A 144,179-nucleotide genomic window follows, 5' to 3' on the forward strand; every position below is an offset into this window, starting at 1 on the left:
CATTTTCGGGCTGGTTCTTTCCAGAAACACCCCACGTGAAAGATGTATTGAAATCACAAGACTCCCATCTTGACCGGGTGTGAGTTATAGACACCTGGAAACGCCTTTAAAGGTGTTTCATTTTTTACAGCGTACCCAAGATTTGCATGCCTGTCACAAGAGACCGAACTAATCAGCCCCACAGATTTTGGGAACAGCTGGTAGACTGGCCGTCTGACCGCGCAGGGCGTTGCTGAAGTATGTGTATTCCAGGAATACGTCTTTCTTGTTTTTACTGTTTGCTTTTTTTATGCATTTACTTCTGTAGAAAAATGCAAACGAAGTTTTGAGCTTTTATTCCTGTGTGCAATTTTGCGCCTTTCGTGTTTTCTTGCCGTAATGATGATGCGTAACCTAAGTGTTGTCCATTGCAGTGTGGTGGAAACAATCACTGTAGCAACTATCAGTTTCCTTGGAAATGTGGTCTCCCCCGCGCGTATACAATGTTTGGTTCTTCTCTCACGGCATCGCACATGTTTGAGGTTTTGTTATGTATAGTATAGGATTTGAGATTATGATGCTTATATTACTTAAATTGTACTATCCTCGCAACCCATCTACCAACTGTCTGTCTGTGGATTACAATGGCAGCTGTACTTTCTTCGAACCTGATTCAAACTTGAAAGATGCGGTGCCATTGAATCGCTCGCATAGGTCACGTCCGCAGCTCACCCTACCAGGCCGCCTGAGGGGGGGAGCCAAAAAGGGGAAATATTCTAGCAGTACAGCTTAAAGCCTTGTTCTTTATTTGCCTGACACGACTCGGGAGTGGGCAGTGCTCTTGCCTTGCCGAGGAGGGGGCATTGTGCAGATCTGATCACTAATGCTCTGCCGCCGCAGTGGCTCAGTGGTTATGGTGCTTGTCTGCTGACCCAAAAGACAGTTTCGATCCCGGCCGCGGCGGCAAAATTTCCAGGAGAAATTCTAGAGGCCCATGTACTGTGCGATGTAAGTGCACGTTAAAGAACCCCAGGTGGTCGAAATTTCCGGAGCCCTTTACTACAGTGTCTCTCATAGCCTGAGTCGCTTTGGGATGTTAAACCCCTTAAACCAAACCAAACTATAGCTCTACTTGAGATCCTTGGCCTGCAGACATCGGCCCATGGATCACCCAGGAAACGGCCCCTGTCCAGCTGATGCGGCTTCATCAGATGACAGCGAGGAGCTGTAAACCCTTTCAAGACCTCTACCTGGCGGCGGACGAGCTGTTATGATTTTCTGCTTCTGGTTCTGGCCACGTGGACTGGAGCAAGCAACAACCGAGAACTGTCAACAAAGCCGACAACTTTGCTATGGCTGTAGACTGGATGCCCTTGGCCTCGGCAAAAAAAGGGTTTCCTCTATCACACCTGCTGGCCACTTCGATGAGGCGCTGGAAGACTGAGCCCCGTGCGACTTAAGTGGTATTTCCCATGGGCTACCAAGGAGCACCGGGAAGCGCTGCAGGGTCCAGTCATCATGTTTTGAGGTCGGCATTCATCTCCAAAGGAGAAGCTGACTTCGTGCACCCTTCCATGTAGCCTTGCCCATTCATTGATGAGAAAGACGTGCGACCAGCTACGTGCTGTGGGAACGTCACTCGCAGAGATTCCTGTGTGTGTGTGACGTAGATGGCACCCTCCTCGCAAGCTCAAGACGTGATGGGGGCATGTTCCATGGGCAGAGAGTGCGTGATGATCTGCCAGTGAACTTGGACACACCTTCCTCGGCAAACACAGCCTCCATCTAGAACTTTTGGTGCTATAAAACTCGGCGCAGATGATGGTCAAGGGGTCCTTCACCTCAAGTAGCTTCCTTTCACCGAGACACTTCGGCTGAGAAGCACTCTCAGTTGCTGTACGTATACATAATGTAAATAGTTGTATAAAGTTTTCCTTGCCTTCCTCATAATCCGGTCTTCGATCATTCTCGTCTCATCACCTGTCCGGCCATGCTACCCGAGTCGCAACAGTGCCTTGATGTCCGCGCACCTCCTGGCCGTCGAAGCACCCTAGCGCCTGCAGTGTCCCCCTGCGAGGCTGCGGTCCCCCATTGAGTTTTTAAAAGTTCTTCTGAACCATGTCGCAGTCAGGCAACACTGGCTTGCTTGCAATCACTAGCATCACTAAAGACATAAGCTGACGGTCACGTACTTGTTCACGACTGAACTGCACACTGCGCATAGTGAGGCTAAGGCAGTGGGTGGTTCCTTGTTCAGGTTAGGGGTGCGGAGGGGTGATGGGGGAAGTTACGACAGGGAGACACAGGCAACAAAAGCCGGTGCCCTTTCATTTTCTGTCTAGCTGCTGACCAGTCTTCGCAACTTCACATTGTGCCATGGCAGGTGTCACAAAATTCAGCGCATTTTTGGAAAAAAGAAACAAAAACAGCGCCGTGCGGAGAGCTCTCGCCGCCGCGCGTCGTAAAACGGCAGAAGGAAACCCCAGAGAGCGACTAGCTTTGTGTGTGTGGCTGCCCCCTCCACCACCTCTCGCCGACGCAGTGCGCCGAGGGATTCCGTCAGCCATGACGTCGATTGTTCTAGAATGCATCCCGAGACGTTTCTACTCTAAATCGACGGAGAGGGCGTAGCCTTGAGTGTGCTAAAATAGGCCCTCCCCCTCTTCACTGGCGCGTCAGCGGCGGCGCCGCACCGAAACGTTCTCGGTGCTCCTCGAAGCCAAACCCGGCGTTTTGACCTATGGGGACGCGCGTCCGGCGTGAGAAGGAGACTGCACGGCCAATACTGTGTGTGTGTGCGCGCCTGACTTGGCGCGAAGAACAGACAGACGTGGAACAAGCCTATATAAGAAGGGCGGTAACCGCTGTCGACTAGCTCGAGCCGCCGTTTAAGCCTACTCCCACGTGTTTGGGAAAGTGCGCGAAGTGGTGACAGCAGGACACACGTGGGCACGCGCGATGCTCCGCACCGACGCTACAGCGGACGCCGCCGCTGTTGGGTCAAGACGTCACTCAGGCTGGTTCAGTATATGGCTGTCGCTGCCAGGGGGAGGAGCTTAAAGTCGACAACTTCTAATTGCAATTTACAGCTCAAATGCGCGCGTAGAACATGACTTCTTTCTTAAGCACGCAGAATAACATCGTGGCTATAGTCGCATACAAGTCAAGAACTAAGCCGCCTCAATGTAGGCCCTCCAGCCAATGTCGTCGACCGATTTTCATGACAGCATGGTTAATCCGATTAGCCCCGGCGATTGCGATTTCACGCTGGCCGCCCCGAGCAGATCGGTAAAGGGGGAACATGCGTTATGGGGGAGAGAGTGCTGCTTTTTCCCTGTGCTATTTTGTAGCTGTGCTGCTTTTTACCTGTGCTGTTTTGTTGCGTGCTGTTTTTTCCTTGTGCTGTTTTGTCGCTGTGCTGTATTTTGTGCACTGTTTTGACGCATGCTGCTTTATTATGTGCTGTTCTCTCGTGTCCCCCTCTAAGGGTGTCTGGGAACACACGCTAAAGCGCCTGAAGTGGGGACAGTGGTCGCGGTAAGGCCAACTGGCACGCAAACCTGGAAACTGATCGGAAGGTGATCGATCACTGGAGGCACAGTCAGCTGACGTCCAAGAGGAACTGTTACTCCAGGGAAGGAAAATGTCAGGTCTAACGCTGAGCGAGACTGTACTCAGTCCTCTTTCTCTTTATGCCACGTGTGATGTCAGCGCGGCAGTTTTGAATGTTCATAAACCATATACGCCACGTGGGGGCAGCCGATTGAACTAGAAGCGATATGCCAGATTCTAGGGCACAGAAGTCAAAGCTGAAAGGCGGAACTGAAGCCCGTTACGGGACATAGGGACACGTGTTCCTCAAGCCAGTTTTTCTCCAACTAAACAACTATACGGGTTGACGCAATCATTGTTTCTGATTTTTCGGTAATTATACACGGCCTAACGAACGTAGTTCTGTGGCTGATTGGCATGCAAGAAATAAGAGAAATTCCACTTATTGCGTCGGGCGAAAACCGTTGCGCTCCGGCTGCAAAAGCGCCTGGTATGGCGGGGCGTCGGTGCAATTTGTGCCTACCAATTAATGTTCCATATAAGTGTGTCTGTGTGCCTAAGAGTACCGGACGTGCAAGCTATACGCTTCTGCCCGACATACTTCTTTTGTTACACCAGTTTAAGGGGCTGTGAGACACCGAGCACATTTACTCGCTCACATTGAATTGTGTTGTCATGAACACCTGAGCCAAACATTGCACTTCTACACGCAGCATAGAGCCCACAATTACGCGCGAAAATTTGCGAGCACTTTCTGGCGACATTCTCATGGTTGCACCCTCCTCTATCGCTCGCACATGAGAACATAAGTGCAGAGGTGGCTATACAGGTTAGATCATTTCAGGCGTCGGGCAGCTACCATCGCCGCGGTCAGTAAGGCGTGTCGCTCCAGTGGGTCAGGAAGCTCCGCCTCCGGCGGTGGGGGAGGAGGGCCGCATGAGCGTCCGGAAGGGGGGCAAGGGGGGCGGCCGCCCCCCCCCCCCTGGAATTACGGATATTATTTATGCACTAGTTCCTTTTTGGTGCTAACCTACCGCCGCCCCCATCCCCGGACATCGGGTGCCCCCTCCCCCCTGGAAAAAGTTCTGCGGAAGCACTTGGAGGGCCAGCTATGAGACCATGCAGTGACTCCAGGGCCGTCCTTCCAGCGTGCTGTACGTGACAAGAGGAGAGGGAAAGGAGCGAAGACGTTGACCTTCAAATTTTGTCTGTTGATACACAGCTTCTACAAAGCGCATAAAAAAATCCTTGTTGGAGAATATTCGTGCAGCAGCGTCCTTTACCGTCCCAAGCATACCGCGACTTTGTTAAAGTCCATTTCAGGCCCCTTTAAAATTGGAGTCGTCTGTGCTGTAAAGGGTACCTGCCCAGGGTCCGGACATTTTTGAAAAACAAGCCCACTGCATAGATGAGGCATCGAAGATAACCTCTGCAAAATAATAGAGCCATGCGCGCCCCGGAAAGCTGGAAATATTCAATTCAAAGCCCGCTCGTTCTTTCCTTCCACAAAAATGTCCCCGCACACTACTCTGAACCCGTTTGACGTCATGCGGGTTACTTTCGCCATCTTTCGCTAAAGGCATTCCATTAGTGCATCGTTGGTTGGGCGTAGCCTTGGCGTCGCGTCGTCTGCGAAACGCTTTCCGCAGCGCCTTTCATTTTGGCACATGCTATATATATACAAACTCGCATGAAGGAAAAAAAAAAAACTGCGGAGGGAGCGTACGGCGACAGCCTTGAACCCTAGTCATAAAAAGTAAAAAATAGTAAAACTGAGTGAGTCGGTCCGCCTCCCGCCGTGATCACGTCACGAGATAGCCCTCTGCGTGCTCGCTCCCTTCTGTTTTTTTTCTTCCATGCAAGCCCCCCAATACGAGGTTTTAGTTACTTGCGCAGTAGAGCCTTTCCCTCGATCGCTCGCCCACTTGATCACCGCTCCGCACACATACCGCTTATCCTTCGTTCATCTTGCCTACGCCTTGACTCCAAAGAACGACATGAGCTTAGGAATGGAGAAAAGACACAGACACACTGAACACAAACACATATGGAGAAAAGCAAACGGGCGGACCGGGTCTGCGCGTCGCCGCGTGTTTCGAACAGAACCGGCTTCCGCCCCTCCGGTCGTGAAACGATGGGGAGGCCTAAAAAAATGCAAAGGTGGCTCGCTAACTGCGGTCGACAAACACATGTATGAAAGGATGCGCTCGCTAAGAAGGTTAGGTGGACGAGCCGATCGCGCCTCTCGATCGCTCAGTGTGCGGAGAAAATGCAACGACGCTGTTTCGTCGTTGGATGCGCACGCAGCGACTGGCGAACCACGATCCGGCACACATTTCCAGGAGATTATGAGTTGAGTCGAGTCTGGCGCCAACGCATCGGCCTTGATACAACGGTAAAGAATGTGGTGGTTTGCGGAAGACACTTCGCTCCGGACGACTATATCCACGACCCAAGCAATTGGGGAGGGGAAGGACAGAGAAAAAAAAACGCGACGAAACACCGCGAGGAGACCCAAAGAGCAAAATAGAGGGGGCTTTGGGAGACCCGCTGCTCCCCCCCCCCCCCTCACCGCAACTAGAGGAGGAAGGGTGATTTTGCCTTGCGGAGCCTACTCGATCGACGAGGCGCAAGAGAGAAAAATCTCGAGGAGGAAACGGAAGGAGAGGGGGCTCACTCCAAGAGAGGTAGAGAGTATTTTGTACCAGAGGGTAGTCCGGGCCCTCTTATCCCAAGCGCGGCGCAACAACGGTGTCCTCGAACCCGTCCGCGGCAGCCGCGCTACGATGAAGGCGAAACGCAAAAGGCGACCGTGTGCTGTGTGACGTCGGTGCACGCTAAATCCCCAGGTGGCCTTAATTACTCAGCAGCCCTCAACTACAGCAGCTCTTTCTCTTTTTCACTCGCACCTCCGTCCCTTTCCACGGCGCTGTTCAGTTGTCCGTCGAGACAGGTACTGAGTATTTCACTTTTTCGAAACCAGTTTTTTTTTCGCTTGTTTGAATAGACCGCGTCTTTATCTTGCATTCAGCGCCACTACCCGGAATACACTCTGCTAGAGATACCATACTAGCAGAATGTATGGGCAAAAACAAACAGCGATCGCAGCGCCGCTGCCTTTGAAAAGCTTTGCTTCAAACACTAACCTTTTAGCATTGCTATTGTAGCTTTGCGTCATTTTCTCCAATAAAGGGACGAAGGCCCATGCAAGCGCCATTATTGCTGTTCTTGTGGTGTTTGGCGTTGCAGCTCGCTTCGGCCGTCCCTAGTATTGGCCTACCACAATGTAAGCGTCTGCAAAAGCAGTTTTGGTACTTCTTTCTTGGGGAACTGAATGTCTCGAAGCGCATTTTGGCTTAATTTTGCGTGCGAGATCGAGCGTCATGCGCTGCGCACAAACCGCTGCCTGTTATGCGCTCCTCGGCTTTTTTCTTTTTAGGCTTATCGAACTGGTCCTTGGATAGAGCCCGCTAACACTCCGCGGCATTTTTCTTTTCAGGCTCATCATACGCAAGCCGCTTCTGCCTGGGTTTGAGTCGGCGAGCGCTCCATAGCATTTTCTTTTCAGGCTAATGGAACGAAACCCGCTGGTTTGCCCTACTCGCTGTCTGCGAAAATCGTAAGTACGTTTTCTAGGCCTAACATGTGGCCATGGTTGAGGGCTGCGGAGTGATTTCGTCTACGTGGGGTTCTTTTCCTGGTGCTTATACGTATTGTGCGTTTTTATTGTAAATACTTTCAAAAATTTTCCCGCCTCAACCGCTCGATCGTTTGCGGTGAAACTGCGCACATAGCTTGCACAATATGGTAACTTTCGTATCGTAGCAAGTTTTACAACGGTACTTACTTAGTTGAGCCGTGCATGATGCGAAATCGTAGTTGTCTGCGTAGAGATCGTCGAACCAAAACCCGCAGACGCCGTTTTTTCGCTGAAGGGCGGCAGTGGTGCCATCTGTTTTCAGCAGTGAAAAGCGTCACGACAAGGCGCCGAGGTAGCCGAGGTGAGCGTTGCATGAAGCGCGTGCCTACACTGTACGCGTGCCCTTTGAATATGCCGTTTTTTCGGCCAACTGAGCGAAAAAAGATATCAGAACAACTGATTTAACGAGGCTTTACCTTTCAGGTGATGTTATTTGCAAAATCGCCGCGGCACTTTGTCGTGACGCTTTTCACTGCTGAAAACAGATGGCGCCACTGCCGCCTTTCAGCAAAAAAACGGCGTCTGCGAGTTTTGTTTCGACTATCTCTACGCAGACAACTACGATTTCGCATCATGCAGGGCTCAAATAAGTAAGTACCGTTGTAAAACTTGCTACGATACAAAAGTTACTGTATTGCGCAAACTCTGTGTGCAGTTTCACCGCAAACGATCGAGCGGTTGAGGCGGGAAAATTTTTGAAAGTCTCTACGATAAAAACGCACAATACGGTATTTCGCTGCATTTGGGCATTTCTAAATTTCGCCTCTATCGAAATGTGGCTTTCACGGTCGCGATCCGCTACATTGCCCTCTCATCTGCAACGTGGCGTCTGACATGCGACGAGGTCGAAAAGGCACGTGGGGACGCAGTTATAATTAATAAATAATGGTGGTTATTGCCGCAAGGGTATCGAGGCAAAATAGCGCCAGGGACATTGGGTGATCTCAGGATGAGAGATTTACAGCAAGTGATGAATAGAGTGAAGACTGGTGTAAAATTGCGTGCAATAATTGAACAACTTCAAAATTGTGCGCTGTTTATTTAGATAGCTCAAAATTCCGGGATCATAACTGTTCACTGTAAAGAGGCCAATAGTGGAACATCAATTTTCTTTAAAAAGTTAAGCGTTCTTGACAGCGGGATTACTGAATCCGGTGAAACGAAGAGCTTAGGGTGAAGTTGGGTGCACTAGTGTACATCTGGAATTTGTGCTCTCCGGTCGTTCTTGCATCGATTACACTCAATGGCTGTGCTCACATTTATCACATACAGGGCAGTGGTTTACATGAATAGATATGAGTGCGTCCAATGCTAATGGCCTGTCCTCAGTATTGTCCAAAGCCACTGAACAAAGCGTTTTTTAAGCTGTTCCTTCCAGTCACCTGCATAAGGCTTGATAATTGAGCACATGGGTTGTATGTTTCTTCATCCCTTGCACTTTGCCACATTTCAGTTATTTTGTGTTTAATGTGGCATCTGTTGTGAAGGTTAGGAGTGCGGGCAATATCCACAGGTCCCATATTTTGGACACAGATGTTGCCACCTTGTCAGCTTCATTTCTATTTTCTCGGGACCCAACAAAATGTTACTTGCAGGCCTTATTCAACGACTCCGCACTGTGTTGAAAGTGGCATGCATATTTTTCCCTGCACCCCAAAGGGCTGGAACAGCACTATGCAAGTCTGTGTGTATGACAGGTTTTGTTATTTTGTTTTCTGGAATCTTGTAATACAGCCATGAGGATTGCGAATGTTTCATCAATGAATCTGCTTTTGGATCCGTCGGTGTAAAACTCTTAACAATTGTGTTTTTCTTGAAAGGGCAGAAATTTCTGTTGAATAGCTTGCAGTGGGCTATTCCTCTGAGGAACAGTCAGCAACGATTTATCGCATTCAGTAAGCTGAAGAGACCATGGAACTGGTGCAATATTCATGCATTTAGTGGGGCAGCCATCAAGGGGCACATAAATTTGATTAGCTAGAGTTCTCACATATGTTAAGGCTGCTGGTAAGTTGGTTTTTCTCGCATACACCCTGAACAGGTGATCCCTGAGCAATTTGACCTTGAGGGTGTTCATCATTGATAGATATGTTTGCTGTTTCTATAGACTCCATGCATTAGTAACAATGTATAAGCTCTGAACTGGACTGGTTCTGAAGGCAAATGCACATTGATGAGCTTGATTGAGGAGTCATAAGGCGGATTCTCTTGTGGACTGGTACACTATGAATGCTTAGTCTCTATTCTTGAAAGAACCAGACTGCGGTACAGTCCAAGCAGGCGTTTTGTATCGGTAGCCCAGGATGAGCATGACAGTGTTTTTAAAATAGTCATTGTTTTTATGTCTTTCATGCATTTGCCGCAATCTGTTTGTGTCTTGCACTCTTCAAGATAACATCTCTCATGATGCCACGTCAAGTTGTGTCATGTACTTTTCAAGATAAAAAAGAGGCAGAACCACTTCTATTAAATGCATACTAGTAATGGCTTCTGGTCAAGACTACTGGTCTATAATTTGTAACAGCTGAGGATCTTTTTCTTGTTTTAGAATGTCACCACTGTCTTCTTAATAGCTTTTCTTTTTCTGGTTCTTTTATTTCGTCATTTCTCTGTCGGACTGTATGGATTTTTGTTGATGCACCTCTTTCAATGATTTTGTTGGCAGATGTGTGTTTACTGATAGTTTCGAAGTTTGCAACTTGAATGCAGTTTGCATTATTCACCGCGAGCGGTGCTGCAGTTTGTATACACCTGAACTTTGGCCCCAAGAAACTGTCATTTTTTGATGGATCCTATGGGAAGTTATGCAACTGCTAATATCGAAGAGCTCTGGCTATGATAAGTGAGTCAACAGTGCCGTGCGAGTTCTAGCGCATTGCATAATGTGCACGAAGCCCACAACAGAGGTCCTGAGCCACCAGTCCATGAGCATGGCCGATAACCAGCTCCAATTTTTTGTTCTTCAAAGTGGTGGTCAATAGAAGCGGTTACGAAGGCATCCGGCCGTGGCGAATGTGCCAGCATTTTGTGTGCCACATGGTAGCACCACCATCCCCTCTCCAGCACGTTGGGAGCTCTGGTAGCTTAATTGAAGAGCCGCCATGGAAAGCCAGGGGCACTCTTGTTAGTCAAGGAGTAAAGAAAGGAAAGGAATGTGGCTGATGAGGGACGCTCCTCAGGACTCGTGTGTGCCTGTCAGCATCAGCCATCTTAGAATGTGGTACACTTTTCTTACAATGCGTTTCTTGCTTACATCGACTCTTTATGATGAGATAATCTGTTAATTCTTTTTTTTTTACTAATACCATCTTTTTTTAAGCACCACATGGTTTTAATGCATGTGTCCTTTATGTCTTTCTATGCGGCTCCTCGAAGTTGCCGGTATTCTGTTGCTCCAAAATGTAAGCATTGGCGTCATGTTAACGACATGTGCTCTAGGTGTGTATAAGCTGCTAGTGAGGCTATATTCGTGCAGTAAGCTTTGGATCAACCTGCTTTGCAGGTTTGTACAAAATGGGCTCTACCTTGTGGGTTTCTGCAGAATTCATCGGTCAGGACCTTGCCCACCGGTGCTAAGACATGACTGCTAGTTTTATGCAAGAAATTTTAAAAAAATTTTGACTTCCTTAGTTTTATAGTTTGTAGCTTTGTAACATAGCTGGTGTTAATTCTAAATAACTGCTATAAATATTCACTTCTTTCACTTTTTGTTCCAAAAGTAAGTTTTCTTCACCGTTGAACTGCTCCAAAACATTTTCCTGCCCCAAAATTGCTTCAAATGCTACTTTGGCTGTTGAACCCCTGATACTGTAATGAGCTCCTGTTTTCCCAAGATTGTCTGCTCAATAGCCTAACTGGTTTGCTTTCTTTTTCTAGCTGTTCTCATTTTATTCTGGCAGAGTCATTAGACTCGAATGGACTTTTATTCCCCACTACAGCCCACCAGAGTGTAGGGAGAGTACGCAGGAGCCTATACAGTGCACCCTCACGCTTGTCTCAACCACTCGGGTGGAATGCTACGTTGCATATGTTGGTGCCATGTGCTTCAAGCTGCTGGTTTCAGAGCATCCAGCCTCTGGGTGCAGGAGGAGTATATTGACTTCGTGGCTTGATAGCCAATATTGTCATTTGTTGAGTGTTCCGTTTGCTGACACAGGCAGTATTTCTAACAAGCAAAAGAAACGTTAACTTTGTGCTGTGTTACAATGGACACTGCGTATGCTGCATTGTTGCTTCTGGGGTCAGTGAATAGTAGTTCTGGCTAGAAATGCAGTGCTGAGAAGGTGGCAGTTACCATAATTAGGCTGAATAGGTTCATGGATGTTTAACGTTCCAAAGCGACTCAGGTAATAAGAGGCTTAATGAGCACTTGCGGGCCAATAGGAAGTGGCAGGGAACAGAAAGATTGCACAACAAAGGCAGTGCACATAAAATATCGTCAGAGGCAACTTGAAATATAAGTAAGGCAGATGGACTGGGCCAAGTGAACAGTGACGGTGCACTTTCGTCGCTTTCAGCCAGGGCTGTTTTGTGTTGTGAGCCCCTCTTGGTAAGCCATTGGAGGGCATGGCTGGAGCAGGTGGGGATTTTGACCTCAATTAGTGCAAATACCAGGAAGAAGGAGAAGATGAAGGCAAATATGCATGCCCATGTTCGTCTTCGTCTTTTCCTTCGTCCTGTTTGCACTAAGCAGCATGAATGCTGTGTCAAAACATGAACCAGCTCAAAAGATGACAACTCTTTTAAATGCGAATATTTTTTTGCAGTAGTGTGAAGAATGTTGAGAGTTTTCGATTGTTTTTTAAGGCAGTTTTATGATCATAAGTGCTGCTTTTCGCTCTTGAACAAAAAGTCTGCACAATAAAGGCAGCCCACGTAGAGACGGGTGGATTTTACTTAGTATGTGTTGGTTAGGATATGTGTTTGTCTGCAGCAGTCTTCAGGCCATCAACTGCTGCCTGTTTAAGCTTTTGTGTCGAGGAGGCTAGCATCTTCTTGCTTGTGATCTCGTATTGTCCGGATGGCAGCCACTTCGGCATCCAGGGAACCAGCCGGCTGGCCCACTACTATCTCGTGTGCGACGACTCCAACTTCAGTGCGGATGATCTTCAGAAGCTGAGCTTCTACCTCTGCCACACGAGTCATCCAGTGGCAGTGTGGACGCGGTGACTACCAGCCACTACGTGGAGGCCATCAAGGTGTTTGAGCCGCTGCAGACGTCCATGTACTTCGTTGAGGGAGGGGCTTTTCCGTCGTGCCTGCATTGTTCCGGTGAGTCTGGTGGCGTACCACTGACGCCAAACTCAACAATTCTGGACATAAGCATTTTTGAACGGGAAAGAGCTTATGAGCGAAATTTTACGCAATCTCTCGTCGGCAGGCTTGCATCCTAAGCAGCACACATGATCAACCCAATATTGGAAATGTATTGGAATGTATATTGGAAAACTGCCATTCATGATCTGAGAGAACCTGCCATGTGCGCCCCGCCCTATTCATATTCTTCTGGTTATTTCCCTCTCATGATCCAGATCAGCGGCCACTACCTGCCCTAAGTAGACATATTCTCTTACTACGTCCAATACCTCGCTACCAACTGCGAACTGCTGTTCCCTTGCTAGGCGGTTGAACATTACTTTGGTTAATTTCTAGCCCCACCGTTCTGCTCTGCCTAACTCATTGATCACGCTTTACAGTTCATGTCCTAAGTCGCTTAGCAAGGCAATGTCATCAGCGAATCACAAATTACTTTAGGTATTCTCCAGTAACTCTTATCCCCAACTCTTCCCATTTCAGGCCCCGGAATACCTCCTGTAAGCAGGCGGTGAATAGCATTGGCGAGATTGTGTCTCCCTGCCTGACACGTTTGCATATTGGAATTTTATTGCTGATTTTATGGAGGACTATAGTAGCTGTTCAGTTATAAATATCTTCCAATATTTTCACATGACACTCTTCCACACCCTCATTCTGCAATGCCTGCAGACAGCTGAGGTTTCGACTGAGTCAAATGCTCTTTCGTAATCAATGAAGGCTATATATAGGGGTTGGTTATATTCTGTACATTTCTCTATCACCTGATTGAAACTGTGTGCATATGGTATATTGCCAAGTATCCTTTACGAAAGCCTGCCTGATCATTCGGTTGAATAAAGTCTAAGGTTGTCCTGACTCTATTAGTGATTACCGTAGTAAATACCTTGTAGGCAATGGACAGGTATATCATTATATCGAGGTTTGGCTGTAGTGGAAGCTTTGTGAAGGAGCTAGTTATTGATGAAAAATGTGTTCTTCTACACCACTGAACTAAGTATTCACGATGTTCATTAGTGAACATGGACATATGATTGGTGAGAAGGTGTGGTGGTGAGTTTATTTACAAAAAGTGTTGTGCTGGCTCATATGTAAGGAGGACTTGAGGCTTGGTCGTCTTCTTTTGGGAGCCTGTCGATTGGTTGATGACCGATTACAGGCCAGAGCAACAGCGGATTTCATCTTGATCAGCTGCACAAAGAACAAATATGCGTTTATCACCTTTAGTAAATATTTCATTTTACTAACAGCTTTTTTACATAGTATGCAATTGTAGAAAAGAAAGTTGATTTCAATAAATGTGCTGATTTTTGCTTGCTGGCTTGTTACAAATTGTGCCAAGCTTTAAGAAATGACAGGACACTCTTCTGAGATATGGCTAGTTCAGCACTTGTGTGGACAGTGAGAGGAAATTTTTTAATTATGGCTGATTTTCTGATTGAAAAGGTAAAATGGCCATTTATCATTTACTTGAGCATATAAAATTTCACTGTAAAAATTGTAAAGCATGTTGAGAAATGTTCATCTAAGCTTTTTTCACACTAACCTTAGCAGGGCTGGTTTATTTAGCTTTGCCGTGGTGCAGTGCTTGCAGTTTTTTCATTTCTAGAAGCATTACAGTCTTGATGACAGGGCCACAGCTGATGTTAATTTCGGCTGTTGTACAAATTCATAATACCTTGGCCACACTGCATCGTGTACAATGTGGAGAATTCCCAAATTGCAGACATTTCATGTACCTATGCCTGAAACGCTGTTTCATGATCACGAAATGACAATCCTTGTATGTGGAGCATGTGAAAGAAGGCTTGGAGTAGGCTACTTTTGTTCGAATGAACAAATATTGGAAAAAAAAAAGAAACTACGAAAAAATTCTCCTGTTTTGTATCTTACACCTTTGTGACAGTGCTTTGTAGATCCTTCGAATTTAGAAGTGAGTACTAATGTGGTATTCTACTTCGGCTTTAAACTGAATAGCAATACTTGAAAACCTCCAGTAGCTCTGAAAGCTTCGGAAGAGGTTTTGCTGAGGGTGAATGTTTAATTCAGGTTTTACTGTAGAATATAATGGATTCCCCTAAAGCGCGACGACAAGGCGTCGAGGCATTGTGGTGAGCGTTTTGACATTGCGTTTCTTTCTTGCTTCTCAAGCTGGCACTGCCCACAGTGCCTACGAATATTTGCTGTGTTAAGCTAGTGCTAAACGCTAGCGATGTTCTTGTTCCACCCTGTAGTACTTGGCGTGGCGAATTCACCGACAGCGGCAGTGTTTGCCATTAGGTTTGCGTCACAAACTTTGTCGCCCGCTGACCGATATTTGCTTGTATTGTTAATGCCTCAAAGAAAGATATTTTCTTTAAGAGCCATAGCTGAAGCGGATGCAGACGCTGGATGCGCCAAAGACTGAACACAGGCTTTAAACTTGAAAGTTAGCTATCAGTATGTTATGAAATGAAAACCAGCTTGCACATCTTGTCACCCTTACTGCAAAGGTGTTCATGGCCATTGAAACACCTGTAAAGGATATATGCCGTGTAGCGTAAGCGGTGCTTTTTGCTCTGTGCCTGGTTAGTAGTCTGGCTGGCTGCCGTGACTCATTTTTATTCGCGGAATTACTCAAAGTCAATGTTAATCTGTCAAAAAATTTGTGAAGCCGCTGACTGCAATTTGCTGGCAGCCCTGTTGTGCAAGTCAGTATTTTTCATATTTTGATCTAGTGACTAAGATCAAATTCGCACGCAATAGGGCATTCAGAAATGCCCGCTCAAGTAGTTCGCTGAAAGTTGGCTCAGGGCAGCAACTGAAGGCCTGGATTTAGAAGTGAATAATGTGGTATTCGAGTTCGGCTTTAAAGTGAATAGCAAAACATTAAAACCGCTAATAGGTCTTAAAGCTACGGTCGAGGCTTTGCTGAGGGCAAATGTTTATTTCAGGTTTGGCTGTAGCTTGAACTAAGCACTGAATTTTGCAGTGCGGTGACGGGTAGAATCTGCAATTCATAAAATATTGGCTTTGACTGGGTTTTAAAGTGCATTTTTAATGATACGTATTGCTTTTTTCTGTAACCTAAAAAGAATGTTAACATTAGTTTGTGTGGTAGTGCCCCAGATCAGAAAACAGTAGCTCAGCATGAAAAAAAAAACAATGAATGTTGCGAGGAGGGAATAATATGGCTTTTGTCTTGGAGGTATTAAAAAGTCAGTGAATTTTAATGCTGCAGTTGTTTAACAAATTGAGTACCTTATTAGCTTTGGCTTGCAGTTCGGGTAAAGATGGGCTGGAAAAAAGTAAGGTAGTGTCATCGGCTTAAATTATGAAGTGGCTATTTGAGTCGATCTTAACTATGTCATTAATGTAGATGTTCAAAAATAGGAAACATGGAATACTGCCCTGCGGGATACCGCAACGGACCGTTCTCAGTTCAGACTTAAAATCACTAATCTGTACCTGTTGCTGGCGATTCCACAAGTAGCTCTTCAGAAGGATTAAAAAGGTACCGCGAAATCCGTAATATTCTAGTTTTTCAGTAAGAGTTTTTTGGGTAATTCAGTTGAATGCCTTCGAAAAGTCAATAAATTACGCAAGCATGTACTCTTTACGCTTAAAGCCTTCCAAAATTAATTCTTTCTGGAAGAGCAGTGCACTTTCTGTAGACCGTTTTTTTGTGAATCCGAACTGATAGTGTGTAATGACATTATGTTTGTTTAGAAAGCTGCCTATTCTCTCAGAAATAATTTTTCGATGCCCTTAGAAAAAACTGGAAGAATTAATATTGGCCTGTAGTTAAACATGCAGCCTGTATTGCCCCCTTTGAAAATAACGGAAACTTTATCAACCTTTAGTCTATCAGAGAAAATGCCTGTTAAAAATATTAAATTAATTAAATGCGTTCTAATAGGGCTTATTACGAGAAGCAGATGCTTTATCGGAGCTATCTAGAATCCGTCACCATTGCAGCTTCTGCTGTTCCCAAGGAACAAAAATGTAGAAATATAGTTTGAACTTTCGCCGTGGTTTCTGGTGACAAGAAAGCACTGTCGCATAAGCTGCATTTCATTAAGTCCATTGAATGCGTGTCATGTGCAGTGCTTGAGATGGAGACGAAATACTCGTAGAAGGTGGTGGCTAACTCGTCACCCGTGACAGATTTTTTATCGATAGTCATTGTGGAGAGAAGGGTGTCTTTGGTTCAGCTAGGATTTATCAAGGAATTCGCTTCCAAGGGACATGTATCTGTTTTACAGCGTTGGCCGTTAGATTTTCAAAATAAGATGCCCTCCTTTTGCGGAGTAGTGGATTTGTTTTATTTCTGCGCCGCTTAACAGCTTTAAGGTCATCAGAGCTTTTTGTTTTTATGTAGGGTTCATACATGTGATTTTTGTCACTGACGGCTTTTATACACTCTACATTAACCTATGGCTTTCGGGCGTTCCGAGGCAGGAGATTTTCTACGAAGGGAAAGCAGCGGAAATGAATACTTTTAAACTTTTCATTGAAGGCTATATATATGCTATGTCGGCAATGCCGCTGAGCAATACATTTTCCCACTCTGTTTTAGATATTTCAGTACTAAACTGCTGCAGAGTACGATCATTTATGTTTCGACACCTAATGGAAACCTAATTGGCACGCAAGGTGCCCAGCCCCACGGCTGCTCATTCTTGCTCCCCACGCAGAAATACGCGAGGAGGTTTCCTGCAAAACCACATTGGTTGGTTGGTTTATGGGGTTTAACGTCCCAAAGCGACTGAGGCTATGAGAGACGCCGTAGTGGAGGGCTCCGGAAATTTCGACCACCTGGGGTTCTTTAACGTGCACTGACATCGCACAGTACACGGGCCTCGAATTTCTCCTCCAAAGAAATTCAACCGCCGCGGCCGGGATCGAACCCGCGTCTTTCGGGCCAGCAGCCGAGCACCATAGCCACTGAGCCACCGCGACGGCCTGCAAAACCACATTCAGTCTTGTATATTTCACGAAAAGATAAATCATAAGCCATTCAAACATATTGCTCCGAGCCAGCACATTTGAAGAGGTGATCATAAATACGGCCCTAAAAGGGACCGATGAAGAAACAATGCGGGCACGACCGCTTTCGTACTCTGTTAGACTCCATACAGCAGCATTCCGCCGGCAGCTCGATGAGGGCTAGCTCAGGCTTTTTTTTTCTTAAATCCCGCGTTTTTGTTCTATCTTACCACGAATACCCCAGAAGAAACCGATGTCGGTAGCGTGCTGTCGCTCCTGCTTTCCATTCCTGCCACGGTCAAGTGGGACATACAGCGGTAGTCTGCGGGCAGGTATTGCCCGGCGTACACCTGCATAAAGCTCACATATCACTGCATCAGCACTCGCGTCGGCCCACGTGGTACCTCCAATGGTTTTATGTAGAGAGCCCCATTCGGGATAGCCCAGATTTTCTTGCATGCGGCCACAGTTGTGTTACATCCACCTTCTAGTAGCCAAGAATGGCCGTTCTTTTACGTGAAAGCGAAACAGGTATTTTGTATTGGGGACAAGCGTGCTGGTGCTCCCAGAAACTGCAGGAAAAAAATCAGTCACACACGCGTGTTGGTGATTTGGAGCAGATGCATTCGGGACAATTTTTTGGCAATAGGAGACCGGAAAAATTAATAAAATGCTTTTCACAATACTGAGTCAAGCAGGTACTAAAGAAGTGCATGGAAATAAAAACGTGGCATGCAGCGGTAGCCCGTTCATGGCAGCGGCTGGAACAGACGGCCCCGGTCTTTCTGCCAAATGATGCCCTGAGAGTTAACCAGTTATACCAGCTAAAAATTGCCACATGTATTAGAAGTGAAATAACGAGATTTATGTAGGCTTTCCGACTGCCACTTGCCCAGCATTACATGGCAAACATGAGACAAGCTTCTTGAAGCTGTCGGCCAGAAGATCGAGTGATGGTACGCTCACACTGATTGGTTTCTTCGCTGGCTTTCTAAAGACCCGCCCCATCTTTCCTTGATATCTTGCAGCAGTGTAGATCTCTTGGCAGCTTTAAATTGGCCTTCAAAACTTACATGCTATCTTAATCACCGTCATAAGTATTTTCTTTGCCTTTCGTCATGCCAAAAAAATTACATGTTTGAAAACGTGAAAAAATATGTTGATGTTTTTATTAACGTTTATGCTTGTTACCACTTATAATGTGCTCATCACATGTACTTGCTGACCAGTCTATGGGCGACAGGGCTCTCTTTAGGCAGAGAGCGTCCCCTTTTTGTCCTCTTATACAAGACCGAATTGTATTTCAAGCAATGTTCTAAATAGATGCATACAAAAATATTCAACTGTTGATTGCTACTAATATGCCTAGACGGTATGAAAGGAGACACGACTTTAGCAATTTATGAAAGCAGCAACAAAAGATTGATGACTGATTATGCGCCAATTTATATACTACCCGTCTTTTCAAAACAACTTGAAAATCTCATTGCTTTGTGCCAAATCAAGTGTATAGATTACAAATTACATCTTTAGCAACAAAGACTTTATATTAGTAAAGCCTCATCTGTATAATCAGTGTATTATTGATGCTAAAAGCAGAAATAGTTGAAAAAAATTGGCAGCGCTTTATTTAGGCTAGGCGCATTCTTTGAGTTAGTCGAGTCTTCCATTGCGTAGAACCATAAAATTTTTTGACAAGTTATGATCCTATGGCATTCGTGCATAACTTTTTAGTGCACTTTGAATCACATCTATTTAAGACACGAAAGTGCTTATAACTACTCAACGAACAAGCTACTTGTTGCCAGTTTGCCATGTGCCACAGCAAACTATATTAGAACCCGTCCTTTTAACGGTATATGTGAAAGTAAGGTAGAATTTGATCACACATTTACATTTTTCCTTTAGCTGATGACAGTATCATCTTTTTTGCCGGTGGTAATGCAAAAGGCTCAAATTCTAAAATGGAACGGAATACTTGCTGAACTCTCAGGTTCGTCGCAATATCTTAAAATCAATATCAACGAAGCCAAAGTAATATTTCAAGCCAGAAATACACGATTAAGATAATCCGCATTATAAATTTCTGTGGCAAAACTTTGGACTCTCCGAAGAAATGCAAATTCTGGCTGTACATATTTGCAGTGATTAGACCTAAAACACTTACGTTATTCCCATTTCTAAAAAGCTGGCACTGTATTTGGCTGTCGAATGCTCCTGCCTAAAAAAATTCTCCTAATATATTATGACCTTGTTTTCTCACAGATAAATTATTGCAACCCACCAGTCTGGGCTAATGTATGCAGTGTGTGCAGTACAGTACCCTGTGCCCATAGAAAACAAAGAAGTGGCGCAAGCTGTAAGGATTGAGCTGCTAGCCGACATAAAGGTAAAACAGCAAAATATGTCTTAATCACCCCACTGAAAAACTTGTATGCGATGAAACTGTATTTCACAGCAGCAAGCGGATATCACAGTGGTCTGGTTCATCGAAAACTGGCCGATACTGGTCCGACACCAGTTTTACCGGCTCCCGTTTACAGCTCATACCTGAGAGGCCAGTTTAATTCGGTGCTTAAACAAGTTGGTCATCGTCATTTCTATTCCTTTAATTTCACCTGAATAGTGCATGTCGAGCTAGATGGTTTTTCATCACGCAGGAAAACAGTGCAAACTTCAGAACGACAGCGAAAGGGAAAATAAGCGCCAGTATCTCGTCTTCTCTTTCCGTGTCGTTATCAAGTCTGCGCTGTTTTCCTTTGCACTGGCACTTGTAGGAAGATTCGATAGGAGGGAGTGAGCGGGGCTGCAAAGCACTCATACGGAGAAGGGAAACAATAACCATCATCATCACTTTCAACCTAAGTACGTCCACTGCTGGGCACAAGCTTCTCCCATGACTCTCCAGTTAACCCTGTCCTTCGTCAGTAGCAGCCACTCTATCCCTGCAATCTTCTTAGTCTCCTCTGCCCATCTAACTTTCTGCCGCCCTCTGTTACGCTTGCCTTTTCTTTGAATCCATTCCATTACCCTTAAGGACCAGTGGTTATCTTGGTTTTGCATTACATGTCGTGCCCAAGCTAATTTTTTCCTCTTGATTACGACTAGGATGTGATTAGTCCGTGTTTTTTCCCTCATCCACTGTTCCCCCTTCTGGTCTCTTAACGTTACTTATCATTTATCTTTCAATATCTCGCTGCAGCCGCAACAGGAAAGCAGGATCTGCTGTCAGCGCAAGCTTCTGCAGCTGCGACCGCCCACCAGGTACTCCAACCATCAGTCCGAACACTAAGCAAAGATGGTTTCCGAGTTTCCGGAAGCAGTTTCATGGACAGAAGCTTGCAATCACTTTCTGCACAGTGTCTGTATATAACGCTGCTAAAGTGCACAGTTCGTTAAGCACAAAAAAACTAATACTTTATTTTGCTTTGTCAGCAAATACAGCGACGAGGTGGAACCAGCGATTTTGGAAGTTATGCTCTACCTGGCGATACCCAGAGGTGTCGCACCTCAGCCAGTACCTAGGAAGTAGAACGCCACTATTCCAGGATATTTATGAACAGCGCCTTCAAAATTTTGAATGATAATAGTTAGGTTATTGAAACAGGTGTAGGGGCGAACTTATGAAGTCTAGGGAGTCGAGAGTAGGAAGAGCGCAGCAGCTGGCAGGGCAGGGTTGATAAGAGGCAAGCGCTCGTGCAGTCTTCTTGGTTTCGTTTTCTTCTTATTCGAGCTGTTTTTCCAATACATGACAGAAACCAACTCTCTCAGATTTCCCTACTGTTAAGTTATAGGTGAGTTGTAGCGGTTGTCTTGCAGTGGACGCATTTGGGCATGTTATGATGGTGGCATTATTTACGCTTTGCCAGCCCGAAGCAAGACCACAAACTTAAGGTAGTTCCTAGGATGTCTGCTTTGCCTTTATACAGGTAGAGAATGACTAGCCACACTTTTGATACAATCGCCTTTTCTCAAGGGCTTTTTCATTTTTTGGTTAAAACATCAAAGATTGCTGATGAAAAACCGCAATGAGCGGCCCCTTTGTTTTGAGCGTGAGTGGGCTGGCACCAGTGCCTCTTATGCATAAACCACGAAGGCTTCTCATGAACTCTATCGCACAACAAGACTCACCTAAAATTCTTGAAGGGGCCACACGCTGTTAGTGACCGTGCCTCTGCCTGGGAATTGTGCAGCCCCCACGGGTAGGTGCAGATTGAAGTCGTTGTGCTGGACAGCAACGTCGGACCAGAACACTAGCCCTTTGACTGGGGTCGCTTTCCAATTAGTGCGCTATCAGAAGGGAAATGAAAAAAGAGAAAACTTTAGAATGACTCGCCACATAGAATAAATCGACAGTGTCCTATTTTTTGAAGAGATATCGGGGTGACGGACAGCCCAGAGGTATGCTAAAAAAGTAATATCCTGTATCATGATGCTCGAGGAATGTGAGGGAAGTCTAATTGTGTCATTGGGTAGGTGAGTGCATTTACGGACGAACCCGATGCAGCATCGTAGATGCTGCATCGGGGAAACAAATCTCGTCACCTGAAGAGTTCCCCAAAATGTGTAAACAGGAGGTGCTACCTCTGACGTGACCTCATTCGAAAAAAGAATTTCGCCAACATTGGGGTTCGGAACCAGGCACTCTTCGTGCCAGGCAGGCACGCAACGCATGTGCCACTCAAGGTCGTTGGTGCACGAGTGCTAGAAGGGCACGAACTGAAGGCGTTGTGGTCTGTACGGCGGTAAAGCTCGTTCGGGGATGCATTGATGTTAGACAATGATCGATTGAAAAGAACTTGGGGCTGTCATCCAATCGTCACGTGATATGTGTCACTGACAGCAGTTACTTGCTAAATAAGGGCTGACGCCATCCAAGGGTGAATTTTTAAGTGTCACGTGATGACGATGACTTGCCGAAAAAAAGCTGCTGATGTTCAAACGCTTTCGAATGCTTTCGCATTTCTCCAATGCAGCATACTGCAGCGCTCTCCAAGTTGTTTGGTCAGGTTTCTAAAAAATGTAGTGGCTTCGTTCGGCTGAGTTTCTTGCTTAGTGTCGAAATGACACCTGCCACATGATTACAGTGGTGCTCGGTGACTAGTACTACCCGCCATCGCACCTTTTTGTGAAAGTTATTCCGGATGTCTAGGGGCTCTCAACACAGCAGATAGCACAGCTCTCCTAATTGGGTAGCTGAACCAAACAGGTCGACAAACAGCAGAGTGCTTCCGTCGCTGACTCGATCGCTTTCTCATGCAAGATGCCCGGGCCCCACAACTGCTCATCTTTGTTCACAGTGCAGAGAAACACCGGAGGATGTTTCTTGGAAAACCACATGAAAATAGATAAAATAGATAAATGATTCATACAGAACGCTTCCATCTCGCCCATTTAAAGAGGTCAACAGAGATACGACCCTTGCTGCGGGCTCCTGATAAATACAGCTATCAAAGGTCAATACTACTCGTATGTAAACAGATACACGTTTTATTCTTGTACGATACCAAAGATGCAGCAAATCCATTCGTGTTAAACAATCTGTGAGAAGGCCTGTTTGAAACCATAAACCCTTCTAATCTTAAGAAGTGAGAATGTGGGCAGTAACATGCTGCAAGCAAGTTTTTTGGTGGTCATGCTATGCAGGTTTTCGGACTGATATAGGGCTGTGAAATTGATGTATTTCATAGTTGTTGATTGGTCAGTGCAGTGCAGTATAAAATCCTGCACAATACAGCTGCCAGTGATATTATGTAGATGACGCCCTCTTACCCGCACCATGCATTTGCACTGACATCTTCAATATTTCTTTGTTTGGTTTGTCTTCTCCAGTCTATATGTGCGCGCTTGTTGCATGCTTCTAGTTGACAGAAGGCCCTTCAGTTTTCATTGGTCTCCTAGCCTCTCTTGCTGTCACTATTGGTGATGCTGAGCTTGTTTTGCTCTTGCTCATTGCAGCCAGGGGATGAAAAATGACATAAATGTAGACATCAGCGACAAGACCAAACAACGTTTCATGTCCTCCACCTTCTCAATGACCGGTACGATGGAGAGATAGACATGAAGCAGAGAATCGACGAGAACATCCAAAAGTCAACTGCGGATGCGTTGACACTCGCAGAGCAGCTTGGAGTGGATTGTAAATTGGTGAGTGATTAGGCAGCATTATGGGCTTTGTGTCGCATAAAAGCTGTCAGCGTCATTGGCCGCGAGCGAAAAATCCACGAAAAATCTCCCGAGAAGCAGCCTTGATGGCATGTGGGCCATCTAGGTCACATGACCTTGCGCAGTCATCCCAACCTGCCCATTGAACAGACTGGCCACCGTGGCAGGTCAGTTAAGTGAGTGATTGGGGAGGACGGGTTGCTCAGGAAGAGCAGCCTGGGTCTCGCACGCCCCTCTGGTGGCAGCAGCTGTCATCACGGGCAGTGGTGCATCCCTTAACACTGCACCTGGAGTGATGTGAGAACAGCCAGCAATCTAAGAAGGTCGAGTGACCTATTCCGCATACATGGGCTATAACCCAGGTTATAGCCCATGGGTTCTTTGAAGTGCACTGACATCGCACAGTCCACGGGCCTCCTACAATTTCCCCTCTGTCGAAATACGACTGCCATGGCCGCGATCAAACCAGTGTCTTTCGGGCCAGCAGCCGAGCACCATAACCACTGAGCCACCGCGGCGGCTCTCCTTTGAGCATCAGAACTGAAAATTGGCCAAAGAGGCTTACAGAGCACCAAGCGGCTCACCACCACATCTCTGAGACCCAGGGGTGAGTGAACGTTAATGTGGGCATGACCGTAAGGGAATGGTTGTGAGCACGAGTATGTGAGTGTGAGTGGACATGAGTGTGAGTGCAAGTGAGGGGATGTGAGTCCGAGTTGCCGTGAGTGTGAGTGTGATTGAGCCACCCCTCACTGCGCCGAGGTATGGCATTACCAGAGGTATAATCACCGTTTAAGGTTTTCGCCTCCAAATATGAGGTTACTGGTCTTTCAGTTTTCCTTCCCATATATCGTTCACCAAGTTTTAATTGTGATATACTGCTGGTTTCAGGGTTGAACCAGTACCTAGGTCTTATGCCTGCTGAGGGCCAAATTGCGTAGAGGGTGCGTCAGCTGCTCTGAAACTTTCTCATTTTACTTTTCAAAACATTTAGCAGGTTGGCAAGATATTGTGTGTCTGAAGTGCAGTGATCAAAGCAAAACTGTCAAGTTTTCGGGTGAAATGACAAAGTTAAGGACTGCTTAAAGAGAAAGTGGGTATGTGATATAGCTGCAAATAAAGCATGAAGTGGACATAGTTCTCTTGTCCTTTCCTTTTTTGTGCTGTGAGCGCATCAACGGGTAATTCGTCCAGTTCCCAATCCACTGATCCTTAGTTCATTGACTTGGGTTGCAGACAGATTGTTTGTTTGCTATTTGAGACCCTCTGTAAAATGTGGGGCACCTCTTGCTGCTAGAGGGTCAATTTTGCACCTCAGGTGCCAGCTGGACTTTGCCAACTCACCCGTGCTCTTTTGAGCTGCGCCTTACCACAAAACAGGCTGCATTGAAAGATTGTAGGATCTGTGCAGTTTACAATGTTTTTGCCTGCTTCAAGTTGTGACATGGTACTACTTAGACACCGGTATACGTAATGCTATCCCAAGTAGACAGAAATATTGGGCACAGCTAGGGCTCTTCATTCCTGACCAGTCTTGGCAAGGTTGGCACGGGGTAAGTTGTTGAGTTTGAAGTGTAGCACCAGCATAGGATCAATGTGAAAGGCAACAACAAGGTGTGGTTACTGCATGGGCAATTGTTCTCTTCCAATAGTTCCAATGCCCTTTCTACTTATCATATTAACAACGTGTCTCTCAAAACTGTGTCGTCTTATAAATATCTGGGTGTTTACGTTTCTTGTAACCTGTCTTGGAAAACTCACATTGAATACATAGTAAATAACGCTGATCGCATGCTTGGGTATCTTCGCAGAAATTTCTCACGTTTGTTTAGCTCAATAAAATTATTACTTTATAAAACAATGGCACATTCCAAGTTGAAATATGCTGCATCGGTCTGGAACACTGGCATCGACTGACTCGTTACAGACTTGGAAGCAGTGCAGAACTGCGCTTGCCGTTTTATTCTTTCTAATTATCACCAAACAAGCACTGTAACCGCCATGAAATCAAGTTTGTCCCTACCACTTCTTTCGCACCGCAGGTAAATAGCTTCATTTTGTCTTTTTCATAAAATTTACCATAACAGCTTTCTCAAATGTTACTATCAAGACCATGTTACATATCAGCATGCATTAATCGCTGTCATAAAGTTGGAATCACACAAAATGTTTTCACGACTCATTTATGCCCCGAACTTGTGTCAGCTGGAATCTACTTCCCCATGATCGCACATCGCAGATATTTCTGATACTATTACATTTTTAATAATCATTAATGCTTCTCTCTGAGTGTATTTGTTTATTACTCTATAAAGCTTGCGTTTCGCTGTTTACACGCTGTTTTAATGTACCTCCACTGCATTTCTGTCATTGCCTGCCTGTGTTTGCACGTATTCCTGGTTTATCTTGTTTTCTCTCCTCCTTGTTGTTGCTGTATATGCTGAATTTTTATATGTATCCCACTGCCCTGTGTAATGCCTACAGGCCCTGAGGGTACAATAAATAATTAAGGGTGGTACATCTGTGTTCTTCAGTGCATACATAAGCAGGGGTCAGGGATTGCTCCTGGGCACATTTTGAAAGCCCGTGTGTGAGGCTGAACAGTTAGAAATACTTGTGTTTAAGCTTTCATGCAAACTGGAGATCAGCTGGCACAGACCAGGTGATGGGCTTTTCTTTTTCTTCACAGCATACAGAAATGGCAGTCCTGAACAGCTCATCTGCCCCACTGACAGCCAGGGAAACATCTGCAGTCAACTACCATTTGAGTGAGTCACCCAAAGCATGCAATAATTGCGATCGTCACTTGCTTGCACCAGTGTCATATTTGTATTTTAGATGAAGTGTTTTTGAATAGTTATGCTAGATGAGTTTCTTTTATCCTAGTGTACTTGTAACTGTATAAATATCCGAACGGTAAAGGTGATATAGAGTTGGAAGGAGAAAATGAATGATTGCCAAGATTTCGAAAACATACAGGAAAAGACAGAACAAACACTTTTTGGTATCATTATTATGTGAGAGGTGGCCAGAGGGACTGCTGTACATGTGTCGTGGTGACATCACTGTCATCCCATTTATTGTATCATCAGTTGACTGAATAATGTGCAACCATTCTAGTGCAAGTGCTAAGGGGTCAATCTGGATTTTGTGCACCATATTTTCTTTGTAGCCATTGAAAGCTTCTGGCCTGGCTGTGGTGTTGAAAAACATGGCAGAACATTTCAGAACAAAATTTCCCAGCATGGAAATGTTCCTGCTTGTTTGGTAGGCGTTGTCTGCAGGCCCCGACATTATAGATGCGATATTGACCCTATGCCACAAAGGTGATAGGAGGCATATAAATAAGTGAGGGAGACATGAAACTTAGTTTAAAGCTAATTCTCTTTATTTCCAAGGATGATGTTTTTTCTTGGCACCCTGGCCACAACTAGCCAGCTGTCATGGCCAGCCTTGAAGCGTCAAAAAACGCCAAGTAGTTCGACAATTTTGACAACAGTTTTCGAGAAGGTGGCCATTTTTATTTTAAACATACATGTCGAGCTTCATAAATCTGGTGGTAGCAGAAATTTGAAGAAATCTGAAGAATTTCTCCAGAATAAAACTGGCGATACCTTTCGCCGGTATTCTCTGGAAGCAGTGTTAGCATAGTTACAGTCTGCCTTTTCTAAGCATTTTAGAACTGTTGTATCGGTCGTGCTCATGTTCTGGTGAGTGAGTGTGTTGCATAGGACAGCTGCAGCTGGCTTTTATTCCAACGATGGATGTTGCCATGGGCTCCATGGCTCTCAAGAGCCTTTCATTTAAGCACTGTGTGGGCAGCCTACCACGGCTGTACAGATGTAACAAAAAGATTATGAAAAGTTCAGCAGTACAGGATATGATGATTAACTGAAACAGAACATAATTAGGGTGCCTGAAGTTTCTGCCAACGAAGTCAGGATAGCTTTTTTTTTTCTTTCTCCTCCTGTTCTGCTGTACTCGAGGGTAATAACTGGCTTTATTTACTTTCCTGAGAACTGCTGCAAGCAAGAGAGAGGACATCCTCCGGAAAACCTGCTTCCCTTAATCTGCGAATTTGTGTGCTGAAACGATCATTCCATGAATTCTCATACGACTTGTCTAATACAGAACTCAGGCAGGCAGCAGCAATGCTACCTTTGGTAAATTCTGCATGGAATTCAAGGAAGGATTTCCAGGTCTAGGAAGAAAAAACTCGCACTCAAGATCCTGCTTATAATGAACTGTGATATTCAGAAATTGTGGACATTCATATTCAGCTATATTTTGTTAGAGGTGAAAGACAATATATGTGTTCTGAGGTTTCAGTGTGTGTGTGTTACAAGAGCCCTAGGTGCTTTTCTTTATTTATTTGTTTTGTTCTTTCTTTATTCTTTAGTAGTGAACAGCAGGTGAACACACTTTATTTTTATTTGCTTTAAGTTCAGCTCCCTCTTGCATTCTGCTGTGCCAGTATTGTGCATCATTAGAGGCATCGCAAATGTCCATCTGGCTTTTCGGTAGTGATACCATGTGTCTAAAGAAGTATATTGAAAAGAAAGTGCTGCTTTTTTTTAATGACTGCTTAAATCTGTGTACAGTTGCAAAAGCATTGATGTGTATGTTCAAGGTACTCTATACGCTATTTACTAGGCTTTGCCTACCGTTGTTATTGTGGAGCTGTGGCATATATATACAGTTAAAAGGTGACTCCAGGAGTTTATTGACCTCCATGCATTTTGCTGAAATTTTTGCGGTGGGTTTTCCTTACTCTTCTGTCTTGTATGCAAGATTGCATAGCTTGGAAGCATTCTGTTTCAGTGGATTGGATTGTTGGATTGTTAAAACATTTATTTGGGGCCTGCAGTAGAACGCGCGCTCCGGACGGGGCCTACGTCGTCCTCTGGGCGCCGGTCGCTCGGCCTGGGTCCCCGCTCGCCGTTGCCGGCTCGCTGGGTCCCTGCCGGGCCAGCGCCTCGATGACCTGCTGGACGGCCCAAAGTTGTTCCTCTTGTTTGTCGCTCCCTGCGGCTGCTTCCAGTCGCGGCGGGATCCTCCCAGACTTAGCTTCTTCCTGGTACTTGCTGCAATTCCACAGAATGTGTGCGAAGCCGGCCGTCTCCGTTCGGCAGACTCGGCATTTGTCTGTCGGGTGCGTCTCGGGATACATTCTGTGCAACAGCGACGGGCTGGGGAGTGAGCCCGTCTGTAGCTGTCTGAATAAAACGGCTTGCTCTCGACTGAGCCCCGCGCAAGGGGGTGGAAGGGTTCTGCGAGCTAGGCGGAACGCCTTGGTTATTTCGTTGTATTCGGTCATTCGGTCCTTGGTGCGGAACCACAGCGGCCAGTCGACCGAGGCGTGGTTCGTTAGCACGCGCGCCTTGGCGTGTGCCATCTCGTGGTTAGCTGCGTAAATTAATTTTAAATTTTCCTGTGTCCTGCTCTCAAGCGGGATGATTTCTACGAGCGATCTTGCTTGTGTGATGTCACGGGCTGCATACCCATCGGTATTCACTTTGCATTGATGAGAAAAATTTCTAGCATTTTTTTCCAGGGTGGGGGGGGGCGTCATTTAAGGCAAATAGTGATCGAGGCTGTCACTTGGAGCTGCCAGTTTAGGCAATCAGCGCATGCAACAGATTTTGCAACAGTGTCAGTGACATCATGTGTTGGCCTGTTGCGGTATCAAACTTTGGTCAAAACTCAGTTTCGTTTCTGGTCGCCTGGTTCTTGACGTCTTCCCGTGAAAGCACTACAAGTGCCATTAGGCTTGAAAATTTTGCTGAGTCAAGCCTCCAGCGTCTGCAGTGAGTTCAGCACGAGAACCACCCCCAGACGAGAGACAGGAGGGAAAATTTGTATTGATGGAGGTGGAGAGGTGGGCACATTGATGCCCCCAAGCAAGGGGCGAGTGCAGCGAGAAGGAAAGTGGCACCGAATGCGAGCGCACGTCGTGGCTGATCCAACGCAGCATGCCAAGTAGGGCAAAATGTGTGTAATGCAGGAAATGTAAAAACGTAAAAAAATATTAGCAAGCCATAAAGCCAGCCAAAGTCGAGAAGTGTAAATGTAGAAAATATAAGGCATGAAATCATTATAGAGCCCTAAAAGCCACCAGAGTAAAGTGATATTAATTGGTGCAGCTATCAGGCAACGGGACGTGGCAAAAGGGAAAAGTGTCTCCTAAAAAGCGCATTCTGTTTATGCAGTTCATCACTTTATCACGTCAGGCCATCTGAGCATCTGTCAATTTTTTATTCATGTTTTCCTGCCGTTATTCTTTGAGAAACCATTTATTGGAACTAAGGCAGGGAGGTGTGAGAAATCCTTTAGAGTTTTGCCCTTCAAGCCTTCATGCCACCACCGTATATGGTAGTGGTGTAGAGTCCATAAATTTTGAAAACTAGCAATAGCTTAGTGACAGTGTTAAGCATTAAGCACATTGGCTGTTAAGAAAACAAGTCTCTAGCAGAACCAGGGCACAAACTTCCAGTTCTGGATTGAAGCTCTGAAAAGCAGTCACAGTAGCTGGTGCATAATTAGAATGCTTCTCTGGCATACAGTTTTCTAATGCTTAATCCGTTGAACCACCTTGGAATTTTATTTATCAGCGGCTGGCAGCCTCCTGTGTGGCCTTAGGACGGGGTGGGTTTTGCAGAGAATTGGAATACATTGCCAACTTGCCCGACAGAAACATCACAGAATGTTCCATAGCCTTGTAAGTGAGTTTGTTGAATCAAGCTATGAGCAAATAGGTGCTCATTTCCCTCTAGCAAGGCTTGTCCTGATGTGTGGTATATTAAGCTTAACTGCACATGGGCACTAGACAAATTTCATTTTGCTTGAATTTTACTGTGGCCTCACCCACTATGCATTTAATTGTGTAAGCATTGTGAGGTATGTAACCAGAGATAGTTTTTGCACTCATTGTTGTAATGTTTACGAACATTTCAAAACATCTGACAACAAGGGAAATGTTCTGCCAATATTCTGGTGACAGTTTTCAGCAGTAGTGTTGATCAGCCAGCTTCAGTGTCATAGAAATTCTCGAGACGTTGCTTATGTAGAGGCAGCTATGAGTATGTGGTTGGATTGTGTCACTCAGAGTGGAGGATTTGTCCACCAGTGTGCATCATGTGTGCCTCATGGTACCGATATTTGCTTTTCAGGTGTGTGTGTGTGTGGCAGTGTCTTAATGAGACTTTCATGGTCAGTAATTCAAGACGATGACTTCATTCGTTCCAAGCTCATCTGCCAGTATGGTGTGGACCCACTTGACAGGGGGTATGTATTCTTCTTAAAATTCTATTTTGGACTTGCTGACTGGACCGCTGCGCTGGTGCTTTGACCACAAGGCAGCTACAAAAGTTAGGTGTGCAGAAAAAGTGCATCCTTACGCACCACGTTAGGAAATGTCTCTCGAGGCTCTCCATTTTGGGTGTTAACTGCGGTATGATCTGCCAAGCGGCATCCACAGCTGAGCACCTTGGATAGTATTGTAAGGAAAACACAAAGGCGTAAAGAAAAATGTGAAGAAAGTGCTCTCGTGGTGTTGGCTGTTAATACTTTTTTTTTATGTGCCAATTTTTTTTTTCTTTTTCATGCCTGCCTTCTTGCATAGCTCTACACTTTCTTTGGAGGTTTTTTTTTGAGGGGGAGGAGGGGGTCCTCTGTGGGAGTATGTGTACAGTCCCCATTGTTGGCTTTTGGCTGTGCAGTGTATGTAAAGCAATGCTGAGTTGCTGTAGCTTGTCTCCAAGCATTGGGCTGGTTACTTGCACTTCCATTGTTTGTTCTGTCAGAGCATGCTCTCTTCCCTCGCAGACATACAAGAGTCTCAGTGACCTGACTGGAAAGGACGAGAAATGCACCAGTTACTACCTGAAGAGCAGCAGTGGTGAGTGCTGCACCAAAAGGTGCGATTTGCTGTCTACATAGTAAGGCTAGTATAATTCATCTGCATTGAATCACGTGGGTACTTTGCTTCACCCGAAAAGCCGTGAAGGTTGGGGACACCAGCACACATGAGAGTGTTCGGATACCTGTGGTCATCATTGGCATGTAAATGTCTCGGTCATATAACAGTGCTCCTCTGTGTACAGAAGTCTACTGAAATGAAGTGGTTGAATTACCGTAGCATGTCAGGGATATGTGACAATGGTTATTGCAAATTTATGGAGATGTGAACTTAGTCCAATTCCTGGGTGAAGTACCCGATGCACAACTTCATCTGCTGTGAGCGAGGAACACTGGAGTGTGTGGCAGGTATTTTCTGCTCTGGCTCGTGTAGGGTTGTCACAAGTGTATTAAGCATATTTCTTTCACATGCTGTCCTCAGTCAACACCCATCTTCTGAGTTGATGGCACAGCAGGTGATAGCTGCAGTGGTGTGATGCTCACGAAGGAAAACTAATCTCGTCACACATGTACGCAATGCCTTTGCCACATCTTGGAACTGCTCTGATAGAACTCGATACTACATGCTCCTGTTGTCTGAGTCAAAAGAAGTCATGATAACATAAATGGTACCACTGGGCTATAGCATGCATATCCATCACAGTACTGACTGGGTACTGAGTGCAGTGCGATTCATGGGCTTGAGTTGAATCTATTTTACCTCCTGACAATTGCACATGTTTTTAACCACAGAGATAGCAACCGCTTTCTTATATGTGTATGCACGTATTGTGCATCCACTGGTTCTAAATTATCAGCAAATGCAATTGACCTGATCAAGTGCTGATTGGACAGGTTTAGAAAAAAATGATGGAAATGATGAGCAATTGGGAGCCATATCTGTGCGCCCAACCTTCATGGTTCTTTAGAGGCATCAGTCAAACAGCGGCCGGTGCAAGCTCTGGACTGTGTTTTCATTGGCTCTTTCTAGGCTGTTGTCTTCACTGTGCGCTTCCTTTGCGCCCTCTCTTTTGCTGTCTCACTTTTTTGTTCCGCGGGTGCGGTGAACACTTCAGGTGCCTCGTCTCCGTCCTCTTCTACCCGAAAGACCTGCGAGTAAGTGCCACTGGTGGCGGACATCTCCCACCCCCCTTTCCACTGGCAACTGCACTAGGCTAACAGGAAGCTCAGAGCTGTATAGAGTGGCAGTTGTGGCTGGTAAAGTTGGTTGGTGCATTTGCTCTGTGACGAGATGCTGGCTGCGTGAACTGTCCGTCAGCTTCAGTAATGAAAACTTTCAAAATGCATCTCTCGTGCAAGCAGGAATCTTTCTGAAAAGCAAGTGACTTCCTGAAACAGTGGCCCATGGAAAGGTATTTGGATGCATTACTGTGCCCCGCTGCCTCGTATAGTGCTCTTGTTCACTCGTGACTTGGAGCAGCTGTAGGCTTTCCGTTCTTAATGCCACCTGGCTGATGCTGTCACTACTCTCAGCTTGGAAAGCTGTAGCCAAGTCCTGTGCATTACGATTTTTCTGGTAAGCTGGCCACCTTCTAAATAAGCAGCCTGAGGAAACTGCAGATCTTGTTTCACTCTGCACTTCAGTAGATGCATTGCCAAGCTGAGGGTGAAATGCTAGTTTTCCTCACAGTTCGATTTTATGAGTTGGGTGCAGTGTTTTGTTTTCTCTTTTCACTGTACACGTCATTCAGCTGCAGCAGAAGAGAGGTCACATACGGTGCTGCTACTGGTATAGCTCTTGTAACATAAGCCAAAAGGTTCGGCGAAGTTGTTGAACAGGTCAAAGATTGCAGAAAAACAATAAATTGAGCCAACTTTTGACAGACCCAGCTAATGACTCCTGCTTAGTACAAATCCAAGTGACTTACTAATTGGTAACAAAGTTGTCAAAAGCCTTAGCTTTGGTTTTGGTTTGAGATAAATTGATTTTTTAACTGTTTTATGCTCTGGCAGGTGTGCTTTCGTGTACTGTTTTTGAAACAGCTCAATCTTTGGGCCTTTGCACTTGAGGGCTCAACGCTTCACTGCACTCCAGTTTGGAGCTGAGTGGTGTGTGCGTGTGCTTGGCCACAAGTTAATTTCATCTGTTATAGTCAGCCACTAGTAAACATCGGCAGTTCTCTTTTAGCCTAAGCTGCTTACTAGTCGGAACTGTGACTCTTACAGCTCTGAGAGACACAAGTTAGCTGTAGTCACCTCTAGGTCAGCACTAGTAGCATAACATGTGGTGCACTGTAAGTCCCTTTGTAGAGTCAGCAAGAGCACCTTGGCCATGTTAGCATGTTCACTGACCCAAGTCCTGCATGCAAGTTGTCAGAATGCATTTTTACCCTCTGTGTTGTAGCACAATCGTAAATGAAACCATCGGAAATAAGTAGCAGGTATTTTAGCTCTTTTGAGTAACTTTTAGAAACCACTCAAATGCAAAAATATGACCACAATTTTGCAACAAATAATGCGCGTCTAATTCTGTACTTTATTTGCCATTCAGCTTGTTTTTGTCATAGCATTTTTTTGCCCAAGTTTTTCTCTGCCTACTCTACCATAAGGAATAGCTGTGACCACACTGGAAAGTTTTTCTTTATTGTGCCAGCTGCGTTTTATTCCTGGCTGAGCAGTGCCTTGCCTCTGACCTGCACCTTCTCCCATCTTTTGTTCAGCTCGGTGTGCCAGTACTGCCTTTTGCATGCAACGTCCTGCCTGTTCTTTGTGTCATCTGTGCAGCTGCTGACCTGCCTGCTTTGAAGCATGTTCTGCCCTGCCTTCTGGGAGTAATGAGAATACCCTTGAGTTTGTTCGCTGGTCATATGGCTGTAAAGTTCTGTGAAGTAGTGTAAGACACTATCTCTTCCATGTGCTGTGTAATTTATTGTGTAATTTTACATTGTGATTATTGCAAAGTTTAAGAAGAAGGTACAGTGCATACAAGCAGGGCCTGAAATGAGGCTCACACAGCACACATTCTGTTGTGTGTGTCATGTGTGAGTGCCTTTTTTTGGGGGAGGGGAGGGGGCATGCTTGTTTGTGGTGTTTTTACGTGACTGAGAAAGGAGCTCATTCTGCTGAAAACCCAGCGTCAGCCGGAAAATCCTGCGTCAGTCGGAAAAAATTCCAGAATATAGTAAAATTAGAATATAGAAGTACATCATCAAAAGAAAGTAGCCGCCATTGGGGTTCGAACACAGGCCCTCTGTGCACCAGGCGGGTACGCAACGCATAGGCCATGATGCGGCATCTAGTGAGCGTGTTGCAGTGTGTATGATTTAGTAACATGTTTGGGTTGTGTACTGACATTATAGTAATTAAAGAAGTAAAACCAAATATAAACATCCTAATGAGGCATCAGAAATCGCGTGGTATGAAAAGGCGGTTTTATGGTGCTCCATTGTAATGAAACAAGTGTGTGTGCAGGTGTGTCTGAGTATAAGGTGGAATATTGTGCCGTGCAGCGTAACCTAGAAAATGATTGGTAATTGGTAATTGATAACAGCGATTTCTGATTGGTAATGAGTAACGTGATAGGTAATTGTGATAGTAATTGATGAATGACCATGGTTAGTAATGTGATTGTGAATTGGTAATTAGTGAAAAATTATAAAGAAAAGGAATACAAAGACAAAAAGGGAGGAGAAGGCATACTCGCATGTACTCTTAAGCCAAAGCTTAAGCATCCTGCTGATTTCTCTGTGGTTTCTGGAAGGACACTGAGGACAACGACATCAAATTTTTTGTTAGTAAAATCCGATAGTTCGGCATTTTGTGGCTTTGTTACCCCTTGCCCGGCAGCAAAAAGTGCATTTATTGCTGAGAGATTTGGATTCACAGAAAACTTTTTCCCACCACAACGATTCAAACTTGAGACTCTCTGATAACAATATAGGACAAAAATGACGTAAAGTGGTGGAAACGGAAATGAGGACTCCGTGAGTGCTGGCAGCGAGCGCTGCACTCCTGCTGCAATGAAAACTACTGCTGGCCGGACGTTCAAGGCCTCTATCAGCCATCATCGCTTCTTTTCCGTTTGCACTGTTACGATGGATCCCTCCCTATTCTGGCAATGAAGTTCTCGCAATCAACTGCAGCCCTACACAGCGTGCCATGCTTTTAAGGGCTAAGGTGGCGGGTCTGGCAAATATGTCCTAAAGCTAAGGTGTCAGCAGCGTTGCTGTCACCGCCGAGCCGCCATCACGAGTGATGTGTAGTGCTACTGGTACGTGCGGGCATATTTAAATTCTGGAATAATAATCCTCAGAGGGCTGGTTATACAGCCCAGCATCTTGGTATGTTGCGTGCCGTTGCATGAACTTCGTCCGAGGAGCACTTAGAGAGGCACTTGAAGGCCCTCTGCTGCTCCGCCCTTGTAGGTAGAGGCGCGTAACGAAACCATTTGGGCATGCAGAACGCATGGCTGCGAAGCACCCCAAAACATATTGAAACTCACCTGGCCGCCTGTTGCACTGCCAATTGCAGGTCTTCTTTGACTTCTGGCATTCAGGCTGTCTTTTTGCTGTCTTTCTCGTGTGATAAAAGTGCTCTAGTGGTTACAAAACAAAACTTCTATACTTCAACATTGAGAAAACACTTAACCTTCATGCACCTTAGTTAGCCTCAGAGATCTGTGATTTCTTTTCTCCTATTTCATCATCATGCTTGTACTTGCGAGATTGGCCTGTGGCGGCAATACCTGTATTTTAGTTCTTGCTCTTTTCACCTTACAAGAGCTTTGGTTTCGGAAAGAGTGGAGTTTTTGTGTTTAGGAGCTGGTATTCTATCAATACTAGCCAACTTCAATTTCTCCTCAATGTCCCTTTAAGTTTTGCAATGAACCAACCATCCCTCGCTGATGTTTTAATCCAAATGTGATTTGTTTTCCGCTTGCCGCAAGGTACCATAGACAGTGGATTCTACCACACTTTACGGTGCTCACTCGCTTGTAAGTTGAACACTGCCTGCAGTTCATGCTGTCAGTGCTTAGGTTGAAGTGCTGGGTTCTAAACTTAAGGCCGTATGAGATTTTTAACAGCCCTGTCTTCCAAACAGTTCACTACTGCACCAGCACCAAGCGTGTGCCATTTCCGTAATGAGTACTTACAAAAGGACCTTGTCGGGAAGCATTTTGCATTCCCTAAGCTGGCTAGCTGTGGTGCTTTTCGAATGTGCCAAAACTGGAAAGTTTTCTCTGGGGACATTCTGTCTGCTTCATGGAGGCGTCATGAAGAATGAGGTTCATTGCTTCAGGCAGTTTCTGAACTTTGACCATTTGTTAGTTAATATGACATATTGATTTTGTAGCATGGGCTGTTTTCTTTTTTAAAAAAAAAAGTTTTCCAAATTCCTACCGAGTTTGATGTAGTTTCTTTAGCTATTCAGCAGGAGCAATTCATACAGCTTGCTAAATGGAGCCTTCGTATACATATAAACAAAAAAACAACAGTAATTTAGTTTCTTTTGCCATGTGACAGCTGCCTTTCAGGAAATGCCTAATCACTTGTGGGCAGGTATTTCAGTGCACATAAGGAACCCCACATTAGCCTCCAACTCTGGCTTGTTTCATAGCTTTCAGTGTTGCTTTGTCTTGCAAAGTTCACTGAATTTCGAAGCAAAGCACTTGTCTGCTGATTGGCTATAGTCACTCAATGAAGGCTCTATCCAGTTGGCTGTAAGAGGTGAAATGTGGGTATGTACACAGCCTGTACCAGGCAGCTGGCACGTGGTGCTGCTTTGGAGGAGGTTGTACGGGCATTGTTGGGTGGTGAGATGCAAGACTTGCCCAGATGCTATACAAGAAGATGAGTGACGAGATCGTCGGGGTGAGCATGTGAAACTGATCGAGGGCTTCTGTCAGTCACACAGTTACTGGTCTCAAAAAATGGTGAGAGAAGATGCTGTTTTTATGTGATTTCAGTGGCCAGGAGATGCCTTCCAGGAAGATTGGAGCTCGATGATACAGGAAAGGTCAAGGACATGATCAACAAGGATCAAGTCGTCCAAAGAATCTCTGTGTCGGGGCTTGTGAGCAAAACCAAGTAAGCTCCCTGCTTTGCTGCTCGCTGGCAGGCATAGCTAGCATTGCAGTCATGAGTTTGTGTGCACATCAGAGAAGGAAATGGTTGGAGTTAGGTCGTGCTCTTCACACAGGTTTCAGAAGCCTTCATGAAGTGAAATAACGGTACTTGAATTAAAGTGGATAGTTTGGACAGCTGGTATGTATTCATGGTCAGAAAGTACCGGATAGACAGAAGATAAAGGGTGGCTGAGATGACACAATTGCTTCTTTGCAACTGAAGTTTTAACCAAATTGTCACTAAAATGTACAACACGCTCAACAAAAAAAGGAAACACTCGGGCCATGTCTTATTCAAAAAATAGTTTCTTTGTTCTCTTTGACACGAATGGGCTGCTTAAACTTTTCACCTGCTTTATAACCAGAGTAAATTTCAGTGATTACTGGTGTCAACTTGTCATGTTTGAACAATACAGTCGTCATTTCACAAGTGGTATGTGCATGCCACTATTTGAAGCCTGTGCCTTCAAAGTTGGGCTCCGAAGGCCACCCCCCCTACATTGTGCTCGCTCCCTTCATTGCATGGCAATAACCAGGAGCAGAACATTGGATGGAAAGCTGTCTGATGTTATGTCAAGGCACATGGTTTTATGTCAGTCGTGCAAAACATGACTGATTGTACGGTGAAGGAATCACGAAAGAAATTGAAGGTGAGGATGCAAAAGTGAACTAGTAGTGCATTGTGCAGTGAAGGGATAAGCGAGGGAAGTTGCCCAGGAATGACCACTTTTGGCACATTAAGGTGATCGAGAGAAAAAATTGGCAGTGGCTTAGCTGTGGTTAAGCCTGGATATACGAGTGAAATCGTTCAGTTACGCTTGGTTTGACGTCATGGCTGTCGCAGTTGGCGCACAATGCACTGCGAGCACCACGATAACGGTAGAGGTGTTCGTCCGTCCACACATTGCCTGTACGGAGGCGGAGGAGGAGACGTGCGTGTAGTGAATACGGTGCTGTCTTAGAAGGTTGCTTTAGAGACATGTAGTGTGGTGTCCATTCCTTTTGGGTGTACACCAAGAGAGGAGAGACAGGCATTTCCTTTCCTTAAAACCAATTTTCATTTCATTTCATTTTCCTTAAGGCCCTTACGGTGCGGTTAGGGTATCCACCGGGATATGAGAGAGACAGGCATCGTTTCCATTCCTTAAAACCAATTTTCTTTTATTTTCCTTCCCTTACAGCGCGGTTCAGGTGTCCACCGAGATATGAGAGATTCCAGGCGCACTGTTTGTCTTTTATTTATTTTTTTATTTCTGATATTTTATTTCTTCATTTCTTTTTTTATCCTCATTTCTGTGCTTATTTTTATTACTTCTTTTATAACAGAGTAGGGGGCCACCTGCGCTGCGCGTGACATCGCTCGGTTTCGCGCATGCGTCGAAGTGGCAAATCTGGGATCTGCCTCACGCGAAGTGCGGTGTTTACGAGCCTAGTGAAGCTTTTCGCTTCAATAATATTTCATTCATGTAGAATGAAACCACATACTGCTAGTACACACGAGGTCATCTTAAACACAGAAAGTGGTACATAGATGGCGCAGCAGCTGTCATCACTTCTTCTCTTTGGGGAGGGAGGTGTGTACATTCTAGACACATGGGTGCTCTAAGCATTATGGGCCTCTGCGCTACCGACTGCAAAACCGTATATTTACTCTACAGCAGAACCATAACTTTTGGCTGAAAAAAATGCAAAAATAAACGTTGTTCGTTAATCAAGAATGCCCTAACCTTCAATATTCTGTCTATAAATTGTAAGAAACGAGCAGAAAAGCATGCAAAGTTTGCCCAAAATAAGATGTTTTGCTCTTCTACTGGACAAGTATTGCATACTACAGAAATTAATATTTCGTGCTTAACAAGTGTACTTTTAAAAAGAGATGTTTTAAAAAGAAATGCTGTTGCCTAAACTCTTTAAGAGGATTTTTAATCTAATATCGGAAGAGACGTTTTATTGGCATCGTGTGCTGTTGCGTTTTCGCTACGATGGCTTTTGCGTACTACGCTCGCGCCAAAGTTGTCTGCGGGCGGGGCGACAGCTCCTCTCTGAAGCAGCACGTATGTGCGCACACATGGAGAACAACATTTTCGGAATGGGACATCCCAGTAACGCCACTCTGTGTTCATGAAAAAACCCGACTGTCCCACACCAGATAGCTCACCGGCCCATGATGCTTTGAGCGTCCATATTGTAACTGAACTGCAGTGCCGCTGGCTTTCCCTTTACGTAATAGTAAGGAATTGTATAGGTGCACATGAAAAAAGCAACATAAAAAAACGTGACACGTCTCTGTCACCAGGAGACGGCACGCATGCGCAGGAGAGGTTCCTTCTGGAAGACACCTCTCCTAGTGCCTCTCCCCATTCGCATCACGATGTCATGGCCATCATGGCGCGTCAGAACTTTTAAAAGGAGAGCTGTACTACAACATGTCCCTGTGATTTTCGCCCACTGCGCGCAACGACCTTAAGCCGCTCAGCAGCACCATGCCCTTCACTCCGCGACTAACCACATGACTTTCGCCGTGGTAGTTCCACCGCTGCCACACGCCTCACCAACAGAGTCGGCTGTGTGGTTGCTGCCGTTGCCAGACGGGATGCGTTTTCACAGAAAGTAAAGGCTTGAATATAGTCTGATGTAGCGCGGACGCACGGGCATACGCTGCGTTATGCTGGTGAAAACAACGGCTTCTATAGTCCGACACACTGCAGCGCCGACGTAGGTGAATATCCATGACGCACCGAATCGCCGACCTCACGGAGGAACCACACATCACGTGACTTGATGTCACAAATTCAGGCCAAGCAGCTGGTGTCTATGGAGGCTACAAGGGGTAGGTGACGCAAGTGGGCAGGGAGCACCGCACCTCGGTTTCATGCCTCGCAGTGCTGCTCTCCGCACTTCGATGCACGCACTGGGTAAACGTTGCTGCAATCGCAGCGCAGTTGTGCCAACAAAATGATTACATAGTTTTTTCCACTTCAAATATTTTAACTAGACAAGTAAAATAAGCAAGTCAGGAGTACCGCAGAGGGAAAACATGCTCCCTGGGAACGTGAAAGCAGGCGATCATTGCTCCTGATCTGGGGCTTTAGCTGCGCCGGCTCAGAGTTTTGCTTGTTGCGCTACTAAACGGTGAATTTCATGTCTGGACGTGCATTATGTTCAGTGTCCCAGTGAGCACAATCATCATCATCATCATCAGCCTGACTACACCCACTGCAGGGCAAAGGCCTCTCCCATGTCTCTCCAATTAACCCTGTCCTTTGCTAGTTGCCGTCACTGTATCCCCGCAAATTTCTTGTATCCCCGTCAGCACAATGGTCGCGTAATAAGGCCAAATATTTTGGTTTGGCTTTCAAGGCTTCAACGCCCCAAAGGTACTCAAGCTATGAGGGACGCTGCAGTCGATGGCTCCGGAGAATTTAGACGACCTGGCTTTTGTTAACGTGCACTTACATCACACAGTACATGGGTGCCAGGATAATTTGTATTCTATCGTTTCATGTGAGTTTTCGGTGCATCTGAAGCGACGGAGTGAACAGTTGTCCAGATTATCACGAGAAAATGCTCGCCCCTTTTACAGAACATAAACAAGCAACATAATATGGTATTTAAATAGGTGTACAATTGCAGTTTTCTTGATGAGAACTCTCATGCATAAACAGTTTGTTCATTGCACTAAGGACAAGCATGCTAAAATATGGAAAGAGAAATATCACAGTGTGGAGGTAGCTGAAGGTTTCAAATATACATTCAATACAGGCAACATAAAAACAATTTCCAGGCAAAAGCGCTCATAGCCAAATAGCGCTTTAAAGAACACGCCTCATTTTCAACAGTTTCATTCTCTCTTGTCTTTCTTTTCGCCATGAATTTTGCGTCTTCAGGTAGAAGTGTACTCTGGTAAGAACATAGAACTTGATCACTTTGTTTGTCCCCGCCGCGGTGGCTCAGTGGTTACGGCGCTCGGCTGCTGACCCGAAAGACGTGGGTTCGAACCCAGCCGCGGCGGCTGAATTTCTTGAAGGCGAAATTCTAGAGGCCCATGTGCTCTGCGATGTCAGTGCACAATAAAGAACCCCAGGTGGTCGAAATTTCCGGAGCCCTTCACTACGGCGTCTCTCATAGCCTCAGTCGCTTTGGGACGTTAAACTCCAATAAACCAAACCAAACCAAACTTTGTTTGTTACATTTGTGCTCTGTTCATTGCAACCAACCAGCTGCAGTTTATTCATTTGCAGAAAAGACACCAAGTCCAAAAGTCTTTCTCTGTGTACTTCCCGTGCCCTAAAAAAGCGAATAAAGGTGTTTTCAAGGGATGTCACAAGGGCGTTTAGATTGGGCGATGTAAATACAAGACCACCTCAGTCAACTGCATCGGGGAGACGTGCTGCGTCTGGAGCAATTCCATCCTTGAGATTGAGCAGTTGCCTGCAACACTCTGCACATTTTGTGCCAGCAATGCATTTCTTTGCCACATATCCGGCGATCTAAAATATCAGCCTCAAATCACTCGCCTGTGCCGCAATCTTTCAGCACCTCATTTGCCTCACCGAGGTCTCCCACGTCGAGAAGTTGGTCAATCTTATTGTGACCTTCTTTACATCATCTGACGTGACGAAGCAGTTAAGAATTCCAGTGGGAATATTTCCATGACTCGGTGATTTTGCAAGGTCCTGGAAGGCCAGACAATTTACCAAAATTAAAAACTGTCTAGGGGTGGGATGATGGTTGCAACCAAACATCTGCCTCATAATCTCAAAGAGTGTTTCAATGGGGTCCTGGCTCAGCTTGGACGTCATCACGCAGTTACAGCTCAGTTTCATTGTCACATAGGCGAGAAGAGCCAGAGTGCTTGAAAGTGTGACGTGAAGTCCTTTGCTTGTGCCCTGGTTAAGGTAGCCCTGTCGTTGTGACCATGTCATTTCTTCCCATGTGTCCACATAGGTCAAAAAGTCTTTGATGCAATTTTCATGGGACTTGCCTGGTCTTAGTGCATCAGAACTGCACCTTGAAGTCATTGCTGCAATTCATGCTCTCATCTAGTCCAGGAAGGCAACAGTGGCGACTGACTTTCCACACTGCCTCTCAATTTCGTCTTTGTACAAGAAAAGGCCTTGTAAGGCTTCATTACTGAAAAGGCGAAATGCATAGCTCACCCTCATTTTATCAAATCCATTTGGATGCACAACTGATTTATTCACATCTGGCATTGCTTTCAGGGTAGTATCGTGCCTCCCATTATCACATTGACGGGCACGGTCCAAATGATCAACACAAGCGCGTCCTTCAGGTAGCTTCAAACCAGTTTGCACAAACCTATTCGTATTACGTTGTCGGGCCAGTGATTTGTTCCGCCGTCAAAGAACCCTAAATTCGCCTCGTGCGGTAGAAGCCCATTTGTGGCTCTTTTTTTAGGATAAAACACAAGCTTTATTCTTCTACCTGAAGAATGTTGAAGTGAGGACACTAAAAAGTGCTAGGCAGGGCCGACGCTGCTTTAGTAGTAATCACTCAAGCCACGCTCTGGCAGCGGCCTACGAGGCCCCAGAGCACTGAGCGTCTGCCTCAGCTGTTCTTGAGCTGCACAGGTTCCCCGCTGCCGCTGGCTCTGCTGCGGACCAGTCACAGAAAGTTTGGGCTGACGTTTGCCTTGTCTGTGGCCAGTCCAAGCTTCTCCGCTTGGTAGATGGTCCGCCAAACTGGTGCTGGGTTCAGCTGCTGTCAATGGTGCCCCGCCGCCGCTGTTGGCTCTGCTGCAGACCAGTCACAGAAAGTTCGGGCTGACGTTCGCCCGGTCCGTGACAGCATCGGATCGTTGGTCGCACTGCTCTGCGGTCAGTCTAAGCTTCCCTGCTCGGCGGATACGCCATGGTCCGCCGAACTGGTGCTTGGGGTGTCCTCCACATCCTACCGTTCCTTGGGCTCGGGGAGGATGGGGAGGGCATGTGCACGGCGTACCTTAAATTACGGGACCTCCAACGTGGCGGCCTGTCCCGGCCTGTCTGGGCAGCTGGCAGTGTGACTGGGCAGTTCCAAACAGTACTTAGTGACGTAACTGTCCAGCTTGCTTCGCTTCATTTGGTGTTGCGGGTTGTAAGGACATCTGACGAGGTCGTCCTTCAAGGCACTGTAGGTGGCCATTATGGGTACAGGCATGTGAGCGCGCTGCTTCAATGATGACTCGCTTTGAGATGACTTCGTGTTAAAAATCCGTGCGTCCGCACTCGATCCACGCCCCGACCACTTGGTGCTCACTGCGTCACAGTTGGCACATGCCTGACGTGCAGGCTGTTAACTGTTTTCCAGAAAGTATGTGACATTTAGCAATAATTTGAAACAGGCCATGTGCAAATATGCACAACTACACTCATGGAATGTATTGACATTTTTATACCTGCACGTACTGGTCAAAAATGCTTTCTAAGCTGCTTTTCTAGTCTTCAGCATGCATCTACAGCATTTTAGACATTTTTTGGCTTCTATAAATGCTAAAAAGGCATCATAGTGCATATGGCAGGAGTATTACAGTATATCAGGCTAGAGAACCTTTCTATTAATTGAGTTCTTCAACAATACGCCGCGCCCTCGGCGTATTGTTCGCTTGGCCTCAGCATCGTCGCCACCTGCCTGTTCCATGGCAGAAATCCTTGAGCCTCGGAGCCAAGAGAGCCGATTAGAAAATTCTCGAGCTACAGCAGCTTTGCTTTCTTCCCTTAGTAAGAGAATGTGTCTACTTAGGGCAGGTAGTGACCGCTGATCCGGATCACGAGAGGGAAAGAACCAGAAGAATAAGAATGGGGTGGAGCGCATACGGCAGGTTCTCTCAGATAATGAATAGCAGTCTGCAAATAACACTCGAAAGAAAAGTCTACAACAGCTGTATCTTACCGGTACTTACCTATGGGGCAGAAACGTGGAGGCTAACAAAATGTGATCAGCGTTTCTGCCCCATAGGGGAGTACCGGTAAGATACAGCTATTGGTAAGATACAGCTACAAGATATTGGTAAACTGTCATTCATTCATTCATGTCATTCAGCTGCATTTCTGGGATGTAAAGCTGGGAGCAGGCTGAGTGAATCTGTGTAGATGATGTTGTTTTTGATAGTGTTACTTATTGTACCAACAGCTATAGAAACAGCATAACATTTGGCAGTGAAAATAGACATACAGTTTGGCAGTCTTACTATTTTTTTCCAGTCTCCTTGTGCTACCGCGCTTCCGACAATTAGCTGTTTTTGAGCCATCAGTGTAAAATTCTGTGTGGTAAGCATATTTTTCTTGCAATGTCAAGTATTCCTGTAGTATGTGTTCGCGTGGCGTTTGTTTTTTCGGAAAAAGCGTTAATGTAACGTCACATACAGTGGGCAGGCTGTACCACGAGGAAGTGGGTCGTGCACTGAGGTGACGTCAGGAAGGGTATCCAGTAATCCTAAACTCTGGCAACTATCCTCGATGCGGAGTGTTCCGGCGTCCAACAACGAACACGCAGCGTGGAAGCAACAAGAAGAAGAAGGTTTATTCGGGATTGCTTGCTGGTATATATAGCCTACAGGCGGCTGCATGATAACGGCCACGGGTTACAGATATCAGATATCACGGACCGGGCCCATACAAAGAGCGCATGCGCGACTGATACAATACATCTTCCTTGGTGTAGTCTTTAAAAGTCTGAGAGCACCATACGCGACACTTGCTGGAAATTCTGGCCGTAGTGAAGACGATTGGGCTGTCTCTTTTGTCGGGTGGATCGCCTTGGCATAAATTGCGTGGGCTGTGTTGTAGATAGTGATGCTCCCGAATTTTCCTGGACTTGCGTGGGCTGTGTTGGAGACTGTGACGCTTCCGCGTTTTCCTGGGAAAGGTCTTCGCTATCAGAGTCATCTTCCGTTAACTCGCTTTGGAATGGCTCACGTGTGGCCAGAAGATGTTGTCGGTTGCGTCGAAGCATTCTGTTGTCCTCTGTAAGCACGCGATAGGACCTTGGAGCCACCAGGCCCGTGACTCGAGCCTTGCAGTCCCATGCATCCCCTCGTACTCTTACAACTGCATCTTTCTTGAGTTCGGGCAGATTTTTTCCTTTGGAGGGCATTTGCTGGCGTGGTTGGCGCCGGGACGTCTGTTGACTGGAGCATGACACGAAGTCTGGTAGCCGAGTGCGTAACTTTCTGCCTTGAAGAAGCTCTCCAGGGGAGCGGCCTTCGGCTAGTGGAGTCGAGCGATAACCGAGAAGGCCCAACCAGAAGTCCTCGTTGAGTTCGCCAGTCTTCTTCATTATTCTTTTGACAATTTGGACTCCCTTCTCGGCGAGGCCATTGGACCGTGGGAATCGCGGACTCGACGTCACATGCTTGAAGTCGTATCTAGAGGCGAACAAAGCAAATTCATGTGATGAAAACTGAGGACCGTTGTCGGTGCAGACTTCTAGCGGAATTCCATACCGTGCAAAAATTGAGCTAAGCTTAGCAATGACAGTGCATGACGTTGTGTCAGTAAGCTTTTCGACTTCAGGGAAGTTTGAAAAGGCATCGAACACGCACAGGTAGGAGTTCCCGCCGTACATAAAGATGTCAACACCCACCCTGTACCAGGCATGGTCTGGGATCGGCCTAAGCACCACTGGTTCGGTTTCTTGTTTGTACGCGTACTTTTGACAAACAGAACATGACTTCACCATGGTTTCAATGTCGGTGTTCAGTCTTGGCCAGAATACCAAGCGACGGGCTCTCGCTTTGCACTTATTTATGCCTAGGTGACCTTCATGAATGCGACCCAGTATTTCAGCTCTCATAATCTTCGGAATGACGACCTTTGTCCCCTTCATAATAATGCCATTAACCTCTGATAACTCAGGACCAAAAGGTTTCATCCAGCCTTCAATTTCTTCTCCATTCCTTAGTTGCCGCAACACTGTCTGCAAGTCTGGGTCAGAGGCTGTCGCTTCTGCCAGTCGATCAAACATTTTCTTGCTTACCAGCTCCGAAGTCACGCTCACTGCATGAACGTCGACGTCATCAGTGAAGTCATCACGTTCGCTTGGAACGGCTGGCGACGACCTTGAAAGCATATCGGCCAGGAATAGCTGCTTGCCTGGGACAAAGTGAAGAACGTAATCGTACCTTAGCAAGCGCAGGAAAAAACGTTGGAGTCTTGGTGGCATGTCACCAATGGCTTTCGAAGCAATTGCTATCAATGGTCTGTGGTCTGTTTCGATGGCGAACTTGCGGCCGTAAACGAAATGAAAAAATTTTTCACAACCGAAAGTAATGGCCATTGTTTCTTTCTCGATTTGCGCGTATGTTTGTTCTGCCTCTGTCATTGTGCGTGATGCATAGGCGACCGGCCGCCAACTATCACCGTAGTTCTGAAGAAGGGCAGAACCAATCCCATTTTTCGAAGCATCAGCAACGATCTTGGTCTCTCTAGCAGGATCGAAAATGGCTAGCAAAGGTGGACCGCTTAGTGTATCACAGACAGCTTGCCATTCTTTACAGTGGTTTTCAGACCATTCAAAAAGGGTGTCTTTCTTAATGAGGCTTCGTAGAAGCGTCGTCCTTTCCGCCAGATGCGGTATATATTTTCCGAAGTAGTTCACTACCCCGAGCATTCTGTGAACGCCGGCTTTGTCCTTTGGCTGAGGCATTTCACCTAATGGTGCGATCAGTGCGGGGTTAGGTCTTATTCCGTCTTTGTTTATGACGTCACCCAAGAAGTCAATTTCTGTGACACCGAATTTGCATTTCGCTGCATTGAGCGTCAGGCCGGCCTTTTTGGCTAGTTGCAAAGCTGTGCGGAGGCGAGTATCGTGCTCTTCCCTTGTGCTCCCCCATATCAAAATGTCATCGACATAGATTCGGACCCCTGGAGCCTGGTCGAATATTTCATTCATAGTTCTCTGGAAAACCTCAGGCGCCGAAGCAATGCCGAAGGGAAGTCGCAAGAAACGGTAGCGCCCAAAAGGTGTTCCAATTGTGCATACCTTCGATGTAGCTTCATCTAAGGGGATTTGATGGAACCCCGAATATGCGTCGATGCGAGAGAAAAAGGCGGCCCCGGCAAGCTCAGCCTCAATGTCATCACGTTTAGGCATTTGATAATGTTCTCGCTTCAGGCACTCGTTAATTCGCCTGGGGTCAATACATATGCGCAGTTTCCCATCCTTTTTTCTTGCTGCAACAAACGGGCTCACCCAATCAGTCGGTTCGCTGACTTTGACCACGATGCCAGCACGCTCCATCCGATCCAGCTCTTCTCGCAGGGGCTCGAGCAACGCCAAGGGCACCCGTCGCACCGGCTGAACTACCGGTGTTGCATCCTCGCGCAGAACCATGTGGTAATGGCGTGCTAGGCAGCCGATGCCCTGAAACAACTCGGGAAATTCCTGAACCACTTGGTCAGTGCTGTTCGTGTGCACAGCGTTCACAGAACGTGACAACAGACCTAGCGCTTCACTTGCAGAAAGTCCCAATATGGCCTGCTTGCTCTTCTTTACAATGAAGAAGTCGAAGTACCCCCTTTGGTCGTTCACAACCACTTGCAGCGTAGCCACGCCGATATGCTTTATAACGTCACCGGTGTATGAGCGGCCCAGTCAACCACGGATATCCGTGGTATATCCGAGTAAGGTCCGAATCTCCAGTGCCAGGCTGGGATGTCCATAGGGCATGCCTACGTATGTCCATATTCGGATATACGCATCGGAGATTCTGTGTATGTACGAGGGACGTTCGTTTTTGGATGGCTGGCGGACATCCGCCGGCGGATGTCCGAGGAGTATCCGTAAACATCCCTCTTGGGATGTGAGCTTACATGACATATATAATTTGTTTTCCCTCAGATGAACATTTTAAAACAAATTCTATTTTGCCAATGCCAAAATTCACACAATCACATTTCTACCACCAACTAGTTTAATATTCAGATTGATTAAGATCACTCAACTATGGTGTTGATGTTAAAGAACCAGAATTAAACGAGTCGCTTGGCTTTCTGGCGCCAGTGCTCATAATTAACGCCCTTTTATCCTGCAGCACTCCTTCGAGGTAACCGAGGCATGTAGCCATGCATGCTGCCTTCCATGAAAACAAACCCTAATAAACTCCTACCAGGGGCCGCGGCAGAGCGGTAAGCCTAAAAGTCAACCCAATCCAATCTATCAGCCAAGCCAATATTTGTGGCGCGATGGTCTCGTTGGTTTTCGTCGCGTGGTGCTCCTTTCGACCTTTACTTTTGCTGCAATGTGCGGTTTGTTCGCTCTGTGGTTGCTTGGCTGTGCTACAAATGTGTTGTGTCATCTACGCGCTCGAAAAGACGTTCGTTTGATTCTGAGGCTCTCGTGAAAAAGCTCCGGTGTCGCCTGACCCCTTGCCGAGACATGCTTTGTTGCTTTGGATGAAAGAAACGGCCATGGTGTTAACACTTGCGAGGTAAGTAACTGTGCTTGAAAATTACTTTCAGGGTGTTGCTGTGGGATGACTAAACCGCATTAACGCAGTTGTACTCTGTTGCGCTACTTGTTTGCCACGGAGTGGAAGTTGCAAGCACTATGCATTAGCTGCCGCAAACGTGTTTCTCGTGTTTGTGAAAAAAAGTTGAGACGGTGTGTAGTTGCATGGTGTGAATCTTAAGGCAATTGCGCGTAGGTTCATAATTACGATAAAACAGAATGCACGAAAAGCATATTGCCAGGACGGTGTTAGTTTTTCAGTGCTTCGCGACTTAGTTTTTCTTACTTTTCTGTTGCCTTTGCAGTGTGGATGTGGCCCGGCTACCGAGTGTATTGGTGCCTACATTAATTATGCCAAGCCGTGGAAAGCACAGGTAGGTTGAAAATGTCATATAAAAGTTGTGCATACTTCCACAGCTTATTAATTTATTTATTAGGCTTGCCAAATGGAAGTCTCCAACCATCCACTCACTACACAGTACTTTGCACTGTGCAGTAGCATTGTTTAGGAAAGCTTAACTGTTGTGTTAAATTTGCGAGCTTCAGTCACATTTTTCACTTACTTCCCAATCACTGAGTGCAATGAGCTCTTGCAGTGCTTTGGTATAACTTTGCCAAACATGTTATGCCCACAGGGCTCAATGCTGAGCCAGATAGCAGGACCATATATGACACCCCTAGAGCCACATGTTCCTGGATTGTGACCAGACCTCTCTTCCTTACTCCTGTGCAGCTGTGGATCATCAAATATGCTGTCAGTGCCCTGATGCGTGATTCATCAGTGAACCCTGTGGTCATTGTAGTTTCGACAGAGATTGTGTTTTGCTGCATCGTTGACAACGTGCAGTATAAGGTGCTCTCTCATACTTTATTTTCTTGTCCATACAGTGTGGATGTGACTGACCTAAGCTAGCAGCTATATAGTACCTGCAGCTTACAGCAGCAACCTTCAGGTAAGTTTGAACTACAGTGCAAGTTTGACCCTGTCACATAATGGATACTTTCCTTCTGTTTGCTCTGTGCAGCGGAGGGTATCTAGCTATACTGCAGTGTACTTGTACAATAATGGATAAAAATTTGTGGTATGAGAGTTCTTTGTGAAACATTTTCTCTGTGCTGTTAGCCAGAGAAATTTAATCAAAAGCCTAGAATCAGGAGGGGACATGGATACTCGATCTTATTGAACAACTTTCAGCTGACTGCCTGGCGAGGCAGTGCAAAAATAAATATTTTCGGAAAATCGACATCCAGCAAACTTTTCTCTATGAGTGTACCTTGTGCCCAACCTAAGTCATTAGCTAGCTTGCAACGATGTGGTAAGGATCCCTACTCTTGCACTTGAATTTTTTTGACCATCAGTGTGGAAGTGACTGCCTGCGGGAGTAGCTGTGGTGTCTTGCAATGTAAAAGACAAAAGAGCTACTACTGGGGCGAGTTGGAAATACATACTTGAAGGAATTGGTGAGCGCTATAGAAACACTGAAAAGGGACAAATGCACAGGACGAAGCGCTTTCTAACTACTGTTTAATCTCAGAAGAAACATGACTATATACACACATTTGACGACAAGAATGAAGGAAAAACAGGTAAAAACTACGCGCGCTTACAACAGCCGAAGATTACTGTTCTTGAGGGAGGTTAATTCTGTTCCCCTTAACATTACTGAAGGGGAGCTGACGCATTGCTTATCTGGAGCAATGTGCATTGCAAAAGCTTCGATAATTTCTTGTTCCCGTCTGTTTCTAGCCCTACCTATTACTTTGGTGTTTTTTAGCAAGGGTATGCATTTACAGTGTGCGAAATGAGGTGACAGATTCCCGGACTTTGCAAGTTGTTCACTTGATCTTTCGTGTTCCCGGAGCCTCTTGTTAAGGCATCTTCCCGTTTGCCCTGCGTAAGTTTGTTGGCAGCTGAGGGGAATGCTGTAAATGACGTTTTCGTCACACTTTACATAGGTGTTTTCGTGTTTGGTGTTGCACCCAGGTTTCTTTTTGTGGTCTTCATTCTCGTTGACCTTTTTACACATTCCTATGAGCTTATTGGGAGCTGAAGAAACCACCTGGACTCCGTACTTGTTAGCTGTCCTCCTTATTCTGTGGGAGGTATTGTGAACCTACGGCATCACGGCAGGGCGTCCCTCGTAGCTCATTTTCTTAGTTTTGTGGGACCCAGTAACTTCTCTTAGTAAGCTTTCAGCAATGCCGCAAAGTAACTGCTCCGGATAACCGCTCTCCTTCAATTGGGAGACCTGTTGGTCTACGCTCTGAATTATCGAGTGGGGGCAAGATTTTCTTATAGCTGGTTTCAGGCAAGACGTAGCTACAGCTCGCTTTACAATTCTGGAATGACTGATAATTCACAGCGTAGACCAACAGGTCTCCCGATTGAAGGAGAGCGGTTACCCGTAGCAGTTACTTTGCTGTACTGCTGAAAGCTTACTAAGAGAAGTTACTGGGTCCCACAAAACTAAGAAAACGAGCTACGAGGGACGCCCTGCCGTGATGCCGTATGTTCACAATATCTCCCACAGAATAAGGAGGACAGCTAACAAGTACGGAGTCCAGGTGGTTTCTTCAGCTCCCAATAAGCTCATTGGAATGTGTAAAAAGGTCAACGAGAATGAAGACCACAAAAAGAAACCTGGGTGCAACACCAAACACGAAAACACCTATGTAAAATGTGACGAAAACGTCATTTACAGCATTCCCCTCAGCTGCCAACAAACTTATGCAGGGCAAACGGGAAGGTGCCCTAACAAGAGGCTCCGGGAACACGAAAGATCAAGTGAACAACTTGCAAAGTCCGGTAATCTGGCACCTCATTTAGCACACTGTAAATGCATACCCTTGCTAAAAAACACCAAAGTAATAGGTAGGGCTAGAAACTGACGGGAACGAGAAATTATCGAAAATTTTGCAATGCACGTTGCTCCAGATAAGCAATGCGTCAGCTCCCCTTCAGTGATGTTAGGGGGAACAGAATTAACCTACCTCAAGAATAGTAATCTTCGGCTGTTGTAAGCTCGCATAGTTTTTACCTGTTTTTCCTTCATTCTTGTCAGCGCGTGTGTTCCTCCCTCTTCTGTGTATGATATGAAGTCAAATGTGTGTATTTAGTCATGTTTCTTCTGAGATTAAACAGTTGTCCTGTGTGTTTATCCCTTTTCCGTGTTTTTATAGCGCTCACCAATTCCTTCAAGCTTGCTATGTACACGCATTTTTCATGAACTGGTACAAAGCTTTGCAGTCGGGCATTTGTTTTTGCAGTTTTTTTGGAAAAGCAAAATATTTTGTATTGCAAGAAATATTCTCACCTCTGTTGCTTACAACTTACTAGTTGTTCAAGATGTAAACATGCTTTCGGAGCGGCAGATGACTAATTTACTTGGCACGGTGGACTTACTGCATACAACTGAATGGTGTCTGTCAAATTCGCTTGCTTTAATGACATATTCTGAACTTAATGTTTACTGTTTTCTGCAGAATACGTCCCCGGCTTGTCTACAAATTCATCATGGTCTGTACAGTATCCTTCCTGCTGCTGTGTATGGCCGGCTTGATGAATTCCTCATGAAGACTGAAGACGGCATTTATGTCATAATAAAATCATCCCGACTGATATGCTTTGCCATTTTGGTCGATTGCTTTACAGATTCATGCAGATTACATACAGCAAGGTGTATGTCCGATTTCAGACACTCTGCGGGCTTTTAATAAGCCCAGTGGCCCTGGGAGGTGCACTGATTGGTGGTTGTAGTTCTGGCTTGCCTCATAATGGTGAAGAATGCATTACCTGCAAATATCCTCAAAAGATCCGCCGGCGGATATCCGAGATGGATATCTGTCGGCAGTCTAAATAATTATATTTGTACCTCCGTCGGAGGTCCGTGCGAGAGCCGTTGGACGTCGGCGGATCTCCCACGGATATCCGTATATCCAGTAAAGGACATACCTCGGACGTCCAGTGAATGTACACTGGTTGATTGGGGGAGGACGGAATGGCTTGCTCTTAAACCAGACTTTGCTTTGAGCCTTTGAAAAACGGAGTAAGGCAATAAATTCGCTTGCGAGCCCGTGTCTACTTTCAGGGACACTACTTGGGAAGCCACCCTCGCGTGAATGACCCAATCAGCTCTGTTGCCAAGGCTGACGTCGAGTATTTCAAAACCTTCCGGAACATGGTGTCAGAAGTGGGGTTTCGTTCACGTATGCAGTAACGCGCTGATCGAAGCGGTGTCCCTGTGCTCTGCACGATGGATTTAGTGAAGCCACCGCAGCCGCTGGTGCTGTCCGGTAGCACCGCGAAGAACTGGAGCCTCTTCAAGCAGCGGTTCGAGCTGTTCCTGCAGGCCACGGAGCCGAGGAAAGAACCGCGGACGGAAGGAGCCAAAACCGCACTGCTGCTCACCGTGGCCGGGGAAGACGCCCTAGAGGTATTCAACAACTTTGTGTTTTCGGAGAACGAAAGCAAGGAAGATTATCAAACAGTTACGAAGAAGTTCGAGGAATACTGCAAACAGCAGCAAAACGAAGTGTACGAGCGTTATGTCTTTCGCTCAAGAACGCAAGCTGAGGGCGAACCCTTCGAACACTTTTCACGGGACTTGAAGAGACTGGCACGCAGCTGCAATTTTGGAACCTTGAGTGACTCCATGGTCAGGGACCAGGTTGTCTTTGGCACAAATAATCCCAAATTGCGCGAAAAGATGCTGAAAGTTAAGGACCTTACTCTACTGCGGGGGGAGGAAATTTGCAAGGCTGAAGAGGTATGCGCCGAACAAAACAATACATGGGCTCAAGCGGAGAAGCAAGTAGCACGAATTGAAACGCGCCAACAAGGCAAATTTTCAGCCTGTGAACAGTGTTCAGAGTGTCCGGAGCTAGACGAGGCCCAACGAGAACAGGAAGTTGCCCGGATAAAAACACGCAGGCAGTTCAAATGTTCTAAGTGCAACCGCTTCCACGAACGTGGCAGATGCCCAGCATTCGGCAAAACATGCTTCCGGTGCCGTGGCGCTAATCATTTTTCGGCCTGTTGCAAAAAAGTGTCTCAAGTAAGTGAAGTACGCGGCGAGCAAGAAGGTTTATTCGGGATTGCTTGCTGGTATATATAGCCTACAGGCGGCTGCATGATAACGGCCACGGGTTACAGATATCAGATATCACGGACCGGGCCCATACAAAGAGCGCATGCGCGACTGATACAATACACGGAGTAGTAGAGGTCTGATTGACTGGGGTCTGTTGTTGAACAGTGTTCTGGAGGTGCACTTTGTAACTATCGAATAACAGAGGTGTTTCGGCAGGGAACGGATTTTCAGGGCATGTGCGCATGTGAGCATAGTTCTTCTGTCTGCAAGGGAGGGTTCATTGGTTTCGACATAGAGACTATTTATGGGGGATGTTTTATATGCACCAGTTGAGAGACGTAAACCAAGGTTATGCACTGGGTCCAGTCTCTTCAGATATGATGGCCTCGCAGAGCCATACACAACGCATCCATAGTCTAGGGTGGAGCGTACAACATTCCAGTAGATTTGTAAAACACATTTTCTATCAAATCCCCACTGCTTTCGTGACAGTATTTTGAGTGTATTCAGGGATTGGGAGGCTTTCTTTTTGATAATACTTATGTGTGGCAGAAATGAGAGTTTCTTGTCAAATGTTACGCGCAAAAATTTATGTTCAGGTTTTGCTGGAAGTACAATTTCATTTAATTGCAAGGTGGGATCAGTCTGTAAACCCCTTTTGAGCGAGAAAAGGACAGCAACTGTTTTTTGTGGGGAGAACTTAAACCCATTTTTGTCTGCCCAAACCGAAAGTCTGTTTAATGTCAGTTGTATCTGTCGTTCACAGGATGGTAGGCTGGAGGATGTACATGCTATTTGAAGGTCATCGACATATAAAGAATATGTAATGGACTTTGGAAATATCTTGGCTATGGAATTTATTTTCACGAGAAACAGGGTAGTACTTAAAATACACTCCTGCGGAACCCCATTCTCCTGAATGAATTTTTTGGAAAGGGTGGAACCTAGGCGTACATGAAAGGAACGGTCAGAGAGGAAGTCTTTTAAGCAGTTGAACATCCTTCCACGGATACCTAGGTCTGCTAGGTCACGGAGTATGCCAAACCTCCAGGTGATGTCATAAGCCTTCTCCATATCAAAAAATATTGCTAGGCAGTGTTGTTTATGAATGCTTCTCTAACTGTATTTTCCAGGCGGACGACATGGTCAGTTGTCGAACAAGGTTTTTTAAAACCACATTGGTGGATGTCGAGAAGTTCATGGGTTCTAAGGACAAACATCAGCCTAATGTTCACAACGCTTTCGAACGATTTTGCGAGACAGCTTGTAAGGGCTATGGGGCTGTAACTGTTGGAGGAGGTTGGTGGTTTTCCGGGTTTCAAGAATGGTACAATATTGGCCTTTTTCCATCCTTCGGGTATTTTTCCTGACGTCCATATTTTGTTGAAAAATCTCAAAAGTGCTTCCACAGATGGCTGAGAAAGGTGTGCCAGCATTTGATAATGAATTTGATCAGGGCCGGGCACGGTCTGTTTGCCAGCAGATAAAACTGTTTATTTCATGAATTGTGATGAAACTATTGTATGCTTCATTTGTGCAGGCGCTTTTGGGGAGTCTTTGTTTCTCAGATGTGTTTTTGTATTGTAGAAATTGTTCTGTGTAGTTTGAAGAGCTGGAAACATTAGCGAAATGTTCACCTAAAATGTTTGCTTGTTCCTGTATATACTTGTTTGTGCATCAGGGGCTATAAGAAAGGGAATTGTGAAAGGGGAGAAGCTGCCATTCAGTTTGCAAACTTGCTCCCACATTTTTTTGGACGTGACGGAACTGTTTATGGATATGTAGCTTTGCCGTGAGTTTTTTTCCGTACTACGACAGATATGTCGTGCTTTTGCTCGCGCTTTTTTAAACCTTATGAGGTTCTCAGCTGTTGGATAGCTGCGAAAAATTCCCCAGGCTTTGTTCTGTTTCTTTTTTGCATCTCTGCAGTCTTGGTTATACCAAACCTTGTGGTTTTGGCGTACCACTCCCGAAGACTGAGGAATGGCTAGGCGCGCAGCAGTTATAATACAAGTTGTAATTATTTGGTTGAGATTGTCTACGCTAAGATCATCCGAAAAAATTTTATCCAGTGTGGCCTTTTCTTGAAATAGTGCCCAGTCAGCTACGTGGAGCTTCCAATGACGTGGTTTGCTAGGAATGATTGATGGTGGTGATGACAAGATGATTACTATAGGAAGGTGATCACTTTCGTATGGATTTTCAAGAACATCCCAATTAAAATCAGTAAAAACAGAGGGTGCAATAAAAAACAAGTCTATGCAACTCATTTTTCCTGAGGCTGGGTAACAATACGCAGGTTTACCTGTATTTAGCAGGCAAACGTCTTTGCACAAAATAAAATCTTCTAAAACACGACCTCTAGTGTCAGTCTGTTCACTTCCCCCAAAAAACAGAGTGGGCATTAAAATCCCCAACTACCAGCAGATATGGTTCTGGCAGCTGTTCTAAAAGTGTTTCCAAGTCATTAAGTGTAACTGTTTGGTGTGGCCCGAGATATATAGAACATATTGTAATTGTTTTGAAATGTAGGACGGTGACTGCAACAGCTTCATAGTTAGTTTGAAGTTTGATTTCGCAAGTTGCAACACTGCCTTGGATGACAATAGCAACACCTCCAGAGAGCCTGCTAGTTTGCTCTGTCAGAACAAAAGACTTTGTATTTCCTCAAAAAATTCATGTGTTTAGGACCTAGGTTCGTTTCCTGTAGGCATAAGGCCACAGAGGAAAAAGTGTCTAAAAGATCCTTTATGTCACTGTAGTTATGGAAAAGTCCACGGCAGTTCCACTGTATAAGGAACGCCATTTTCTTTGGATTTTTTTTAGGAGAAGTGGGAACCTAGGTTTCTGGTCTAGGGGGACCCGTGATTCAGGTCCTTCCTTTATTTTGGCGGTCAAGTGAGCTGTGCCACCCGTGCAGGATGGGCATGCCGGGTGATACATCCATCTTCTCGGTGGAGGCGCTGGAGGCCCGCGGGGATGCTGCGTGTGTACGAACTTCAGACCTCCTCCTAGAGGGGGTGGTCTGATCGTCCGCCGACTCAGGGGACGGCGAGACCTTTTTGGGGGTGGCAAGGCAGCGTTTGCTGACCCTGCTGGGGGCGCAGATGGCCCTGCCTGAGGCTTTGCCTGGGCAGTGGCTGGAACATGGTGCGGTGCAGCGCCCCCGCGCACCACATCAGCGAAGTTTGTTCTTGCTGTGAAGTTGAACGTGTTCTTAGCATGAAAGAGTTGTCGTGCTTCCTTGAAAGTTATGTTTTGCCTTGTATTCATTGTTATTATTTCTTTTTCATTCTTCCATGAGGGGCATGACCTGGAATAGGAGGGGTGATCACCATCACAGTTTGTGCACCGAAGTGCTGCTGCTTCACAGTTTTCAGAAACGTGTTCGTTTGAGGCACATTCTGCACGTTTCTCGGCCACGGCAGCTCTGTGAGCCATGACCATATCTCTGGCAGTTGAAACACCGTCGCGGGTTTGGGATATAGTGTCGGACATTTATCTTGAGGTAATCAACTTCTATTGATTCAGGCAGTATGCTTGAGCTGAACGTGAGGGCAAGATGTTTTGTTGCTATTTCTTTGTTTTCCTTTCTGATCTTGATGCGGTGGACATTGATGACATTCTGGTCTTTCAGACCTTCGAGCATTTCTTCTTCTGTGAGTTCAAGGAAATCGATTTCAGAGATCACTCCCTGGATGGTGTTCAAAGATCGATGTGCAGTAATTGAGACAGGTATATCCCCAATGGACACTAAGTTGGACAGTATAGAATATTGGTCGTTGTCTTTCAGTTCTAGTAGAAGGTCACCACTAGGCATTTTTTTAGCTTGTAACCTGTGCCTAAGGCACTGGTTAGGGTTCTTGTTACTATGAATGGGGTTATTGTTCGGGCGGTCTTTTCTGTTGCTTCACTGAGAACAACGTGAAACTTTGGGAACGTTTCTTTCGATTTCTGAAAGTACTGGGTAGTCACCTCGGTCCGCACTCTTTTTTGAGGGCGATCATTTGGTGAAGGGGGAGGAGCCATAAAAAATGTTGTTTTTCGGTCATGGTGCCAGCCACCCACCATGGAGCCCACCGAGGGGACGGGACAGGAACTTGCAAGCAAGCCCTGCCCACGCCAGCTGTACACCTCAACTATAACCCAATATGACGCAACTCAGGGTAGTTGGCCACAAAAGGTTAACCCTAGCCACCTATGAAAAGTGAAAAAAAAAAAAACGAAGAAAAGAGTTGTAAGAAAGAGATAGGAAAGTTAAAGATTGAGGGGAGGACAGGAAAAGGCGACTGCCGATTTCCCCTGGTCGGGTCAGGAAGGAGTTGCCGTCTACAGGAAGCTGGGGCCAAAGTGGTGTGTTGCCTCTGCCGAGGGGCCTTAAGGGTCCAAACGCTCAGCATTGGCTCAACCACCAGGATCCCCTTTTCCCCGGACACGGCGATGCCACGCACGGCTAAGCGCGGATGCTCGGGTCCGTGGTGACGCATTGTTCACCATCATCCCTCTGCGGGGATGTCCCTGCGGATGCTCGAGTTAACCCCGTGGTGTCGCCACTCACCAACGTCTGCATGCTTCAGACGCCCCCATGCGGGGAGGTAACCTATAAAGTAACTAACACAAAAATCTTGAGAGACAAATACACTGTCACTTAAGTGACAGGTTTTGCATGTTTTAGAATTTATGCAGTGTAACTTGTGCCCAAATATGTGTGTTTCACTGCTAACTTTTATTGCAAGAACAACACCAGGAAGCAAGCTTCGCGTCCGTATATAATGTGCACGTTTTGCTTAACTCCAACAGTCATGTTTTCCAATACAGCAAAAACCTTTTTACATGGGGAGAATTAGGGTTCAGATTTGACGTCTATTTCAGACTGTCTTGCACACACCAGGCACAGACAGCTGCGTTTCATGATATGCAACGCATGTAGGTGTGGCTTAGGACAGCTGTGCTTAGTCCTTTTATCACGACACCAAAACATGGTAGATGCGGTCTGGAAAGGCGTGCGACATTATTCTGACTATGTCAAGCACAGCACCCAATTCCTTCCCATCAAAAGCGGTCAGGCCATCATGGTGAAGGGGCTTTCCTTGTGAAGAGATCCTGGCCTGATTTTCAGAGTTTTGCAATTATGCCGATAAGCAGTTCAACAGATCCTCCACAAGCTCACAATATTTAGTTGTAGCTGCTTGTGCGCTGTAGACTGTTTGCACTTACCTCTTCCATTGAGCCCTCGCTTTCACATGAATCGTCACTGTCTGACGGCGGTGGTGGTATTGGAACCCTCTTGCCACACATTTCGGCTTCATCTTTGGTTTCTGCATGATTCACAACAAACTCAGCGTGAAAAGCTGAAAAAATAACACGTGTGGCATAAATAATTTCACTTACCTTATAGGCACACAACTTGGGCCTTGAAAAATCCCCTTTGTTTGTCGTCCTGCCAGAACACTTCATACCACCTGCTTGAGGAAAAGTCATGAACGTTTCTCGGCTTGAATGAATGAAATTCTTCGGTGGCGATAACGGCTTTGCGGTTATCATCGCAGAAGCGCACGTACGCGTACCTGATAGTAAACTGCCCGCAAGATCCTCGCTTAATCCAATGCAGTGCGATCACGCATGTGCGAGGATGAAAACGGTGCACACACACATGACACGATGGTGACGATAGCATTGGCGATTTGGCGATGGCAATGTAGGTAGGTTGTTTTGCTTATACACAAAACAATGTCATGTTTAATTATTTAAATAGCTTCATGTTTTATATAAAATTCACTTGCAAAACTGTTTATGTAGCTTATGGCGTCAAATTAAAAAGGAACAAACAGATCACTTTGGCCGAGTAGCTATAGCTTGATTGCTTCACCTTAAGTCGAAGCCTGAAGGATGCTTGTGGCCATTTTGGTGCATGTGGTTGTCCGCGGTAGTACCTATCGTTTCTTTAATTGATCGCTCTAAACATGAGTGGTAGTCAACGCGCCTCTGTTCGCAGCGATACTACCGGCTCGGTTCATCCTTGTGCGAAAAAGTGCAGACATTATCCGGAGCATGGACAGCCTTACGTGGTGCCGCGTACTACGCTCCACTACCAAAAAATACACTTGTCATTTCAATACAGCAAATACAACAATAAAGTCGTCATTTCAAAAGCAGTATGTGCATGCCGCCATTTGAAGGCTGTGCCTTCAAAATTGAGTTCTGAAGGCAACCCCACTACATTGTGCTGGCTCCCTTCATTGCATAGCGATAACAAGGAGCAGAACATTGCATGGGAAGCTGTCTGATGTCATGGCAAGGCACATGGTTTTGTGTATGTTATGCAAAACATGACTGATTGTACTGTGAGGGAAACACAAAAGAAATTGAAGGTGAAGGTGAAGATTCAAAAGTGAACTGAAATAGATAGTAATGCATTGTGCATTGAAGGGACAGGCGAAGGAAGTTGCCCAGGAATTACCGCTTTTGGCACATTCAAATGATGGAGAAGAATATTTCATTCATGAACTGAAATAGATAGTAACCCATTGTGCAGTCAAGGGATACGTGAGGGAAGTTGCCCCGTATACCACTTTTGGCACATTCATATGATAGAGAGAAGAATATTTCATTCATGAACGTAAGAAGAATATTTCATTCATGAACTTAAATAGTTACTAACGCATTGTGCAGTGAAGGGATAGGTGAGAGAAGTTTCCCAGGAATTAGCGCTTTTGGCATATTCAGATGATGGTGAGAAGAGTATTTCATTCACGAACTGAAATAGATAGTAACCCATTGTGCAGTCAAGGGATACGTGAGGGAAGTTGCCCCGTAATTACCACTTTTGGCACATTCATATGATGGAGAGAATATATCATTCATGAACTTAAATAGTTACTAACGCATTGTGCAGTGAAGGGACAGGCGAAGGAAGTTGCCCAGGAATTACCGCTTTTGGCACATTCAAATGATGGAGAGAAGAATATTTCATTCATGAACTGAAATAGATAGTAACCAAGGAATACGTGAGGGAAGTTGCCCCGTAATTACCACTTTTGGAACATTCATATGATGGAGAGAAGAATATTTCATTCATGAACTTAAATAGTTACTAACGCATTGTGCAGTGAAGGGATAGGCGAGAGAAGTTTCCCAGGAATTAGCGCTTTTGGCATATTCAGATGATGGTGAGAACAGTATTTCATTCATGAACTTAAATAGTTACTAACGCATTGTGTAGTGAAGGGATAGGCGAGAGAAGTTTCCCAGGAATTAGCACTTTTGGCACATTCATATGATGGAGAGAAGAATATTTCATTCATGAACTGAAATAGATAGTAACGCATTGTGCAGTGAAGGGATACGTGAGAAGTTGCCCCGTAATTACCACTTTTGGCACATTCATATGATGGAGAGAAGAATATTTCATTCATGAACTTAAATAGTTACTAACGCATTGTGCAGTGAAGGGATAGGCGAGAGAAGTTTCCCAGAAATTAGCGCTTTTGGCATATTCAGATGATGGTGAGAAGTGTATTTCATTCATGAACTTAAATAGTTACTAACGCATTGTGCAGTGAAGGGATAGGCAAGAGAAGTTTCCCAGGAATTAGCACTTTTGGCACACTGATATGATGAGAAGAATATTTCATTCATGAACTGAAATATATAGTAACTCATTGTGCAGTCAAGGGATATGTGAGGGAAGTTGCCCTGGAATTACCACTTTTGGCACATTCAGATGATGGTGAGAAGAGTATTTCATTCATGAACTGAAATAGTTATTAACGCATTGTGCAGTGAAGGGATAGGCAAGAGAAGTTTCCCAGGAATTAGCACTTTTGGCACATTCATATGATGAGAAGAATATTTCATTCATGAACTGAAATAGATAGTAACCCATTGTGCAGTCAAGGGATACGTAAGGGAAGTTGCCCTGGAATTACCACTTTTCGCGCATTCAGATGATGGTGAGAAGAGTATTTGATTCATGAACTGAAATAGTTATTAACGCATTGTGCAGTGAAGGGGTAGGCAAGAGAAGTTTCCCAGGAATTAGCGCTTTTGGCACATTCATATGATGAGAAGAATATTTCATTCATGAACTGAAATAGATAGTAACCCATTGTGCAGTCAAGGGATACGTGAGGGAAGTTGCCCTGCAATTACCACTTTTGGCGCATTCAGATTATGGTGAGAAGAATATTTCATTCATAAACTTAAGTAAGACATGATGTTGGGCTAGTCGGTTCATGGTTCATGGTTAGAGTTACTAACGCATTGTGCAGTGAAAGGATAGGCAAGAGCAGTTTCCCAGGAAATGGCGCTTTTGGCATATGCAGATGATGGTGAGAAGAGTATTTAATTCATGAACTGATATAGTTACTAACGCATTTTGCAGTGAAGGGATAGGCGAGAGAAGTTTCCCTGGAATTACCACTTTTGGCACATTCATATGATTGAGAGAAGAATATTTCATTCATGAACTTAAATAGTTACTAACGCATTGTGCAGTGAAGGGATAGGCAAGAGAAGTTTCCCAGGAATTAGCGCTTTTGGCATATTCAGATGATGGTGAGGAGAGTATTTCATTCATGAACTGAAATAGTTACTAACGCATTGTGCAGTGAAGGGATAGACGAGAGAAGTTTCCCAGGAATAAGCACTTTAGGCACATTCATATGATGAGAAGAATATTTCATTCATGAACTGAAATAGATAGTAACCCATTGTGCAGTCAAGGGATACGTGAGGGAAGTTGCCCTGGAATTACCGCTTTTGGCACATTCAGATGATGGTGAGAAGAGTATTTCATTCATGAACTTAAATAGTTACTAACGCATTGTGCAGTGAAGGGATAGGCAAGAGAAGTTTCCCAGGAATTAGCGCTTTTGGCATATTCAGATGATGGTGAGGAGAGTATTTCATTCATGAACTGAAATAGTTACTAACGCATTGTGCAGTGAAGGGATAGGCGAGAGAAGTTTCCCAGGAATTAGCACTTTTGGCACATTCATATGATGAGAAGAATATTTCATTCTTGAACTGAAATAGATAGTAACCCATTGTGCAGTCAAGGGATACGTGAGGGAAGTTGCCCTGGAATTACCACTTTTGGCACATTCATATGATGGAGAGAAGAATATTTCATTCATGAACTGAAATAGTTCATAACGCATTGTGCAGGGAAGGGATAGGCAAGAGAAGTTTCCCAGGAATTAGCGCTTTTGGCATATTCAGATAATGGTGAGAAGAGTATTTCATTCATGAACTTAAATAGTTACTAACGCATTGTGCAGTGAAGGGTTAGGCAAGAGAAGTTTCCCAGGAATTAGCGCTTTTGGCATATTCAGATGATGGTGAGAAGAGTATTTCATTCATGAACTTAAATAGTTACTAACGCATTGTGCAGTGAAGGGATAGGCAAGAGAAGTTTCCCAGGAATTAGTGCTTTTGGCATATTCATATGATGGAGAGAAGAATATTTCATTTATGAACTGAAATAGTTACTAACGCATTGTGCAGTGAAGGGATAGGCAAGAGAAGTTTCCCAGGAATTAGCGCTTTTGGCATATTCAGATGATGGTGAGAAGAGTATTTCATTCATGAACTGAAATAGTTACTAACGCATTGTGCAGTGAAGGGATAGGCGAGAGAAGTTTCCCAGGAATTAGCACGTTTGGCACATTCATATTATGAGAGGAATATTTCATTCATGGACTGAAATAGATAGTAACCCATTGTGCAGTCAAGGGATATGTGAGGGAAGTTGCCCTGGAATTACCACTTTTGGCACATTCAGATGATGGTGAGAAGAGTATTTCATTCATGAACTTAAATAGTTACTAACGCATTGTGCAGTGAAGGGATAGGCGAGAGAAGTTTCCCAGGAATTAGCACTTTTGTCACATTCAGATGATGGAGAGAAGAATATTTCATTCATGAATTGAAATAGATAGTAACACATTGTGCAGTGAATGGTAGAGAGAGGATGTGGTAGATGGTACTTGGCGATCACAAAAGGAACAAGGGAGGGGAAAACCTCAGGTTGCTTGAGCCAACGTTTCGACAAGGGGACTTGTCTTCGTCTGGGCAAAGCGTTCATCATTGGCAGGGATTAAACAGGGCCTTCGCTCCGAGGACGAAGGCCCCGGGGGGGGGGGGGGGAAGGAAAGTGATGTGAGAGGGGATGCGTGTCAGGAAGGGGAGGGAGGTGAATCTTGATTCCTTAAGCTGCAATAGTGGAAAAACTTATATCCGGGGGTGTATAATGAACAAAGGCTTTGAAGGGGCTGCGACGGGGGGAAGGCGCTGGGTGGACCTGAAAAATTCAGATAAGAGGATTAGTCAGCGTGGTACAGGGAAATGAGAACAAGGCAAACAAAATAGGCTGGCACTGGAAGGAGGGGAATTTCCAAGGAAGGGGGGCATTTCCAAGGGACAGTTTCATTGTCACATTGGGGAGAAGAGCCAGAGTGCTTGAAAGTGTGACGTGAAGTCCTTTGCTTGTGCCCTGGTTAAGGTAGCCCTGTCGTTGTGACCCTGTCATTTCTTCCCATGTGTCCACATAGGTCAAAAAGTCTTTGATGCAATTTTCATGGGACTTGCCTGGTCTTAGTGCATGAGAACTGCACCTTGAAGTCATTGCTGCAATTCATGCTCTCATCTAGTCCAGGAAGGCAACAGTGGCGACTGACTTTCCACACTGCCTCTCAATTTCGTCTTTGTACAAGAAAAGGCCTTGTAAGGCTTCATTACTGAAAAGGCGAAATGCATAGCTCACCCTCATTTTATCAAATCCATTTGGATGCACAACTGATTTATTCACATCTGGCATTGCTTTCAGGGTAGTATCGTGCCTCCCATTATCACATTGACGGGCACGGTCCAAATGATCAACACAAGCGCGTCCTTCAGGTAGCTTCAAACCAGTTTGCACAAACCTATTCGTATTACGTTGTCGGGCCAGTGATTTGTTCCGCCGTCAAACAACCCTAAATCCGCCTTGTGCGGTAGAAGCCCATTTGTGGCCCTTTTTTTAGGATAAAACAAACTTTATTCTTCTACCTGAAGAATGTTGAAGAGAGGACACTAAAATCTGCTAGGCAGGGCTGCAATCCCTTGTGGCCGACCGTTTGTTTAGTAGTAATCGCGCAAGCCGCGCTCTGGCGGCGGCCTACCACTCCCCAGAGCACTGAGCCTCTTCGGCTGTTCTTGAGCTGCTGTCAACGGTTCCCCGCTGCCGCTGGCTCTGCTGCGGACCAGTCGCAGAAAGTTCGGGCTGACGTTTGCCTGGTCTGCGGCCACTCCAAGCTTCTCCACTTGGCGGATAAGCCACTGGCTGCCGAACTGCTGCTGGGTTCAGCTGCTGTCAATGCTGCCCCGCCGCCACCGTTGGCTGTGCTGCTGACCAGTCGCAGACACTTCGGGCTAACATTCGCCTGGTCTGCGACGGGCATCGGATGGTTGGTCGCAGTGCTCTGCTGCCAGTCCAAGCTTCCCCGCTCGGCGGATAAGCCATGGTCCGCTGAACTGTTGCTTGGGTGCCCTCCACATCCTACCGTTCCTTGGGCTCGGGGAGGATGGGGAGGGCGTGTGCACGGCGTACCTTAAATTCCGGGACCTCCAACGTTACGTCCTGTTCAGGCCTGTCTGGGCAGCTGGCAATGTGCCTGGGCAGGTCCGAACTGCATTTAGTGACGTGACTGTCCTTCTTGCTTCGCTTTATTCGTTGTTGCGGATTGTAAGGACATCTGACGAGGTCGTCCTTCAAGTCGCTGTAGATGCCCATTCTGTGTACAGACATGCTAGTGCTGCTTTCAATGATGACTCGCTTCGTGTTAAAAATCCGTGCGTCCGCAGTTGATGCGCGCCGCGACCACTTGGTGCTCACTGCGTCACAGTTGGCACATGCCTGACGTGCAGGCTGTTAACTGTTTTCCAGAAAGTATGTGACATTTAGCAATAATTTGAAACAGGCCATGTGCAAATATGCACAACTACACTCATGGAATGTATTGACATTTTTATACCTGCACGTACTGGTCAAAAATGCTTTCTAAGCTGCTTTTCTAGTCTTCAGCATGCATCTACAGCATTTTAGACATTTTTTGGCTTCTATAAATGCTAAAAAGGCATCATAGTGCATATGGCAGGAATATTACAGTATATCAGGCTAGAGAACCTTTCTATTAATTGAGTTCTTCAACAATACGCCGCGCCCTCGGCGTATTGTTCGCTTGGCCTCAGCATCGTCGCCACCTGCCTGTTCCATGGCAGAAATCCTTGAGCCTCGGAGCCAAGAGAGCCGATTAGAAAATTCTCGAGCTACAGCAGCTTTGCTTTCTTCCCTTAGTAAGAGAATGTGTCTACTTAGGGCAGGTAGTGACCGCTGATCCGGATCACGAGAGGGAAAGAACCAGAAGAATAAGAATGGGGTGGAGCGCATACGGCAGGTTCTCTCAGATAATGAATAGCAGTCTGCAAATAACACTCGAAAGAAAAGTCTACAACAGCTGTATCTTACCGGTACTTACCTATGGGGCAGAAACGTGGAGGCTAACAAAATGTGATCAGCGTTTCTGCCCCATAGGGGAGTACCGGTAAGATACAGCTATTGGTAAGATACAGCTACAAGATATTGGTAAACTGTCATTCATTCATTCATGTCATTCAGCTGCATTTCTGGGATGTAAAGCTGGGAGCAGGCTGAGTGAATCTGTGTAGATGATGTTGTTTTTGATAGTGTTACTTATTGTACCAACAGCTATAGAAACAGCATAACATTTGGCAGTGAAAATAGACATACAGTTTGGCAGTCTTACTATTTTTTTCCAGTCTCCTTGTGCTACCGCGCTTCCGACATAATTAGCTGTTTTTGAGCCATCAGTGTAAAATTCTGTGTGGTATGCATATTTTTCTTGCAATGTCAAGTATTCCTGTAGTATGTGTTCGCGTGGCGTTTGTTTTTTCTGAAAAAGCGTTAATGTAACGTCACATACAGTGGGCAGGCTGTACCACGGGGAAGTGGGTCGTGCACTGAGGTGACGTCAGGAAGGGTATCCAGTAATCCTAAACTCTGGCAACTATCCTCGATGCGGAGTAGTAGAGGTCTGATTGACTGGGGTCTGTTGTTGAACAGTGTTCTGGAGGTGCACTTTGTAACTATCGAATAACAGAGGTGTTTCGGCAGGGAACGGATTTTCAGGGCATGTGCGCATGTGAGCATAGTTCTTCTGTCTGCAAGGGAGGGTTCATTGGTTTCGACATAGAGACTATTTATGGGGGATGTTTTATATGCACCAGTTGAGAGACGTAAACCAAGGTTATGCACTGGGTCCAGTCTCTTCAGATATGATGGCCTCGCAGAGCCATACACAACGCATCCATAGTCTAGGGTGGAGCGTACAACATTCCAGTAGATTTGTAAAACACATTTTCTATCAGATCCCCACTGCTTTCGTGACAGTATTTTGAGTGTATTCAGGGATTGGGAGGCTTTCTTTTTGATGATACTTATGTGTGGCAGAAATGAGAGTTTCTTGTCAAATGTTACGCGCAAAAATTTATGTTCAGGTTTTGCTGGAAGTACAATTTCATTTAATTGCAAGGTGGGATCAGTCTGTAAACCCCTTTTGAGCGAGAAAAGGACAGCAACTGTTTTTTGTGGGGAGAACTTAAACCCATTTTTGTCTGCCCAAACCGAAAGTCTGTTTAATGTCAGTTGTATCTGTCGTTCACAGGATGGTAGGCTGGAGGATGTACATGCTATTTGAAGTTCATCGACATATAAAGAATATGTAATGGACTTTGGAAATATCTTGGCTATGGAATTTATTTTCATGAGAAACAGGGTAGTACTTAAAATACACTCCTGCGGAACCCCATTCTCCTGAATGAATTTTTTGGAAAGGGTGGAACCTAGGCGTACATGAAAGGAACGGTCAGAGAGGAAGTCTTTTAAGCAGTTGAACATCCTTCCACGGATACCTAGGTCTGCTAGGTGACGGAGTATGCCAAACCTCCAGGTGGTGTCATAAGCCTTCTCCATATCAAAAAATATTGCTAGGCAGTGTTGTTTATGAATGCTTCTCTAACTGTATTTTCCAGGCGGACGACATGGTCAGTTGTCGAACAAGGTTTTTTAAAACCACATTGGTGGATGTCGAGAAGTTCATGGGTTCTAAGGACAAACATCAGCCTAATGTTCACAACGCTTTCGAACGATTTTGCGAGACAGCTTGTAAGGGCTATGGGGCTGTAACTGTTGGAGGAGGTTGGTGGTTTTCCGGGTTTCAAGAATGGTACAATATTGGCCTTTTTCCATCCTTCGGGTATTTTTCCTGACGTCCATATTTTGTTGAAAAATCTCAAAAGTGCTTCCACAGATGGCTGAGAAAGGTGTGCCAGCATTTGATAATGAATTTGATCAGGGCCGGGCACGGTCTGTTTGCCAGCAGATAAAACTCTGTTTATTTCATGAATTGTGATGAAACTATTGTATGCTTCATTTGTGCAGGCGCTTTTGGGGAGTCTTTGTTTCTCAGATGTGTTTTTGTATTGTAGAAATTGTTCTGTGTAGTTTGAAGAGCTGGAAACATTAGCGAAATGTTCACCTAAAATGTTTGCTTGTTCCTGTATATACTTGTTTGTGCATCAGGGGCTGTAAGAAAGGGAATTGTGAAAGGGGAGAAGCTGCCATTCAGTTTGCAAACTTGCTCCCACATTTTTTTGGACGTGATGGAACTGTTTATGGATATGTAGCTTTGCCGTGAGTTTTTTTCCGTACTACGACAGATATGTCGTGCTTTTGCTCGCGCTTTTTTAAACCTTATGAGGTTCTCAGCTGTTGGATAGCTGCGAAAAATTCCCCAGGCTTTGTTCTGTTTCTTTTTTGCATCTCTGCAGTCTTGGTTATACCAAACCTTGTGGTTTTGGCGTACCACTCCCGAAGACTGAGGAATGGCTAGGCGCGCAGCAGTTATAATACAAGTTGTAATTATTTGGTTGAGATTGTCTACGCTAAGATCATCCGAAAAAATTTTATCCAGTGTGGCCTTTTCTTGAAATAGTGCCCAGTCAGCTACGTGGAGCTTCCAATGACGTGGTTTGCTAGGAATGATTGATGGTGGTGATGACAAGATGATTACTATAGGAACGTGATCACTTTCGTATGGATTTTCAAGAACATCCCAATTAAAATCAGTAAAAACAGAGGGTGCACTAAAAAACAAGTCTATGCAACTCATTTTTCCTGAGGCTGGGTAACAATACGCAGGTTTACCTGTATTTAGCAGGCAAACGTCTTTGCACAAAATAAAATCTTCTAAAACACGACCTCTAGTGTCAGTCTGTTCACTTCCCCCAAAAAACAGAGTGGGCATTAAAATCCCCAACTACCAGCAGATATGGTTCTGGCAGCTGTTCTAAAAGTGTTTCCAAGTCATTAAGTGTAACTGTTTGGTGTGGCCCGAGATATATAGAACATATTGTAATTGTTTTGAAATGTAGGACGGTGACTGCAACAGCTTCATAGTTAGTTTGAAGTTTGATTTCGCAAGTTGCAACACTGCCTTGGATGACAATAGCAACACCTCCAGAGAGCCTGCTAGTTTGCTCTGTCAGAACAAAAGACTTTGTATTTCCTCAAAAAATTCATGTGTTTAGGACCTAGGTTCGTTTCCTGTAGGCATAAGGCCACAGAGGAAAAAGTGTCTAAAAGATCCTTTATGTCACTGTAGTTATGGAAAAGTCCACGGCAGTTCCACTGTATAAGGAACGCCATTTTCTTTGGATTTTTTTTAGGAGAAGTGGGAACCTAGGTTTCTGGTCTAGGGGGACCCGTGATTCAGGTCCTTCCTTTATTTTGGCGGTCAAGTGAGCTGTGCCACCCGTGCAGGATGGGCATGCCGGGTGATACATCCATCTTCTCGGTGGAGGCGCTGGAGGCCCGCGGGGATGCTGCGTGTGTACGAACTTCAGACCTCCTCCTAGAGGGGGTGGTCTGATCGTCCGCCGACTCAGGGGACGGCGAGACCTTTTTGGGGGTGGCAAGGCAGCGTTTGCTGACCCTGCTGGGGGCGCAGATGGCCCTGCCTGAGGCTTTGCCTGGGCAGTGGCTGGAACATGGTGCGGTGCAGCGCCCCCGCGCACCACATCAGCGAAGTTTGTTCTTGCTGTGAAGTTGAACGTGTTCTTAGCATGAAAGAGTTGTCGTGCTTCCTTGAAAGTTATGTTTTGCCTTGTATTCATTGTTATTATTTCTTTTTCATTCTTCCATGAGGGGCATGACCTGGAATAGGAGGGGTGATCACCATCACAGTTTGTGCACCGAAGTGCTGCTGCTTCACAGTTTTCAGAAACGTGTTCGTTTGAGGCACATTTTGCACGTTTCTCGGCCACGGCAGCTCTGTGAGCCATGACCATATCTCTGGCAGTTGAAACACCGTCGCGGGTTTGGGATATAGTGTCGGACATTTATCTTGAGGTAATCAACTTCTATTGATTCAGGCAGTATGCTTGAGCTGAACGTGAGGGCAAGATGTTTTGTTGCTATTTCTTTGTTTTCCTTTCTGATCTTGATGCGGTGGACATTGATGACATTCTGGTCTTTCAGACCTTCGAGCATTTCTTCTTCTGTGAGTTCAAGGAAATCGATTTCAGAGATCACTCCCTGGATGGTGTTCAAAGATCGATGTGCAGTAATTGAGACAGGTATATCCCCAATGGACACTAAGTTGGACAGTATAGAATATTGGTCGTTGTCTTTCAGTTCTAGTAGAAGGTCACCACTAGGCATTTTTTTTAGCTTGTAACCTGTGCCTAAGGCACTGGTTAGGGTTCTTGTTACTATGAATGGGGTTATTGTTCGGGCGGTCTTTTCTGTTGCTTCACTGAGAACAACGTGAAACTTTGGGAACGTTTCTTTCGATTTCTGAAAGTACTGGGTAGTCACCTCGGTCCGCACTCTTTTTTGAGGGCGATCATTTGGTGAAGGGGGAGGAGCCATAAAAAATGTTGTTTTTCGGTCATGGTGCCAGCCACCCACCATGGAGCCCACCGAGGGGACGGGACAGGAACTTGCAAGCAAGCCCTGCCCACGCCAGCTGTACACCTCAACTATAACCCAATATGACGCAACTCAGGGTAGTTGGCCACAAAAGGTTAACCCTAGCCACCTATGAAAAGTGAAAAAAAAAAAACGAAGAAAAGAGTTGTAAGAAAGAGATAGGAAAGTTAAAGATTGAGGGGAGGACAGGAAAAGGCGACTGCCGATTTCCCCTGGTCGGGTCAGGAAGGAGTTGCCGTCTACAGGAAGCTGGGGCCAAAGTGGTGTGTTGCCTCTGCCGAGGGGCCTTAAGGGTCCAAACGCTCAGCATTGGCTCAACCACCAGGATCCCCTTTTCCCCGGACACGGCGATGCCACGCACGGCTAAGCGCGGATGCTCGGGTCCGTGGTGACGCATTGTTCACCATCATCCCTCTGCGGGGATGTCCCTGCGGATGCTCGAGTTAACCCCGTGGTGTCGCCACTCACCAACGTCTGCATGCTTCAGACGCCCCCATGCGGGGAGGTAACCTATAAAGTAACTAACACAAAAATCTTGAGAGGCAAATACACTGTCACTTAAGTGACAGGTTTTGCATGTTTTAGAATTTATGCAGTGTAACTTGTGCCCAAATATGTGTGTTTCACTGCTAACTTTTATTGCAAGAACAACACCAGGAAGCAAGCTTCGCGTCCGTATATAATGTGCACGTTTTGCTTAACTCCAACAGTCATGCTTTCCAATACAGCAAAAACCTTTTTACATGGGGAGAATTAGGGTTCAGATTTGACGTCTATTTCAGACTGTCTTGCACACACCAGGCACAGACAGCTGCGTTTCATGATATGCAACGCATGTAGGTGTGGCTTAGGACAGCTGTGCTTAGTCCTTTTATCACGACACCAAAACATGGTAGATGCGGTCTGGAAAGGCGTGCGACATTATTCTGACTATGTCAAGCACAGCACCCAATTCCTTCCCATCAAAAGCGGTCAGGCCATCATGGTGAAGGGGCTTTCCTTGTGAAGAGATCCTGGCCTGATTTTCAGAGTTTTGCAATTATGCCGATAAGCAGTTCAACAGATCCTCCACAAGCTCACAATATTTAGTTGTAGCTGCTTGTGCGCTGTAGACTGTTTGCACTTACCTCTTCCATGGAGCCCTCGCTTTCACATGAATCGTCACTGTCTGACGGCGGTGGTGGTATTGGAACCCTCTTGCCACACATTTCGGCTTCATCTTTGGTTTCTGCATGATTCACAACAAACTCAGCGTGAAAAGCTGAAAAAATAACACGTGTGGCATAAATAATTTCACTTACCTTATAGGCACACAACTTGGGCCTTGAAAAATCCCCTTTGTTTGTCGTCCTGCCAGAACACTTCATACCACCTGCTTGAGGAAAAGTCATGAACGTTTCTCGGCTTGAATGAATGAAATTCTTCGGTGGCGATAACGGCTTTGCGGTTATCATCGCAGAAGCGCACGTACGCGTACCTGATAGTAAACTGCCCGCAAGATCCTCGCTTAATCCAATGCAGTGCGATCACGCATGTGCGAGGATGAAAACGGTGCACACACACATGACACGATGGTGACGATAGCATTGGCGATTTGGCGATGGCAATGTAGGTAGGTTGTTTTGCTTATACACAAAACAATGTCATGTTTAATTATTTAAATAGCTTCATGTTTTATATAAAATTCACTTGCAAAACTGTTTATGTAGCTTATGGCGTCAAATTAAAAAGGAACAAACAGATCACTTTGGCCGAGTAGCTATAGCTTGATTGCTTCACCTTAAGTCGAAGCCTGAAGGATGCTTGTGGCCATTTTGGTGCATGTGGTTGTCCGCGGTAGTACCTATCGTTTCTTTAATTGATCGCTCTAAACATGAGTGGTAGTCAACGCGCCTCTGTTCGCAGCGATACTACCGGCTCGGTTCATCCTTGTGCGAAAAAGTGCAGACATTATCCGGAGCATGGACAGCCTTACGTGGTGCCGCGTACTACGCTCCACTACCAAAAAATACACTTGTCATTTCAATACAGCAAATACATAAATAAAGTCGTCATTTCAAAAGCAGTATGTGCATGCCGCCATTTGAAGGCTGTGCCTTCAAAATTGAGTTCTGAAGGCAACCCCACTACATTGTGCTGGCTCCCTTCATTGCATAGCGATAACAAGGAGCAGAACATTGCATGGGAAGCTGTCTGATGTCATGGCAAGGCACATGGTTTTGTGTATGTTATGCAAAACATGACTGATTGTACTGTGAGGGAAACACAAAAGAAATTGAAGGTGAAGGTGAAGATTCAAAAGTGAACTGAAATAGATAGTAATGCATTGTGCATTGAAGGGACAGGCGAAGGAAGTTGCCCAGGAATTACCGCTTTTGGCACATTCAAATGATGGAGAAGAATATTTCATTCATGAACTGAAATAGATAGTAACCCATTGTGCAGTCAAGGGATACGTGAGGGAAGTTGCCCCGTATACCACTTTTGGCACATTCATATGATAGAGAGAAGAATATTTCATTCATGAACGTAAGAAGAATATTTCATTCATGAACTTAAATAGTTACTAACGCATTGTGCAGTGAAGGGATAGGTGAGAGAAGTTTCCCAGGAATTAGCGCTTTTGGCATATTCAGATGATGGTGAGAAGAGTATTTCATTCACGAACTGAAATAGATAGTAACCCATTGTGCAGTCAAGGGATACGTGAGGGAAGTTGCCCCGTAATTACCACTTTTGGCACATTCATATGATGGAGAGAATATATCATTCATGAACTTAAATAGTTACTAACGCATTGTGCAGTGAAGGGACAGGCGAAGGAAGTTGCCCAGGAATTACCGCTTTTGGCACATTCAAATGATGGAGAGAAGAATATTTCATTCATGAACTGAAATAGATAGTAACCAAGGAATACGTGAGGGAAGTTGCCCCGTAATTACCACTTTTGGAACATTCATATGATGGAGAGAAGAATATTTCATTCATGAACTTAAATAGTTACTAACGCATTGTGCAGTGAAGGGATAGGCGAGAGAAGTTTCCCAGGAATTAGCGCTTTTGGCATATTCAGATGATGGTGAGAACAGTATTTCATTCATGAACTTAAATAGTTACTAACGCATTGTGTAGTGAAGGGATAGGCGAGAGAAGTTTCCCAGGAATTAGCACTTTTGGCACATTCATATGATGGAGAGAAGAATATTTCATTCATGAACTGAAATAGATAGTAACGCATTGTGCAGTGAAGGGATACGTGAGAAGTTGCCCCGTAATTACCACTTTTGGCACATTCATATGATGGAGAGAAGAATATTTCATTCATGAACTTAAATAGTTACTAACGCATTGTGCAGTGAAGGGATAGGCGAGAGAAGTTTCCCAGAAATTAGCGCTTTTGGCATATTCAGATGATGGTGAGAAGTGTATTTCATTCATGAACTTAAATAGTTACTAACGCATTGTGCAGTGAAGGGATAGGCAAGAGAAGTTTCCCAGGAATTAGCACTTTTGGCACACTGATATGATGAGAAGAATATTTCATTCATGAACTGAAATATATAGTAACTCATTGTGCAGTCAAGGGATATGTGAGGGAAGTTGCCCTGGAATTACCACTTTTGGCACATTCAGATGATGGTGAGAAGAGTATTTCATTCATGAACTGAAATAGTTATTAACGCATTGTGCAGTGAAGGGATAGGCAAGAGAAGTTTCCCAGGAATTAGCACTTTTGGCACATTCATATGATGAGAAGAATATTTCATTCATGAACTGAAATAGATAGTAACCCATTGTGCAGTCAAGGGATACGTAAGGGAAGTTGCCCTGGAATTACCACTTTTCGCGCATTCAGATGATGGTGAGAAGAGTATTTGATTCATGAACTGAAATAGTTATTAACGCATTGTGCAGTGAAGGGGTAGGCAAGAGAAGTTTCCCAGGAATTAGCGCTTTTGGCACATTCATATGATGAGAAGAATATTTCATTCATGAACTGAAATAGATAGTAACCCATTGTGCAGTCAAGGGATACGTGAGGGAAGTTGCCCTGCAATTACCACTTTTGGCGCATTCAGATTATGGTGAGAAGAATATTTCATTCATAAACTTAAGTAAGACATGATGTTGGGCTAGTCGGTTCATGGTTCATGGTTAGAGTTACTAACGCATTGTGCAGTGAAAGGATAGGTAAGAGCAGTTTCCCAGGAAATGGCGCTTTTGGCATATGCAGATGATGGTGAGAAGAGTATTTAATTCATGAACTGATATAGTTACTAACGCATTTTGCAGTGAAGGGATAGGCGAGAGAAGTTTCCCTGGAATTACCACTTTTGGCACATTCATATGATTGAGAGAAGAATATTTCATTCATGAACTTAAATAGTTACTAACGCATTGTGCAGTGAAGGGATAGGCAAGAGAAGTTTCCCAGGAATTAGCGCTTTTGGCATATTCAGATGATGGTGAGAAGAGTATTTCATTCATGAACTGAAATAGTTACTAACGCATTGTGCAGTGAAGGGATAGACGAGAGAAGTTTCCCAGGAATAAGCACTTTAGGCACATTCATATGATGAGAAGAATATTTCATTCATGAACTGAAATAGATAGTAACCCATTGTGCAGTCAAGGGATACGTGAGGGAAGTTGCCCTGGAATTACCGCTTTTGGCACATTCAGATGATGGTGAGAAGAGTATTTCATTCATGAACTTAAATAGTTACTAACGCATTGTGCAGTGAAGGGATAGGCAAGAGAAGTTTCCCAGGAATTAGCGCTTTTGGCATATTCAGATGATGGTGAGAAGAGTATTTCATTCATGAACTGAAATAGTTCATAACGCATTGTGCAGGGAAGGGATAGGCAAGAGAAGTTTCCCAGGAATTAGCGCTTTTGGCATATTCAGATAATGGTGAGAAGAGTATTTCATTCATGAACTTAAATAGTTACTAACGCATTGTGCAGTGAAGGGTTAGGCAAGAGAAGTTTCCCAGGAATTAGCGCTTTTGGCATATTCAGATGATGGTGAGAAGAGTATTTCATTCATGAACTTAAATAGTTACTAACGCATTGTGCAGTGAAGGGATAGGCAAGAGAAGTTTCCCAGGAATTAGTGCTTTTGGCATATTCATATGATGGAGAGAAGAATATTTCATTTATGAACTGAAATAGTTACTAACGCATTGTGCAGTGAAGGGATAGGCAAGAGAAGTTTCCCAGGAATTAGCGCTTTTGGCATATTCAGATGATGGTGAGAAGAGTATTTCATTCATGAACTGAAATAGTTACTAACGCATTGTGCAGAGAAGGGATAGGCGAGAGAAGTTTCCCAGGAATTAGCACGTTTGGCACATTCATATTATGAGAGGAATATTTCATTCATGGACTGAAATAGATAGTAACCCATTGTGCAGTCAAGGGATATGTGAGGGAAGTTGCCCTGGAATTACCACTTTTGGCACATTCAGATGATGGTGAGAAGAGTATTTCATTCATGAACTTAAATAGTTACTAATGCATTGTGCAGTGAAGGGATAGGCGAGAGAAGTTTCCCAGGAATTAGCACTTTTGTCACATTCAGATGATGGAGAGAAGAATATTTCATTCATGAATTGAAATAGATAGTAACACATTGTGCAGTGAATGGTAGAGAGAGGATGTGGTAGATGGTACTTGGCGATCACAAAAGGAACAAGGGAGGGGAAAACCTCAGGTTGCTTGAGCCAACGTTTCGACAAGGGGACTTGTCTTCGTCTGGGCAAAGCGTTCATCATTGGCAGGGATTAAACAGGGCCTTCGCTCCGAGGACGAAGGCCCCGGGGGGGGGGGGGAAGGAAAGTGATGTGAGAGGGGATGCGTGTCAGGAAGGGGAGGGAGGTGAATCTTGATTCCTTAAGCTGCAATAGTGGAAAAACTTATATCCGGGGGTGTATAATGAACAAAGGCTTTGAAGGGGCTGCGACGGGGGGAAGGCGCTGGGTGGACCTGAAAAATTCAGATAAGAGGATTAGTCAGCGTGGTACAGGGAAATGAGAACAAGGCAAACAAAATAGGCTGGCACTGGAAGGAGGGGAATTTCCAAGGAAGGGGGGCATTTCCAAGGGACAGTTTCATTGTCACATAGGCGAGAAGAGCCAGAGTGCTTGAAAGTGTGACGTGAAGTCCTTTGCTTGTGCCCTGGTTAAGGTAGCCCTGTCGTTGTGACCCTGTCATTTCTTCCCATGTGTCCACATAGGTCAAAAAGTCTTTGATGCAATTTTCATGGGACTTGCCTGGTCTTAGTGCATGAGAACTGCACCTTGAAGTCATTGCTGCAATTCATGCTCTCATCTAGTCCAGGAAGGCAACAGTGGCGACTGACTTTCCACACTGCCTCTCAATTTCGTCTTTGTACAAGAAAAGGCCTTGTAAGGCTTCATTACTGAAAAGGCGAAATGCATAGCTCACCCTCATTTTATCAAATCCATTTGGATGCACAACTGATTTATTCACATCTGGCATTGCTTTCAGGGTAGTATCGTGCCTCCCATTATCACATTGACGGGCACGGTCCAAATGATCAACACAAGCGCGTCCTTCAGGTAGCTTCAAACCAGTTTGCACAAACCTATTCGTATTACGTTGTCGGGCCAGTGATTTGTTCCGCCGTCAAACAACCCTAAATCCGCCTTGTGCGGTAGAAGCCCATTTGTGGCCCTTTTTTTAGGATAAAACAAACTTTATTCTTCTACCTGAAGAATGTTGAAGAGAGGACACTAAAATCTGCTAGGCAGGGCTGCAATCCCTTGTGGCCGACCGTTTGTTTAGTAGTAATCGCGCAAGCCGCGCTCTGGCGGCGGCCTACCACTCCCCAGAGCACTGAGCCTCTTCGGCTGTTCTTGAGCTGCTGTCAACGGTTCCCCGCTGCCGCTGGCTCTGCTGCGGACCAGTCGCAGAAAGTTCGGGCTGACGTTTGCCTGGTCTGTGGCCACTCCAAGCTTCTCCACTTGGCGGATAAGCCACTGGCTGCCGAACTGCTGCTGGGTTCAGCTGCTGTCAATGCTGCCCCGCCGCCACCGTTGGCTGTGCTGCTGACCAGTCGCAGACACTTCGGGCTAACATTCGCCTGGTCTGCGACGGGCATCGGATGGTTGGTCGCAGTGCTCTGCTGCCAGTCCAAGCTTCCCCGCTCGGCGGATAAGCCATGGTCCGCTGAACTGTTGCTTGGGTGCCCTCCACATCCTACCGTTCCTTGGGCTCGGGGAGGATGGGGAGGGCGTGTGCACGGCGTACCTTAAATTCCGGGACCTCCAACGTTACGTCCTGTTCAGGCCTGTCTGGGCAGCTGGCAATGTGCCTGGGCAGGTCCGAACTGCATTTAGTGACGTGACTGTCCTTCTTGCTTCGCTTTATTCGTTGTTGCGGATTGTAAGGACATCTGACGAGGTCGTCCTTCAAGTCGCTGTAGATGCCCATTCTGTGTACAGACATGCTAGTGCTGCTTTCAATGATGACTCGCTTCGTGTTAAAAATCCGTGCGTCCGCAGTTGATGCGCGCCGCGACCACTTGGTGCTCACTGCGTCACAGTTGGCACATGCCTGACGTGCAGGCTGTTAACTGTTTTCCAGAAAGTATGTGACATTTAGCAATAATTTGAAACAGGCCATGTGCAAATATGCACAACTACACTCATGGAATGTATTGACATTTTTATACCTGCACGTACTGGTCAAAAATGCTTTCTAAGCTGCTTTTCTAGTCTTCAGCATGCATCTACAGCATTTTAGACATTTTTTGGCTTCTATAAATGCTAAAAAGGCATCATAGTGCATATGGCAGGAATATTACAGTATATCAGGCTAGAGAACCTTTCTATTAATTGAGTTCTTCAACAATACGCCGCGCCCTCGGCGTATTGTTCGCTTGGCCTCAGCATCGTCGCCACCTGCCTGTTCCATGGCAGAAATCCTTGAGCCTCGGAGCCAAGAGAGCCGATTAGAAAATTCTCGAGCTACAGCAGCTTTGCTTTCTTCCCTTAGTAAGAGAATGTGTCTACTTAGGGCAGGTAGTGACCGCTGATCCGGATCACGAGAGGGAAAGAACCAGAAGAATAAGAATGGGGTGGAGCGCATACGGCAGGTTCTCTCAGATAATGAATAGCAGTCTGCAAATAACACTCGAAAGAAAAGTCTACAACAGCTGTATCTTACCGGTACTTACCTATGGGGCAGAAACGTGGAGGCTAACAAAATGTGATCAGCGTTTCTGCCCCATAGGGGAGTACCGGTAAGATACAGCTATTGGTAAGATACAGCTACAAGATATTGGTAAACTGTCATTCATTCATTCATGTCATTCAGCTGCATTTCTGGGATGTAAAGCTGGGAGCAGGCTGAGTGAATCTGTGTAGATGATGTTGTTTTTGATAGTGTTACTTATTGTACCAACAGCTATAGAAACAGCATAACATTTGGCAGTGAAAATAGACATACAGTTTGGCAGTCTTACTATTTTTTTCCAGTCTCCTTGTGCTACCGCGCTTCCGACATAATTAGCTGTTTTTGAGCCATCAGTGTAAAATTCTGTGTGGTATGCATATTTTTCTTGCAATGTCAAGTATTCCTGTAGTATGTGTTCGCGTGGCGTTTGTTTTTTCTGAAAAAGCGTTAATGTAACGTCACATACAGTGGGCAGGCTGTACCACGGGGAAGTGGGTCGTGCACTGAGGTGACGTCAGGAAGGGTATCCAGTAATCCTAAACTCTGGCAACTATCCTCGATGCGGAGTAGTAGAGGTCTGATTGACTGGGGTCTGTTGTTGAACAGTGTTCTGGAGGTGCACTTTGTAACTATCGAATAACAGAGGTGTTTCGGCAGGGAACGGATTTTCAGGGCATGTGCGCATGTGAGCATAGTTCTTCTGTCTGCAAGGGAGGGTTCATTGGTTTCGACATAGAGACTATTTATGGGGGATGTTTTATATGCACCAGTTGAGAGACGTAAACCAAGGTTATGCACTGGGTCCAGTCTCTTCAGATATGATGGCCTCGCAGAGCCATACACAACGCATCCATAGTCTAGGGTGGAGCGTACAACATTCCAGTAGATTTGTAAAACACATTTTCTATCAGATCCCCACTGCTTTCGTGACAGTATTTTGAGTGTATTCAGGGATTGGGAGGCTTTCTTTTTGATGATACTTATGTGTGGCAGAAATGAGAGTTTCTTGTCAAATGTTATGCGCAAAAATTTATGTTCAGGTTTTGCTGGAAGTACAATTTCATTTAATTGCAAGGTGGGATCAGTCTGTAAACCCCTTTTGAGCGAGAAAAGGACAGCAACTGTTTTTTGTGGGGAGAACTTAAACCCATTTTTGTCTGCCCAAACCGAAAGTCTGTTTAATGTCAGTTGTATCTGTCGTTCACAGGATGGTAGGCTGGAGGATGTACATGCTATTTGAAGGTCATCGACATATAAAGAATATGTAATGGACTTTGGAAATATCTTGGCTATGGAATTTATTTTCATGAGAAACAGGGTAGTACTTAAAATACACTCCTGCGGAACCCCATTCTCCTGAATGAATTTTTTGGAAAGGGTGGAACCTAGGCGTACATGAAAGGAACGGTCAGAGAGGAAGTCTTTTAAGCAGTTGAACATCCTTCCACGGATACCTAGGTCTGCTAGGTCACGGAGTATGCCAAACCTCCAGGTGGTGTCATAAGCCTTCTCCATATCAAAAAATATTGCTAGGCAGTGTTGTTTATGAATGCTTCTCTAACTGTATTTTCCAGGCGGACGACATGGTCAGTTGTCGAACAAGGTTTTTTAAAACCACATTGGTGGATGTCGAGAAGTTCATGGGTTCTAAGGACAAACATCAGCCTAATGTTCACAACGCTTTCGAACGATTTTGCGAGACAGCTTGTAAGGGCTATGGGGCTGTAACTGTTGGAGGAGGTTGGTGGTTTTCCGGGTTTCAAGAATGGTACAATATTGGCCTTTTTCCATCCTTCGGGTATTTTTCCTGACGTCCATATTTTGTTGAAAAATCTCAAAAGTGCTTCCACAGATGGCTGAGAAAGGTGTGCCAGCATTTGATAATGAATTTGATCAGGGCCGGGCACGGTCTGTTTGCCAGCAGATAAAACTCTGTTTATTTCATGAATTGTGATGAAACTATTGTATGCTTCATTTGTGCAGGCGCTTTTGGGGAGTCTTTGTTTCTCAGATGTGTTTTTGTATTGTAGAAATTGTTCTGTGTAGTTTGAAGAGCTGGAAACATTAGCGAAATGTTCACCTAAAATGTTTGCTTGTTCCTGTATATACTTGTTTGTGCATCAGGGGCTGTAAGAAAGGGAATTGTGAAAGGGGAGAAGCTGCCATTCAGTTTGCAAACTTGCTCCCACATTTTTTTGGACGTGATGGAACTGTTTATGGATATGTAGCTTTGCCGTGAGTTTTTTTCCGTACTACGACAGATATGTCGTGCTTTTGCTCGCGCTTTTTTAAACCTTATGAGGTTCTCAGCTGTTGGATAGCTGCGAAAAATTCCCCAGGCTTTGTTCTGTTTCTTTTTTGCATCTCTGCAGTCTTGGTTATACCAAACCTTGTGGTTTTGGCGTACCACTCCCGAAGACTGAGGAATGGCTAGGCGCGCAGCAGTTATAATACAAGTTGTAATTATTTGGTTGAGATTGTCTACGCTAAGATCATCCGAAAAAATTTTATCCAGTGTGGCCTTTTCTTGAAATAGTGCCCAGTCAGCTACGTGGAGCTTCCAATGACGTGGTTTGCTAGGAATGATTGATGGTGGTGATGACAAGATGATTACTATAGGAAGGTGATCACTTTCGTATGGATTTTCAAGAACATCCCAATTAAAATCAGTAAAAACAGAGGGTGCACTAAAAAACAAGTCTATGCAACTCATTTTTCCTGAGGCTGGGTAACAATACGCAGGTTTACCTGTATTTAGCAGGCAAACGTCTTTGCACAAAATAAAATCTTCTAAAACACGACCTCTAGTGTCAGTCTGTTCACTTCCCCCAAAAAACAGAGTGGGCATTAAAATCCCCAACTACCAGCAGATATGGTTCTGGCAGCTGTTCTAAAAGTGTTTCCAAGTCATTAAGTGTAACTGTTTGGTGTGGCCCGAGATATATAGAACATATTGTAATTGTTTTGAAATGTAGGACGGTGACTGCAACAGCTTCATAGTTAGTTTGAAGTTTGATTTCGCAAGTTGCAACACTGCCTTGGATGACAATAGCAACACCTCCAGAGAGCCTGCTAGTTTGCTCTGTCAGAACAAAAGACTTTGTATTTCCTCAAAAAATTCATGTGTTTAGGACCTAGGTTCGTTTCCTGTAGGCATAAGGCCACAGAGGAAAAAGTGTCTAAAAGATCCTTTATGTCACTGTAGTTATGGAAAAGTCCACGGCAGTTCCACTGTATAAGGAACGCCATTTTCTTTGGATTTTTTTTAGGAGAAGTGGGAACCTAGGTTTCTGGTCTAGGGGGACCCGTGATTCAGGTCCTTCCTTTATTTTGGCGGTCAAGTGAGCTGTGCCACCCGTGCAGGATGGGCATGCCGGGTGATACATCCATCTTCTCGGTGGAGGCGCTGGAGGCCCGCGGGGATGCTGCGTGTGTACGAACTTCAGACCTCCTCCTAGAGGGGGTGGTCTGATCGTCCGCCGACTCAGGGGACGGCGAGACCTTTTTGGGGGTGGCAAGGCAGCGTTTGCTGACCCTGCTGGGGGCGCAGATGGCCCTGCCTGAGGCTTTGCCTGGGCAGTGGCTGGAACATGGTGCGGTGCAGCGCCCCCGCGCACCACATCAGCGAAGTTTGTTCTTGCTGTGAAGTTGAACGTGTTCTTAGCATGAAAGAGTTGTCGTGCTTCCTTGAAAGTTATGTTTTGCCTTGTATTCATTCTTATTATTTCTTTTTCATTCTTCCATGAGGGGCATGACCTGGAATAGGAGGGGTGATCACCATCACAGTTTGTGCACCGAAGTGCTGCTGCTTCACAGTTTTCAGAAACGTGTTCGTTTGAGGCACATTTTGCACGTTTCTCGGCCACGGCAGCTCTGTGAGCCATGACCATATCTCTGGCAGTTGAAACACCGTCGCGGGTTTGGGATATAGTGTCGGACATTTATCTTGAGGTAATCAACTTCTATTGATTCAGGCAGTATGCTTGAGCTGAACGTGAGTGCAAGATGTTTTGTTGCTATTTCTTTGTTTTCCTTTCTGATCTTGATGCGGTGGACATTGATGACATTCTGGTCTTTCAGACCTTCGAGCATTTCTTCTTCTGTGAGTTCAAGGAAATCGATTTCAGAGATCACTCCCTGGATGGTGTTCAAAGATCGATGTGCAGTAATTGAGACAGGTATATCCCCAATGGACACTAAGTTGGACAGTATAGAATATTGGTCATTGTCTTTCAGTTCTAGTAGAAGGTCACCACTAGGCATTTTTTTTAGCTTGTAACCTGTGCCTAAGGCACTGGTTAGGGTTCTTGTTACTATGAATGGGGTTATTGTTCGGGCGGTCTTTTCTGTTGCTTCACTGAGAACAACGTGAAACTTTGGCAACGTTTCTTTCGATTTCTGAAAGTACTGGGTAGTCACCTCGGTCCGCACTCTTTTTTGAGGGCGATCATTTGGTGAAGGGGGAGGAGCCATAAAAAATGTTGTTTTTCGGTCATGGTGCCAGCCACCCACCATGGAGCCCACCGAGGGGACGGGACAGGAACTTGCAAGCAAGCCCTGCCCACGCCAGCTGTACACCTCAACTATAACCCAATATGACGCAACTCAGGGTAGTTGGCCACAAAAGGTTAACCCTAGCCACCTATGAAAAGTGAAAAAAAAAACGAAGAAAAGAGTTGTAAGAAAGAGATAGGAAAGTTAAAGATTGAGGGGAGGACAGGAAAAGGCGACTGCCGATTTCCCCTGGTCGGGTCAGGAAGGAGTTGCCGTCTACAGGAAGCTGGGGCCAAAGTGGTGTGTTGCCTCTGCCGAGGGGCCTTAAGGGTCCAAACGCTCAGCATTGGCTCAACCACCAGGATCCCCTTTTCCCCGGACACGGCGATGCCACGCACGGCTAAGCGCGGATGCTCGGGTCCGTGGCGACGCATTGTTCACCATCATCCCTCTGCGGGGATGTCCCTGCGGATGCTCGAGTTATCCCCGTGGTGTCGCCACTCACCAACGTCTGCATGCTTCAGACGCCCCCCTGCGGGGAGGTAACCCATAAAGTAACTAACACAAAAATCTTGAGAGGCAAATACACTGTCACTTAAGTGACAGGTTTTGCATGTTTTAGAATTTATGCAGTGTAACTTGTGCCCAAATATGTGTGTTTCACTGCTAACTTTTATTGCAAGAACAACACCAGGAAGCAAGCTTCGCGTCCGTATATAATGTGCACGTTTTGCTTAACTCCAACAGTCATGCTTTCCAATGCAGCAAAAACCTTTTTACATGGGGAGAATTAGGGTTCAGATTTGACGTCTATTTCAGACTGTCTTGCACACACCAGGCACAGACAGCTGCGTTTCATGATATGCAACGCATGTAGGTGTGGCTTAGGACAGCTGTGCTTAGTCCTTTTATCACGACACCAAAACATGGTAGATGCGGTCTGGAAAGGCGTGCGACATTATTCTGACTATGTCAAGCACAGCACCCAATTCCTTCCCATCAAAAGCGGTCAGGCCATCATGGTGAAGGGGCTTTCCTTGTGAAGAGATCCTGGCCTGATTTTCAGAGTTTTGCAATTATGCCGATAAGCAGTTCAACAGATCCTCCACAAGCTCACAATATTTAGTTGTAGCTGCTTGTGCGCTGTAGACTGTTTGCACTTACCTCTTCCATGGAGCCCTCGCTTTCACATGAATCGTCACTGTCTGACGGCGGTGGTGGTATTGGAACCCTCTTGCCACACATTTCGGCTTCATCTTTGGTTTCTGGATGATTCACAACAAACTCAGCGTGAAAAGCTGAAAAAATAACACGTGTGGCATAAGTAATTTCACTTACCTTATAGGCACACAACTTGGGCCTTGAAAAATCCCCTTTGTTTGTCGTCCTGCCAGAACACTTCATACCACCTGCTTGAGGAAAAGTCATGAACGTTTCTCGGCTTGAATGAATGAAATTCTTCGGTGGCGATAACGGCTTTGCGGTTATCATCGCAGAAGCGCACGTACGCGTACCTGATAGTAAACTGCCCGCAAGATCCTCGCTTAATCCAATGCAGTGCGATCACGCATGTGCGAGGATGAAAACGGTGCACACACACATGACACGATGGTGACGATAGCATTGCGATTTGGCGATGGCAATGTAGGTAGGTTGTTTTGCTTATACACAAAACAATGTCATGTTTAATTATTTAAATAGCTTCATGTTTTATATAAAATTCACTTGCAAAACTGTTTATGTAGCTTATGGCGTCAAAATAAAAAGGAACAAACAGATCACTTTGGCCGAGTAGCTATAGCTTGATTGCTTCACCTTAAGTCGAAGCCTGAAGGATGCTTGTGGCCATTTTGGTGCATGTGGTTGTCCGCGGTAGTACCTATCGTTTCTTTAATTGATCGCTCTAAACATGAGTGGTAGTCAACGCGCCTCTGTTCGCAGCGATACTACTGGCTCGGTTCATCCTTGTGCGAAAAAGTGCAGACATTATCCGGAGCATGGACAGCCTTACGTGGTGCCGCGTACTACGCTCCACTACCAAAAAATACACTTGTCATTTCAATACAGCAAATACAACAATAAAGTCGTCATTTCAAAAGCAGTATGTGCATGCCGCCATTTGAAGGCTGTGCCTTCAAAATTGAGTTCTGAAGGCAACCCCACTACACTGTGCTGGCTCCCTTCATTGCATAGCGATAACAAGGAGCAGAACATTGCATGGGAAGCTGTCTGATGTCATGCCAAGGCACATGGTTTTGTGTATGTTATGCAAAACATGACTGATTGTACTCTGAGGGAAACACAAAAGAAATTGAAGGTGAAGGTGAAGATTCAAAAGTGAACTGAAATAGATAGTAACGCATTGTGCATTGAAGGGACAGGCGAAGGAAGTTGCCCAGGAATTACCGCTTTTGGCACATTCAAATGATGGAGAAGAATATTTCATTCATGAACTGAAATAGATAGTAACCCATTGTGCAGTCAAGGGATACGTGAGGGAAGTTGCCCCGCAATTACCACTTTTGGCACATTGATATGATAGAGAGAAGAATATTTCATTCATGAACTTAAGAATATTTCATTCATGAACTTAAATAGTTACTAACGCATTGTGCAGTGAAGGGATAGGTGAGAGAAGTTTCCCAGGAATTAGCACTTTTGGCATATTCAGATGATGGTGAGAAGAGTATTTCATTCACGAACTGAAATAGATAGTAACCCATTGTGCAGTCAAGGGATACGTGAGGGAAGTTGCCCCGTAATTACCACTTTTGGCACATTCAAATGATGGAGAGAAGAATTCATTCATGAACTGAAATAGATAGTAACCAATAGTGCAGTCAAGGGATACGTGAGGGAAGTTGCCCCGTAGTTACCACTTTTGGCACATTCATATGATGGAGAGAAGAATATATCATTCATGAACTTAAATAGTTACTAACGCATTGTGCAGTGAAGGGACAGGCGAAGGAAGTTGCCCAGGAATTACCGCTTTTGGCACATTCAAATGATGGAGAGAAGAATATTTCATTCATGAACTGAAATAGATAGTAACCCATTGTGCAGTCAAGGAATACGTGAGGGAAGTTGCCCCGTAATTACCACTTTTGGAACATTCATATGATGGAGAGAAGAATATTTCATTCATGAACTTAAATAGTTACTAACGCATTGTGCAGTGAAGGGATAGGCGAGAGAAGTTTCCCAGGAATTAGCGCTTTTGGCATATTCAGATGATGGTGAGAAGAGTATTTCATTCATGAACTTAAATAGTTACTAACGCATTGTGCAGTGAAGGGATAGGCGAGAGAAGTTTCCCAGGAATTAGCGCTTTTGGCATATTCAGATGATGGTGAGAAGAGTATTTCATTCATGAACTTAAATAGTTACTAACGCATTGTGCAGTGAAGGGATAGGCGAGAGAAGTTTCCCAGGAATTAGCACTTTTGGCACATTCATATGATGGAGAGAAGAATATTTCATTCATGAACTTAAATAGTTACTAACGCATTGTGCAGTGAAGGGATAGGCGAGAGAAGTTTCCCAGAAATTAGCGCTTTTGGCATATTCAGATGATTGTGAGAAGTGTATTTCATTCATGAACTTAAATAGTTACTAACGCATTGTGCAGTGAAGGGATAGGCAAGAGAAGTTTCCCAGGATATAGCACTTTTCGCACACTGATATGATGAGAAGAATATTTCATTCATGAACTGAAATATACAGTAACTCATTGTGCAGTCAAGGGATATGTGAGGGAAGTTGCCCTGGAATTACCACTTTTGGCACATTCAGATGATGGTGAGAAGAGTATTTCATTCATGAACTGAAATAGTTATTAACGCATTGTGCAGTGAAGGGATAGGCAAGAGAAGTTTCCCAGGAATTAGCACTTTTGGCACATTCATATGATGAGAAGAATATTTCATTCATGAACTGAAATAGATAGTAACCCATTGTGCAGTCAAGGGATACGTGAGGGATGTTGCCCTGGAATTACCACTTTTCGCGCATTCAGATGATGGTGAGAAGAGTATTTGATTCATGAACGGAAATAGTTATTAACGCATTGTGCAGTGAAGGGATAGGCAAGAGAAGTTTCCCAGGAATTAGCGCCTTTGGCACATTCATATGATGAGAAGAATATTTCATTCATGAACTGAAATAGATAGTAACCCATTGTGCAGTCAAGGGATACGTGAGGGAAGTTGCCCTGCAATTACCACTTTTGGCGCATTCAGATTATGGTGAGAAGAATATTTCATTCATAAACTTAAGTAAGACATGATGTTGGGCTAGTCGGTTCATGGTTCATGGTTAGAGTTACTAACGCATTGTGCAGTGAAAGGATAGGCAAGAGCAGTTTCCCAGGAAATGGCGCTTTTGGCATATGCAGATGATGGTGAGAAGAGTATTTCATTCATGAACTGATATAGTTACTAACGCATTTTGCAGTGAAGGGATAGGCGAGAGAAGTTTCCCTGGAATTACCACTTTTGGCACATTCATATGATGAAGAGAAGAATATTTCATTCATGAACTTAAATAGTTACTAACGCATTGTGCAGTGAAGGGATAGGCAAGAGAAGTTTCCCAGGAATTAGCGCTTTTGGCATATTCAGATGATGGTGAGAAGAGTATTTCATTCATGAACTGAAATAGTTACTAACGCATTGTGCAGTGAAGGGATAGACGAGAGAAGTTTCCCAGGAATTAGCATGTTTGGCACATTCATATTATGAGAGGAATATTTCATTCATGGACTGAAATAGATAGTAACCCATTGTGCAGTCAAGGGATATGTGAGGGAAGTTGCCCTGGAATTACCACTTTTGGCACAATCAGATGATGGTGAGAAGAGTATTTCATTCATGAACTTAAATAGTTACTAACGCATTGTGCAGTGAAGGGATAGGCGAGAGAAGTTTCCCAGGAATTAGCACTTTTGTCACATTCAGATGATGGAGAGAAGAATATTTCATTCATGAATTGAAATAGATAGTAACACATTGTGCAGTGAATGGTAGAGAGAGGATGTGGTAGATGGTACTTGGCGATCACAAAAGGAACAAGGGAGGGGAAAACCTCAGGTTGCTTGAGCCAACGTTTCGACAAGGGGACTTGTCTTCGTCTGGGCAAAGCGTTCATCATTGGCAGGGATTAAACAGGGCCTTCGCTCCGAGGACGAAGGCCCCGGGGGGGGGGAAGGAAAGTGGTGTGAGAGGGGATGCGTGTCAGGAAGGGGTGGGAGGTGAATCTTGATTCCTTAAGCTGCAATAGTGGAAAAACTTATATCCGGGGGTGTGTAATGAACAAAGGCTTTGAAGGGGCTGCGACGGGGGGAAGGCGCTGGGTGGACCTGAAAAATTCAGATAAGAGGATTAGTCAGCGTGGTACAGGGAAATGAGAACAAGGCAAACAAAATAGGCTGGCACTGGAAGGAGGGGAATTTCCAAGGAAGGGGGGCATTTCCAAGGGACAGTTTCATTGTCACATAGGCGAGAAGAGCCAGAGTGCTTGAAAGTGTGACGTGAAGTCCTTTGCTTGTGCCCTGGTTAAGGTAGCCGTGTCGTTGTGACCCTGTCATTTCTTCCCATGTGTCCACATAGGTCAAAAAGTCTTTGATGCAATTTTCATGGGACTTGCCTGGTCTTAGTGCATCAGAACTGCACCTTGAAGTCATTGCTGCAATTCATGCTCTCATCTAGTCCAGGAAGGCAACAGTGGCGACTGACTTTCCACACTGCCTCTCAATTTCGTCTTTGTACAAGAAAAGGCCTTGTAAGGCTTCATTACTGAAAAGGCGAAATGCATAGCTCACCCTCATTTTATCAAATCCATTTGGATGCACAACTGATTTATTCACATCTGGCATTGCTTTCAGGGTAGTATCGTGCCTCCCATTATCACATTGACGGGCACGGTCCAAATGATCAACACAAGCGCGTCCTTCAGGTAGCTTCAAACCAGTTTGCACAAACCTATTCGTATTACGTTGTCGGGCCAGTGATTTGTTCCGCCGTCAAACAACCCTAAATCCGCCTTGTGCGGTAGAAGCCCATTTGTGGCCCTTTTTTTAGGATAAAACAAACTTTATTCTTCTACCTGAAGAATGTTGAAGAGAGGACACTAAAATCTGCTAGGCAGGGCTGCAATCCCTTGTGGCCGACCGTTTGTTTAGTAGTAATCGCGCAAGCCGCGCTCTGGCGGCGGCCTACCACTCCCCAGAGCACTGAGCCTCTTCGGCTGTTCTTGAGCTGCTGTCAACGGTTCCCCGCTGCCGCTGGCTTTGCTGCGGACCAGTCGCAGAAAGTTCGGGCTGACATTTGCCTGGTCTGCGGCCACTCCAAGCTTCTCCACTTGGCGGATAAGCCACTGGCCGCCGAACTGCTGCTGGGTTCAGCTGCTGTCAATGCTGCCCCGCCGCCACCGTTGGCTGTGCTGCTGACCAGTCGCAGACACTTCGGGCTAACATTCGCCTGGTCTGCGACGGGCATCGGATGGTTGGTCGCAGTGCTCTGCTGCCAGTCCAAGCTTCCCCGCTCGGCGGATAAGCCATGGTCCGCTGAACTGTTGCTTGGGTGCCCTCCACATCCTACCGTTCCTTGGGCTCGGGGAGGATGGGGAGGGCGTGTGCACGGCGTACCTTAAATTCCGGGACCTCCAACGTTACGTCCTGTTCAGGCCTGTCTGGGCAGCTGGCAATGTGCCTGGGCAGGTCCGAACTGCATTTAGCGACGTGACTGTCCTTCTTGCTTCGCTTTATTCGTTGTTGCGGATCGTAAGGACATCTGACGAGGTCGTCCTTCAAGTCGCTGTAGATGCCCATTCTGTGTACAGACATGCGAGTGCTGCTTTCAATGATGACTCGCTTCGTGTTAAAAATCCGTGCGTCCGCAGTTGATGCGCGCCGCGACCACTTGGTGCTCACTGCGTCACAGTTGGCACATGCCTGACGTGCAGGCTGTTAACTGTTTTCCAGAAAGTATGTGACATTTAGCAATAATTTGAAACAGGCCATGTGCAAATATGCACAACTACACTCATGGAATGTATTGACATTTTTATACCTGCACGTACTGGTCAAAAATGCTTTCTAAGCTGCTTTTCTAGTCTTCAGCATGCATCTACAGCATTTTAGACATTTTTTGGCTTCTATAAATGCTAAAAAGGCATCATAGTGCATATGGCAGGAGTATTACAGTATATCAGGCTAGAGAACCTTTCTATTAATTGAGTTCTTCAACAATACGCCGCGCCCTCGGCGTATTGTTCGCTTGGCCTCAGCATCGTCGCCACCTGCCTGTTCCATGGCAGAAATCCTTGAGCCTCGGAGCCAAGAGAGCCGATTAGAAAATTCTCGAGCTACAGCAGCTTTGCTTTCTTCCCTTAGTAAGAGAATGTGTCTACTTAGGGCAGGTAGTGACCGCTGATCCGGATCACGAGAGGGAAAGAACCAGAAGAATAAGAATGGGGTGGAGCGCATACGGCAGGTTCTCTCAGATAATGAATAGCAGTCTGCAAATAACACTCGAAAGAAAAGTACAACAGCTGTATCTTACCGGTACTTACCTATGGGGCAGAAACGTGGAGGCTAACAAAATGTGATCAGCGTTTCTGCCCCATAGGGGAGTACCGGTAAGATACAGCTATTGGTAAGATACAGCTACAAGATATGGGTAAACTGTCATTCATTCATTCATGTCATTCAGCTGAATTTCTGGGATGTAAAGCTGGGAGCAGGCTGAGTGAATCTGTGTAGATGATGTTGTTTTTGATAGTGTTACTTATTATACCAACAGCTATAGAAACAGCATAACATTTGGCAGTGAAAATAGACATACAGTTTGGCAGTCTTACTATTTTTTTCCAGTCTCCTTGTGCTACCGCGCTTCCGACATAATTAGCTGTTTTTGAGCCATCAGTGTAAAATTCTGTGTGGTAAGCATATTTTTCTTGCAATGTCAAGTATTCCTGTAGTATGTGTTCGCGTGGCGTTTGTTTTTTCTGAAAAAGCGTTAATGTAACGTCACATACAGTGGGCAGGCTGTACCACGGGGAAGTGGGTCGTGCACTGAGGTGACGTCAGGAAGGGTATTCAGTAATCCTAAACTCTGGCAACTATCCTCGATGCGGAGTAGTAGAGGTCTGATTGACTGGGGTCTGTTGTTGAACAGTGTTCTGGAGGTGCACTTTGTAACTATCGAATAACAGAGGTGTTTCGGCAGGGAACGGATTTTCAGGGCATGTGCGCATGTGAGCATAGTTCTTCTGTCTGCAAGGGAGGGTTCATTGGTTTCGACATAGAGACTATTTATGGGGGATGTTTTATATGCACCAGTTGTGAGACGTAAACCAAGGTTATGCACTGGGTCCAGTCTCTTCAGATATGATGGCCTCGCAGAGCCATACACAACGCATCCATAGTCTAGGGTGGAGCGTACAACATTCCAGTAGATTTGTAAAACACATTTTCTATCAGATCCCCACTGCTTTCGTGACAGTATTTTGAGTGTATTCAGGGATTGGGAGGCTTTCTTTTTGATGATACTTATGTGTGGCAGAAATGAGAGTTTCTTGTCAAATGTTACGCGCAAAAATTTATGTTCAGGTTTTGCTGGAAGTACAATTTCATTTAATTGCAAGGTGGGATCAGTCTGTAAACCCCCTTTGAGCGAGAAAAGGACAGCAACTGTTTTTTGTGGGGAGAACTTAAACCCATTTTTGTCTGCCCAAACCGAAAGTCTGTTTAATGTCAGTTGTATCTGTCGTTCACAGGATGGTAGGCTGGAGGATGTACATGCTATTTGAAGGTCATCGACATATAAAGAATATGTAATGGACTTTGGAAATATCTTGGCTATGGAATTTATTTTCACGAGAAACAGGGTAGTACTTAAAATACACTCCTGCGGAACCCCATTCTCCTGAATGAATTTTTTGGAAAGGGTGGAACCTAGGCGTACATGAAAGGAACGGTCAGAGAGGAAGTCTTTTAAGCAGTTGAACATCCTTCCACGGATACCTAGGTCTGCTAGGTCACGGAGTATGCCAAACCTCCAGGTGGTGTCATAAGCCTTCTCCATATCAAAAAATATTGCTAGGCAGTGTTGTTTATGAATGCTTCTCTAACTGTATTTTCCAGGCGGACGACATGGTCAGTTGTCGAACAAGGTTTTTTAAAACCACATTGGTGGATGTCGAGAAGTTCATGGGTTCTAAGGACAAACATCAGCCTAATGTTCACAACGCTTTCGAACGATTTTGCGAGACAGCTTGTAAGGGCTATGGGGCTGTAACTGTTGGAGGAGGTTGGTGGTTTTCCGGGTTTCAAGAATGGTACAATATTGGCCTTTTTCCATCCTTCGGGTATTTTTCCTGACGTCCATATTTTGTTGAAAAATCTCAAAAGTGCTTCCACAGATGGCTGAGAAAGGTGTGCCAGCATTTGATAATGAATTTGATCAGGGCCGGGCACGGTCTGTTTGCCAGCAGATAAAACTCTGTTTATTTCATGAATTGTGATGAAACTATTGTATGCTTCATTTGTGCAGGCGCTTTTGGGGAGTCTTTGTTTCTCAGATGTGTTTTTGTATTGTAGAAATTGTTCTGTGTAGTTTGAAGAGCTGGAAACATTAGCGAAATGTTCACCTAAAATGTTTGCTTGTTCCTGTATATACTTGTTTGTGCATCAGGGGCTGTAAGAAAGGGAATTGTGAAAGGGGAGAAGCTGCCATTCAGTTTGCAAACTTGCTCCCACATTTTTTTGGACGTGACGGAACTGTTTATGGATATGTAGCTTTGCCGTGAGTTTTTTTCCGTACTACGACAGATATGTCGTGCTTTTGCTCGCGCTTTTTTAAACCTTATGAGGTTCTCAGCTGTTGGATAGCTGCGAAAAATTCCCCAGGCTTTGTTCTGTTTCTTTTTCGCATCTCTGCAGTCTTGGTTATACCAAACCTTGTGGTTTTGGCGTACCACTCCCGAAGACTGAGGAATGGCTAGGCGCGCAGCAGTTATAATACAAGTTGTAATTATTTGGTTGAGATTGTCTACGCTAAGATCATCCGAAAAAATTTTATCCAGTGTGGCCTTTTCTTGAAATAGTGCCCAGTCAGCTACGTGGAGCTTCCAATGACGTGGTTTGCTAGGAATGATTGATGGTGGTGATGACAAGATGATTACTATAGGAAGGTGATCACTTTCGTATGGATTTTCAAGAACATCCCAATTAAAATCAGTAAAAACAGAGGGTGCACTAAAAAACAAGTCTATGCAACTCATTTTTCCTGAGGCTGGGTAACAATACGCAGGTTTACCTGTATTTAGCAGGCAAACGTCTTTGCACAAAATAAAATCTTCTAAAACACGACCTCTAGTGTCAGTCTGTTCACTTCCCCAAAAAACAGAGTGGGCATTAAAATCCCCAACTACCAGCAGATATGGTTCTGGCAGCTGTTCTAAAAGTGTTTCCAAGTCATTAAGTGTAAATGTTTGGTGTGGCCCGAGATATATAGAACATATTGTAATTGTTTTGAAATGTAGGACGGTGACTGCAACAGCTTCATAGTTAGTTTGAAGTTTGATTTCGCAAGTTGCAACACTGCCTTGGATGACAATAGCAACACCTCCAGAGAGCCTGCTAGTTTGCTCTGTCAGAACAAAAGACTTTGTATTTCCTCAAAAAATTCATGTGTTTAGGACCTAGGTTCGTTTCCTGTAGGCATAAGGCCACAAAGGAAAAAGTGTCTAAAAGATCCTTTATGTCACTGTAGTTATGGAAAAGTCCACGGCAGTTCCACTGTATAAGGAACGCCATTTTCTTTGGATTTTTTTTAGGAGAAGTGGGAACCTAGGTTTCTGGTCTAGGGGGACCCGTGATTCAGGTCCTTCCTTTATTTTGGCGGTCAAGTGAGCTGTGCCACCCGTGCAGGATGGGCATGCCGGGTGATACATCCATCTTCTCGGTGGAGGCGCTGGAGGCCCGCGGGGATGCTGCGTGTGTACGAACTTCAGACCTCCTTCTAGAGGGGGTGGTCTGATCGTCCGCCGACTCAGGGGACGGCGAGACCTTTTTGGGGGTGGCAAGGCAGCGTTTGCTGACCCTGCTGGGGGCGCAGATGGCCCTGCCTGAGGCTTTGCCTGGGCAGTGGCTGGAACATGGTGCGGTGCAGCGCCCCCGCGCACCACATCAGCGAAGTTTGTTCTTGCTGTGAAGTTGAACGTGTTCTTAGCATGAAAGAGTTGTCGTGCTTCCTTGAAAGTTATGTTTTGCCTTGTATTCATTGTTATTATTTCTTTTTCATTCTTCCATGAGGGGCATGACCTGGAATAGGAGGGGTGATCACCATCACAGTTTGTGCACCGAAGTGCTGCTGCTTCACAGTTTTCAGAAACGTGTTCGTTTGAGGCACATTCTGCACGTTTCTCGGCCACGGCAGCTCTGTGAGCCATGACCATATCTCTGGCAGTTGAAACACCGTCGCGGGTTTGGGATATAGTGTCGGACATTTATCTTGAGGTAATCAACTTCTATTGATTCAGGCAGTATGCTTGAGCTGAACGTGAGTGCAAGATGTTTTGTTGCTATTTCTTTGTTTTCCTTTCTGATCTTGATGCGGTGGACATTGATGACATTCTGGTCTTTCAGACCTTCGAGCATTTCTTCTTCTGTGAGTTCAAGGAAATCGATTTCAGAGATCACTCCCTGGATGGTGTTCAAAGATCGATGTGCAGTAATTGAGACAGGTATATCCCCAATCGACACTAAGTTGGACAGTATAGAATATTGGTCATTGTCTTTCAGTTCTAGTAGAAGGTCACCACTAGGCATTTTTTTAGCTTGTAACCTGTGCCTAAGGCACTGGTTAGGGTTCTTGTTACTATGAATGGGGTTATTGTTCGGGCGGTCTTTTCTGTTGCTTCACTGAGAACAACGTGAAACTTTGGGAACGTTTCTTTCGATTTCTGAAAGTACTGGGTAGTCACCTCGGTCCACACTCTTTTTTGAGGGCGATCATTTGGTGAAGGGGGAGGAGCCATAAAAAATGTTGTTTTTCGGTCATGGTGCCAGCCACCCACCATGGAGCCCACCAAGGGGACGGGACAGGAACTTGCAAGCAAGCCCTGCCCACGCCAGCTGTACACCTCAACTATAACCCAATATGACGCAACTCAGGGTAGTTGGCCACAAAAGGTTAACCCTAGCCACCTATGAAAAGTGAAAAAAAAACGACGAAAAGAGTTGTAAGAAAGAGATAGGAAAGTTAAAGATTGAGGGGAGGACAGGAAAAGGCGACTGCCGATTTCCCCTGGTCGGGTCAGGAAGGAGTTGCCGTCTACAGGAAGCTGGGGCCAAAGTGGTGTGTTGCCTCTGCCGAGGGGCCTTAAGGGTCCAAACGCTCAGCATTGGCTCAACCACCAGGATCCCCTTTTCCCCGGACACGGCGATGCCACGCACGGCTAAGCGCGGATGCTCGGGTCCGTGGTGACGCATTGTTCACCATCATCCCTCTGCGGGGATGTCCCTGCGGATGCTCAAGTTAACCCCGTGGTGTCGCCACTCACCAACGTCTGCATGCTTCAGACGCCCCCCTGCGGGGAGGTAACCCATAAAGTAACTAACACAAAAATCTTGAGAGGCAAATACACTGTCACTTAAGTGACAGGTTTTGCATGTTTTAGAATTTATGCAGTGTAACTTGTGCCCAAATATGTGTGTTTCACTGCTAACTTTTATTGCAAGAACAACACCAGGAAGCAAGCTTCGCGTCCGTGTATAATGTGCACGTTTTGCTTAACTCCAACAGTCATGCTTTCCAATACAGCAAAAACCTTTTTACATGGGGAGAATTAGGGTTCAGATTTGACGTCTATTTCAGACTGTCTTGCACACACCAGGCACAGACAGCTGCGTTTTATGATATGCAACGCATGTAGGTGTGGCTTAGGACAGCTGTGCTTAGTCCTTTTATCATGACACCAAAACATGGTAGATGCGGTCTGGAAAGGCGTGCGACATTCTGACTATGTCAAGCACAGCACCCAATTCCTTCCCATCAAAAGCGGTCAGGCCATCATGGTGAAGGGGCTTTCCTTGTGAAGAGATCCTGGCCTGATTTTCAGAGTTTTGCAATTATGCCGATAAGCAGTTCAACAGATCCTCCACAAGCTCACAATATTTAGTTGTAGCTGCTTGTGCGCTGTAGACTGTTTGCACTTACCTCTTCCATGGAGCCCTCGCTTTCACATGAATCGTCACTGTCTGACGGCGGTGGTGGTATTGGAACCATCTTGCCACACATTTCGGCTTCATCTTTGGTTTCTGCATGATTCACAACAAACTCAGCGTGAAAAGCTGAAAAAATAACACGTGTGGCATAAATAATTTCACTTACCTTATAGGCACACAACTTGGGCCTTGAAAAATCCCCTTTGTTTGTCGTCCTGCCAGAACACTTCATACCACCTGCTTGAGGAAAAGTCATGAACGTTTCTCGGCTTGAATGAATGAAATTCTTCGGTGGCGATAACGGCTTTGCGGTTATCATCGCAGAAGCGCACGTACGCGTACCTGATAGTAAACTGCCCGCAAGATCCTCGCTTAATCCAATGCAGTGCGATCACGCATGTGCGAGGATGAAAACGGTGCACACTCACATGACACGATGGTGACGATAGCATTGGCGATTTGGCGATGGCAATGTAGGTAGGTTGTTTTGCTTATACACAAAACAATGTCATGTTTAATTATTTAAATAGCTTCATGTTTTATATAAAATTCACTTGCAAAACTGTTTATGTAGCTTATGGCGTCAAAATAAAAAGGAACAAACAGATCACTTTGGCCGAGTAGCTATAGCTTGATTGCTTCACCTTAAGTCGAAGCCTGAAGGATGCTTGTGGCCATTTTGGTGCATGTGGTTGTCCGCGGTAGTACCTATCGTTTCTTTAATTGATCGCTCTAAACATGAGTGGTAGTCAATGTGCCTCTGTTCGCAGCGATACTACCGGCTCGGTTCATCCTTGTGCGAAAAAGTGCAGACATTATCCGGAGCATGGACAGCCTTACGTGGTGCCGCGTACTACGCTCCACTACCAAAAAATACACTTGTCATTTCAATACAGCAAATACAACAATAAAGTCGTCATTTCAAAAGCAGTATGTGCATGCCGCCATTTGAAGGCTGTGCCTTCAAAATTGAGTTCTGAAGGCAACCCCACTACATTGTGCTGGCTCCCTTCATTGCATAGCGATAACAAGGAGCAGAACATTGCATGGGAAGCTGTCTGATGTCATGTCAAGGCACATGGTTTTGTGTATGTTATGCAAAACATGACTGATTGTACTCTGAGGGAAACACAAAAGAAATTGAAGGTGAAGGTGAAGATTCAAAAGTGAACTGAAATAGATAGTAACGCATTGTGCATTGAAGGGACAGGCGAAGGAAGTTGCCCAGGAATTACCGCTTTTGGCACATTCAAATGATGGAGAAGAATATTTCATTCATGAACTGAAATAGATAGTAACCCATTGTGCAGTCAAGGGATACGTGAGGGAAGTTGCTCCGTAATTACCACTTTTGGCACATTCATATGATAGAGAGAAGAATATTTCATTCATGAACTTAAGAAGAATATTTCATTCATGAACTTAAATAGTTACTAACGCATTGTGCAGTGAAGGGATAGGTGAGAGAAGTTTCCCAGGAATTAGCGCTTTTGGCATATTCAGATGATGGTGAGAAGAGTATTTCATTCACGAACTGAAATAGATAGTAACCCATTGTGCAGTCAAGGGATACGTGAGGGAAGTTGCCCCGTAATTACCACTTTTGGCACATTCAAATGATGGAGAGAAGAATTCATTCATGAACTGAAATAGATAGTAACCAATAGTGCAGTCAAGGGATACGTGAGGGAAGTTGCCCCGTAGTTACCACTTTTGGCACATTCATATGATGGAGAGAAGAATATATCATTCATGAACTTAAATAGTTACTAACGCATTGTGCAGTGAAGGGACAGGCGAAGGAAGTTGCCCAGGAATTACCGCTTTTTGCACATTCAAATGATGGAGAGAAGAATATTTCATTCATGAACTGAAATAGATAGTAACCCATTGTGCAGTCAAGGAATACGTGAGGGAAGTTGCCCCGTAATTACCACTTTTGGAACATTCATATGATGGAGAGAAGAATATTTCATTCATGAACTTAAATAGTTACTAACGCATTGTGCAGTGAAGGGATAGGCGAGAGAAGTTTCCCAGGAATTAGCGCTTTTGGCATATTCAGATGATGGTGAGAAGAGTATTTCATTCATGAACTTAAATAGTTACTAACGCATTGTGCAGTGAAGGGATAGGCGAGAGAAGTTTCCCAGGAATTAGCACTTTTGGAACATTCATATGATGGAGAGAAGAATATTTCATTCATGAACTGAAATAGATAGTAACGCATTGTGCAGTGAAGGGATACGTGAGAAGTTGCCCCGTAATTACCACTTTTGGCACATTCATATGATGGAGAGAAGAATATTTCATTCATGAACTTAAATAGTTACTAACGCATTGTGCAGTGAAGGGATAGGCGAGAGAAGTTTCCCAGAAATTAGCGCTTTTGGCATATTCAGATGATGGTGAGAAGTGTATTTCATTCATGAACTTAAATAGTTACTAACGCATTGTGCAGTGAAGGGATACGCAAGAGAAGTTTCCCAGGAATTAGCACTTTTGGCACACTGATATGATGAGAAGAATATTTCATTCATGAACTGAAATATATAGTAACTCATTGTGCAGTCAAGGGATATGTGAGGGAAGTTGCCCTGGAATTACCACTTTTGGCACATTCAGATGATGGTGAGAAGAGTATTTCATTCATGAACTGAAATAGTTATTAACGCATTGTGCAGTGAAGGGATAGGCAAGAGAAGTTTCCCAGGAATTAGCACTTTTGGCACATTCATATGATGAGAAGAATATTTCATTCATGAACTGAAATAGATAGTAACCCATTGTGCAGTCAAGGGATACGTGAGGGAAGTTGCCCTGGAATTACCACTTTTCGCGCATTCAGATGATGGTGAGAAGAGTATTTGATTCATGAACTGAAATAGTTATTAACGCATTGTGCAGTGAAGGGATAGGCAAGAGAAGTTTCCCAGGAATTAGCGCTTTTGGCACATTCATATGATGAGAAGAATATTTCATTCATGAACTGAAATAGATAGTAACCCATTGTGCAGTCAAGGGATACGTGAGGGAAGTTGCCCTGCAATTACCACTTTTGGCGCATTCAGATTATGGTGAGAAGAATATTTCATTCATAAACTTAAGTAAGACATGATGTTGGGCTAGTCGGTTCATGGTTCATGGTTAGAGTTACTAACGCATTGTGCAGTGAAAGGATAGGCAAGAGCAGTTTCCCAGGAAATGGCGCTTTTGGCATATGCAGATGATGGTGAGAAGAGTATTTCATTCATGAACTGATATAGTTACTAACGCATTTTGCAGTGAAGGGATAGACGAGAGAAGTTTCCCAGGAATTAGCACTTTTGGCACATTCATATGATGAGAAGAATATTTCATTCATGAACTGAAATAGATAGTAACCCATTGTGCAGTCAAGGGATACGTGAGGGAAGTTGCCCTGGAATTACCACTTTTGGCACATTCATATGATGGAGAGAAGAATATTTCATTCATGAACTTAAATAGTTACTAACGCATTGTGCAGTGAAGGGATAGGCAAGAGAAGTTTCCCAGGAATTAGCGCTTTTGGCATATTCAGATGATGGTGAGAAGAGTATTTCATTCATGAACTGAAATAGTTACTAACGCATTGTGCAGTGAAGGGATAGACGAGAGAAGTTTCCCAGGAATTAGCACTTTTGGCACATTCATATGATGAGAAGAATATTTCATTCATGAACTGAAATAGATAGTAACCCATTGTGCAGTCAAGGGATACGTGAGGGAAGTTGCCCTGGAATTACCGCTTTTGGCACATTCAGATGATGGTGAGAAGAGTATTTCATTCATGAACTTAAATAGTTACTAACGCATTGTGCAGTGAAGGGATAGGCGAGAGAAGTTTCCCTGGAATTACCACTTTTGGCACATTCATATGATGGAGAGAAGAATATTTCATTCATGAACTTAAATAGTTACTAACGCATTGTGCAGTGAAGGGATAGGCAAGAGAAGTTTCCCAGGAATTAGCGCTTTTGGCATATTCAGATGATGGTGAGAAGAGTATTTCATTCATGAACTGAAATAGTTACTAACGCATTGTGCAGTGAAGGGATAGGCGAGAGAAGTTTCCCTGGAATTACCACTTTTGGCACATTCATATGATGGAGAGAAGAATATTTCATTCATGAACTTAAATAGTTACTAACGCATTGTGCAGTGAAGGGATAGGCAAGAGAAGTTTCCCAGGAATTAGCGCTTTTGGCATATTCAGATGATGGTGAGAAGAGTATTTCATTCATGAACTGAAATAGTTACTAACACATTGTGCAGTGAAGGGATAGACGAGAGAAGTTTCCCAGGAATTAGCACTTTTGGCACATTCATATGATGGAGAGAAGAATATTTCATTCATGAACTTAAATAGTTACTAACGCATTGTGCAGTGAAGGGATAGGCAAGAGAAGTTTCCCAGGAATTAGCGCTTTTGGCACATTCAGATGATGGTGAGAAGAGTATTTCATTCATGAACTGAAATAGTTACTAACGCATTGTGCAGTGAAGGGATAGGCGAGAGAAGTTTCCCTGGAATTACCACTTTTGGCACATTCATATGATGGAGAGAAGAATATTTCATTCATGAACTTAGTTACTAACGCATTGTGCAGTGAAGGGATAGGCAAGAGAAGTTTCCCAGGAATTAGCGCTTTTGGCATATTCAGATGATGGTGAGAAGAGTATTTCATTCATGAACTGAAATAGTTACTAACGCATTGTGCAGTGAAGGGATAGACGAGAGAAGTTTCCCAGGAATTAGCACTTTTGGCACATTTATATGATGAGAAGAATATTTCATTCATGAACTGAAATAGATAGTAACCCATTGTGCAGTCAAGGGATACGTGAGGGAAGTTGCCCTGGAATTACCGCTTTTGGCACATTCAGATGATGGTGAGAAGAGTATTTCATTCATGAACTTAAATAGTTACTAACGCATTGTGCAGTGAAGGGATAGGCAAGAGAAGTTTCCCAGGAATTTGCGCTTTTGGCATATTCAGATGATGGTGAGAAGAGTATTTCATTCATGAACTGAAATAGTTACTAACGCATTGTGCAGTGAAGGGATAGGCGAGAGAAGTTTCCCAGGAATTAGCACTTTTGGCACATTCATATGATGAGAAGAATATTTCATTCTTGAACTGAAATAGATAGTAACCCATTGTGCAGTCAAGGGATACGTGAGGGAAGTTGCCCTGGAATTACCGCTTTTGGCACATTCATATGACGGAGAGAAGAATATTTCATTCATGAACTGAAATAGATAGTAACCCATTGTGCAGTCAAGGGATACGTGAGGGAAGTTGCCCTGGAACTACCACTTTTGGCACATTCATATGATGGAGAGAAGAATATTTCATTCATGAACTGAAATAGATAGTAACCCATTGTGCAGTCAAGGGATACGTGAGGGAAGTTTCCCTGGAATAAGCACTTTTGGCACATTCATATGATGAGAAGAATATTTTATTCATGAACTGAAATAGATAGTAACCCATTGTGCAGTCAAGGGATACGTGAGGGAAGTTGCCCTGGAATTACCGCTTTTGGAACATTCAGATGATGGTGAGAAGAGTATTTCATTCATGAACTTAAATAGTTACTAACGCATTGTGCAGTGAAGGGATAGGCGAGAGAAGTTTCCCAGGAATTAGCACTTTTGGCACATTCATATGATGGAGAGAAGAATATTTCATTCATGAACTGAAATAGATAGTAACGCATTGTGCAGTGAAGGGATACGTGAGAAGTTGCCCCGTAATTACCACTTTTGGCACATTCATATGATGGAGAGAAGAATATTTCATTCATGAACTTAAATAGTTACTAACGCATTGTGCAGTGAAGGGATAGGCGAGAGAAGTTTCCCAGAAATTAGCGCTTTTGGCATATTCAGATGATGGTGAGAAGTGTATTTCATTCATGAACTTAAATAGTTACTAACGCATTGTGCAGTGAAGGGATAGGCAAGAGAAGTTTCCCAGGAATTAGCACTTTTGGCACACTGATATGATGAGAAGAATATTTCATTCATGAACTGAAATATATAGTAACTCATTGTGCAGTCAAGGGATATGTGAGGGAAGTTGCCCTGGAATTACCACTTTTGGCACATTCAGATGATGGTGAGAAGAGTATTTCATTCATGAACTGAAATAGTTATTAACGCATTGTGCAGTGAAGGGATAGGCAAGAGAAGTTTCCCAGGAATTAGCACTTTTGGCACATTCATATGATGAGAAGAATATTTCATTCATGAACTGAAATAGATAGTAACCCATTGTGCAGTCAAGGGATACGTGAGGGAAGTTGCCCTGGAATTACCACTTTTCGCGCATTCAGATGATGGTGAGAAGAGTATTTGATTCATGAACTGAAATAGTTATTAACGCATTGTGCAGTGAAGGGATAGGCAAGAGAAGTTTCCCAGGAATTAGCGCTTTTGGCACATTCATATGATGAGAAGAATATTTCATTCATGAACTGAAATAGATAGTAACCCATTGTGCAGTCAAGGGATACGTGAGGGAAGTTGCCCTGCAATTACCACTTTTGGCGCATTCAGATTATGGTGAGAAGAATATTTCATTCATAAACTTAAGTAAGACATGATGTTGGGCTAGTCGGTTCATGGTTCATGGTTAGAGTTACTAACGCATTGTGCAGTGAAAGGATAGGCAAGAGCAGTTTCCCAGGAAATGGCGCTTTTGGCATATGCAGATGATGGTGAGAAGAGTATTTCATTCATGAACTGATATAGTTACTAACGCATTTTGCAGTGAAGGGATAGGCGAGAGAAGTTTCCCTGGAATTACCACTTTTGGCACATTCATATGATGGAGAGAAGAATATTTCATTCATGAACTTAAATAGTTACTAACGCATTGTGCAGTGAAGGGATAGGCAAGAGAAGTTTCCCAGGAATTAGCGCTTTTGGCATATTCAGATGATGGTGAGAAGAGTATTTCATTCATGAACTGAAATAGTTACTAACGCATTGTGCAGTGAAGGGATAGACGAGAGAAGTTTCCCAGGAATTAGCACTTTTGGCACATTCATATGATGAGAAGAATATTTCATTCATGAACTGAAATAGATAGTAACCCATTGTGCAGTCAAGGGATACGTGAGGGAAGTTGCCCTGGAATTACCGCTTTTGGCACATTCAGATGATGGTGAGAAGAGTATTTCATTCATGAACTTAAATAGTTACTAACGCATTGTGCAGTGAAGGGATAGGCGAGAGAAGTTTCCCTGGAATTACCACTTTTGGCACATTCATATGATGGAGAGAAGAATATTTCATTCATGAACTTAAATAGTTACTAACGCATTGTGCAGTGAAGGGATAGGCAAGAGAAGTTTCCCAGGAATTAGCGCTTTTGGCATATTCAGATGATGGTGAGAAGAGTATTTGATTCATGAACTGAAATAGTTATTAACGCATTGTGCAGTGAAGGGATAGGCAAGAGAAGTTTCCCAGGAATTAGCGCTTTTGGCACATTCATATGATGAGAAGAATATTTCATTCATGAACTGAAATAGATAGTAACCCATTGTGCAGTCAAGGGATACGTGAGGGAAGTTGCCCTGCAATTACCACTTTTGGCGCATTCAGATTATGGTGAGAAGAATATTTCATTCATAAACTTAAGTAAGACATGATGTTGGGCTAGTCGGTTCATGGTTCATGGTTAGAGTTACTAACGCATTGTGCAGTGAAAGGATAGGCAAGAGCAGTTTCCCAGGAAATGGCGCTTTTGGCATATGCAGATGATGGTGAGAAGAGTATTTCATTCATGAACTGATATAGTTACTAACGCATTTTGCAGTGAAGGGATAGGCGAGAGAAGTTTCCCTGGAATTACCACTTTTGGCACATTCATATGATGGAGAGAAGAATATTTCATTCATGAACTTAAATAGTTACTAACGCATTGTGCAGTGAAGGGATAGGCAAGAGAAGTTTCCCAGGAATTAGCGCTTTTGGCATATTCAGATGATGGTGAGAAGAGTATTTCATTCATGAACTGAAATAGTTACTAACGCATTGTGCAGTGAAGGGATAGACGAGAGAAGTTTCCCAGGAATTAGCACTTTTGGCACATTCATATGATGAGAAGAATATTTCATTCATGAACTGAAATAGATAGTAACCCATTGTGCAGTCAAGGGATACGTGAGGGAAGTTGCCCTGGAATTACCGCTTTTGGCACATTCAGATGATGGTGAGAAGAGTATTTCATTCATGAACTTAAATAGTTACTAACGCATTGTGCAGTGAAGGGATAGGCGAGAGAAGTTTCCCTGGAATTACCACTTTTGGCACATTCATATGATGGAGAGAAGAATATTTCATTCATGAACTTAAATAGTTACTAACGCATTGTGCAGTGAAGGGATAGGCAAGAGAAGTTTCCCAGGAATTAGCGCTTTTGGCATATTCAGATGATGGTGAGAAGAGTATTTCATTCATGAACTGAAATAGTTACTAACGCATTGTGCAGTGAAGGGATAGGCGAGAGAAGTTTCCCTGGAATTACCACTTTTGGCACATTCATATGATGGAGAGAAGAATATTTCATTCATGAACTTAAATAGTTACTAACGCATTGTGCAGTGAAGGGATAGGCAAGAGAAGTTTCCCAGGAATTAGCGCTTTTGGCATATTCAGATGATGGTGAGAAGAGTATTTCATTCATGAACTGAAATAGTTACTAACACATTGTGCAGTGAAGGGATAGACGAGAGAAGTTTCCCAGGAATTAGCACTTTTGGCACATTCATATGATGGAGAGAAGAATATTTCATTCATGAACTTAAATAGTTACTAACGCATTGTGCAGTGAAGGGATAGGCAAGAGAAGTTTCCCAGGAATTAGCGCTTTTGGCACATTCAGATGATGGTGAGAAGAGTATTTCATTCATGAACTGAAATAGTTACTAACGCATTGTGCAGTGAAGGGATAGGCGAGAGAAGTTTCCCTGGAATTACCACTTTTGGCACATTCATATGATGGAGAGAAGAATATTTCATTCATGAACTTAGTTACTAACGCATTGTGCAGTGAAGGGATAGGCAAGAGAAGTTTCCCAGGAATTAGCGCTTTTGGCATATTCAGATGATGGTGAGAAGAGTATTTCATTCATGAACTGAAATAGTTACTAACGCATTGTGCAGTGAAGGGATAGACGAGAGAAGTTTCCCAGGAATTTGCGCTTTTCGCATATTCAGATGATGGTGAGAAGAGTATTTCATTCATGAACTGAAATAGTTACTAACGCATTGTGCAGTGAAGGGATAGGCGAGAGAAGTTTCCCAGGAATTAGCACTTTTGGCACATTCATATGATGAGAAGAATATTTCATTCTTGAACTGAAATAGATAGTAACCCATTGTGCAGTCAAGGGATACGTGAGGGAAGTTGCCCTGGAATTACCGCTTTTGGCACATTCATATGACGGAGAGAAGAATATTTCATTCATGAACTGAAATAGATAGTAACCCATTGTGCAGTCAAGGGATACGTGAGGGAAGTTGCCCTGGAACTACCACTTTTGGCACATTCATATGATGGAGAGAAGAATATTTCATTCATGAACTGAAATAGATAGTAACCCATTGTGCAGTCAAGGGATACGTGAGGGAAGTTTCCCTGGAATAAGCACTTTTGGCACATTCATATGATGAGAAGAATATTTCATTCATGAACTGAAATAGATAGTAACCCATTGTGCAGTCAAGGGATACGTGAGGGAAGTTGCCCTGGAATTACCGCTTTTGGCACATTCAGATGATGGTGAGAAGAGTATTTCATTCATGAACTTAAATAGTTACTAACGCATTGTGCAGTGAAGGGATAGGCGAGAGAAGTTTCCCAGGAATTAGCACTTTTGGCACATTCATATGATGGAGAGAAGAATATTTCATTCATGAACTGAAATAGATAGTAACGCATTGTGCAGTGAAGGGATACGTGAGAAGTTGCCCCGTAATTACCACTTTTGGCACATTCATATGATGGAGAGAAGAATATTTCATTCATGAACTTAAATAGTTACTAACGCATTGTGCAGTGAAGGGATAGGCGAGAGAAGTTTCCCAGAAATTAGCGCTTTTGGCATATTCAGATGATGGTGAGAAGTGTATTTCATTCATGAACTTAAATAGTTACTAACGCATTGTGCAGTGAAGGGATAGGCAAGAGAAGTTTCCCAGGAATTAGCACTTTTGGCACACTGATATGATGAGAAGAATATTTCATTCATGAACTGAAATATATAGTAACTCATTGTGCAGTCAAGGGATATGTGAGGGAAGTTGCCCTGGAATTACCGCTTTTGGCACATTCAGATGATGGTGAGAAGAGTATTTCATTCATGAACTTAAATAGTTACTAACGCATTGTGCAGTGAAGGGATAGGCAAGAGAAGTTTCCCAGGAATTTGCGCTTTTGGCATATTCAGATGATGGTGAGAAGAGTATTTCATTCATGAACTGAAATAGTTACTAACGCATTGTGCAGTGAAGGGATAGGCGAGAGAAGTTTCCCAGGAATTAGCACTTTTGGCACATTCATATGATGAGAAGAATATTTCATTCTTGAACTGAAATAGATAGTAACCCATTGTGCAGTCAAGGGATACGTGAGGGAAGTTGCCCTGGAATTACCGCTTTTGGCACATTCATATGATGGAGAGAAGAATATTTCATTCATGAACTGAAATAGATAGTAACCCATTGTGCAGTCAAGGGATACGTGAGGGAAGTTGCCCTGGAACTACCACTTTTGGCACATTCATATGATGGAGAGAAGAATATTTCATTCATGAACTGAAATAGATAGTAACCCATTGTGCAGTCAAGGGATACGTGAGGGAAGTTGCCCTGGAATAAGCACTTTTGGCACATTCATATGATGAGAAGAATATTTCATTCATGAACTGAAATAGATAGTAACCCATTGTGCAGTCAAGGGATACGTGAGGGAAGTTGCCCTGGAATTACCGCTTTTGGCACATTCAGATGATGGTGAGAAGAGTATTTCATTCATGAACTTAAATAGTTACTAACGCATTGTGCAGTGAAGGGATAGGCGAGAGAAGTTTCCCAGGAATTAGCACTTTTGGCACATTCATATGATGGAGAGAAGAATATTTCATTCATGAACTGAAATAGATAGTAACGCATTGTGCAGTGAAGGGATACGTGAGAAGTTGCCCCGTAATTACCACTTTTGGCACATTCATATGATGGAGAGAAGAATATTTCATTCATGAACTTAAATAGTTACTAACGCATTGTGCAGTGAAGGGATAGGCGAGAGAAGTTTCCCAGAAATTAGCGCTTTTGGCATATTCAGATGATGGTGAGAAGTGTATTTCATTCATGAACTTAAATAGTTACTAACGCATTGTGCAGTGAAGGGATAGGCAAGAGAAGTTTCCCAGGAATTAGCACTTTTGGCACATTCATATGATGAGAAGAATATTTCATTCATGAACTGAAATAGATAGTAATCCATTGTGCAGTCAAGGGATACGTGAGGGAAGTTGCCCTGGAATTACCACTTTTCGCGCATTCAGATGATGGTGAGAAGAGTATTTGATTCATGAACTGAAATAGTTATTAACGCATTGTGCAGTGAAGGGATAGGCAAGAGAAGTTTCCCAGGAATTAGCGCTTTTGGCACATTCATATGATGAGAAGAATATTTCATTCATGAACTGAAATAGATAGTAACCCATTGTGCAGTCAAGGGATACGTGAGGGAAGTTGCCCTGCAATTACCACTTTTGGCGCATTCAGATTATGGTGAGAAGAATATTTCATTCATAAACTTAAGTAAGACATGATGTTGGGCTAGTCGGTTCATGGTTCATGGTTAGAGTTACTAACGCATTGTGCAGTGAAAGGATAGGCAAGAGCAGTTTCCCAGGAAATGGCGCTTTTGGCATATGCAGATGATGGTGAGAAGAGTATTTCATTCATGAACTGATATAGTTACTAACGCATTTTGCAGTGAAGGGATAGGCGAGAGAAGTTTCCCTGGAATTACCACTTTTGGCACATTCATATGATGGAGAGAAGAATATTTCATTCATGAACTTAAATAGTTACTAACGCATTGTGCAGTGAAGGGATAGGCAAGAGAAGTTTCCCAGGAATTAGCGCTTTTGGCATATTCAGATGATGGTGAGAAGAGTATTTCATTCATGAACTGAAATAGTTACTAACGCATTGTGCAGTGAAGGGATAGACGAGAGAAGTTTCCCAGGAATTAGCACTTTTGGCACATTCATATGATGAGAAGAATATTTCATTCATGAACTGAAATAGATAGTAACCCATTGTGCAGTCAAGGGATACGTGAGGGAAGTTGCCCTGGAATTACCGCTTTTGGCACATTCAGATGATGGTGAGAAGAGTATTTCATTCATGAACTTAAATAGTTACTAACGCATTGTGCAGTGAAGGGATAGGCGAGAGAAGTTTCCCTGGAATTACCACTTTTGGCACATTCATATGATGGAGAGAAGAATATTTCATTCATGAACTTAAATAGTTACTAACGCATTGTGCAGTGAAGGGATAGGCAAGAGAAGTTTCCCAGGAATTAGCGCTTTTGGCATATTCAGATGATGGTGAGAAGAGTATTTCATTCATGAACTGAAATAGTTACTAACACATTGTGCAGTGAAGGGATAGACGAGAGAAGTTTCCCAGGAATTAGCACTTTTGGCACATTCATATGATGGAGAGAAGAATATTTCATTCATGAACTTAAATAGTTACTAACGCATTGTGCAGTGAAGGGATAGGCAAGAGAAGTTTCCCAGGAATTAGCGCTTTTGGCACATTCAGATGATGGTGAGAAGAGTATTTCATTCATGAACTGAAATAGTTACTAACGCATTGTGCAGTGAAGGGATAGGCGAGAGAAGTTTCCCTGGAATTACCACTTTTGGCACATTCATATGATGGAGAGAAGAATATTTCATTCATGAACTTAGTTACTAACGCATTGTGCAGTGAAGGGATAGGCAAGAGAAGTTTCCCAGGAATTAGCGCTTTTGGCATATTCAGATGATGGTGAGAAGAGTATTTCATTCATGAACTGAAATAGTTACTAACGCATTGTGCAGTGAAGGGATAGACGAGAGAAGTTTCCCAGGAATTAGCACTTTTGGCACATTTATATGATGAGAAGAATATTTCATTCATGAACTGAAATAGATAGTAACCCATTGTGCAGTCAAGGGATACGTGAGGGAAGTTGCCCTGGAATTACCGCTTTTGGCACATTCAGATGATGGTGAGAAGAGTATTTCTTTCATGAACTTAAATAGTTACTAACGCATTGTGCAGTGAAGGGATAGGCAAGAGAAGTTTCCCAGGAATTTGCGCTTTTCGCATATTCAGATGATGGTGAGAAGAGTATTTCATTCATGAACTGAAATAGTTACTAACGCATTGTGCAGTGAAGGGATAGGCGAGAGAAGTTTCCCAGGAATTAGCACTTTTGGCACATTCATATGATGAGAAGAATATTTCATTCTTGAACTGAAATAGATAGTAACCCATTGTGCAGTCAAGGGAGACGTGAGGGAAGTTGCCCTGGAATTACCGCTTTTGGCACATTCATATGACGGAGAGAAGAATATTTCATTCATGAACTGAAATAGATAGTAACCCATTGTGCAGTCAAGGGATACGTGAGGGAAGTTGCCCTGGAACTACCACTTTTGGCACATTCATATGATGGAGAGAAGAATATTTCATTCATGAACTGAAATAGATAGTAACCCATTGTGCAGTCAAGGGATACGTGAGGGAAGTTTCCCTGGAATAAGCACTTTTGGCACATTCATATGATGAGAAGAATATTTCATTCATGAACTGAAATAGATAGTAACCCATTGTGCAGTCAAGGGATACGTGAGGGAAGTTGCCCTGGAATTACCGCTTTTGGCACATTCAGATGATGGTGAGAAGAGTATTTCATTCATGAACTTAAATAGTTACTAACGCATTGTGCAGTGAAGGGATAGGCGAGAGAAGTTTCCCAGGAATTAGCACTTTTGGCACATTCATATGATGGAGAGAAGAATATTTCATTCATGAACTGAAATAGATAGTAACGCATTGTGCAGTGAAGGGATACGTGAGAAGTTGCCCCGTAATTACCACTTTTGGCACATTCATATGATGGAGAGAAGAATATTTCATTCATGAACTTAAATAGTTACTAACGCATTGTGCAGTGAAGGGATAGGCGAGAGAAGTTTCCCAGAAATTAGCGCTTTTGGCATATTCAGATGATGGTGAGAAGTGTATTTCATTCATGAACTTAAATAGTTACTAACGCATTGTGCAGTGAAGGGATAGGCAAGAGAAGTTTCCCAGGAATTAGCACTTTTGGCACACTGATATGATGAGAAGAATATTTCATTCATGAACTGAAATATATAGTAACTCATTGTGCAGTCAAGGGATATGTGAGGGAAGTTGCCCTGGAATTACCACTTTTGGCACATTCAGATGATGGTGAGAAGAGTATTTCATTCATGAACTGAAATAGTTATTAACGCATTGTGCAGTGAAGGGATAGGCAAGAGAAGTTTCCCAGGAATTAGCACTTTTGGCACATTCATATGATGAGAAGAATATTTCATTCATGAACTGAAATAGATAGTAACCCATTGTGCAGTCAAGGGATACGTGAGGGAAGTTGCCCTGGAATTACCACTTTTCGCGCATTCAGATGATGGTGAGAAGAGTATTTGATTCATGAACTGAAATAGTTATTAACGCATTGTGCAGTGAAGGGATAGGCAAGAGAAGTTTCCCAGGAATTAGCGCTTTTGGCACATTCATATGATGAGAAGAATATTTCATTCATGAACTGAAATAGATAGTAACCCATTGTGCAGTCAAGGGATACGTGAGGGAAGTTGCCCTGCAATTACCACTTTTGGCGCATTCAGATTATGGTGAGAAGAATATTTCATTCATAAACTTAAGTAAGACATGATGTTGGGCTAGTCGGTTCATGGTTCATGGTTAGAGTTACTAACGCATTGTGCAGTGAAAGGATAGGCAAGAGCAGTTTCCCAGGAAATGGCGCTTTTGGCATATGCAGATGATGGTGAGAAGAGTATTTCATTCATGAACTGATATAGTTACTAACGCATTTTGCAGTGAAGGGATAGGCGAGAGAAGTTTCCCTGGAATTACCACTTTTGGCACATTCATATGATGGAGAGAAGAATATTTCATTCATGAACTTAAATAGTTACTAACGCATTGTGCAGTGAAGGGATAGGCAAGAGAAGTTTCCCAGGAATTAGCGCTTTTGGCATATTCAGATGATGGTGAGAAGAGTATTTCATTCATGAACTGAAATAGTTACTAACGCATTGTGCAGTGAAGGGATAGACGAGAGAAGTTTCCCAGGAATTAGCACTTTTGGCACATTCATATGATGAGAAGAATATTTCATTCATGAACTGAAATAGATAGTAACCCATTGTGCAGTCAAGGGATACGTGAGGGAAGTTGCCCTGGAATTACCGCTTTTGGCACATTCAGATGATGGTGAGAAGAGTATTTCATTCATGAACTTAAATAGTTACTAACGCATTGTGCAGTGAAGGGATAGGCGAGAGAAGTTTCCCTGGAATTACCACTTTTGGCACATTCATATGATGGAGAGAAGAATATTTCATTCATGAACTTAAATAGTTACTAACGCATTGTGCAGTGAAGGGATAGGCAAGAGAAGTTTCCCAGGAATTAGCGCTTTTGGCATATTCAGATGATGGTGAGAAGAGTATTTGATTCATGAACTGAAATAGTTATTAACGCATTGTGCAGTGAAGGGATAGGCAAGAGAAGTTTCCCAGGAATTAGCGCTTTTGGCACATTCATATGATGAGAAGAATATTTCATTCATGAACTGAAATAGATAGTAACCCATTGTGCAGTCAAGGGATACGTGAGGGAAGTTGCCCTGCAATTACCACTTTTGGCGCATTCAGATTATGGTGAGAAGAATATTTCATTCATAAACTTAAGTAAGACATGATGTTGGGCTAGTCGGTTCATGGTTCATGGTTAGAGTTACTAACGCATTGTGCAGTGAAAGGATAGGCAAGAGCAGTTTCCCAGGAAATGGCGCTTTTGGCATATGCAGATGATGGTGAGAAGAGTATTTCATTCATGAACTGATATAGTTACTAACGCATTTTGCAGTGAAGGGATAGGCGAGAGAAGTTTCCCTGGAATTACCACTTTTGGCACATTCATATGATGGAGAGAAGAATATTTCATTCATGAACTTAAATAGTTACTAACGCATTGTGCAGTGAAGGGATAGGCAAGAGAAGTTTCCCAGGAATTAGCGCTTTTGGCATATTCAGATGATGGTGAGAAGAGTATTTCATTCATGAACTGAAATAGTTACTAACGCATTGTGCAGTGAAGGGATAGACGAGAGAAGTTTCCCAGGAATTAGCACTTTTGGCACATTCATATGATGAGAAGAATATTTCATTCATGAACTGAAATAGATAGTAACCCATTGTGCAGTCAAGGGATACGTGAGGGAAGTTGCCCTGGAATTACCGCTTTTGGCACATTCAGATGATGGTGAGAAGAGTATTTCATTCATGAACTTAAATAGTTACTAACGCATTGTGCAGTGAAGGGATAGGCGAGAGAAGTTTCCCTGGAATTACCACTTTTGGCACATTCATATGATGGAGAGAAGAATATTTCATTCATGAACTTAAATAGTTACTAACGCATTGTGCAGTGAAGGGATAGGCAAGAGAAGTTTCCCAGGAATTAGCGCTTTTGGCATATTCAGATGATGGTGAGAAGAGTATTTCATTCATGAACTGAAATAGTTACTAACGCATTGTGCAGTGAAGGGATAGGCGAGAGAAGTTTCCCTGGAATTACCACTTTTGGCACATTCATATGATGGAGAGAAGAATATTTCATTCATGAACTTAAATAGTTACTAACGCATTGTGCAGTGAAGGGATAGGCAAGAGAAGTTTCCCAGGAATTAGCGCTTTTGGCATATTCAGATGATGGTGAGAAGAGTATTTCATTCATGAACTGAAATAGTTACTAACACATTGTGCAGTGAAGGGATAGACGAGAGAAGTTTCCCAGGAATTAGCACTTTTGGCACATTCATATGATGGAGAGAAGAATATTTCATTCATGAACTTAAATAGTTACTAACGCATTGTGCAGTGAAGGGATAGGCAAGAGAAGTTTCCCAGGAATTAGCGCTTTTGGCACATTCAGATGATGGTGAGAAGAGTATTTCATTCATGAACTGAAATAGTTACTAACGCATTGTGCAGTGAAGGGATAGGCGAGAGAAGTTTCCCTGGAATTACCACTTTTGGCACATTCATATGATGGAGAGAAGAATATTTCATTCATGAACTTAGTTACTAACGCATTGTGCAGTGAAGGGATAGGCAAGAGAAGTTTCCCAGGAATTAGCGCTTTTGGCATATTCAGATGATGGTGAGAAGAGTATTTCATTCATGAACTGAAATAGTTACTAACGCATTGTGCAGTGAAGGGATAGACGAGAGAAGTTTCCCAGGAATTAGCACTTTTGGCACATTTATATGATGAGAAGAATATTTCATTCATGAACTGAAATAGATAGTAACCCATTGTGCAGTCAAGGGATACGTGAGGGAAGTTGCCCTGGAATTACCGCTTTTGGCACATTCAGATGATGGTGAGAAGAGTATTTCATTCATGAACTTAAATAGTTACTAACGCATTGTGCAGTGAAGGGATAGGCAAGAGAAGTTTCCCAGGAATTTGCGCTTTTGGCATATTCAGATGATGGTGAGAAGAGTATTTCATTCATGAACTGAAATAGTTACTAACGCATTGTGCAGTGAAGGGATAGGCGAGAGAAGTTTCCCAGGAATTAGCACTTTTGGCACATTCATATGATGAGAAGAATATTTCATTCTTGAACTGAAATAGATAGTAACCCATTGTGCAGTCAAGGGATACATGAGGGAAGTTGCCCTGGAATTACCGCTTTTGGCACATTCATATGATGGAGAGAAGAATATTTCATTCATGAACTGAAATAGATAGTAACCCATTGTGCAGTCAAGGGATACGTGAGGGAAGTTGCCCTGGAACTACCACTTTTGGCACATTCATATGATGGAGAGAAGAATATTTCATTCATGAACTGAAATAGATAGTAACCCATTGTGCAGTCAAGGGATACGTGAGGGAAGTTGCCCTGGAATAAGCACTTTTGGCACATTCATATGATGAGAAGAATATTTCATTCATGAACTGAAATAGATAGTAACCCATTGTGCAGTCAAGGGATACGTGAGGGAAGTTGCCCTGGAATTACCGCTTTTGGCACATTCAGATGATGGTGAGAAGAGTATTTCATTCATGAACTTAAATAGTTACTAACGCATTGTGCAGTGAAGGGATAGGCGAGAGAAGTTTCCCAGGAATTAGCACTTTTGGCACATTCATATGATGGAGAGAAGAATATTTCATTCATGAACTGAAATAGATAGTAACGCATTGTGCAGTGAAGGGATACGTGAGAAGTTGCCCCGTAATTACCACTTTTGGCACATTCATATGATGGAGAGAAGAATATTTCATTCATGAACTTAAATAGTTACTAACGCATTGTGCAGTGAAGGGATAGGCGAGAGAAGTTTCCCAGAAATTAGCGCTTTTGGCATATTCAGATGATGGTGAGAAGTGTATTTCATTCATGAACTTAAATAGTTACTAACGCATTGTGCAGTGAAGGGATAGGCAAGAGAAGTTTCCCAGGAATTAGCACTTTTGGCACACTGATATGATGAGAAGAATATTTCATTCATGAACTGAAATATATAGTAACTCATTGTGCAGTCAAGGGATATGTGAGGGAAGTTGCCCTGGAATTACCACTTTTGGCACATTCAGATGATGGTGAGAAGAGTATTTCATTCATGAACTGAAATAGTTATTAACGCATTGTGCAGTGAAGGGATAGGCAAGAGAAGTTTCCCAGGAATTAGCACTTTTGGCACATTCATATGATGAGAAGAATATTTCATTCATGAACTGAAATAGATAGTAACCCATTGTGCAGTCAAGGGATACGTGAGGGAAGTTGCCCTGGAATTACCACTTTTCGCGCATTCAGATGATGGTGAGAAGAGTATTTGATTCATGAACTGAAATAGTTATTAACGCATTGTGCAGTGAAGGGATAGGCAAGAGAAGTTTCCCAGGAATTAGCGCTTTTGGCACATTCATATGATGAGAAGAATATTTCATTCATGAACTGAAATAGATAGTAACCCATTGTGCAGTCAAGGGATACGTGAGGGAAGTTGCCCTGCAATTACCACTTTTGGCGCATTCAGATTATGGTGAGAAGAATATTTCATTCATAAACTTAAGTAAGACATGATGTTGGGCTAGTCGGTTCATGGTTCATGGTTAGAGTTACTAACGCATTGTGCAGTGAAAGGATAGGCAAGAGCAGTTTCCCAGGAAATGGCGCTTTTGGCATATGCAGATGATGGTGAGAAGAGTATTTCATTCATGAACTGATATAGTTACTAACGCATTTTGCAGTGAAGGGATAGGCGAGAGAAGTTTCCCTGGAATTACCACTTTTGGCACATTCATATGATGGAGAGAAGAATATTTCATTCATGAACTTAAATAGTTACTAACGCATTGTGCAGTGAAGGGATAGGCAAGAGAAGTTTCCCAGGAATTAGCGCTTTTGGCATATTCAGATGATGGTGAGAAGAGTATTTCATTCATGAACTGAAATAGTTACTAACGCATTGTGCAGTGAAGGGATAGACGAGAGAAGTTTCCCAGGAGTTAGCACTTTTGGCACATTCATATGATGAGAAGAATATTTCATTCATGAACTGAAATAGATAGTAACCCATTGTGCAGTCAAGGGATACGTGAGGGAAGTTGCCCTGGAATTACCGCTTTTGGCACATTCAGATGATGGTGAGAAGAGTATTTCATTCATGAACTTAAATAGTTACTAACGCATTGTGCAGTGAAGGGATAGGCGAGAGAAGTTTCCCTGGAATTACCACTTTTGGCACATTCATATGATGGAGAGAAGAATATTTCATTCATGAACTTAAATAGTTACTAACGCATTGTGCAGTGAAGGGATAGGCAAGAGAAGTTTCCCAGGAATTAGCGCTTTGGCATATTCAGATGATGGTGAGAAGAGTATTTCATTCATGAACTGAAATAGTTACTAACGCATTGTGCAGTGAAGGGATAGGCGAGAGAAGTTTCCCTGGAATTACCACTTTTGGCACATTCATATGATGGAGAGAAGAATATTTCATTCATGAACTTAAATAGTTACTAACGCATTGTGCAGTGAAGGGATAGGCAAGAGAAGTTTCCCAGGAATTAGCGCTTTTGGCATATTCAGATGATGGTGAGAAGAGTATTTCATTCATGAACTGAAATAGTTACTAACACATTGTGCAGTGAAGGGATAGACGAGAGAAGTTTCCCAGGAATTAGCACTTTTGGCACATTCATATGATGGAGAGAAGAATATTTCATTCATGAACTTAAATAGTTACTAACGCATTGTGCAGTGAAGGGATAGGCAAGAGAAGTTTCCCAGGAATTAGCGCTTTTGGCACATTCAGATGATGGTGAGAAGAGTATTTCATTCATGAACTGAAATAGTTACTAACGCATTGTGCAGTGAAGGGATAGGCGAGAGAAGTTTCCCTGGAATTACCACTTTTGGCACATTCATATGATGGAGAGAAGAATATTTCATTCATGAACTTAGTTACTAACGCATTGTGCAGTGAAGGGATAGGCAAGAGAAGTTTCCCAGGAATTAGCGCTTTTGGCATATTCAGATGATGGTGAGAAGAGTATTTCATTCATGAACTGAAATAGTTACTGACGCATTGTGCAGTGAAGGGATAGACGAGAGAAGTTTCCCAGGAATTAGCACTTTTGGCACATTTATATGATGAGAAGAATATTTCATTCATGAACTGAAATAGATAGTAACCCATTGTGCAGTCAAGGGATACGTGAGGGAAGTTGCCCTGGAATTACCGCTTTTGGCACATTCAGATGATGGTGAGAAGAGTATTTCATTCATGAACTTAAATAGTTACTAACGCATTGTGCAGTGAAGGGATAGGCAAGAGAAGTTTCCCAGGAATTTGCGCTTTTGGCATATTCAGATGATGGTGAGAAGAGTATTTCATTCATGAACTGAAATAGTTACTAACGCATTGTGCAGTGAAGGGATAGGCGAGAGAAGTTTCCCAGGAATTAGCACTTTTGGCACATTCATATGATGAGAAGAATATTTCATTCTTGAACTGAAATAGATAGTAACCCATTGTGCAGTCAAGGGATACGTGAGGGAAGTTGCCCTGGAATTACCGCTTTTGGCACATTCATATGATGGAGAGAAGAATATTTCATTCATGAACTGAAATAGATAGTAACCCATTGTGCAGTCAAGGGATACGTGAGGGAAGTTGCCCTGGAACTACCACTTTTGGCACATTCATATGATGGAGAGAAGAATATTTCATTCATGAACTGAAATAGATAGTAACCCATTGTGCAGTCAAGGGATACGTGAGGGAAGTTGCCCTGGAATAAGCACTTTTGGCACATTCATATGATGAGAAGAATATTTCATTCATGAACTGAAATAGATAGTAACCCATTGTGCAGTCAAGGGATACGTGAGGGAAGTTGCCCTGGAATTACCGCTTTTGGCACATTCAGATGATGGTGAGAAGAGTATTTCATTCATGAACTTAAATAGTTACTAACGCATTGTGCAGTGAAGGGATAGGCAAGAGAAGTTTCCCAGGAATTTGCGCTTTTGGCATATTCAGATGATGGTGAGAAGAGTATTTCATTCATGAACTTAAATAGTTACTAACGCATTGTGCAGTGAAGGGATAGGCAAGAGAAGTTTCCCAGGAATTAGCGCTTTTGGCATATTCAGATGATGGTGAGAAGAGTATTTCATTCATGAACTTAAATAGTTACTAACGCATTGTGCAGTGAAGGGATAGGCAAGAGAAGTTTCCCAGGAATTAGTGCTTTTGGCGTATTCATATGATGGAGAGAAGAATATTTCATTCATGAACTGAAATAGTTACTAACGCATTGTGCAGTGAAGGGATAGGCGAGAAGTTTCCCAGGAATTAGCATGTTTGGCACATTCATATTATGAGAGGAATATTTCATTCATGGACTGAAATAGATAGTAACCCATTGTGCAGTCAAGGGATATGTGAGGGAAGTTGCCCTGGAATTACCACTTTTGGCACAATCAGATGATGGTGAGAAGAGTATTTCATTCATGAACTTAAATAGTTACTAACGCATTGTGCAGTGAAGGGATAGGCGAGAGAAGTTTCCCAGGAATTAGCACTTTTGTCACATTCAGATGATGGAGAGAAGAATATTTCATTCATGAATTGAAATAGATAGTAACACATTGTGCAGTGAATGGTAGAGAGAGGATGTGGTAGATGGTACTTGGCGATCACAAAAGGAACAAGGGAGGGGAAAACCTCAGGTTGCTTGAGCCAACGTTTCGACAAGGGGACTTGTCTTCGTCTGGGCAAAGCGTTCATCATTGGCAGGGATTAAACAGGGCCTTCGCTCCGAGGACGAAGGCCCCGGGGGGGGGGAAGGAAAGTGGTGTGAGAGGGGATGCGTGTCAGGAAGGGGAGGGAGGTGAATCTTGATTCCTTAAGCTGCAATAGTGGAAAAACTTATATCCGGGGGTGTGTAATGAACAAAGGCTTTGAAGGGGCTGCGACGGGGGGAAGGCGCTGGGTGGACCTGAAAAATTCAGATAAGAGGATTAGTCAGCGTGGTACAGGGAAATGAGAACAAGGCAAACAAAATAGGCTGGCACTGGAAGGAGGGGAATTTCCAAGGAAGGGGGGCATTTCCAAGGGACAGTTTCATTGTCACATAGTCGAGAAGAGCCAGAGTGCTTGAAAGTGTGACGTGAAGTCCTTTGCTTGTGCCCTGGTTAAGGTAGCCCTGTCGTTGTGACCCTGTCATTTCTTCCCATGTGTCCACATAGGTCAAAAAGTCTTTGATGCAATTTTCATGGGACTTGCCTGGTCTTAGTGCATGAGAACTGCACCTTGAAGTCATTGCTGCAATTCATGCTCTCATCTAGTCCAGGAAGGCAACAGTGGCGACTGACTTTCCACACTGCCTCTCAATTTCGTCTTTGTACAAGAAAAGGCCTTGTAAGGCTTCATTACTGAAAAGGCGAAATGCATAGCTCACCCTCATTTTATCAAATCCATTTGGATGCACAACTGATTTATTCACATCTGGCATTGCTTTCAGGGTAGTATCGTGCCTCCCATTATCACAATGACGGGCACGGTCCAAATGATCAACACAAGCGCGTCCTTCAGGTAGCTTCAAACCAGTTTGCACAAACCTATTCGTATTACGTTGTCGGGCCAGTGATTTGTTCCGCCGTCAAACAACCCTAAATCCGCCTTGTGCGGTAGAAGCCCATTTGTGGCCCTTTTTTTAGGATAAAACAAACTTTATTCTTCTACCTGAAGAATGTTGAAGAGAGGACACTAAAATATGCTAGGCAGGGCTGCAATCCCTTGTGGCCGACCGTTTGTTTAGTAGTAATCGCGCAAGCCGCGCTCTGGCGGCGGCCTACCACTCTCCAGAGCACTGAGCCTCTTCGGCTGTTCTTGAGCTGCTGTCAACGGTTCCCCGCTGCCGCTGGCTTTGCTGCGGACCAGTCGCAGAAAGTTCGGGCTGACGTTTGCCTGGTCTGCGGCCACTCCAAGCTTCTCCACTTGGCGGATAAGCCACTGGCCGCTGAACTGCTGCTGGGTTCAGCTGCTGTCAATGCTGCCCCGCCGCCACCGTTGGCTGTGCTGCTGACCAGTCGCAGACACTTCGGGCTAACATTCGCCTGGTCTGCGACGGGCATCGGATGGTTGGTCGCAGTGCTCTGCTGCCAGTTCAAGCTTCCCCGCTCGGCGGATAAGCCATGGTCCGCTGAACTGTTGCTTGGGTGCCCTCCACATCCTACCGTTCCTTGGGCTCGGGGAGGATGGGGAGGGCGTGTGCACGGCGTACCTTAAATTCCGGGACCTCCAACGTTACGTCCTGTTCAGGCCTGTCTGGGCAGCTGGCAATGTGCCTGGGCAGGTCCGAACTGCATTTAGTGACGTGACTGTCCTTCTTGCTTCGCTTTATTCGTTGTTGCGGATTGTAAGGACATCTGACGAGGTCGTCCTTCAAGTCGCTGTAGATGCCCATTCTGTGTACAGACATGCGAGTGCTGCTTTCAATGATGACTCGCTTCGTGTTAAAAATCCGTGCGCCCGCAGTTGATGCGCGCCGCGACCACTTGGTGCTCACTGCGTCACAGTTGGCACATGCCTGACGTGCAGGCTGTTAACTGTTTTCCAGAAAGTATGTGACATTTAGCAATAATTTGAAACAGGCCATGTGCAAATATGCACAACTACACTCATGGAATGTATTGACATTTTTATACCTGCACGTACTGGTCAAAAATGCTTTCTAAGCTGCTTTTCTAGTCTTCAGCATGCATCTACAGCATTTTAGACATTTTTTGGCTTCTATAAATGCTAAAAAGGCATCATAGTGCATATGGCAGGAGTATTACAGTATATCAGGCTAGAGAACCTTTCTATTAATTGAGTTCTTCAACAATACGCCGCGTCCTCGGCGTATTGTTCGCTTGGCCTCAGCATCGTCGCCACCTGCCTGTTCCATGGCAGAAATCCTTGAGCCTCGGAGCCAAGAGAGCCGATTAGAAAATTCTCGAGCTACAGCAGCTTTGCTTTCTTCCCTTAGTAAGAGAATGTGTCTACTTAGGGCAGGTAGTGACCGCTGATCCGGATCACGAGAGGGAAAGAACCAGAAGAATAAGAATGGGGTGGAGCGCATACGGCAGGTTCTCTCAGATAATGAATAGCAGTCTGCAAATAACACTCGAAAGAAAAGTACAACAGCTGTATCTTACCGGTACTTACCTATGGGGCAGAAACGTGGAGGCTAACAAAATGTGATCAGCGTTTCTGCCCCATAGGGGAGTACCGGTAAGATACAGCTATTGGTAAGATACAGCTACAAGATATGGGTAAACTGTCATTCATTCATTCATGTCATTCAGCTGAATTTCTGGGATGTAAAGCTGGGAGCAGGCTGAGTGAATCTGTGTAGATGATGTTGTTTTTGATAGTGTTACTTATTGTACCAACAGCTATAGAAACAGCATAACATTTGGCAGTGAAAATAGACATACAGTTTGGCAGTCTTACTATTTTTTTCCAGTCTCCTTGTGCTACCGCGCTTCCGACATAATTAGCTGTTTTTGAGCCATCAGTGTAAAATTCTGTGTGGTAAGCATATTTTTCTTGCAATGTCAAGTATTCCTGTAGTATGTGTTCGCGTGGCGTTTGTTTTTTCTGAAAAAGCGTTAATGTAACGTCACATACAGTGGGCAGGCTGTACCACGGGGAAGTGGGTCGTGCACTGAGGTGACGTCAGGAAGGGTATCCAGTAATCCTAAACTCTGGCAACTATCCTCGATGCGGAGTAGTAGAGGTCTGATTGACTGGGGTCTGTTGTTGAACAGTGTTCTGGAGGTGCACTTTGTAACTATCGAATAACAGAGGTGTTTCGGCAGGGAACGGATTTTCAGGGCATGTGCGCATGTGAGCATAGTTCTTCTGTCTGCAAGGGAGGGTTCATTGGTTTCGACATAGAGACTATTTATGGGGGATGTTTTATATGCACCAGTTGAGAGACGTAAACCAAGGTTATGCACTGGGTCCAGTCTCTTCAGATATGATGGCCTCGCAGAGCCATACACAACGCATCCATAGTCTAGGGTGGAGCGTACAACATTCCAGTAGATTTGTAAAACACATTTTCTATCAGATCCCCACTGCTTTCGTGACAGTATTTTGAGTGTATTCAGGGATTGGGAGGCTTTCTTTTTGATGATACTTATGTGTGGCAGAAATGAGAGTTTCTTGTCAAATGTTACGCGCAAAAATTTATGTTCAGGTTTTGCTGGAAGTACAATTTCATTTAATTGCAAGGTGGGATCAGTCTGTAAACCCCTTTTGAGCGAGAAAAGGACAGCAACTGTTTTTTGTGGGGAGAACTTAAACCCATTTTTGTCTGCCCAAACCGAAAGTCTGTTTAATGTCAGTTGTATCTGTCGTTCACAGGATGGTAGGCTGGAGGATGTACATGCTATTTGAAGGTCATCGACATATAAAGAATATGTAATGGACTTTGGAAATATCTTGGCTATGGAATTTATTTTCACGAGAAACAGGGTAGTACTTAAAATACACTCCTGCGGAACCCCATTCTCCTGAATGAATTTTTTGGAAAGGGTGGAACCTAGGCGTACATGAAAGGAACGGTCAGAGAGGAAGTCTTTTAAGCAGTTGAACATCCTTCCACGGATACCTAGGTCTGCTAGGTCACGGAGTATGCCAAACCTCCAGGTGGTGTCATAAGCCTTCTCCATATCAAAAAATATTGCTAGGCAGTGTTGTTTATGAATGCTTCTCTAACTGTATTTTCCAGGCGGACGACATGGTCAGTTGTCGAACAAGGTTTTTTAAAACCACATTGGTGGATGTCGAGAAGTTCATGGGTTCTAAGGACAAACATCAGCCTAATGTTCACAACGCTTTCGAACGATTTTGCGAGACAGCTTGTAAGGGCTATGGGGCTGTAACTGTTGGAGGAGGTTGGTGGTTTTCCGGGTTTCAAGAATGGTACAATATTGGCCTTTTTCCATCCTTCGGGTATTTTTCCTGACGTCCATATTTTGTTGAAAAATCTCAAAAGTGCTTCCACAGATGGCTGAGAAAGGTGTGCCAGCATTTGATAATGAATTTGATCAGGGCCGGGCACGGTCTGTTTGCCAGCAGATAAAACTCTGTTTATTTCATGAATTGTGATGAAACTATTGTATGCTTCATTGGTGCAGGCGCTTTTGGGGAGTCTTTGTTTCTCAGATGTGTTTTTGTATTGTAGAAATTGTTCTGTGTAGTTTGAAGAGCTGGAAACATTAGCGAAATGTTCACCTAAAATGTTTGCTTGTTCCTGTATATACTTGTTTGTGCATCAGGGGCTGTAAGAAAGGGAATTGTGAAAGGGGAGAAGCTGCCATTCAGTTTGCAAACTTGCTCCCACATTTTTTTGGACGTGACGGAACTGTTTATGGATATGTAGCTTTGCCGTGAGTTTTTTTCCGTACTACGACAGATATGTCGTGCTTTTGCTCGCGCTTTTTTAAACCTTATGAGGTTCTCAGCTGTTGGATAGCTGCGAAAAATTCCCCAGGCTTTGTTCTGTTTCTTTTTCGCATCTCTGCAGTCTTGGTTATACCAAACCTTGTGGTTTTGGCGTACCACTCCCGAAGACTGAGGAATGGCTAGGCGCGCAGCAGTTATAATACAAGTTGTAATTATTTGGTTGAGATTGTCTACGCTAAGATCATCCGAAAAAATTTTATCCAGTGTGGCCTTTTCTTGAAATAGTGCCCAGTCAGCTACGTGGAGCTTCCAATGACGTGGTTTGCTAGGAATGATTGATGGTGGTGATGACAAGATGATTACTATAGGAAGGTGATCACTTTCGTATGGATTTTCAAGAACATCCCAATTAAAATCAGTAAAAACAGAGGGTGCACTAAAAAACAAGTCTATGCAACTCATTTTTCCTGAGGCTGGGTAACAATACGCAGGTTTACCTGTATTTAGCAGGCAAACGTCTTTGCACAAAATAAAATCTTCTAAAACACGACCTCTAGTGTCAGTCTGTTCACTTCCCCAAAAAACAGAGTGGGCATTAAAATCCCCAACTACCAGCAGATATGGTTCTGGCAGCTGTTCTAAAAGTGTTTCCAAGTCATTAAGTGTAAATGTTTGGTGTGGCCCGAGATATATAGAACATATTGTAATTGTTTTGAAATGTAGGACGGTGACTGCAACAGCTTCATAGTTAGTTTGAAGTTTGATTTCGCAAGTTGCAACACTGCCTTGGATGACAATAGCAACACCTCCAGAGAGCCTGCTAGTTTGCTCTGTCAGAACAAAAGACTTTGTATTTCCTCAAAAAATTCATGTGTTTAGGACCTAGGTTCGTTTCCTGTAGGCATAAGGCCACAAAGGAAAAAGTGTCTAAAAGATCCTTTATGTCACTGTAGTTATGGAAAAGTCCACGGCAGTTCCACTGTATAAGGAACGCCATTTTCTTTGGATTTTTTTTAGAAGTGGGAACCTAGGTTTCTGGTCTAGGGGGACCCGTGATTCAGGTCCTTCCTTTATTTTGGCGGTCAAGTGAGCTGTGCCACCCGTGCAGGATGGGCATGCCGGGTGATACATCCATCTTCTCGGTGGAGGCGCTGGAGGCCCGCGGGGATGCTGCGTGTGTACGAACTTCAGACCTCCTCCTAGAGGGGGTGGTCTGATCGTCCGCCGACTCAGGGGACGGCGAGACCTTTTTGGGGGTGGCAAGGCAGCGTTTGCTGACCCTGCTGGGGGCGCAGATGGCCCTGCCTGAGGCTTTGCCTGGGCAGTGGCTGGAACATGGTGCGGTGCAGCGCCCCCGCGCACCACATCAGCGAAGTTTGTTCTTGCTGTGAAGTTGAACGTGTTCTTAGCATGAAAGAGTTGTCGTGCTTCCTTGAAAGTTATGTTTTGCCTTGTATTCATTGTTATTATTTCTTTTTCATTCTTCCATGAGGGGCATGACCTGGAATAGGAGGGGTGATCACCATCACAGTTTGTGCACCGAAGTGCTGCTGCTTCACAGTTTTCAGAAACGTGTTCGTTTGAGGCACATTCTGCACGTTTCTCGGCCACGGCAGCTCTGTGAGCCATGACCATATCTCTGGCAGTTGAAACACCGTCGCGGGTTTGGGATATAGTGTCGGACATTTATCTTGAGGTAATCAACTTCTATTGATTCAGGCAGTATGCTTGAGCTGAACGTGAGTGCAAGATGTTTTGTTGCTATTTCTTTGTTTTCCTTTCTGATCTTGATGCGGTGGACATTGATGACATTCTGGTCTTTCAGACCTTCGAGCATTTCTTCTTCTGTGAGTTCAAGGAAATCGATTTCAGAGATCACTCCCTGGATGGTGTTCAAAGATCGATGTGCAGTAATTGAGACAGGTATATCCCCAATCGACACTAAGTTGGACAGTATAGAATATTGGTCATTGTCTTTCAGTTCTAGTAGAAGGTCACCACTAGGCATTTTTTTAGCTTGTAACCTGTGCCTAAGGCACTGGTTAGGGTTCTTGTTACTATGAATGGGGTTATTGTTCGGGCGGTCTTTTCTGTTGCTTCACTGAGAACAACGTGAAACTTTGGGAACGTTTCTTTCGATTTCTGAAAGTACTGGGTAGTCACCTCGGTCCGCACTCTTTTTTGAGGGCGATCATTTGGTGAAGGGGGAGGAGCCATAAAAAATGTTGTTTTTCGGTCATGGTGCCAGCCACCCACCATGGAGCCCACCAAGGGGACGGGACAGGAACTTGCAAGCAAGCCCTGCCCACGCCAGCTGTACACCTCAACTATAACCCAATATGACGCAACTCAGGGTAGTTGGCCACAAAAGGTTAACCCTAGCCACCTATGAAAAGTGAAAAAAAAAAAACGACGAAAAGAGTTGTAAGAAAGAGATAGGAAAGTTAAAGATTGAGGGGAGGACAGGAAAAGGCGACTGCCGATTTCCCGTGGTCGGGTCAGGAAGGAGTTGCCGTCTACAGGAAGCTGGGGCCAAAGTGGTGTGTTGCCTCTGCCGAGGGGCCTTAAGGGTCCAAACGCTCAGCATTGGCTCAACCACCAGGATCCCCTTTTCCCCGGACACGGCGATGCCACGCACGGCTAAGCGCGGATGCTCGGGTCCGTGGTGACGCATTGTTCACCATCATCCCTCTGCGGGGATGTCCCTGCGGATGCTCAAGTTATCCCCGTGGTGTCGCCACTCACCAACGTCTGCATGCTTCAGACGCCCCCCTGCGGGGAGGTAACCCATAAAGTAACTAACACAAAAATCTTGAGAGGCAAATACACTGTCACTTAAGTGACAGGTTTTGCATGTTTTAGAATTTATGCAGTGTAACTTGTGCCCAAATATGTGTGTTTCACTGCTAACTTTTATTGCAAGAACAACACCAGGAAGCAAGCTTCGCGTCCGTGTATAATGTGCACGTTTTGCTTAACTCCAACAGTCATGCTTTCCAATACAGCAAAAACCTTTTTACATGGGGAGAATTAGGGTTCAGATTTGACGTCTATTTCAGACTGTCTTGCACACACCAGGCACAGACAGCTGCGTTTTATGATATGCAACGCATGTAGGTGTGGCTTAGGACAGCTGTGCTTAGTCCTTTTATCATGACACCAAAACATGGTAGATGCGGTCTGGAAAGGCGTGCGACATTCTGACTATGTCAAGCACAGCACCCAATTCCTTCCCATCAAAAGCGGTCAGGCCATCATGGTGAAGGGGCTTTCCTTGTGAAGAGATCCTGGCCTGATTTTCAGAGTTTTGCAATTATGCCGATAAGCAGTTCAACAGATCCTCCACAAGCTCACAATATTTAGTTGTAGCTGCTTGTGCGCTGTAGACTGTTTGCACTTACCTCTTCCATGGAGCCCTCGCTTTCACATGAATCGTCACTGTCTGACGGCGGTGGTGGTATTGGAACCATCTTGCCACACATTTCGGCTTCATCTTTGGTTTCTGCATGATTCACAACAAACTCAGCGTGAAAAGCTGAAAAAATAACACGTGTGGCATAAATAATTTCACTTACCTTATAGGCACACAACTTGGGCCTTGAAAAATCCCCTTTGTTTGTCGTCCTGCCAGAACACTTCATACCACCTGCTTGAGGAAAAGTCATGAACGTTTCTCGGCTTGAATGAATGAAATTCTTCGGTGGCGATAACGGCTTTGCGGTTATCATCGCAGAAGCGCACGTACGCGTACCTGATAGTAAACTGCCCGCAAGATCCTCGCTTAATCCAATGCAGTGCGATCACGCATGTGCGAGGATGAAAACGGTGCACACTCACATGACACGATGGTGACGATAGCATTGGCGATTTGGCGATGGCAATGTAGGTAGGTTGTTTTGCTTATACACAAAACAATGTCATGTTTAATTATTTAAATAGCTTCATGTTTTATATAAAATTCACTTGCAAAACTGTTTATGTAGCTTATGGCGTCAAAATAAAAAGGAACAAACAGATCACTTTGGCCGAGTAGCTATAGCTTGATTGCTTCACCTTAAGTCGAAGCCTGAAGGATGCTTGTGGCCATTTTGGTGCATGTGGTTGTCCGCGGTAGTACCTATCGTTTCTTTAATTGATCGCTCTAAACATGAGTGGTAGTCAATGTGCCTCTGTTCGCAGCGATACTACCGGCTCGGTTCATCCTTGTGCGAAAAAGTGCAGACATTATCCGGAGCATGGACAGCCTTACGTGGTGCCGCGTACTACGCTCCACTACCAAAAAATACACTTGTCATTTCAATACAGCAAATACAACAATAAAGTCGTCATTTCAAAAGCAGTATGTGCATGCCGCCATTTGAAGGCTGTGCCTTCAAAATTGAGTTCTGAAGGCAACCCCACTACATTGTGCTGGCTCCCTTCATTGCATAGCGATAACAAGGAGCAGAACATTGCATGGGAAGCTGTCTGATGTCATGTCAAGGCACATGGTTTTGTGTATGTTATGCAAAACATGACTGATTGTACTCTGAGGGAAACACAAAAGAAATTGAAGGTGAAGGTGAAGATTCAAAAGTGAACTGAAATAGATAGTAACGCATTGTGCATTGAAGGGACAGGCGAAGGAAGTTGCCCAGGAATTACCGCTTTTGGCACATTCAAATGATGGAGAAGAATATTTCATTCATGAACTGAAATAGATAGTAACCCATTGTGCAGTCAAGGGATACGTGAGGGAAGTTGCTCCGTAATTACCACTTTTGGCACATTCATATGATAGAGAGAAGAATATTTCATTCATGAACTTAAGAAGAATATTTCATTCATGAACTTAAATAGTTACTAACGCATTGTGCAGTGAAGGGATAGGTGAGAGAAGTTTCCCAGGAATTAGCGCTTTTGGCATATTCAGATGATGGTGAGAAGAGTATTTCATTCACGAACTGAAATAGATAGTAACCCATTGTGCAGTCAAGGGATACGTGAGGGAAGTTGCCCCGTAATTACCACTTTTGGCACATTCAAATGATGGAGAGAAGAATTCATTCATGAACTGAAATAGATAGTAACCAATAGTGCAGTCAAGGGATACGTGAGGGAAGTTGCCCCGTAGTTACCACTTTTGGCACATTCATATGATGGAGAGAAGAATATATCATTCATGAACTTAAATAGTTACTAACGCATTGTGCAGTGAAGGGACAGGCGAAGGAAGTTGCCCAGGAATTACCGCTTTTTGCACATTCAAATGATGGAGAGAAGAATATTTCATTCATGAACTGAAATAGATAGTAACCCATTGTGCAGTCAAGGAATACGTGAGGGAAGTTGCCCCGTAATTACCACTTTTGGAACATTCATATGATGCAGAGAAGAATATTTCATTCATGAACTTAAATAGTTACTAACGCATTGTGCAGTGAAGGGATAGGCGAGAGAAGTTTCCCAGGAATTAGCGCTTTTGGCATATTCAGATGATGGTGAGAAGAGTATTTCATTCATGAACTTAAATAGTTACTAACGCATTGTGCAGTGAAGGGATAGGCGAGAGAAGTTTCCCAGGAATTAGCACTTTTGGCACATTCATATGATGGAGAGAAGAATATTTCATTCATGAACTGAAATAGATAGTAACGCATTGTGCAGTGAAGGGATACGTGAGAAGTTGCCCCGTAATTACCACTTTTGGCACATTCATATGATGGAGAGAAGAATATTTCATTCATGAACTTAAATAGTTACTAACGCATTGTGCAGTGAAGGGATAGGCGAGAGAAGTTTCCCAGAAATTAGCGCTTTTGGCATATTCAGATGATGGTGAGAAGTGTATTTCATTCATGAACTTAAATAGTTACTAACGCATTGTGCAGTGAAGGGATAGGCAAGAGAAGTTTCCCAGGAATTAGCACTTTTGGCACACTGATATGATGAGAAGAATATTTCATTCATGAACTGAAATATATAGTAACTCATTGTGCAGTCAAGGGATATGTGAGGGAAGTTGCCCTGGAATTACCACTTTTGGCACATTCAGATGATGGTGAGAAGAGTATTTCATTCATGAACTGAAATAGTTATTAACGCATTGTGCAGTGAAGGGATAGGCAAGAGAAGTTTCCCAGGAATTAGCACTTTTGGCACATTCATATGATGAGAAGAATATTTCATTCATGAACTGAAATAGATAGTAACCCATTGTGCAGTCAAGGGATACGTGAGGGAAGTTGCCCTGGAATTACCACTTTTCGCGCATTCAGATGATGGTGAGAAGAGTATTTGATTCATGAACTGAAATAGTTATTAACGCATTGTGCAGTGAAGGGATAGGCAAGAGAAGTTTCCCAGGAATTAGCGCTTTTGGCACATTCATATGATGAGAAGAATATTTCATTCATGAACTGAAATAGATAGTAACCCATTGTGCAGTCAAGGGATACGTGAGGGAAGTTGCCCTGCAATTACCACTTTTGGCGCATTCAGGTTATGGTGAGAAGAATATTTCATTCATAAACTTAAGTAAGACATGATGTTGGGCTAGTCGGTTCATGGTTCATGGTTAGAGTTACTAACGCATTGTGCAGTGAAAGGATAGGCAAGAGCAGTTTCCCAGGAAATGGCGCTTTTGGCATATGCAGATGATGGTGAGAAGAGTATTTCATTCATGAACTGATATAGTTACTAACGCATTTTGCAGTGAAGGGATAGGCGAGAGAAGTTTCCCTGGAATTACCACTTTTGGCACATTCATATGATGGAGAGAAGAATATTTCATTCATGAACTTAAATAGTTACTAACGCATTGTGCAGTGAAGGGATAGGCAAGAGAAGTTTCCCAGGAATTAGCGCTTTTGGCATATTCAGATGATGGTGAGAAGAGTATTTCATTCATGAACTGAAATAGTTACTAACGCATTGTGCAGTGAAGGGATAGACGAGAGAAGTTTCCCAGGAATTAGCACTTTTGGCACATTCATATGATGAGAAGAATATTTCATTCATGAACTGAAATAGATAGTAACCCATTGTGCAGTCAAGGGATACGTGAGGGAAGTTGCCCTGGAATTACCGCTTTTGGCACATTCAGATGATGGTGAGAAGAGTATTTCATTCATGAACTTAAATAGTTACTAACGCATTGTGCAGTGAAGGGATAGGCGAGAGAAGTTTCCCTGGAATTACCACTTTTGGCACATTCATATGATGGAGAGAAGAATATTTCATTCATGAACTTAAATAGTTACTAACGCATTGTGCAGTGAAGGGATAGGCAAGAGAAGTTTCCCAGGAATTAGCGCTTTTGGCATATTCAGATGATGGTGAGAAGAGTATTTCATTCATGAACTGAAATAGTTACTAACGCATTGTGCAGTGAAGGGATAGGCGAGAGAAGTTTCCCTGGAATTACCACTTTTGGCACATTCATATGATGGAGAGAAGAATATTTCATTCATGAACTTAAATAGTTACTAACGCATTGTGCAGTGAAGGGATAGGCAAGAGAAGTTTCCCAGGAATTAGCGCTTTTGGCATATTCAGATGATGGTGAGAAGAGTATTTCATTCATGAACTGTAATAGTTACTAACACATTGTGCAGTGAAGGGATAGACGAGAGAAGTTTCCCAGGAATTAGCACTTTTGGCACATTCATATGATGGAGAGAAGAATATTTCATTCATGAACTTAAATAGTTACTAACGCATTGTGCAGTGAAGGGATAGGCAAGAGAAGTTTCCCAGGAATTAGCGCTTTTGGCACATTCAGATGATGGTGAGAAGAGTATTTCATTCATGAACTGAAATAGTTACTAATGCATTGTGCAGTGAAGGGATAGGCGAGAGAAGTTTCCCTGGAATTACCACTTTTGGCACATTCATATGATGGAGAGAAGAATATTTCATTCATGAACTTAGTTACTAACGCATTGTGCAGTGAAGGGATAGGCAAGAGAAGTTTCCCAGGAATTAGCGCTTTTGGCATATTCAGATGATGGTGAGAACAGTATTTCATTCATGAACTGAAATAGTTACTAACGCATTGTGCAGTGAAGGGATAGACGAGAGAAGTTTCCCAGGAATTAGCACTTTTGGCACCTTTATATGATGAGAAGAATATTTCATTCATGAACTGAAATAGATAGTAACCCATTGTGCAGTCAAGGGATACGTGAGGGAAGTTGCCCTGGAATTACCGCTTTTGGCACATTCAGATGATGGTGAGAAGAGTATTTCATTCATGAACTTAAATAGTTACTAACGCATTGTGCAGTGAAGGGATAGGCAAGAGAAGTTTCCCAGGAATTTGCGCTTTTGGCATATTCAGATGATGGTGAGAAGAGTATTTCATTCATGAACTGAAATAGTTACTAACGCATTGTGCAGTGAAGGGATAGGCGAGAGAAGTTTCCCAGGAATTAGCACTTTTGGCACATTCATATGATGAGAAGAATATTTCATTCTTGAACTGAAATAGATAGTAACCCATTGTGCAGTCAAGGGATACGTGAGGGAAGTTGCCCTGGAATTACCGCTTTTGGCACATTCATATGATGGAGAGAAGAATATTTCATTCATGAACTGAAATAGATAGTAACCCATTGTGCAGTCAAGGGATACGTGAGGGAAGTTGCCCTGGAACTACCACTTTTGGCACATTCATATGATGGAGAGAAGAATATTTCATTCATGAACTGAAATAGATAGTAACCCATTGTGCAGTCAAGGGATACGTGAGGGAAGTTGCCCTGGAATAAGCACTTTTGGCACATTCATATGATGAGAAGAATATTTCATTCATGAACTGAAATAGATAGTAACCCATTGTGCAGTCAAGGGATACGTGAGGGAAGTTGCCCTGGAATTACCGCTTTTGGCACATTCAGATGATGGTGAGAAGAGTATTTCATTCATGAACTTAAATAGTTACTAACGCATTGTGCAGTGAAGGGATAGGCGAGAGAAGTTTCCCAGGAATTAGCACTTTTGGCACATTCATATGATGGAGAGAAGAATATTTAATTCATGAACTGAAATAGATAGTAACGCATTGTGCAGTGAAGGGATACGTGAGAAGTTGCCCCGTAATTACCACTTTTGGCACATTCATATGATGGAGAGAAGAATATTTCATTCATGAACTTAAATAGTTACTAACGCATTGTGCAGTGAAGGGATAGGCGAGAGAAGTTTCCCAGAAATTAGCGCTTTTGGCATATTCAGATGATGGTGAGAAGTGTATTTCATTCATGAACTTAAATAGTTACTAACGCATTGTGCAGTGAAGGGATAGGCAAGAGAAGTTTCCCAGGAATTAGCACTTTTGGCACATTCATATGATGGAGAGAAGAATATTTCATTCATGAACTTAAATAGTTACTAACGCATTGTGCAGTGAAGGGATAGGCAAGAGAAGTTTCCCAGGAATTAGCGCTTTTGGCACATTCAGATGATGGTGAGAAGAGTATTTCATTCATGAACTGAAATAGTTACTAACGCATTGTGCAGTGAAGGGATAGGCGAGAGAAGTTTCCCTGGAATTACCACTTTTGGCACATTCATATGATGGAGAGAAGAATATTTCATTCATGAACTTAGTTACTAACGCATTGTGCAGTGAAGGGATAGGCAAGAGAAGTTTCCCAGGAATTAGCGCTTTTGGCATATCCAGATGATGGTGAGAAGAGTATTTCATTCATGAACTGAAATAGTTACTGACGCATTGTGCAGTGAAGGGATAGACGAGAGAAGTTTCCCAGGAATTAGCACTTTTGGCACATTTATATGATGAGAAGAATATTTCATTCATGAACTGAAATAGATAGTAACCCATTGTGCAGTCAAGGGATACGTGAGGGAAGTTGCCCTGGAATTACCGCTTTTGGCACATTCAGATGATGGTGAGAAGAGTATTTTATTCATGAACTTAAATAGTTACTAACGCATTGTGCAGTGAAGGGATAGGCAAGAGAAGTTTCCCAGGAATTTGCGCTTTTGGCATATTCAGATGATGGTGAGAAGAGTATTTCATTCATGAACTGAAATAGTTACTAACGCATTGTGCAGTGAAGGGATAGGCGAGAGAAGTTTCCCAGGAATTAGCACTTTTGGCACATTCATATGATGAGAAGAATATTTCATTCTTGAACTGAAATAGATAGTAACCCATTGTGCAGTCAAGGGATACGTGAGGGAAGTTGCCCTGGAATTACCGCTTTTGGCACATTCATATGATGGAGAGAAGAATATTTCATTCATGAACTGAAATAGATAGTAACCCATTGTGCAGTCAAGGGATACGTGAGGGAAGTTGCCCTGGAACTACCACTTTTGGCACATTCATATGATGGAGAGAAGAATATTTCATTCATGAACTGAAATAGATAGTAACCCATTGTGCAGTCAAGGGATACGTGAGGGAAGTTGCCCTGGAATAAGCACTTTTGGCACATTCATATGATGAGAAGAATATTTCATTCATGAACTGAAATAGATAGTAACCCATTGTGCAGTCAAGGGATACGTGAGGGAAGTTGCCCTGGAATTACCGCTTTTGGCACATTCAGATGATGGTGAGAAGAGTATTTCATTCATGAACTTAAATAGTTACTAACGCATTGTGCAGTGAAGGGATAGGCAAGAGAAGTTTCCCAGGAATTTGCGCTTTTGGCATATTCAGATGATGGTGAGAAGAGTATTTCATTCATGAACTTAAATAGTTACTAACGCATTGTGCAGTGAAGGGATAGGCAAGAGAAGTTTCCCAGGAATTAGCGCTTTTGGCATATTCAGATGATGGTGAGAAGAGTATTTCATTCATGAACTTAAATAGTTACTAACGCATTGTGCAGTGAAGGGATAGGCAAGAGAAGTTTCCCAGGAATTAGTGCTTTTGGCGTATTCATATGATGGAGAGAAGAATATTTCATTCATGAACTGAAATAGTTACTAACGCATTGTGCAGTGAAGGGATAGGCGAGAAGTTTCCCAGGAATTAGCATGTTTGGCACATTCATATTATGAGAGGAATATTTCATTCATGGACTGAAATAGATAGTAACCCATTGTGCAGTCAAGGGATATGTGAGGGAAGTTGCCCTGGAATTACCACTTTTGGCACAATCAGATGATGGTGAGAAGAGTATTTCATTCATGAACTTAAATAGTTACTAACGCATTGTGCAGTGAAGGGATAGGCGAGAGAAGTTTCCCAGGAATTAGCACTTTTGTCACATTCAGATGATGGAGAGAAGAATATTTCATTCATGAATTGAAATAGATAGTAACACATTGTGCAGTGAATGGTAGAGAGAGGATGTGGTAGATGGTACTTGGCGATCACAAAAGGAACAAGGGAGGGGAAAACCTCAGGTTGCTTGAGCCAACGTTTCGACAAGGGGACTTGTCTTCGTCTGGGCAAAGCGTTCATCATTGGCAGGGATTAAACAGGGCCTTCGCTCCGAGGACGAAGGCCCCGGGGGGGGGAAGGAAAGTGGTGTGAGAGGGGATGCGTGTCAGGAAGGGGAGGGAGGTGAATCTTGATTCCTTAAGCTGCAATAGTGGAAAAACTTATATCCGGGGTGTGTAATGAACAAAGGCTTTGAAGGGGCTGCGACGGGGGGAAGGCGCTGGGTGGACCTGAAAAATTCAGATAAGAGGATTAGTCAGCGTGGTACAGGGAAATGAGAACAAGGCAAACAAAATAGGCTGGCACTGGAAGGAGGGGAATTTCCAAGGAAGGGGGGCATTTCCAAGGGACAGTTTCATTGTCACATAGTCGAGAAGAGCCAGAGTGCTTGAAAGTGTGACGTGAAGTCCTTTGCTTGTGCCCTGGTTAAGGTAGCCCTGTCGTTGTGACCCTGTCATTTCTTCCCATGTGTCCACATAGGTCAAAAAGTCTTTGATGCAATTTTCATGGGACTTGCCTGGTCTTAGTGCATGAGAACTGCACCTTGAAGTCATTGCTGCAATTCATGCTCTCATCTAGTCCAGGAAGGCAACAGTGGCGACTGACTTTCCACACTGCCTCTCAATTTCGTCTTTGTACAAGAAAAGGCCTTGTAAGGCTTCATTACTGAAAAGGCGAAATGCATAGCTCACCCTCATTTTATCAAATCCATTTGGATGCACAACTGATTTATTCACATCTGGCATTGCTTTCAGGGTAGTATCGTGCCTCCCATTATCACAATGACGGGCACGGTCCAAATGATCAACACAAGCGCGTCCTTCAGGTAGCTTCAAACCAGTTTGCACAAACCTATTCGTATTACGTTGTCGGGCCAGTGATTTGTTCCGCCGTCAAACAACCCTAAATCCGCCTTGTGCGGTAGAAGCCCATTTGTGGCCCTTTTTTTAGGATAAAACAAACTTTATTCTTCTACCTGAAGAATGTTGAAGAGAGGACACTAAAATCTGCTAGGCAGGGCTGCAATCCCTTGTGGCCGACCGTTTGTTTAGTAGTAATCGCGCAAGCCGCGCTCTGGCGGCGGCCTACCACTCTCCAGAGCACTGAGCCTCTTCGGCTGTTCTTGAGCTGCTGTCAACGGTTCCCCGCTGCCGCTGGCTTTGCTGCGGACCAGTCGCAGAAAGTTCGGGCTGACGTTTGCCTGGTCTGCGGCCACTCCAAGCTTCTCCACTTGGCGGATAAGCCACTGGCCGCTGAACTGCTGCTGGGTTCAGCTGCTGTCAATGCTGCCCCGCCGCCACCGTTGGCTGTGCTGCTGACCAGTCGCAGACACTTCGGGCTAACATTCGCCTGGTCTGCGACGGGCATCGGATGGTTGGTCGCAGTGCTCTGCTGCCAGTTCAAGCTTCCCCGCTCGGCGGATAAGCCATGGTCCGCTGAACTGTTGCTTGGGTGCCCTCCACATCCTACCGTTCCTTGGGCTCGGGGAGGATGGGGAGGGCGTGTGCACGGCGTACCTTAAATTCCGGGACCTCCAACGTTACGTCCTGTTCAGGCCTGTCTGGGCAGCTGGCAATGTGCCTGGGCAGGTCCGAACTGCATTTAGTGACGTGACTGTCCTTCTTGCTTCGCTTTATTCGTTGTTGCGGATTGTAAGGACATCTGACGAGGTCGTCCTTCAAGTCGCTGTAGATGCCCATTCTGTGTACAGACATGCGAGTGCTGCTTTCAATGATGACTCGCTTCGTGTTAAAAATCCGTGCGCCCGCAGTTGATGCGCGCCGCGACCACTTGGTGCTCACTGCGTCACAGTTGGCACATGCCTGACGTGCAGGCTGTTAACTGTTTTCCAGAAAGTATGTGACATTTAGCAATAATTTGAAACAGGCCATGTGCAAATATGCACAACTACACTCATGGAATGTATTGACATTTTTATACCTGCACGTACTGGTCAAAAATGCTTTCTAAGCTGCTTTTCTAGTCTTCAGCATGCATCTACAGCATTTTAGACATTTTTTGGCTTCTATAAATGCTAAAAAGGCATCATAGTGCATATGGCAGGAGTATTACAGTATATCAGGCTAGAGAACCTTTCTATTAATTGAGTTCTTCAACAATACGCCGCGTCCTCGGCGTATTGTTCGCTTGGCCTCAGCATCGTCGCCACCTGCCTGTTCCATGGCAGAAATCCTTGAGCCTCGGAGCCAAGAGAGCCGATTAGAAAATTCTCGAGCTACAGCAGCTTTGCTTTCTTCCCTTAGTAAGAGAATGTGTCTACTTAGGGCAGGTAGTGACCGCTGATCCGGATCACGAGAGGGAAAGAACCAGAAGAATAAGAATGGGGTGGAGCGCATACGGCAGGTTCTCTCAGATAATGAATAGCAGTCTGCAAATAACACTCGAAAGAAAAGTACAACAGCTGTATCTTACCGGTACTTACCTATGGGGCAGAAACGTGGAGGCTAACAAAATGTGATCAGCGTTTCTGCCCCATAGGGGAGTACCGGTAAGATACAGCTATTGGTAAGATACAGCTACAAGATATGGGTAAACTGTCATTCATTCATTCATGTCATTCAGCTGAATTTCTGGGATGTAAAGCTGGGAGCAGGCTGAGTGAATCTGTGTAGATGATGTTGTTTTTGATAGTGTTACTTATTGTACCAACAGCTATAGAAACAGCATAACATTTGGCAGTGAAAATAGACATACAGTTTGGCAGTCTTACTATTTTTTTCCAGTCTCCTTGTGCTACCGCGCTTCCGACATAATTAGCTGTTTTTGAGCCATCAGTGTAAAATTCTGTGTGGTAAGCATATTTTTCTTGCAATGTCAAGTATTCCTGTAGTATGTGTTCGCGTGGCGTTTGTTTTTTCTGAAAAAGCGTTAATGTAACGTCACATACAGTGGGCAGGCTGTACCACGGGGAAGTGGGTCGTGCACTGAGGTGACGTCAGGAAGGGTATCCAGTAATCCTAAACTCTGGCAACTATCCTCGATGCGGAGTAGTAGAGGTCTGATTGACTGGGGTCTGTTGTTGAACAGTGTTCTGGAGGTGCACTTTGTAACTATCGAATAACAGAGGTGTTTCGGCAGGGAACGGATTTTCAGGGCATGTGCGCATGTGAGCATAGTTCTTCTGTCTGCAAGGGAGGGTTCATTGGTTTCGACATAGAGACTATTTATGGGGGATGTTTTATATGCACCAGTTGAGAGACGTAAACCAAGGTTATGCAGTGGGTCCAGTCTCTTCAGATATGATGGCCTCGCAGAGCCATACACAACGCATCCATAGTCTAGGGTGGAGCGTACAACATTCCAGTAGATTTGTAAAACACATTTTCTATCAGATCCCCACTGCTTTCGTGACAGTATTTTGAGTGTATTCAGGGATTGGGAGGCTTTCTTTTTGATGATACTTATGTGTGGCAGAAATGAGAGTTTCTTGTCAAATGTTACGCGCAAAAATTTATGTTCAGGTTTTGCTGGAAGTACAATTTCATTTAATTGCAAGGTGGGATCAGTCTGTAAACCCCTTTTGAGCGAGAAAAGGACAGCAACTGTTTTTTGTGGGGAGAACTTAAACCCATTTTTGTCTGCCCAAACCGAAAGTCTGTTTAATGTCAGTTGTATCTGTCGTTCACAGGATGGTAGGCTGGAGGATGTACATGCTATTTGAAGGTCATCGACATATAAAGAATATGTAATGGACTTTGGAAATATCTTGGCTATGGAATTTATTTTCACGAGAAACAGGGTAGTACTTAAAATACACTCCTGCGGAACCCCATTCTCCTGAATGAATTTTTTGGAAAGGGTGGAACCTAGGCGTACATGAAAGGAACGGTCAGAGAGGAAGTCTTTTAAGCAGTTGAACATCCTTCCACGGATACCTAGGTCTGCTAGGTCACGGAGTATGCCAAACCTCCAGGTGGTGTCATAAGCCTTCTCCATATCAAAAAATATTGCTAGGCAGTGTTGTTTATGAATGCTTCTCTAACTGTATTTTCCAGGCGGACGACATGGTCAGTTGTCGAACAAGGTTTTTTAAAACCACATTGGTGGATGTCGAGAAGTTCATGGGTTCTAAGGAGAAACATCAGCCTAATGTTCACAACGCTTTCGAACGATTTTGCGAGACAGCTTGTAAGGGCTATGGGGCTGTAACTGTTGGAGGAGGTTGGTGGTTTTCCGGGTTTCAAGAATGGTACAATATTGGCCTTTTTCCATCCTTCGGGTATTTTTCCTGACGTCCATATTTTGTTGAAAAATCTCAAAAGTGCTTCCACAGATGGCTGAGAAAGGTGTGCCAGCATTTGATAATGAATTTGATCAGGGCCGGGCACGGTCTGTTTGCCAGCAGATAAAACTCTGTTTATTTCATGAATTGTGATGAAACTATTGTATGCTTCATTGGTGCAGGCGCTTTTGGGGAGTCTTTGTTTCTCAGATGTGTTTTTGTATTGTAGAAATTGTTCTGTGTAGTTTGAAGAGCTGGAAACATTAGCGAAATGTTCACCTAAAATGTTTGCTTGTTCCTGTATATACTTGTTTGTGCATCAGGGGCTGTAAGAAAGGGAATTGTGAAAGGGGAGAAGCTGCCATTCAGTTTGCAAACTTGCTCCCACATTTTTTTGGACGTGACGGAACTGTTTATGGATATGTAGCTTTGCCGTGAGTTTTTTTCCGTACTACGACAGATATGTCGTGCTTTTGCTCGCGCTTTTTTAAACCTTATGAGGTTCTCAGCTGTTGGATAGCTGCGAAAAATTCCCCAGGCTTTGTTCTGTTTCTTTTTCGCATCTCTGCAGTCTTGGTTATACCAAACCTTGTGGTTTTGGCGTACCACTCCCGAAGACTGAGGAATGGCTAGGCGCGCAGCAGTTATAATACAAGTTGTAATTATTTGGTTGAGATTGTCTACGCTAAGATCATCCGAAAAAATTTTATCCAGTGTGGCCTTTTCTTGAAATAGTGCCCAGTCAGCTACGTGGAGCTTCCAATGACGTGGTTTGCTAGGAATGATTGATGGTGGTGATGACAAGATGATTACTATAGGAAGGTGATCACTTTCGTATGGATTTTCAAGAACATCCCAATTAAAATCAGTAAAAACAGAGGGTGCACTAAAAAACAAGTCTATGCAACTCATTTTTCCTGAGGCTGGGTAACAATACGCAGGTTTACCTGTATTTAGCAGGCAAACGTCTTTGCACAAAATAAAATCTTCTAAAACACGACCTCTAGTGTCAGTCTGTTCACTTCCCCAAAAAACAGAGTGGGCATTAAAATCCCCAACTACCAGCAGATATGGTTCTGGCAGCTGTTCTAAAAGTGTTTCCAAGTCATTAAGTGTAAATGTTTGGTGTGGCCCGAGATATATAGAACATATTGTAATTGTTTTGAAATGTAGGACGGTGACTGCAACAGCTTCATAGTTAGTTTGAAGTTTGATTTCGCAAGTTGCAACACTGCCTTGGATGACAATAGCAACACCTCCAGAGAGCCTGCTAGTTTGCTCTGTCAGAACAAAAGACTTTGTATTTCCTCAAAAAATTCATGTGTTTAGGACCTAGGTTCGTTTCCTGTAGGCATAAGGCCACAAAGGAAAAAGTGTCTAAAAGATCCTTTATGTCACTGTAGTTATGGAAAAGTCCACGGCAGTTCCACTGTATAAGGAACGCCATTTTCTTTGGATTTTTTTTAGGAGAAGTGGGAACCTAGGTTTCTGGTCTAGGGGGACCCGTGATTCAGGTCCTTCCTTTATTTTGGCGGTCAAGTGAGCTGTGCCACCCGTGCAGGATGGGCATGCCGGGTGATACATCCATCTTCTCGGTGGAGGCGCTGGAGGCCCGCGGGGATGCTGCGTGTGTACGAACTTCAGACCTCCTCCTAGAGGGGGTGGTCTGATCGTCCGCCGACTCAGGGGACGGCGAGACCTTTTTGGGGGTGGCAAGGCAGCGTTTGCTGACCCTGCTGGGGGCGCAGATGGCCCTGCCTGAGGCTTTGCCTGGGCAGTGGCTGGAACATGGTGCGGTGCAGCGCCCCCGCGCACCACATCAGCGAAGTTTGTTCTTGCTGTGAAGTTGAACGTGTTCTTAGCATGAAAGAGTTGTCGTGCTTCCTTGAAAGTTATGTTTTGCCTTGTATTCATTGTTATTATTTCTTTTTCATTCTTCCATGAGGGGCATGACCTGGAATAGGAGGGGTGATCACCATCACAGTTTGTGCACCGAAGTGCTGCTGCTTCACAGTTTTCAGAAACGTGTTCGTTTGAGGCACATTCTGCACGTTTCTCGGCCACGGCAGCTCTGTGAGCCATGACCATATCTCTGGCAGTTGAAACACCGTCGCGGGTTTGGGATATAGTGTCGGACATTTATCTTGAGGTAATCAACTTCTATTGATTCAGGCAGTATGCTTGAGCTGAACGTGAGTGCAAGATGTTTTGTTGCTATTTCTTTGTTTTCCTTTCTGATCTTGATGCGGTGGACATTGATGACATTCTGGTCTTTCAGACCTTCGAGCATTTCTTCTTCTGTGAGTTCAAGGAAATCGATTTCAGAGATCACTCCCTGGATGGTGTTCAAAGATCGATGTGCAGTAATTGAGACAGGTATATCCCCAATCGACACTAAGTTGGACAGTATAGAATATTGGTCATTGTCTTTCAGTTCTAGTAGAAGGTCACCACTAGGCATTTTTTTAGCTTGTAACCTGTGCCTAAGGCACTGGTTAGGGTTCTTGTTACTATGAATGGGGTTATTGTTCGGGCGGTCTTTTCTGTTGCTTCACTGAGAACAACGTGAAACTTTGGGAACGTTTCTTTCGATTTCTGAAAGTACTGGGTAGTCACCTCGGTCCGCACTCTTTTTTGAGGGCGATCATTTGGTGAAGGGGGAGGAGCCATAAAAAATGTTGTTTTTCGGTCATGGTGCCAGCCACCCACCATGGAGCCCACCAAGGGGACGGGACAGGAACTTGCAAGCAAGCCCTGCCCACGCCAGCTGTACACCTCAACTATAACCCAATATGACGCAACTCAGGGTAGTTGGCCACAAAAGGTTAACCCTAGCCACCTATGAAAAGTGAAAAAAAAACGACGAAAAGAGTTGTAAGAAAGAGATAGGAAAGTTAAAGATTGAGGGGAGGACAGGAAAAGGCGACTGCCGATTTCCCGTGGTCGGGTCAGGAAGGAGTTGCCGTCTACAGGAAGCTGGGGCCAAAGTGGTGTGTTGCCTCTGCCGAGGGGCCTTAAGGGTCCAAACGCTCAGCATTGGCTCAACCACCAGGATCCCCTTTTCCCCGGACACGGCGATGCCACGCACGGCTAAGCGCGGATGCTCGGGTCCGTGGTGACGCATTGTTCACCATCATCCCTCTGCGGGGATGTCCCTGCGGATGCTCAAGTTAACCCCGTGGTGTCGCCACTCACCAACGTCTGCATGCTTCAGACGCCCCCCTGCGGGGAGGTAACCCATAAAGTAACTAACACAAAAATCTTGAGAGGCAAATACACTGTCACTTAAGTGACAGGTTTTGCATGTTTTAGAATTTATGCAGTGTAACTTGTGCCCAAATATGTGTGTTTCACTGCTAACTTTTATTGCAAGAACAACACCAGGAAGCAAGCTTCGCGTCCGTGTATAATGTGCACGTTTTGCTTAACTCCAACAGTCATGCTTTCCAATACAGCAAAAACCTTTTTACATGGGGAGAATTAGGGTTCAGATTTGACGTCTATTTCAGACTGTCTTGCACACACCAGGCACAGACAGCTGCGTTTTATGATATGCAACGCATGTAGGTGTGGCTTAGGACAGCTGTGCTTAGTCCTTTTATCATGACACCAAAACATGGTAGATGCGGTCTGGAAAGGCGTGCGACATTCTGACTATGTCAAGCACAGCACCCAATTCCTTCCCATCAAAAGCGGTCAGGCCATCATGGTGAAGGGGCTTTCCTTGTGAAGAGATCCTGGCCTGATTTTCAGAGTTTTGCAATTATGCCGATAAGCAGTTCAACAGATCCTCCACAAGCTCACAATATTTAGTTGTAGCTGCTTGTGCGCTGTAGACTGTTTGCACTTACCTCTTCCATGGAGCCCTCGCTTTCACATGAATCGTCACTGTCTGACGGCGGTGGTGGTATTGGAACCATCTTGCCACACATTTCGGCTTCATCTTTGGTTTCTGCATGA

The 144,179-nt window shown here is 44.3% G+C and overlaps 1 protein-coding gene, 1 long non-coding RNA gene and 3 pseudogenes across 4 annotated transcripts; 2 read left to right on the top strand and 3 right to left on the bottom strand.

Annotated features, from left to right (window-relative positions):
* Window positions 1-6,721: 6,721 nt before the first annotated feature.
* Window positions 6,722-38,615, top strand: LOC149356376 (uncharacterized). 3 transcript variants are annotated; one of them, XM_089577769.1, is made up of 9 exons: window positions 6,722-6,817; window positions 7,031-7,150; window positions 8,827-8,919; window positions 12,259-12,502; window positions 23,471-23,659; window positions 26,367-26,445; window positions 30,847-30,961; window positions 31,502-31,574; window positions 37,500-38,615. In XM_089577769.1, the coding sequence occupies exons 5-8, from the start codon at window positions 23,573-23,575 to the stop codon at window positions 31,524-31,526; spliced, it is 306 nt and encodes a 101-aa protein (XP_089433895.1). In that variant the 5' UTR covers window positions 6,722-6,817; window positions 7,031-7,150; window positions 8,827-8,919; window positions 12,259-12,502; window positions 23,471-23,572; the 3' UTR covers window positions 31,527-31,574; window positions 37,500-38,615. The 3 variants fall into 3 exon arrangements, with proteins under 3 accessions (XP_089433895.1, XP_089433894.1, XP_089433896.1); XM_089577768.1 differs by lacking the exon at window positions 8,827-8,919; XM_089577770.1 differs by lacking the exons at window positions 6,722-6,817; window positions 7,031-7,150; window positions 8,827-8,919; window positions 12,259-12,502 and adding an exon at window positions 20,748-20,776.
* Window positions 38,616-48,628: 10,013 nt separating this feature from the next.
* Window positions 48,629-52,725, top strand: LOC149356377 (uncharacterized). Its single transcript, XR_016291640.1, has 4 exons — window positions 48,629-49,086; window positions 49,412-49,480; window positions 49,995-50,059; window positions 52,590-52,725. It is a non-coding gene; the product is annotated as an uncharacterized LOC149356377 (long non-coding RNA).
* Window positions 52,726-59,160: 6,435 nt separating this feature from the next.
* Window positions 59,161-71,186, bottom strand: LOC149356378 (uncharacterized; annotated as a pseudogene).
* A 934-nt stretch (window positions 71,187-72,120) lies between these two features.
* Window positions 72,121-83,921, bottom strand: LOC149356379 (uncharacterized; annotated as a pseudogene).
* A 43,805-nt stretch (window positions 83,922-127,726) lies between these two features.
* Window positions 127,727-142,889, bottom strand: LOC149356380 (uncharacterized; annotated as a pseudogene).
* Between the last annotated feature and the right edge of the window lie 1,290 nt (window positions 142,890-144,179).

The sequence above is a fragment of the Amblyomma mixtum genome, chromosome 3, assembly GCF_055824585.1.
Source record: "Amblyomma mixtum isolate Tamu chromosome 3, ASM5582458v1, whole genome shotgun sequence".
Classification (NCBI taxonomy): domain Eukaryota; kingdom Metazoa; phylum Arthropoda; class Arachnida; order Ixodida; family Ixodidae; genus Amblyomma; species Amblyomma mixtum.

What these genes read in the sequence shown, in the direction of transcription:
- LOC149356376 (XM_089577769.1), top strand. Translation starts at nt 23,573, where the DNA reads ATGAAGCAGAGAATCGACGAGAACATCCAAAAGTCAACTGCGGATGCG. An exon ending in TTGGAGTGGATTGTAAATTG is followed by an intron (nt 23,660 to 26,366) that starts GTGAGTGATTAG and finishes TTTTCTTCACAG; the next exon opens with CATACAGAAATGGCAGTCCT. An exon ending in TGCAGTCAACTACCATTTGA is followed by an intron (nt 26,446 to 30,846) that starts GTGAGTCACCCA and finishes TTTGCTTTTCAG; the next exon opens with GTGTGTGTGTGTGTGGCAGT.